This window comes from Hyla sarda, chromosome 12, assembly GCF_029499605.1.
Source record: "Hyla sarda isolate aHylSar1 chromosome 12, aHylSar1.hap1, whole genome shotgun sequence".
NCBI lineage: Eukaryota > Metazoa > Chordata > Amphibia > Anura > Hylidae > Hyla > Hyla sarda.
In genome coordinates, this window is record NC_079200.1 from 70,085,241 (window position 1) to 70,229,419 (window position 144,179).

Consider the following 144,179-nt stretch of genomic DNA (forward strand, 5'->3'; position numbering starts at 1 on the left):
AGCGCTGCCATAGCGATGTATTGAGGAGGCGTGTCGGCCGCCGCTTCGTGCGGTGGTCGACACCCGCTATCTGTCCGGAGAGCCTGGCCCAAGGAACAGAGAGATCGCCGGGGGCCCGCAGCGGTCGGACCCCCCGCGATCTCAAACTTATCCCCTATCCTTAGGATAGGGGATACGTTTTTCACCACTGGACTACTCCTTTAAAGGGGTACTCTGCCCGTAGACATCTTATCCCCTATCCAAAGGATAGGGGATAAGATGTCTGATTGCGGTGGTCCCACAACCAGGACCCCTGCGATCTCTGTGTAATACCTGGTATTTGTTTAAAATGCTGGGTGTGGGCAGCAGGGGGTGGTGACATCATCACCACGCCCCTCGTGATGTCATGCCACGTCCCTCAATGCAACTCTATGGTAGGAGGCGTGGCATCCACCACATCCCCCACCCATAGACTTGCATTGAGGGGGGGTGGTGGCACAAGGGGCGTGGCCGTGACACAACGACCCCCGCTGCCCGCTCCAAGCATTCAGAACAAAATCTACAAAATCAGCAGAGTACCCCTTTAATGGGCAAAGATGTATTACTTGTAGCTGGATGTGACAGTGATGTCACAGTACAGGGATAATATACACAGTGATGTGATAGTACAGAGATAATATGCAGTGATGTCACAGTACAAGGTGGGATAATACACAGTGATGTCACAGTACAGGGATAATACACAGTGATGTCACAGTACAGGGATAATATACACAGTGAGGTCCCAGTACAAGGATAATATACACAGTGATGTCACAGTACAGGGATAATACACACAGTGATATCACAGTACAGAGATAATATGCAGTGATGTCACAGTACAGAGATAATACACAGTGATGTCACAGTACAGGGATAATATACACAGTGATGTCACAGTACAGGGATAATATACACAGTGATGTCACAGTACAGGGATAATAAACACAGTGAGGTCCCAGTACAAGGATAATATAGACAGTGATGTCACAGTACAAGGATAATATACGCGGTGATGTCACAGTAGGGGGATAATATACACAGTGATGTCACAGTACAGGGATAGCAATAAAATGGAGGAAAAAAGCGTAGGTAGCGCCGGGTGCGGTGTAGGTCTTTATCCGGTATAGGTGGGTACCCAGGTGGGGGTATCGTGTTCCTTGCCGGTGATGGTAGTTTGGTATGCAGGCCAGCAGCGTGAGGACCACTGGAAAACTCTCCTGCTGGACCCCTTCCTCAAAGACATTTTGCCACCCAGACCTAATATCACTTTCAGGAAGAACAAATCTCTCAAGAATATGCTGACACCCAGTAAACTCATATAAGTGCAGCAAATCCCTCTGCAAATGCTGCAACAACATTGCGAACAAATGCACCAAGTTCACCTGCAAGATCACCAACATCACTTACCCCATCAGGAGCTTCATCAACTGCAGCACCTCCTACGTGATCTACCTCCTTGAGTGCCCCTGTGGTCTTCAGTACGTCGGGCGTACCATCCAGTCATTGAATCAGCGCATTAACAAGCACAGATCCAATATCACCAAGGGGTACCAACTCCACAGTGTCTCCAGGCATGCAGCGGAAAAGCACAGCAGCGACTTCAGGTGTCACACCATCACACCCATCGAACACATCTCGGCTGACACAGCCAACCGCTTCGCAGTACTGAGGAAACGTGAAAACTTCACCCTCAAAACTTTGACACCTTCTGGTCTGAATGAATACATCGAAAACGTCCCGATGACACAATGACATCCGCACCAGATGCCTCCTCACAGCGGCACAAGCTGACAGCAAGCCGCCGCCATAATCACCTGTCTCTCCCCTCCCCTTCTATCTCTTTACTCCCCTATAGGTTTACAGCTCCTCCATGACAATTTCCAAGTCCGTACCAGATGCCTCCTCACAGCCGCACCAGATGCCTCCTCAATGCGGGACAAGCCGACAGCAAGCCGCCTTTTGGGGAAGGGAGAGAACACCTGTCTCTCCCTTCCCCGTCTACCTCCTTACTCCCTTACAGGTTTCCAGCTCCTCCATGACAAGTTCCGAGTGTGCTCCGGACTTCGAGATCAGATGACAGCCCGTCCGGACGATGATAAAGTCTGACACCGGCATCTTAACAGCACTACAACACACCCTTCTTCATGATTGGTCGCCACTGGGACCTGCCCAGCAGCTATTGGTCGTATTATTCAAAATGGATTTGCCACCAACGCCTCTACGAATCTCCCGTAGAGGATATACACGTCTTCACTCTGATTGGACGCCACCCGGACTGATCTAACAGCGATTGGCTAACGTTTTTGAACTTTTTTGAACTTTATTCCACCGCCACCAGCGACAAAGACTTGCAACCCTGACTTATATGTCCCCCCCTCTGATTGGCTCATCTAAGATCCCGGACAGCCAATCAGCACCCCGCCCACTCTCTTTGGACTTATCCCCATACGGCTCATGTTCCCCTATGACATCGTAACTGTACTCAGCATAGTACGGCTCGCTCCTGATTGGCCGCCTCCTCACCTCTCGCAGCAAGCGGACAATCAGTTTCAAGGGGCTCGTCTCCATTCATTCCCCACAGCAGCAACCCTGCACAGCGATGACAGCCTCCTCCTACTGCCTCCTGATTGGTCCCACGGACGCCGGCAGCTTCCTGATTGTTCGCCACAACGGACAATTCTCGCGGTTCAGTTTGAACTTCCAAATACTCCTGTAAAAGACTATACCTATGATTTTTTACATGTTTAATGTGGTTTTCATGCCCCTTCTTTGAACATGTTTTATTATTTAGGTCTTTAATGCCCGGCCCCTACCTGGCCCCGGCATCCACCCCACATGGCGTCACCAGCTCACCTGGTTTTGGCGCCATTTTCTCATGTATTTAAACACATATACCTGTTACCTTGCCATACAGCAACCACCTGCAATTGAAAAAGGGAGCTGTGACTCCCGAAACGCGTCTTGCTTTATATTATTATTTTCTTTGATTTCTTATGCTGTAAGAATAAATTTTTTTTGCATCAATAAACAAAATCCTCGCACTACAGTACAGGGATAATACACACACAGTGATATCACAGTACAGGGATAATACACACAGTGATGTCACAGTACAGGGATAATAAACACACTGATATCACAGTACAAGGATAATATACGCAGTGATGTCACAGTACAGGGATAATATACACAGTGATGTCACAGTACAAGGATAATACACAGTGATGTCACAGAACAAGGATAATATACGCAGTGATGTCACAGTACAAGGATAATATAGGCAGTGATGTCACAGTACAGGGCTAATATACACAGTGAGGTCACAGTACAAGGATAATATACACAGTGAGGTCACAGTACAAGGATAATATACACAGTGAGGTCAGAGTACAAGGATAATATACGCGGTGATGTCACAGTACAGGGATAATATACACAGTGATGTCACAGTACAAGGATAATACACACACAATGATATCACAGTACAGGGATAATACACACAGTGATGTCATAGTACAGGGATAATAAACACACTGATATCACAGTACAAGGATAATACACACAGTGATGTCACAGTACAAGGATTATATACGCAGTGATGTCACAGTACAAGGATAATACACATAGTGATGTCACAGTACAAGGATAATACACATAGGGATGTCACAGTACAAGGATAATATACGCAGTGATGTCACAGTACAAGGATAATATAGACAGTGATGTCACAGTACAAGGATAATATAGGCAGTGATGTCGCCTGCATATGTGTTTGGTCGGGACCTCATGTTTGAGTTTCACCTAAGGCCTCACAAAGTCTAGAGCCGCCTCTGACAAAGACCCGACTATACAAGGGACAAATAATGGTGCCGCATCATAACAACATATTACCACTACATAGCAACTGGATAATACTGCTATACTGTTGCTATGCCACTATACTCAAACCAGTACACCCACCATACAGTGACCATAAAGGGGTAGATACCAATTGTACACAGGCTCTGGATACCATATAAGTAATTACAGTACAGTTATACACCTTTTCTTCTCCATTGAGCCCAGACCGCCATGGTGACTTGCTCAAGCCACCACTCATCTGGAGAGTTTACCATCCAAATATATTTTGCTCTTCGCTTTCCATGCCTCCTCCCTACCTATACCCCAGCTTTACATGAACTCCCCGTCTCTCTGCAACCCTCAATTCTTTGCATTTTGTTGCCAAATTTGCCCCTGTTAGGCTAGGTTCACCCTAGAGCCCTGCTGTTTTTATTAGGCAATTCCCACTGGATCTCTGCGCATTACTACCCCCTCTTCCATGGTGTGTGTTTCACTCCTACCTGCTCCCGCAACATGTGTGTCTAAACGCAGCCACTCCCACAAATTTTTTTTCACAGCTTTTGGATATAGTACCCCTCCCCCTTGGCATTTCATTACCCCCTTGTGCCATTTCATTTCCCCCCTGAGGCATTTTAGAGATTTGTAAAAATGTTTATGGGTCTTGTGGGACCTGCAGGATTCCAGTGCAGGGCTCTAGTTACATAGTTAGTATGGTTGAAAAAAGACATACGTCCATCAAGTCCAACCAGGGAGTTGAAGGGAAGGGTGTAAGGGGATAAGGGGAAGGGATGTAGTTTTATAATTCTGCATAAGCATTAATGTTATTTTGTTCCAGGAATGTATCTAACCCTGTTTTAAAGCTGTTAATTGTTCCTGCTGTGACCAGTTCCTGAGGTAGACTGTTCCATAAATTTACAGTCCTCGCGGTAAAGAAGGCGTGTGCCCCTTTAGATTAAACCTTTTCTTCTCCAGACGGAGGGAGTGCCCCCTCGTCCTTTGGGGGGGGTTTAACCTGGAACAGTTTTTCTCCATATTTTTTGTATGGGCCATTTATATACTTATATACGTTTATCATATCCCCCCTTAAACGTCTCTTCTCAAGACTAAACAATTGTAACTCCTTTAATCGCTCCTCATAGCTAAGATGTTCCATGCCCCATATTAGTTTAGTCGCGTGTCTCTGCACCCTTTCCAACTCCGCAGTGTCCCTTTTATGAACAGGCGACCAAAACTGAACAGCATATTCCAGGTGAGGCCGTACCAATGCTTTATAAAGGGGGAGTATTATGTCCCTGTCCCTTGAGTCCATGCCTCTTTTCATACATGACAATATCCTGCCGGCTTTGGAAGCAGCAGCCTGACATTGCATGCTTTTCTGTAGTCTGTGATCTACAAGTACACCCAGATCCTTCTCTACCAGTGACTCTGCCAGTTTAATCCCCCCCTAAGACATACTACGCATGCAGGTTATTAGTACCCAGATGCATAACTTTACATTTATCCACATTGAACCTCATTTGCCAAGTGGATGCCCAGACACTTAGTCTATCCAAGTCATCTTGTAACCTATACACATCCTCTATAGACTGTACTGTGCTACAAAGCTTGGTGTCATCTGCAAAGATAGAAACAGAGCTGTTAATACCATCCTCTATATCATTGATAAATAAATTAAACAACAGCGGGCCCAGTACTGAACCTTGGGGTACACCACTAATAACCGGGGACCAATCAGAGTACGAATCATTGACCACTACTCTCTGGGTACGATCCATGAGCCAGTGTTCAATCCAGTTACAAACTAAAGTTTCCAAGCCCAAAGACCTTAACTTACCTGTCAGACGTCTGTGAGGGACAGTATCAAATGCTTTAGAAAAATCCAGAAACACTATATCCACAGCCATTCCTCTGTCAAGGCTTCTACTCACCTCTTCATAAAAGCAAATTAGATTGGTTTGACAACTTCTATCCTTAGTAAATCCATGCTGGCTATCACTTATAATACAATTATCCCCTATGTATTCCTGTATGTAATCCCGTATAAGTCCTTCAAACAATTTACCCACAATGCACGTTAGACTTACCGGTCTATAATTGCCTGGCGAAGACCTAGAGCCCTTCTTGAAGATTGGTACCACATTAGCCTTGCGCCAGTCCCTTGGCACAATACCAGACACCAGAGAATCTCTAAATATCATGAACAAGGGTACATATATTACTGAACTTACCTCTCTAAGAACTCTTGGGTGTAGTCCATCCGGCCCTGGAGATTTGCTTACATTTACTTTACTTAACTTACCTTGTTCCATCTCTACATTAAGCCAGTTCAGTACATTACATGATGTGTTACCAGCACTCACCTGGCCAATGTCAGCTCCTTTTTCCATAGTGTATACAGAACTAAAGAACCCATTCAGTAGCTCCGCCTTCTCTTGATCGCCCGTGATAATCTCCCCATTATCATTATTAAGGGGTCCTACATGCTCTGTCCTTGTTTTTTTTGTATTTATATATCTAAAAAAATATTTAGGATTAGTTTTGCTTTCTTTGGCCACCTGTCTCTCATTTTGAATTTTTGCTGTTTTTATTACATTTTTTACAGATTTTATTAAGCTCCTTGTACTGTTTAAATGTTATAGCTGACCCAACAGATTTGTATTTTTTGAAGGCTATTTTTTTGTTGTTTATTGCTCTTTTAACATCATTTGTCAGCCATGTAGGATTTAGTTTTAATCGTTTATATTTGTTCCCCTTTGGTATATATTTAGCTGTATAGTTATTTAGAGTTGATTTAAAGATGTCCCATTTACCTTCTGTATCAGTATTTGACAACACCTCCCCCCAGTCTATGTCCTGTAGTGCAGCCCTCAGCCCAGGGAAATTTGCCTTTTTAAAGTTATATGTTTTTGCCTTCCCCGCCTGTCTTTGTTTTCTACATTTTAAGTCAAAAGTAACTATATTGTGGTCGCTATTACCAAGGTTTTCCCTCACAGTTACATTACCAATCAGCTCTGCGTTGTTGGAAATGATCAGATCCAACAAGGCATCACTTCTTGTTGGGTCCTCCACAAACTGGCCCATTAAATTATCCTGCAATAAATTTAAAAATGTTCTCCCCTTTGTAGTTTTAGCCAACCCCGGACCCCAATCTATATCTGGATAGTTAAAATCTCCCATTATTACCACTGTACCTGCCCGGGCGGCCCTCTCTATTTGTTTATGCAGCCGACCTTCTATCTCTTCAGTGATATTAGGGGGTCTGTAGATTACCCCAAATATTATTTTTTCAGTATTTCCCTCCTTTTGTAATTCTACCCACAGTGATTCCACCTCCTCAGAATCATCACACACTATGGCATCGTTCACACTGACTTTCATACCACTTCTTACATACAGACAGACTCCACCACCTTTTCTGTTCATTCTATCCTTGTGAAACAATGTAAACCCCTGCAGATTAACAGCCCAGTCATGTGAGGAGTCCAGCCATGTCTCAGTGACCCCAACTATATCAATATGTTCCTCCAGTATCAAGGCCTCAAGCTCCCCCATTTTATTTGCTAGGCTTCTGGCATTTGTGAACATACACTTTACATTTCCATTAAGTTTTACACATATAGTCTCACTAATGGGATTTTCAGAGTTATTGGGTTTAATGTTATTTTTTTAGTTATAAGGGCTAATTGTACTATTTAAGTTATTGGGGCTAATGAGATTTTTTGAGTTATTGGGTCTAACGTTATTATTTAAGTTATTGGGGCTAATGGGATTTTTTGAGTTATTGGGTCTAACATTATTTAAGTTATTGGGGCTAATGGGATTTTTTGCGTTATTGGGTCTAACGTTGTTATTTAAATTATTGGGGCTAATGGTATTTTTTGAGTTAATGGGGCTTATTGTAGTTATTGAGTTATTGGGGCTAATGGAATTTTTTGAATTATTGGGATTACAATTTTTCGGGCTACATTTATTTTTACGGCTGGTTTGTAACCCATGGATCTCCTTATCCACTGCTCTTAACCTCCCCCCACAGGACTCCTCTCCACCCACCATTATGTCCTGACCCCTCTCTAACCTATCCATCCCACTGTCTGCTTTCTTTGCTTTATTATCCTCCCCCCACACACCTAGTTTAAATACTCTGCCACCCCTTCCAGGATTCTCTCCCCCAGCACAGCGGACCCCCTTCCATTCAGGTGCAAATTATCCGTAGAATATACCCCAATGAAAAGTCAGCCCAGTGCTCTAAAAACCCAAACCCTTCCCCCTTACACCACGACTTAAGCCATGCATTTAACTCCCTAAGCTCCCGCTGTCTTTCCTGCGATGCGCATGGCACAGGAAGTATTCCAGAGAACACAACCTTAGAGGTCCTTCCTTTCAGCTTGGCACCTAGTTCCCTGTAATTATTCTTCAAGGACCTCCACCTACCATGTATTCTGTCGTTGGTTCCCACATGGACCACGACAGCTGGGTCATCCCCAGCCCCCCCTAGTAATTTGTCCACCCTTTCCACCACATGCTGAACCCTGGCACCAGGGAGACAGCAAACCATTTGATTGAGGTGGTCTTGGCGACAAATTATTCTATCCGTCTTCCTGATTATAGAGTCCCCTACCACAACTAACTGTCTTGGCCTACCTGCGTTACCATCCCCCACACTACTAGTTGAGCTGTTCCCCCGGCTGTTAGGGAGACCAGTATCCACTAGGGTTGCCATCTCTGATACTGAGCCCCTCGCATCATCGCCCAACTTGGCAATTTTACTTGGGAGATCAGAAGCAGAAGTGACCTTCCTTTTCCTTGCCCCCTTTCCAGTCCCTCTAACTACATTAACCCAGCTCCCTACTTGGGCCTCCTGGCTAGTTTCTCCAACCTCCATTTCTACCCCACTAACTGCTTGCTCTGTAAGATTGTCAATCGCCCTCAATGTTGCATTTTGCTCCTCTAGATCTCTAATACGAGCTTCCAGGTGGGCAACATGCTCACATTTGTCACAACGGTATTCACCCTGAAGCTGCTGCTCCAGAGATGTATACATGTGGCACAATGTGCACTGAAGAAAACCTCCAATCCTGCTGTCCATATCCTTGGTGACAAACAGCTGTTATTAACTATTAAGAAAAACTACTTTTATCAAGGGAGTGTAATACTTACAGTTACAGTGGGTCCTGCTTACAACTCCTGCTTTTTAAACTTCTGCGTATAAAACTTCTCAGATGTTCACACTTAAGAATACAACACTTTAGAATACAAACCAAAGCTTCACACAACAGATTCTAAGTGCACCTAGCACGACTGAATCAGTCAGCACTAGGACCGCACATACATTGCTTTCCCCGCGATGTATTCAAGGCGGATTTCATGGAAAGAATAAGCAAAATAATTTTTTCAGTGGCAAAATTTCAGTGTGCACTGTACAGCAGAATCCTATTGCCAGCAATGGGATTCTGCTGCACTTGAATTTCTGAATGGAATTTCAAAGCAGAATTCATGATCTGTTACACAGGACCCCAAAATTCTGTACTTTCAAAATAATCATGTGATAACTATAGTTACATCCCCCCCCCCAAAATAAGTATATCTCAGATTTAGAAGGAAGACATGACCGCACATCCACATGTTATACATTGATCTATTGCTTCTCAGTATCTAATATCAGGTAGTTAATATACATTTTGATCGTGTGGCAGCCATTGTTGCCTGGATACATTGGGGGAGATTTATCAAAACCTGTGAACTTCCATTTTAAAAAGACCTGGGAAAGATCTTATTGGTTGCTATGGGCAACTGCACCACTTTTCCTATGCACAGGTTTTGCTAAATCTTCCCAACTTTTTTAAAATTTTGCCTTGGTTCCAGCACTCCACCCATCCAACCCAGGTGCTTTCCATTAGCAGCAGACTACTTAAGGGTTAATCCTTAATCTTTATCCAGTCTGCTGGCTAGGGTCACATGGTAAGGTGAGTGGTTGTGATCTGTTTGCATTGGTATGTGGCAGTAGTGGCACTGCTGGACCACTGGGTCATTCCTTCCATGGGTTCCAGTGTTGTGGTGGTCACTACCCAGCTCCATGCCATTTAAAGGGTTACTCTGTGTGAAAAAATAGGGGATAAGATATCTGATATGGGGGGGGGGGGGTGCTGCTCTGGAGGCTGATTATAACGGAGTGCTGCATGAAAGATTGCGGGGGTCCCCAGCAGCGGGACCCCCATGATCGGGTATCTTATCCCCTATCCTTTGGATAGGGGATAAGATGTCTTGGGGCTGGAATACACCTTTAGGGTATGTTCCCACACGGTGTATTTGCTGCGTATTTTATTTTCCCTGTTGAAGTCAATGGGTAGGAAAATACGCAGCACCAAATACGCAGCAAAATACGCTGTGTGGGAATGCACCCTAAAGGATATCAGGTGTACATGTATTCCCTAGTCCTGCTCCGGCTGAGCATGCTTCTTACCCAAATGCTGGTAGCTAAGCACTGATAACCCTGATCAATGCTGTTCTATGGCACAGGATTGTTCAGTGTATGCATTATTGGTCACCTCATATAAGAGGGAAAAAAAATTATAAAAAGTGATCTAAAGCTCCTATCAAAACAAAAATAAGGCAAGGATAAAAACTACAGCTCACGGTGCAAAAAACGAACCCTCATACAGCTGTGTATACAGAAAAATAAGAGAATTATAGCCTACGGCAGTATTCCCCAACCAGGGTGCCTCTTGCTGTTGCAAAACTACAACTCACAACATGCCCGGACAGCCAAAGGCTGTCTGGGCATGCTGAGAGTTGTAGTTTTGCAACAGCTGGAGGCACCCTGGTTGGGAAACTCTGGTATAGGGGTTAGACAAGAACAATTCAAGGCAAACCAATTATTGTGCAAAAAGTTATGAGGAGATTTATCAAAACCTGTCCAGAGGAAAAGATACCCAGTTGCCCATAGCAACCAATCAGATTTTCTCCCATTTTTGAAAAGGCCTCTGAAAAATGAAAGAAATGATCTGATTGGTTGCTATGAACAACTCAGCAATTTTACCTCTGGGCGGGTTTTGATCAATCTCCCCCAGCATGTGTGGCCATGTCTTTTTCTTTGTGGTACCCCCCCAAACATCAGTGACCCCCTTACAGATAAAATTAAAATGCATATGCACATAACCCCCACCTCTTGACAAGAATAGCTGAGACTTCCCTGGCCTGCAAGTTTAATGGTTCAATCTCGCTGCCTGTGGTGGGGTGCTGATTCTCTGTCCAGCATGGGGCCTAGAGAATGGCTGGTCAGAAGGCCTCTGGACAAGTGCCCACTTTGTATGCCCAGACTTCCTTCATTGTCCGCTATATATACCGTATTTATCGGCGTATAACACGCACTTTTTAGGCTAAAATTTTTAGCCTAAAGTCTATGTGCGTGTTATACGCCGATACACCCCCAGGTGTATAGCAACAACGCAGGGGACGCACGCCGGAGGCCTGTAGCAGTGCGGACCCGACCCCGGCAACAGGTAATTATGCCACTGGGGATGGGGGGGGCAGCGGCGCCGGCAATGGGTGCCGCTGCCCCTCCTCTCCCCCTGGCTGTCGGCGCCGCTTCTCTCACCCTGGCTATCGGCGCCGGCAATGGGGCGCCGGCACCGATAGTCAGGGGGACAGAACGGGCAGCGACGCCGATAGCCAGGGGGAGAGGAGGGCCGGCAGCAGGGCTCTAGACCCCAGGAAAGGCAGGGGGAGAGAAGCGGGCAGCAACGTCCTCTCTCCCCCTGCCTTTCCTGGGGGTGTATCGGGGTATACGCGCGCGCACACACGCACCCTCATTTTACCATGGATATTTGGGTAAAAAACTTTTTATACCCAAATATCCTTGGTAAAATGAGGGTGCGTGTTATAGGCCGGTGCGTGGTATACCCCGATAAATACTGTATATCAGCATTTATATTGCACAAGCAGAAATCTAGGTCATAAAGTGTAGCAATGAAAGTTCTTACAGTACCATTGACACACCAGGTGGCTGCAAAGAACATTCATCTACAACATACACTGCTCAAAAAAAAAGAAAGGGAACACTTAAACATCACAATGGGGGAGATTTATTAACCCCTTAAGGACCGGGGGTTTTTCCGTTTTTGCATTCTCGTTTTTTGCTCCTTGCGTTTAAAAAATCATAACTCTTTCAATTTTGCACCTAAAAATCCATATGATGGCTTATTTTTTGCGCCACCAATTCTACTTTGTAATGAAGTCAGTCATTTTGCCCAAAAATCTACGGTGAAATGGAAAAAAAAATCATTGTGAGACAAAATTGAAAAAAACACAGTTTTGTAACTTTTGGGGGCTTCCGTTTCTACGTAGTACATTTTTCGGTAAAAATGACACCTTTTATATTTATTCTGTAGGTCCATACGATTAACATGATACCCTACTTATATAGGTTTGATTTTGTCGGACTTCTGGAAAAAATCATAACTACATGCAGGAAAATTAATACGTTTAAAATTGTCATCTTCTGACCCCTATAACTTTTTTATTTTTCCGTGTATGGGACAGTATGAGGGCTCATTTTTTGCGCCGTGATCTGAAGTTTTTAAAGGTACCATTTTTGCATTGATAGGACTTATTGATTTTAAATGATATAAAAAGTGACCAAAAATGTACTATTTTGGACTTTGGAATTTTTTTGCGCGCACGCCATTGACCGAGCGGTTTAATTAATTATATATTTTTATAATTCGGACATTTCCGCACGCGGTGATACCATATATGTTTTTATTTACACTTTTTTTTTTTTTTTATTGGAAAAGGGGGGTGATTCAAACTTTTAATAGGGGAAGAGTTAAATGATCTTTATTCACTTTATTTTTTTCCCCTTTTTTTTTGCAGTGTTCTAGCTCCCATAGGGACCTATAACACTGCACACACTGATCTTCATCATTGATCACTGGTTTCTCAGGAAACCAGTGATCGACGATTCTGCCACATGACTGCTCATGTCTGGATCTCAGGCACTGAGCAGTCATTCAGCGATCGGACAGCGAGGAGGCAGGAAGGGGCCCTCCCGCTGTCCTGTCAGCTGTTCGGGATGCCGCGATTTCGCCGCGGCTATCCCGAACAGCCCACTGAGCTAGCCGGCAACTTTCGGCAACTTTCCGTCAACTTTCGCTTTTAGCCGCGCGGCTCAGCTCTGAGCGCGCGGCTAAAGGGTTAATAGCTGCGCTATTAGAGGCAGGTCCCGGCTTCACTATGACTCCTGGCCCGCCGTGATATGATGCGGGGTTACTGTGTAACCCTGCGTTATATCAGGAGAGCAGGACCAAGGACGTACCTGTACGTCCTTGGTCCTTAAGGGGTTAAAGGAGTTAGACTTTTTTCCCATCTAAATTTGTCGCACAGTCGCAGTCTAAATGACACTTTTGCGACTTTTGCTTAAGAGGATTTTTAGAACATGATGCATTCTAGTCTATTTTAGACGGAAAAATGCATTGGTGCTGAATTTATCAAAAGCGACTTTTCAGCGACAAGTCGCATCGGCTGAAAGTATGCCGAAATGTCAGACCATGCTGGAGCAGGTTAAATACTAGTGTTGGGCACGAATATTCACATTTCAAAGTTTTACCCGCATATGTGCATATTCGTATATTCCTTCTTTTCACCTGTGGGCCAATTAGAATGATGCAAATACACTTGTCAGAGGTTATCAACAACATCCCTAGCAACCAATAGTAAAGTTGCCCACCCCCTCACTGTTTTCTTCCTCCAATACGCGAACATTCACATATGCGAATAGAACAAACACGCAAAATTCGCAAATATAGGATGAATATTCGTCTATATATTCGCGAAATATCGCAAATTCGAATATGGGCAATGCCGCTCATCACTAATAAATAGTCTAAAAGCATAGATCCCAAAGTCCGTGCGCAGAATTTATCAAGAGCCGTGCGACTTTTGATAAATTAGGTGCATAATAGAAAAGCCTAATGCTCTGTAGTTTGGTTTATATTGATGCGGGAAATAGACAACTTTTATAAATCTCCCCCAATGTAACTCCAAGTCAATGACACTTCTGTGAAATCACACTGTCCACTCAAGAAGGAACAGTGACAATCAATTTCACATGCTGTTGTGCAAATGGAACAGACAACAGGTGGAAATTATAGGCAATTAGCAAGACACCTCCAATAAAGGAGTGGTTCTGCAGGTGGGGACCACAGACCACTTATCAGTTCCTATGCTTCCTGGCTGATGTTTTGGTCACTTTTGAATGCTGGCAGTGCTTTCACTCTAGTGGTAGCATGAGACGGAGTCTACAACCCACACAAGTGGCTCGGGTAGTGCAGCTCATTCAGGATGGCACATCAATGTGAGCTGTGGCAAGAAGGTTTGCTGTGTCTATCAGCCTAGTGTCCAGAGCATGGAGGCACTACCAGGAGACAGGCCAGTAAATCAGGAGACATGGAGGAGGCCGTAAGAGGGCAACAACCTATCGGCGGGACCACTACCTCTGCCTTTGTGCAAGGAGGAGCACTACCAGAGCCCTGCAAAATGACCTCCAGCAGGCCACAAATGTGCATGTGTCCACTCAAATGGTCAGAAACACTCTGAGGGCCCGACGTCCACAGGTGGGGGTTGTACTTACAGCCCAACACCATGCAGGACGTTTGCCATTTGCCAAAGAACACCAATATAGGCAAATTTGCCACTGGCGCCCTGTGCACTTCACATATGAAAGCAGGTTCACACTGAGCACATGTGACAGTCTGGAGACGCCCTGGAGAACGTTCTGCTGCCTGAAACATCCTCCAGCATGACCGGTTTGGCGATGGGTCAGTAATGGTGTGGGTTGGTATTTCTTTGGGGGCCGCATAGCCCTCATGTGCTTGCCAGAGGTAGCTTGACTGCCATTAGGTACTGAGATGCAATCCTCAGACCCCTTGTGAGACCATATGCTGATGCGGTTGGCCCTGGGTTCCTCCTACTGCTAGACCTCATGTGGTTGGAGTGTGTCAGCAGTTCCTGCAAGAGGAAGGCATTGATGCTATGGACTGGCCCGCCGCCCGTTCCCCAGATCTAAACCTGATAGAGCACATTTGGGACATCATGTCTCACTCCATCCACCAATGCCATGTTGCACCACAAACTGTCCAGGAGTTGGCGGATGCTTTAGTCCAGGTCTGGGAGAACATCCCTCAGGAGACCATCTGCCACCTCATCAGGAGCATGCCCAGGCGTTGTAGGGAGGTCATGTGGAGGCCACACACTACTGAGCCTCATTTGACTTGTTTTAAGGTCATTACATCAAAGTTGGATCAGCCTGTAGTGTGGTTTTCCACTTAGATTTTCAGCGTGTCGCCATATATCCAGACCTCCATGGGTTGATAAACTTGATTTCCATTGATTTTTGTTGTCAGCACATTCAACTATGTAAAGACGAAAGTTTCATATGATTAATTCACTCATTCATTCAGATCTAGGATGTGTTATCTTAGTGTTCCTTTTTTATTTTTTATTTTTTTGAGCAGTGTATATACCCATTGAAGACGATGGGTAGCAAAATGTATAAATTATTATTATTTTTTTTTTTTAAGTTCAGTTCTGCCTGAACTAGTTCCCTGATCCTGCTCTTCTCGAATAGCCCAAAAATGTGTAGAAGGGCTCATTCACACGGATGGATCTGCAGTGTATTTTACGCTGCGGGTCTGCCTACAATGGACCCTACAGTGCTGCCTGCTCATAGAGGCAATCGGCTGATACAATCAGACACACTGTGATGTGAGAGTCGCTGCTTGTATGCGCTCACATCGCGGGTGCTCTTGGCCTAGCTCAGGGAGCAGGGGGAGCGGCCGCGATGTGTGAGTACACTGCGCGTGCATGCAGAGACTCCCACATCTCGGCGTGTCTGCTCTTAGCAGTGAATTGCTGCTATGAGCAGACACAGAGGAGGCAGCACTGTAGGGTGCATTGTAGGCGGATCCGCAGCGTAAAATATGCTGTGGATCTGTCCGTGTGAATGAACCCTAACACTGTCTAAAAGCCCTGTCAACAGGTGTGGTCACCTTGGAGCATATTTATGAACTTCTGAGATGTTTATAAGGCAAAGGTTATTTCAAAGTTCTGGCAACAAATATGGCTATGGGTCAATGGATGGTACCCAGTGGGAACTAACAGGTTAAGTGAAAAAAAAACACAGTTCACTAGCGTATATTTTTTAATTTTTTTCTATTAATGCCCGAAAATGATCCCTTTTGGATGCAGATCCTGGCTAGTGTTTATGTACAAAAAAAAAAAAATGCAATGGCTTTTCCCTCTATGCTGCTTTTTCACAATTCGTGTTTAAAAATAAATAAATTTAAAAAATGTAAAATTACCTGCAGTGATGCTTTACCATAATTATGTATGTGGGATCCTACGATCTATGTTGTTCACTGATCACTGTCCCTCACAGAGATCTTCATCTAGCACCTGCTATCTCTAAAATGGCTGAAGCTCTGGCTTTGATAGTGGCTTTGACATTACTCCTATACTTCCTTCTGAGAGCTGTTTGAAAGGCAGCATGGGGGAGACTTGTCTAAACCTGTGTAAAGGAAGTGGTGCTTTTGCCCATGGCAATCTGGTTGTTATGGACAACTGCACCACACTTTCTGTATGGGATTCCCTGGGGTCAGGTGCCTGATTTTATTTTAAAAGGTCTGCTAAACCGAATTGCCTGAAGTTTGAGTTCTAGCCAAACAGCTATTTTAGCAAAACTCACAATATAAGGTCCCCCACCCTCTGTAAATGTTATGGAATTACAGGATACCATAATGTAATGGAACAAAGAGAGGCAGAAAGCCAGGGACAACCCTGACTGATAAACCACTCGGTGTAATAAAACCGTCTGGAAAATACCGGATATAATTGTTCTCTTTGAAGTCATGTTGACAAACCATAATCATGTTACAATGTAACAGGGTAGAACTATCAATAAGGGGCAACCTTCCCCAATCATCCATAGTCCTTGTGATCTGCATAGTAACCCCTGCTTCAACACATATAAATCTAATAAACCTGAACCACTGAGCATAACAAAGTGGTCACATGATATGTAATTCTGCGGTCATAGGAAATCATATGTCTGAGATTTTGTTTTTTTTTTAGACTGGCAATTTGGAAGGATTTTACTACATTACATCTGACCTGGTCATAATCTAAACCAGTGTTTCCCAACCAGGGTGCCTCCAGCTGTTGCAAAACCACAACTCCCAGCATGCTTTGGCTGCCAGGGCATGATGGGAGTTGTAGTTTTGAAACAGCTGGAGGCACACTGGTTTAGATTATGACTAGGTCTGGTGTAATGTTGCAAAACTACAACTCCCAGCATGCCTGGACAGCCTTTGGCTGTCCAGGCATACTGGAAGTTGAAGCTTTGCAACAGCTGGAGGCGCACTTGTTGGGGAAACTGTCTAAAGGTTCACAAAGAGAAAGCAATGACAGCGTGTTGCCACTAAGACTCTGGGGGAGCACTGTTCTGTAACAACGTGTAGCTCTCTAACTGCTGCAAACACTACAACTCCCAGCATGCCTGTGGTTGGAGAGCCACAGCTACAGTCACTTCAAAGGTTTACAAAGTTCCAAACCTTTCTACAAATGCTGCCAGACTACAACCCCTGTTATGTCCTGACAGGACATGATGAGAAGTCTATTTTTCCCCAAAAGCTGAAGAGTTACACTGGTCTATATCAATATCAGTCTCAGGGCAGCTATAGATGTTCAAGATCTCAGATAAATTTGAAAAAGATGTAAATGTTCTGCAACATTGTATCTGTGCAATATCCTTTAATATGACCTACATCTGTGGTTCTCCAGCCACATGCATGCTGGGAATTGTAGTAACACGTTGAGAAACGCTGTTAAAAATAAGTGTATAAAGGAGGATATGTAGCTACATGAGTTAAAAGAATAATAATAAAAAAGAATTTAGTGCCGGAGCCACTATAAGATCACTTCTGAGGTGTTCGGATGAGAGAACACACTATAGACTGTCATGGCTGGGGACAGGAAGAGAAGGTGGTGATATTAGGGGCACCCCCTCCTTCTGATTTCCGGCTATGATCTGTTTGGGGGGTGGATTAAGGCGTCCCTTGCTCTCTGTCCCAGAATTCCCTGCTGCTGGCTTTTTCTCCAAATCTGCATCTGGCTGTGATCCCAGATCTTGTCCCTGACTCGCTCTCCATTTTAGAGTCTGCAGCTCAGCTCCCTCCCCGTCACTGTGAGTACTGCATAGGGGGTCTGCACTACGAATCCCCTTAATGTGGGTGCTGCTTGGTACATGTGGGGCTGCTGAGGTTGAGAGGGTGGTGAAATAGAACTGTGGCGTAGATGTAAGATCTTCATCTGCCAGGGCAGTGAGAATGTGCAGGCCTTACCAGTTTACCTGCTTTACATGCAAAAGCTTCTCACATGGACCCCAGAGCTCCATACTCCTAGCTTTATAGCTGCTGTACCAAAGAGCTGACAATCTAACTATAGCTACGTAGATGGACACAGGATAAATTAAGGGACGTTTTGACCTTTCCCTGTTCCCAGAGGTCAGAGGAACGCACAACTCGGGTGCCAAGTGGCAGTGCCAGGACTTTCTGCACAGCGTCACACTATGGTAGGAGGGTGGAACTGCTACTTGGTCCTAAGAGGACATGACCCTAATTACTTGATACAGGGGGGTAGTGGAGGGGACAGCACTGACAGGTGGCGTATGGGGGCAGCACAATCTGACAGTCTTTTCCATTACAGATGTTGTCGGTTCTGGCACAGAGGTCGCCACTTTTGGCTAAAATGAGGGTTCTGGGAGCCATCGGCGTGAGAGCGGCCCACAGCCACGGGGACCATGGTAAGTGCTGGGAATAAGATTGTACAACAGGAGGTGGGAACAAGGGGAGATGTGGGGCACAAACAATGGGAAGTTATAAAGTGAGGTGCAGGGCACCAGCAGGGAGAATCCCGTTATCAGAAAAGGGAAGACTGTCCAGAGACAAGCTTTGGGCATTATGACCGACCTGGAGGCATGAGGCACCTGTAAGATTTAGGTGGTAAGGAGGGCCTGGAATAAGGTGAGTTACAGTATGTAATATTCAGGAGAGTCCAAATTGAGCAGTTAGGCCTGTATTAGCACTCGGTGTAAGGGACCCTTAGAAGTAAGGAAGCCTCATGAGGTACATGAGTTGGGGGGAACCTGTGATAAGGCAGCAAACTGTTTGTGTACAGGATAAGGTGAGAGGTCCTTTAAAATCTGTGAATTGAGCAAGTCTGAGAGTGAGACCTGAGACAGCTGTAAAAGACAAGGACACAGAGGTAATGGGACACAGAGGTATGAGGCGCCAGGAATGGGACACAGAGGTATGAGGCGCCAGGAATGGGACACAGAGGTATGAGGCGCCAGGAATGGGACACAGAGGTATGAGGCGCCAGGAATGGGACACAGAGGTATGAGGCGCCAGGAATGGGACACAGAGGTATGAGGCGCCAGGAATAGGACACAGAGGTATGAGGCGCCAGGAATAGGACACGGAGGTATGAGGCGCCAGGAATGGGACACAGGATGATCTAGGGGTACAGAAGACTGAGGAGCTGTAATAAGAAGTGAACAGAATGAGGTGTGAGGCACCTGTAAATGACAAAAATAGTGTCAGGTTCTTGATACATGGCTTAAGACAAAGGTGGTTATAATGAGTGCCTGTAATAAGTCAGTGAAGTGTGAGTGGCACAGGATAAGGTGTGAGGTGTTAGTAGCAAGAAAAAGATGAGCACAATGAGCCAAAGGATTGCATATGGAAGAGGAGTCACAAGTGAATGACATGTACTACAAGTGACTGCTGACAGTTTCCAAAAGACAAGGTGAGGAACAAGGTTGTGAACCACAGCTTTTACATTTTAAGGGTAGGGTCACATGTGCTGTATTTCCCTACTCATTGAAGTCAATAGGTAGCAAAATCAACTGCAGGAAAAATGCAGCAAAATGCTGCATGTGTGACCCTACCCTAAACCTTCAGAAGTTCTATAATAAAGCAATTGCCAATGTCAACATTTCCTTCACCAAAACCCCACAAAAGCACTGGAAGCTGAAGATTATGGGTGGAAGGACTAAATGGGATGGAGGGGGGGGGGGGGGGGGGGCTACTCCACTGGGTACCTTACTGTGGTGTCTCGGGTGTAAAGATGAGGTGTATGGGGCAGATGTTGTACATAGGGGAAAGTAAGGTGTTATTAACCCCTAAATGTACGTGATGCCAGGGCTATAATAGTCCAAGACCAGGTTAGGGTTAATGGTAGCTTTACTGAGGTAGACAGATGGCACTAGCCTTTACAGCTAGGCCAGGATCCCAGAGAGGTGGCCAGTAACACAGAAGGACCCCGCAGCTTTCTGGAACTTGTAGTGACTTTGACAGACTTCAGGACAGCCACGCTGACTATAATAGACTTGACTGTAGTGACAGCAGACATGGATGACTACAGCTTGTGGCTATAGGTAGGCTTGAGGCCTCCAGATGTGCTGGACACTAGCTCCGAGACATCTGGTCTTTACTGTGCCTCAGGATCTAAGAGCGATTGTAATGGCTCCCCCTCTTATAAAGGGGGGCTGAGCCAGAAGCCCATAGGTCAAGCTGCAGTTCACCTGGTTAGCTGGTGCTCTCTGGGTAACATCATGTGAACACATTATCATGTGACTAACTCAAAGGTCCTCTTATACATCACACATAACACCATACTTAATATATATTACTATGGGGGAGAGCCCTTGGGCCCTATCAGGTTGAGTTCCTCTGTGTCCTAGGTACTGTACGGGAATATAACCCGTACTGGGACATCACATTGCTGCCAAATAAGACTGGGCCGAGCTGTAAAGTAATAAAATTACTGTTATACTGCTCCAATGTACATAAATATAACTACTATAAAACGTTCCCCTATGTACAAGAATAGAACTAATACATAAAATTTCTCCCTATTTACATAAATATTACTACTAACATTGTCCCTATGTACAAGAATATACCTACTTTAATGCTGCCCATATGTAAAAAAAAATATATAAAAATAAAGTACCCCACTTTTAATACTGCCCCTTGTACAAGAATATAATTACTTTTTAAAATATGTCCAAAGCTGCTTTTTCACCCATTCTGCACATATCCCTGCAAAGAGACGCAGCTAGTGATTGACTAAGGACATGGCGTCCAAAAAGATTTTATATGACTTTGTATGCTGGAATATTAATAAAGTAATATTGGATCACCACCTCGTGAGCCGGATCTTCTGTGCTTTTGGATTCTGTTGCTGTGCTCAGGCTGTCCATGCCCCGAGGAGGGGCTCTGCAAATTGCGGGTGTGGTGAGCTGAGCTATTGGACTTTCCTGCTAATGCTGGGTGGTACAGTTGCTGAGGCAACCTAATGACTTCCAGCAAGAGTCCTGTGCACAGAACTCGCTGGGAGTCATATATGATTGTCTGGGAAACTGTATTGTACTGTGTAGTTTATCTGCACTGATGTGTAGTCCTATCGGGAGAGCAGCTTTGAACTTTAATGGTGACTCCTATAAAATATTGCTTCCTATAATATTGCTTTTTTTATCTAATACTGCTCATATACAAGAATGAACCTCCTATGTACAAAAATATGCAACTGTGATGTGACCTGGCTTTAATGTAGTAATGTCTTCCATCAGTAGATGCAGTACCATCTTACACAAAGCCAGCATATTTCGACCACCGAACTTTACCACTGCCCGATATCCCCTTCCATGATGGTCTTACCTCCCAGGAGAATGCCCTTAAAGAAAAAGAAAAAGGACCTTGGAAGCAGCTGAGTTTAGAAGACAAGATATCACGTAATGTACAGTGTGATATAGACCAGTCATCTACTGGTATCCATTACTGGAGTATTATGGTTACACTGGTATGGCCATGTGTTCAGAATGTTTTATTGGAATTTACAGTCATGACAATGGTTAATATGTGGCTTGGAAATCAGTACAGATCCAACCTCGCAGATGGGAACGAGGCATCTGTAATATCCAGAAAGTAAGGAGGGTCTAGAATTGTGCATCTGTATAATTCAGGAACTGTAGAGGGCCTGGAGTAGGTGAGGAGAATGTGTAGAATCCAGAAAGTACAGGGGGCCGAATAAGTGCCATAGATGCTTTCTGGAAGAAAAGTCCCTTTATCCTATCATCATGACTTAAGCATAGAAGGAACAGAGAACATTTAAAGTAGTTGTCAGGGGGCTAAGAATACTGAGGGTGGAATAAAAATAAAAAGGAGTGTATACTTGCCTACCCAGATTCTACACAGCTGCGTTGATACTCCTGGTCCCATATCATCTTGACTACTTTCTGGGTCATGTCTTTCCTGCAAGGACTGCTCTTCTCCTGCCAATCACTAGCCACAGCTATGCCATATGGGACAGTTATTTCAGGGATGTCATATCTGAACCAGGAAATTACAGAAAGGACTAGAAACTGAGCTTTGGCTCAGCAGCTGTAGGAGGTCGGGGGAGATGGGCATTATCCAGTCAACAACAGTCTCTGAAGGTATGACATATGTATCTGCTATTGGGCACCTATAGCCCTGTGCCTAGGGCAGCATGGCTGATGTGGCTGCCGCCATACACCTGGAGGAGAAAGCATAGCTTCCCTTCTTTCGGATAAATTCACATGGGTCAGAATAGTTGTAAATTTTTCCTGCAGATTTGTAGTCTGCCATTTACTAGGTTTTTAGATGTGGTAGATTTTACCACTTTGTGTATAGGGGTGAGATCCACTGTCAATCTGCAATGTATCTGCATGAGAACATTCCAACTCTTAGGCCATGTTCACACATCAGAATGTCTGGAGAATCACCGTGGACATTCGGCAAACTGCGGGTGCTGGCATAAACATACCGGAGCGAGGAATGCGCAGTCTCATAGATGGCTATGCATTTCATGCAGAGTCCAAAGAGAGAATGTTTGTTCGGGCTTTTTTTTTTTATTTTTTTATCTGTGGACACGGAAATCGGAATTTCCGTGCTGGAAACATCTGGCACAGAAATCCTGCCATGTGCACAGTGCAGCTGAATCCTGGTAATCTCAACCTGACTCTGCTACAGTGGAATTTCCATGCAGACATTCCAATCGGAATTCCGTTCAGAAACTCTGATGTGCGCACCTAGCCTCATGAAATCGCCCTAATGGGGTGTATTCATTTAGAGTGCCTAGGGCAGTGTTCTGTTAATATGGCCCTGGCGACACCTGCAACCTCCTTGATTTGTATAACCGTATTACTTGTCGTTCTTCTTCTTAGTGTTGCAATTTCCATGTTGAGAATCGGTATAAAGATCTATATTAGTATATGTGATTGTTAGACAGATCTTTGATGTCGCTAGGAAGTGGATGGACTTATCTCCCACCTCCTTGCTAGTGTTTGCCACCAATATTACCTATTTACATGTTCTCTGTTCCTACTATGCTTATGTCCTGGTGATTTAATGAAGGGGGGGTAGAAGATTTTCCTGAATTCTGTTAACCAAACACTGTCAACAAGAAGTGTTCTAGCCATACACCATTAACGGTAACTCCTTATGTTCAACCTATGCTGCACCTAAGATAGCCAGGCTCTCTCATGATTACATGGTGGCTTTGTGTGTGGGGGGGGGGGGGGGTGTCAAGCTTACTTTGATGCTGCGATTCCCCCTCCTCTTCTCACTGCCTTCCACAGTTTACCGCATCAAATTTAACCAGACCTATGCAGAGATGAACAAGCCGACCAACGAGTGGAAATCAGTGTTTGGTGCCATCTTCTTCTTCTTTGGAATAACAGGACTCATAGTGTGGTGGCAAAGAGTACATGGTAAGGATATCTGAAACTGGAATTCTTTTGTAGGACCATAGACTAGAAATGACACCATCTTTTCTGTCCATGTAGTGTTCCCTCAACTTCCGCACACCCTGGAGGAAGACTGGAAAGAGAGGCAGGTCCGCAGAATGTTGGATATGCGCGTAGGGCCCATTGAGGGATTCTCCTCAAAGTGGGACTATGAAAAGAATGAATGGAAGAAATAAACAAAGGGCAAGGAAGAAACCCGATCAGATCCACCACAAACTCTGTATACAACCTAACCACAGTGTGTGTCCATGTACTTATTCAGCAGCAGTCTGGAAATAAACTCTGGAAATTAATTCTCATGACAGATGTGAATTGGCATTCTGTTACTCATAAACCTACTTATGTATAATACATATATGGATCAGAATTTGACCTTTCTAACCCAGAGGTCCGCATAGTGTAGTCATTCCCAGCATGCATTAGCAGCCTATGGTTGCTTGCCTTGATCCTGAGTTACATCCTGTATAATATTCCAGAGTTGCCCATAGCAACCAATCAGATCGCTTCTTTCATTTTTCAGAGGCCTTGTTAAAGGGGTATTCCAGTGAAAACCTTTTTTTCTTTTAAATCAACTGGTGGCAGAAAGTTAAACATATTTGTAAATGACTTATATTAAAAAATCTTAATCCTTCCTGTACTTATTAGCTGCTGAATACTACAGAGGAAATTATTTTCTTTTTGGAATGCTCTCTGATGACCTCACGAGCACAGTGCTCTCTGCTGACGTTATTATAATAATAATACTTTATTTATTGTTGTGCTTAGTGGGATTTGAACCCAAGTCCCAGCACTGCAAGGCAGCAGTGCTAACCACTGAGCCCCCATTCTGCCCTTAGCATACATCTGCTATGCATGGTTGCTAAAATGGACAGAGATGTCAGCAGAGAGCACTGTGCTTGTGATGTCATCAGTGTTCCAAAAAGAAAGGAATTTCCTCTGAAGCATTCAGCAGCTAATAAGTACACAAAGGATTAAGATTTTTTAATAGAAGTACTTTACAAATATGTTTAACTTTCTGCCACCAGTTGACTTAAAAGAAAAAAGGTTTTCACCGGAGTACCCCTTTAAAAATCAAAGAAGCAATCTGATTGGGTGCTATAGGTAACTTTTCCTCTGGACAAGTTTTGATCTCCCCACTGAGTACGTATTTCACATTATTTATCCTGTACTGATCCTGAGTTGCATCTGGTATATTTTTATTTATAACTCTAAAAACAATGATATGATTAATAGATTTCGATCTGGCTATTAATAAAGCTAAGTAGACGAAAGTCCCTACTGACTTCAATGGGGCTTGTGGCAGATTTTCCGCAGTGTACGTTCCGCGGCGGAAAATCTTCAGCGGACAGCCGAGAAGAGCCCTCCCACTTTCAAATACGCAGCGGAAAACCCGCGCGTGTGAACGTACCCTTAGGCTGGGTTCACACTACGGAATTTCCAAACGGTATTTTGTTTTGAAATTCCACTCAGCATTTCTGACAACAGGATTCCGCTCTACAGTGCACACTACAGAATTTTAACGGTGGACACTCCTTGTCCATTTTTTAGGCAAAATCCACTCCGCAGACATTTTCATCTATGGGGACAGCAATGTCAGCTGTCCTAGCACCAACTGATTCAGTCGGCGCTGGCCACACTCTGAAGCTCCAGCCAGGTTTTGTCCGTACTGTAGTTAGTCTGACATCCTGATGTAACCATTGGGTACTAGGTTATGCAGAGTCAGACTGATCACATGACAAAATTAGAGTAATAAAACGCACGAGTGCAGCTGTGCTCATATAAAACTGCTGCTGTAGGATTAGTGATACTGGGGGAGATTTATCAAAACCTGTGCAGAGGAAGAGTGGTGCAGTTGCCCATAGCAACCAATCAGATTGCTTCTTTCATTTTCCACAGGCCTCTAAGAGGCCTGTGGAAAATGAAAGAAGCAATCTGATTGGTTGCTATGGGCAACTGCACCACTCTTCCTCTGCACAGGTTTTGATAAATCTCCCCCACTGTATGTAAATGTGCACTCCAGGTTTATTTCCTAATCACTTGTCATAAAGCACAATTTGTTTCATTCTAGCACAGCTGCATCTATCCATTTGATTACTATAACTAGCAATCACATGACCAACAAAGTGTTTATTTTATTTTTATTTTTTTTTTGTGGCTTAATAAAGTATGTCAAAAGGAAGTCAGGTTCTGGGTCAGCTGACTTTCTGTGAACTAAAGAATAACCTCACTTATAAAATTGCTCCGGCTAGCTCACAGACCCCCTCCCCTTCCCTTCCCACCCACAATTGTATACCGCAGCTAATTCCAGGAGAATATATATACATCTTGAATGATAAATCTCCTGAGGTTGTGTTCACACATTGCATTTCTTGTTGCGTTTTTTTTCTCTCTGACTATTTTATTTTTCTCGCTAAATCGTGGCAAACCGCTATTTTACTGCAATTGTGCAAATCACTGTAAGCATGTCTTTACCGCACTATGCACGATTGCAATTATTTTGGAAAATTCCACCAGGCACAGCCAAAATGAGTGGTTATAGAAATTCAATGTGCGGACACAGCCTACTACCTCCAATGGTGCCAGAAAGTTTAACCCCTTAAGGACCAGGCCATTTTACACCTTAGGACCGGAGCGTTTTTTGAACATCTGACCACTGTCACTTTAAACATTAATAACTCTGGAATGCTTTTACCTATCATTCTGATTCCGAGATTGTTTTTTCGTGACATATTCTACTTTATGTTATTGGTAAAATTTTGTCGATACTTGCATCGTTTCATAGTGAAAAATTTCAAAATTTGCTGAAAAAATTGAAAATTTCGCATTTTTCGAACTTTGAAGCTCTCTGCTTGTAAGGAAAATGGATATTCCAAATAAAAAAATTTTTTATTCACAAATACAATATGTCTACTTTATGTTTGCATCATAAAATTAATGAGTTTTTACTTTTGGAAGACACCAGAGGGCTTCAAAGTTCAGCAGCAATTTTCCAATGTTTCACAAAATTTTCAAACTCACTATTTTTCAGGGACCAGTTCAGGTTTGAAGTGGATTTGAAGGGTCTTCATATTAGAAATACCCCACAAATGACCCCATTATAAAAACTGCACCCCCCAAAGTATTCAAAATGACATTCAGACAGCATTTTAACCCTTTAGGTGTTTCACAGGAATAGCAGCAAAGTGAAGGAGAAAATTCACAATCTTCATTTTTTACACTCGCATGTTCTTGTAGACCCAATTTTTGAATTTTTACAAGGGGTAAAAAGAGAAAATTTATACTTATATTTGTAGCCCAATTTCTCTCGAGTAAGCACATACCTCATATGTCTATGTAAAGTGTTCGGCGGGCGCAGTAGAGGGCTCAGAAGCGAAGGAGCGACAAGGGAATTTTGGAGAGTACGTTTTTCTGAAATGGTTTTTGGGGGGCATGTTGCATTTAGGAAGCCCCTATGGTACCAGAACAGCAAAAAATCCCCACATGGCATACCATTTTGGAAACTAGACCCCTTGGGAAACGTAACAAGGGGTAAAGTGAACCTTAATACCGCACAGGTGTTTCACGACTTTTGCATATGTAAAAAAAAAAAAAAAAAAAATTTTTCACTAATATGTGTGTTTCCCCCCAAATTTCACATTTTTGCAAGGGTTAAAAGCAGAAAATACCCCCCAAAATTTGTAACCCCATCTCTTCTGAGTATGGAGGTACCCCATACGTGGACCTGAAGTGCATTACGGGCAAACTACAATGCTCACAAGAGAAGGAGTCATATTTGGCTTTTGGAGAGCAAATTTTGGTCGGGGGGCATGTCGCATTTAGGAAGCCCCTATGGTGCCACAACAGCAAAAAACCCTCACGTGGCATACCATTTTGGAAACTAGACCCCTTGAGGAACGTAACAAGGAATAAAGTGAGCCTTAATACCCCACAGGGGTTTCACGACTTTTGCATATGTAAAAAAATATATTTTTTTTTTCACTAAAATGTGTGTTTCCCCCCAAATGTCACATTTTTGCAAGGGTTAATAGCAGAAAATACCCCCCAAAATTTGTAACCCTATCTCTTCTGAGTATGAAGGTACCCCATAAGTGGACCTGAAGTGCACTACGGGCGAACTACAATGCTCAGAAGAGAAGGAGTCATATTTGGCTTTTGGAGAGCAAATTTTGCTCGGGGGGCATGTCGCATTTAGGAAGCCCCTATGGTGCCAGGACAGCAAAATAACCCCCACATGGCATACCATTTTGGAAACTAGACCCCTTGAGGAACGTAACAAGGTGTACAGTGAGCATTTACCCCCCCACTGGTGTCTGTCAGAACTTTGGAACAGTGGGCTGTACAAAATTTTTAATTTGCACAGCCCACTCTTCCAAAGATCTGTCAGACACCAGTGGGGGGTAAATTCTCACTGCACCCCTCATTATATTCCGTGAGGGGTGTAGTTTCCGAAATGGGGTCACATGTGGGTTTTTTTTTTTTTTGCGTTTGTCAAAACCGCTGTAACAATCAGCCACCCCTGTGCAAATCACCTCAAATGTACATGGTGCACTCTCCCTTCTGGGCCTTGTTGTGCGCCCCCAGAGAAGTTTGCGCCCACATATGGGGTATCTCCGTAGTCGGGAGAAATTGCATTACAAATTTTGGGGGGCGTTTTTCCCTTTTACCTCTTGTCAAAATGAAAAGTAAAGGGCAACACCAGCGTGTTAGTGTAAAAAATTTATTTTTTTACAATAACACGCTGTTGTAGACCCCAACTTCACCTTTTCATAAGGGGTTAAAGGAGAAAAATCCCCCCAAAATTTGTTAGGCAATTTCTCCCGAGTACGGCGATACCCCATTTGTGACCCTAAACTGTTGCCTTGAAATACGACAGGTCTCCAAAGTGAGAGCGCCATGCGCATTTGAGGCCTGAATTAGGGATTGCATAGGGGTGGACATAGGGGTATTCTACGCCAGTGATTCCCAAACAGGGTGCCTCCAGCTGTTGCAAAACTCCCAGCATGCCTGGACAGTCAACGGCTGTCCAGCAATACTGGGAGTTGTTGTTTTGCAACAGCTGGAGGCTCCATTTTGGAAACAGTGGCGTACCGGACGTTTTTCATTTTTATTGGGAGGGGGGGGGGCTGTGTAGGGGTATGTGTATACGTAGTGTTTTTTACTTTTTATTTTATTTTGTGTTAGTGTAGTGTAGTGTTTTTAGGGTACAGTCACATGGGCGGGGGATTACAGCGAGTTCCCGCTGCGAGTTTGAGCTGCCGCGCAAAATTAGCTGCATCGCAAACTTGCAGCCTGATACTCACTGTAAGCCCCCTGCCCATGTGAATGTACCCTGTACATTCACAAGGGGGGGACCTCCAGCTGTTACAAAACTACAACTCCCAGCATGCACAGTTTATCAGTGCATGCTGGTAGTTATAGTTTTGCAACAGCTGGAGGCACACGGTTGGGAAACACTGAGTTAGGAAACAGACAATGTTTCCCAACCAGTGTGCCTCCAGTTGTTGCAAAACCACAACTCCCAAACATTCTCAGGAATGCTGGGAGTAGTAGTTCGGCAACATCTTTAGAGCCAGATGTTGCCGAACTACAACTCCCAGCATGCTGGGAGTTGTAGTTTTGCAACATCTGGAGGACTACAGTTTGCAGACCACTAATACAGTGGTTCCCAATCTGTGCCCTTCCAGATGTTGCAAAACTAGAACTCCCAGTATGCCAAAACTGTCCAGGCATGCTGGGAGTTGTAGTTCTGCAACATCTGAAGGGTCAGATGTTACAGAACTACAACTCCCAGCATGCCTGGACAGTAAGGGCATGCTGAGGATGTGTAGTTTTGCAACATCTGGAAGGGCACAGTGGTCTCCAAACTGTGGACCTCCAGATGTTGCAAAACTGCAACTCCCAGCATGCCCAGACGCCAAGGGCTGTCTGGGCATGCTGGGAGTTGTAGTATACACGGTCCCATTACAGCAATGCATGTCGCTTTACGGCGACGTGCATTGCTGTAAAGGGCCCGACCGCGGCTGAAGATCTACTCACCTGTCGCCGCCGCCGCCATCTTCCTCGCCGGGATCCGGGTCTTCAGGGACGAGGTAAGTACCGGGGCCGGTCCCCTGCACTCCCCCGTCCCCCGCCTCGTCCTCCGGTCTTCCTCCCGTCCTCTCCAGACTTTCAGGGGCCGGGCAGGACGGGAGGAAGTAACCGCCCCCCCTCCTGCGATTGGTCGGTTCACTAACCGACAGATCGCAGGGGATCGGAGGAGGTGGCAGGCTTGCCACCTCGCTCCGATACTTCAGCATGGTCCTGGCTGTCTGTGACAGCCGGGATCATGCGAAATTACCGGGCGGTCGGGTCCCAGAGACCCGATCAGCCCGGTATCGCCGCAGATCGCAAGGGCGATTTCCCTTGCGATTTGCGGCGATCGCCGACATGGGGGGCCTACATGGCCCCCCTCGGCGTTTGCCCTGGATGCCTGCTGAAGGATTTCAGCAGGCATCCAGTTCCGATCTCTGCCCGGCGCGCGGCAGAGACCGGAAATACAACAGGACGTTCTCTAACGTCCTTGGGCATTAAAGCCCAGGTAGTGAGGACGTTAGAGAACGTCCTATGTCCTTAACAGGTTAAACAGATTTGTAAATGACTTCGATTTAACAATCCTAATCCTTCCAGTACTTATCAGCTGCTGTATTCTCCAGAGGAAGTTCTTTCAAATTTCCTTTTCTGTCTGACCACAGTGCTCTCTGCTGACACCTCGGTCCATGTCGGGACCTGTCCTAAACAGGAGCAATTCCCCCACAGCAAACCTATACTGCTCTGGACAGTTACTGACATGGGGAGAGGTGTCAGTAGAGAGCACTGTGGTCAGACAAAAAAAAAAAAAAAAAAAAAAAAACTATCTTTGTGTGGAGCATACAGCAGTTAAGTACTTTTTAAACAGAAGTAATTTAAAAGTCCTTTTGGATAGGGAATAAGTTATAGATCGTGGGGGTCTGACCGCTGGGACCCTCCGATCTCCTGAATGGGACCCTGGCAGTCTGCTGGAAGGGGGTGTGCCGACCCCCTACAAGGAGTGGCAGCCGACATGCCCCCTTTCATGTATCCCGTAGAGATACATGGAGGGGGTGTGTTGGCTGTGGGATCAGAACGGCTGCTTCCTGCAGACCAGCGATCTATAACTTATCCCCTATCCTTTTGGAGAGGGGATAAGTAAGTACATTTTCACCGCACTACTCATTTAAAGTGTATCTTAACTTATAACTAAAAAAAAAAAAAAACATCATCAACAAATCAGTTACTCCTACTGAGAGATAGTAAACATAATATTTGTAGATAAGAACAAATGAAAAATGGCACTCGGCTAATTTGGCAATCTTCAATCTTCTTTCGATCGCTTGATGCTGTCAGCTTGAGTGCGTGCCCATCTGTCTGTGCTGAGCTCACTGCTGCATGTTTATTATGATAAAGCCGTATGAAGATTGCCACACGGGGTGAGTGCCGATTTTCATTTGTTCTTATCTACATGTATTATGGGCATTCATTTAGAAATAGAGCATTCCTAATTGTGAGGTGACGAGTGCGTTCTTAGTGTGTACAGAACCCTAGCCGTAGGTAGTGCCAGACTGTTCCTCTTCACTGCAAATTAACAACCATAGCATCCCGGGCCATGCTCAGGGGGTTTACACCATGAGAAAGACACGCAAACATGTGTTTGGGGTCTCAGCATGTCACCAGTCTCTGGCATAAGTAAAGTGATGGATCCATGGAATTGTTTACTCTAGTACGTATGCAATCCAGTTACAATGGCCTGAGGTACCATGGTTGCTATCTCCCAGTGGGAGTGACTAGTTCAGTACTTTCCTCTATCACATGAGGGAGTGTATGCAATGGTAGATGCACTTCTCTGACCTAATGGTACTTTCAGTAACTACAGTGCCTATGGTCATGTGAAGATATTAATCACATATTCTGTACTAGATATATGATTAGGTTTTATTTGAGTTAATGAAGAGATTTTTTTTTTTGGTATATACCATAATCTGATTTGGGGTCTCTCCATAGAATTACAGTGTTGCATTATGGTGTCCATAAACATATAGCACGACGCTTAATGACTGACTGAGGCATAGGAATTTATGTGTAAATACGTCATTGCATTTAGACACAACCATCATTTGAACAATATTCTGGTCGGTAGTTCCCCAAGACACCAAGTAAGAACTGGCTAAACAAAGCATCACTAATCGGTAATTTCCGTTGTAAAAGGCCTACTTTGGCCACAATAACATGTAAAATAGCAGTTCATCTCTTGTGAATCTGATTTCATAGGGGGAGATTTATCAAAACCCGTCCAGAGGAAAAGTTTCCCAGTTGCCCATAACAACCAATCAGATCGCTTCTTTAATTTTTAACAAGGCCTCTGCAAAATGAAAGAAGCGATCTGATTGGTTGCTATTGGCAACTGGGCAACTTTTCCATTGAACAGGTTTTAAAGGGGTACTCCGGCGCTAAGACATCTTATTCCCTATCCAAAGGATAGGGGATAAGATGCCTGATCGCAGGTGTCCCGCCACTGGGGACCCCTCGTGATCTTTCACGCAGCACCCCGTTACATCAGTCCCCGGAGTATGTTCGCTCCGGATCTGATGACTGCCGATTACGGGGCCGGAGTATTGTGACGTCACGCTCCGCCCCCTCAATGCAAGCCTATGGGAGGGGGCGTGACAGCCATCATCAGATCCAGAGCAAGCATGCTCCGGAGGCTGATGGTAACGGGGTGCTTCGTGAAACATCACGGGGGTCCCCAGCGATGGGACCCCCGCGATCAGGCATCTTATCCCCTATCCTTTTTGAATAGGGGATAAGATGTCTTGGCGCCAGAGTACTCCTTTAATAAATCTCCCCCATAGTCTATAATATTTTACCCTTACAAAGGGTTTTATAGAGGTAGAGTTTAGATGCCTTTTACAGAAGGTTTAGAGAATACATTAGATCAATCAGCTCGAGTATAGATCCACCATTGATTTTACCATTAAAATTGGCAGATTCCATATTTTAAGTAATTTTGTTTTGCATTGTTCACTTTCCGGTAAACAATGTTGTCTTTATTCTGGATGTCAGTTTGATTTACAATACCCTTTTCTTATATTTAAATGTTACAATTTTTTTTTATTAAAATGGAAAAAAAAAAAAAATCCTTCTGATCACTATATTCTAACCCATATAACATTTTATCTTTCATCTACAGACATGTGTAATGTCTCGTTCAAGAAATGAAAAAAACCTCCCCCCCGTCACCCTTCACTGCAATGATCAACACTGCCATAGTAACTTATAAACACCCCACAATTGTGTAGTGGGGTGCCGATCAAGACCTGTCAGATCACTTTCTACATGCCACAATCGCTATTGATCATGGCATAGAGGGTTAAACTGCCAGCATCAGATCAAAGTCTGATCCCGCAGGTTTTGGCTGTAAGATTGCTCTATATTCAATGACTGCTAAGTGCCATAAAAAGGATAATGGTGGTCATTAAATGGTAACAGAAGAACACCAAATTATAACATTAGATATAATGCTCTAGGACAGTGATAGTGAATCTTTTTGAGCCTGAGTGCCAAAACCGTAATGCACCCCAACTTTTTTTTCCCCTCAAAGTGTCAGCACAGCAATTAAATCAGAATACTGAGGTTTAAGTTTAGAAAAAACTCATACAGTTGCCATAACTTTTGTTTTAGAAGAACACATAGTTTATAGTTCCCCCACATTAGGCTGGCAGTATAGTTCCCCCACGGACATAAAGCCTTCAGCCATATTATACAGTGTATGGCTGGAGGCTGTATGCCTGTGTACTGCCCCACTTCAGTGCTCCGTCCACCGCTCCTCTGGTCAGGGGTCACAATTTACTACTATGGCCTACAGACCATAGCAGTAGGTCCCGGGAGCGGTGGTCGAAGCACTGAAGATGACGTACATACAGGTAACTTACCATGCACGCATGCTTCTCCTCGCTTCTCCGCTCTGCTGTTGCTATGGGCGCACACCAGGATGTCAGTGCGCTACCTCCCGCTACCCCCTGCATTTTTAAAGTTAACGTGGGCCCGCAGAAAGGTAACTGGGACATCCTTGTGTCCCGAAAAGATCTTTTGGGACACAGGGATGTCCCGAATGGGCTGATGGCGAACTATGGCCGTGTGCCCACAGAGGGGGCTTGGCGTGCCCCAGGTTCGCCATCACTGCTCTAAGAAATGTATTTCTAGGAATGAATAAGTGAGTTGAATAGGCAGTTCAGAATTTGTTTTTAAAATTACTAATATGGTGTTATTACAAACACTCTTGTCTTCAGCATGCTTTTCCTTTAATTTACTCAATATCGCCACAAACACATTACTTACTAGCACCATACACCCATATATATATCTTTATTTGAACATTTAAAGGGGTACTTCGGCCTTAAGACATCTTATTCCCTATCCAAAGGATAGGGAATAAGATGTCTGATCGCGGTGGTCCCGCTGATATCTCTCATGCAGCACCCACCTGTCTCAGCTGCACAAAGTGATGATCGCTCCATGTCTGAAGCCTCACTACCGCAGGGCCGGAGTATCGTGATGTCACGCCCCGCCTCCTCAATACAAGACTTTGGGTACCCCTTTTAAGTGAAGAATGTGGTGTGTTTACCGAATACTGCCTTGTGCTGAGCAATGCCAAAGACAGAGGAGCAGACAGAGAATGAATACAGCAGCTTTTCCAGACTTCTTGTGTAATGCAACGTTTAGTAGCAGTACTGGCAGGAGGTAGTGCCATGGACAGGGAGAATGAGAGGGCTGTGATGAAGAGCTGAAGAAAAACTAAACTATGCATTCTGAGAATTGTGATACTGAACAACTGGTTAACCTGGAAGCATAGTTCTTATCTGATATAGGAAGAAACCCGCACAAACCCGCACACACACAACAAATGGACTTTTGCTTGTTTCAGAACTGAAGCAGACATGTAAGAATGCTATATGCTTCTGCTGCATTATTATTATTATTTTTACCCCTTCTGTATTCCTCTAATTGTGTTGCCTATTGTTTTAAATGTTTTTGTGTTGCTCACATCATTAGAGGAATGTGTTTTAACCAGGTGAAGTCAGGTAATGAATCAGGATTGCGGATGTGTTTTCACACGTGAAACCGCTGTAACCTTACTGCATACCTGTATCGGCACCTGCAGAGTGTTTGTATGTGTGTAATATACACTGCTCAAAAAATAAAGGGAACACCTAAACAACACAATGTAACTCCAAGTCAATCACACTTCTGTGAAATCACACTGTCCACTCAGGAAGCAACACTGATTGACAATCAATTTCACATGCTGTGTTGCAAATGAAACAGACAACAGGTGAAAATTATAGGAAATTAGCAAGACACCCCCAATAAAGGAGTGGTTCTGCAGGTGGTGACCACAGACCACTTCTCAGTTTATATGCTTCCTGGCTGATGTTTTGGTCACTTTTGAAAGCTGGAGGTGCTTTCACTCTAGTGGTAGCATGAGACGGAGTCTACAACCCACAGAAGTGGCTCAGGTAGTGCAGCTCATCCAGGATGGCACATCAATGCGAGCTGTGGCAAGAAGGTTTGCTGTGTCTGTAGTGTCCAGAGCATGGAGGTGCTACCAGGAGACGGGCCAATATATTAGGAGACTTGGAGGAGGGTGTAGGAGGGCAACAACCCAGCAGCGGGACCGCTACCTCCGCCTTTGTGCATGGAGGAGCAATGCCAGAGCTCTGCAAAATGACCTCCAGCAGGCCAAAAATGTGCATGTGTCTACTCAAACGGTCAGAAACAGACTCCATGAGGGTGGTATGAGGGCCCGACATCCACAGGTGGGGGTTGTGCTTACAGCCCAACACTGTGCAGGACATTTGGCATTTGCTGAGAACACCAAGATTGGCAAATTTGCCACTGGTGCCCTGTGCTCTTCACAGATGAAAGCAGGTTCACACTGAGCACATGTGACAGACATGACAGAGTCTGGAGATGCCGTGGAGAACGTTCTGCTGCATGCAACATCCTCCAGCATAACCGGTTTGGCGGTGGGTAAGTAATGGTTATGGTGTGGAGTGGCCTTTTCTTTGGGGGGCAACACAGCCCTCCATGTGCTTGCCAGAGGTAGCCTGACTGCCATTAGGTACCGAGATGAGATCCTCAGACCCCTTGTGAGACCATATGCTGGTGCCATTGGCCCTGGGTTCCTCCTAATGCAAGACAATGCTACAGTGTGACTCCATATCCAGACCTCCATGGGTTAATAAATTTTAATTCCATTGATAATTTTTGTGTGATTTTGTTGTCAGAACATTCAACTATGTAAAGAGGAAAGTATTTCATACGATTAGTTCATTCATTCAGATCTAGGATGTGTTATCTTAGTGTTCCCTTCATTTTTTTGAGCAGTGTATATATGATCTGCACATTATGTAATAAAAGGCAAATGATGTTCCAAGTTCTGGCGGGTGCTGCTAATTTCTTTGAGACTGTATACATTAAAGGGGTATTCCAGGATATATTTTTTTTATTTGACTATTCTACAGGGGCTGTAAAGTTAGTGTAGTTCATAATATAGTGTCTGTACCTGTGTGTGACAGTTTTCTCACAATTCTTATGTGATTTTCACTCCAATATTTATTTTTATCAGCATACAAAATGACTGTTGTCTCAGAATTTTCCCAGGTTGCAATGCGGCCGAGACCTGACTCACTAGTCAGCTGATGACAGGGAGCCTGTCTGCTTCAATGGGTGGAGCAATCGCTTGGTGGGAGAGGGATCAATCTGCAACTAATGCAACAGCTGTAGGCACCCTGATTGAAAACCACAGGTCTTTTGAATGGATGCAGCTCATTTATGTTTCAATGGGTGGGGTGGCTGATGTGTGGCAGGGAGGAAAATGGAATTATGGGATTTGTAGGCAAAAGAAGAAAACTCCAACAGGAAATACCAGTTTACAAAAAGCTAGCCACAGTGTTATGGTAATCTCACAACAAAGCCATTTAGCCCCAAGACAAGAGCAGATCCTTCCTAAACATGTCCATTACTGTCTGCCAGGTACGTACTAAAATCCCCTATGGTGGATAACCCCTTGAAATGGGCACTATCTATGTTTTTAACAATTACTACTCTTTGTAATATGCTTGTTTAAAGTAACAACAATGATACCCATGATTTCACGTTATTCTATTATTGTACTACTTTCATAAAGCTTAAACTCTTTTAACAAAATTATTATGTTTAAAATTACCCCATTCTGACTGCTTATTATTTTTCTCTATACAGGGCTGTATTTTTTTTTTGTAATTTTTTGCACCGGGATCTGTAGTTTTTATCGGTACCACTTTTGCTTATATGTGACTTTTTGATTACTTTTTCTTCTTTTTTTTTTTTTTTTTCTGGGATGTGATGTGACCAAATATGAGCAATTTAAAGGAGGGGTTTATCCGTTTTTTGAATATATATATAATTTTTTTTTTTTACACAGGAGACTATTTATTGCAATCTTTAGATTGCGAATACTGCATAGCACTGATCAGTGTAATCGGCTATCTACTTCCCTGGTCTTCTAAAAGGCAAACCAGAGAAGAGCATTTGCGCAGATGGCAAGTAGTTAAGATAAGCTCCGGCGGCCATCTTAATTTATCAGATAACCGCAATTGCACCACGGGTGGTCTAATCAATTACCCCTGAGCCCCGCAGATACTTAAGATTGTGTTAATGGCATTAATCGCGGCATCTGATGGGTTAATGGCGGAAATCAGCAGAATCGCTGATGTCCGCCATTATCAGTGAGTTCCAGGATGCTGATTGCTGCTCCTGCTTCATGTTGTGCGCAAAGTTACTCTCTGAAGCTCCATACATTTACGGCACATGTCCTTATGGGGTTAATAAACGCTAACATTGTGTGGGTACTGCCATCCTGTGTGATTGTTAAACCAATTTTATTTTTCTTTCCACTTCCTTTTCTTTTACTTTTTACTTCAGAATTTCACCCCTTTTCAAGGATACTGAAGTATTTATGTGGGACAATAATTTATCATCCTCATCTCATCAGTTTGAGAGACTGACCGAGTGTCTGAACATTCCCCCAGTATATGAGGGCTGGGTGCCCCTTAGAGGCCCTGCCATCCCATCCTTCATCTGATAAAGAATTGATCAACTGTTATTTTCTGGGGAAAATCAGTATGCACTTAATGGAAACATTGCCACCTATGTACCTTTTAACCCATTTTGGCCTTAAAGGGGTACTCCGCTGGAAAACATTTTTTTTTTTAAATCAAGTGGTGCCAGAAAGTTAAACAGATTTGTAAATTACTTCTATTAAAAAAAATCTTCATCCTTCCAGTACTTATCAGCTGCTGTTATGATCCACAGGAAGTTCTACTCTTTTTAATTTTCCTTTCTGTCTGACCACAGTGCTCTCTGCTGACACCTCTGTCCATTTTAGAGCAGGATAGGAGAGGTTTTCCATGGGGATTTGTTCCTACTCTGGACAGTTCCTAACATGGACAGAGGTGTCAGCAGAGAGCACTGTGGTCAGACAGAAAGGCAATTCAAAAAGAAATGAACTTCCTCTGTAGCATACAGCAGCTGATAAGCATTGGAAGGATGAAGATTTTTTTAATAGAAGTAATTTACAAATCTGTTTAACTTTCTGGCACCAGTTGATAAAAAAAAATAAAAAATGTTTTACAGTAAAAATTACATGTTTTATTCTGTGGGTCAATACAAATAAAATGATACCCATGTTTACATGCTTTTCTATTATTCTTCTACTTTAAAGTTTTTTATTTTTTTTTAACAAAATTACTGTTTTAATTCGCCCTATTCTGACCTCTCTAACTCCCAGATTTCCGTACAGGGCTGTATGAGGGCTCATTATTTGCACTGTGATCTGTAGCTTTTATTGGTAACACTTTTATAATTTTTTTTTTTTTACATTTAACCCCTTAAAGGGGTACTCCGTTCCTAGACATCTTATGTCAAGATGTCTGATCGCGGGGGTCCTTCTGTTGGGATCCCCGTGATCTTTGTGCAGCACCCGGTGTTCATTTAGAACTCTGGGTGCAATCGGAGGGGGGTGGTGACGTCACGGCCACGCCCATCGTGAAGCCGCTAAAAATTTTAAAATGGCATGGTTTTTTTTTCAATTTTGTCCCACAAATATTTTTGGTTTCGCCATAGATTTTGTGGTGAAATAATTCATGTCATTACAAAGTAGAATTGGTAGCGCATAAAACATGCCCTCATAGAGGTCTGTAGGTGGAAACGGAAAGCCTTATGATTTTTAGAAGGTGAGGAGGAAAAAACTAAAGTGAAAGGTGTTCCGCTTCCCCAGCATTTGGAACATTTTGTTACAAACGCTTGGAGCTGGCAGTAGGGGTTGCGACGTCACGGCCATGCCCATCGCTATGCCGTACCACACCCCCTAAATGCAAGTCTATGGGAGGGGGTATGATGGCCTTCACGCCCCCTCCCATAGACTTGCATTGAGGGGGCGTGGCGTGATGTCACGATGGGCGTTGCCATGAACTCTAACTCTAACACGGCCACGCCCATCGTGACATCGTGCCAAGCCCCCTCAATGCAAGTCTATGGGAGGGGGCGTGATGGCCCCTCCCATAGACTTGCATTGAGGGGGCTTGGCATGACGTCACAATGGGCGTGGCCGTGACGTAGCAAGCCCTGCCGCCTGCTCCAAGTGTTCGGAACAAAATGTTTTTCCGTTTTTGCACTTATGTTGTTTCCTCCTCACCTTCTAAAAATCATAAAGCTTTCAGTTTTCCACCTACAGACCTATATGAGGGCTTCTTTTATGCACTACCAATTTTTCTTTGTAATTACATCAGTCATTTCCCCACAAATTCTATGTGAAACAAAAAAAAAAATTATTTGTGGGACAAAATTGAAAAAAAAAAAAAAAAAACATGCCCTTTTGTAATTTTTAGCGGCTTCCGCTTCTACGCAGTGCACTTTTCAGTAAAATTGACACCTTTTATATTTCTTCTGTAGGTCCATACGATTACAAGGATACCCAATTTATGTAGGTTTTATTTTACTATACTACTTTAAAAAGTACATGCACCAAAATTAGTATGTTTAAAATTGTCATCTTCTGACCCCTATAACTTTTTTAATTATCCGCATACGGCCTATATGAGGTCTCATTTTTTTGTGCCGTGGTCTATAGTTTTTATCGGTACCATTTGTTTTGATGAGATTTTTTGATTTTTTTTAGGGTTTACAAAATGACCAAAAATAAGAATTATTTACGTATACGCCATTAACGTTATATTTTTATAGCTTGGACATTTACGCATGCAGCGATACCACATATGTTTATTTCTGTTTACATTTTTTTTAAATGGGAAAAGGGGGGGGGGAATTCAAACTTTTATTAGGGAAGGGATTAAATCACATTTATTAACTTAGCAATGATCAGTGTAATCTGTGCCCGATTTCTCCAGCCTGCTGATCCCATCCCGGCCGTTTTGAGTGGCACAGCTCGCCCAAGCAGTGTTAAGGGATAGAAATGCCACTGAAACCAGCCTGGGCAGCATAAAACTGCTGGCAGGTTCCCTTTAAAACAAACCACCAACCTGAGGCACTCCCTTTATCACCACCGTAAGCCCTATGCTCATTCTAGAGAACCCCTTAAAGGAGTACTCCGGCGCGCACTTTTTTCCTTTTATCCCGTCTGGGCTGCAAAATAAAAGAAAACACACTTTCTCTTACCTGCCAACGAGCCCCCGGAGCTCCGGTACAGGTGTTCGGTCCCCGGGCTGTATTCTTCTTACTTCCTGTTAGCCCGGCACGTCACACGGAGCTTCAGTCTATCACCGGCCGAGGCGGGACATCGCTGCGGCCGGTGATAGGCTGAAGCTCCGTGTGACGTGCTGGGCTATCACCGGCCGCAGCGATGTCCAGCCTCGGCCGGTGATAGGCTGAAGCTCCGTGTGACGTGCCGGGCTAACAGGAAGTAAGAAGAATACAGCCCGGGGACCGAACACCTGTACCGGAGCTCCAGGGGCTGGTCGGCAGGTAAGAGAAAGTGTGTTTTCTTTTATTTTGCCGCCCGGATGGGATAAAAGGAAAAAAGTGCGCGCCGGAGTACTCCTTTAAATTTACCAATTATACTGCTTTTACAGTGTATGGTCACAAATACAGAGCTGGTTAAATATCCAGGAGACAAGACATTTTAAACTGCATTTTATTGAAACTTGTAACACGGAAGATTTAAAAAATAAAATAAAAAATATAATAAATAAAATGGGTATCTGACATATTACAGTAAAAACCCTGACAACAGCACTAACAACAAAGAAAAAACTAAATAGAAAATATAAAAACCCCTAATAAATAAAATGTAAAAATGAAATAAAGACAGTCAGGCATGAATAATCTATGACAGAGAATGTGTTTATTATGTTGACATTGGAAGGGATCATAGTTTAGATCTTTGATTATTACTGCAGAATAATGAGAAATATCCTAGAAATATTGGTGGGGAAATCAATCACTTATAGAAAATCTTCCAAGGTTGGACGGATGGTTATTATGTGTACGGTGAATTGGTATCACCAACAGGTGACTGTTTTGTGTGAACAGGACTACAATAGTTGGGACAAAATGCTCCAAATCTCATAATTATATGGCTGCAGCCACCACTAGGGGAAGATTACAGTATACTGCTTTTACATTGGATGCTAGAACACATTATGCAGTAAAGTTCCTCTAGTCGTGACTACAGATAGTATTTAAATATGTACGGTAACTAGGGGATTTTAAGCTGTTTGTCAGAAAATTGGAGCTCAGACTGCTATAGAAGACACAGAAAACATTATTCAATACAGAATTTTATGCATATCACAATAATAATGTTATATGATTTATGATCTCATTGGTCACCAATAGAGATGAGCGAACTTACAGTAAATTCGATTCGTCACGAACTTCTCGGCTCGGCAGTTGATGACTTATCCTGCATAAATTAGTTCAGCCTTCAGGTGCTCCGGTGGGATGGAAAAGGTGGATACAGTCCTAGGAGACTCTTTCCTAGGACTGTATCCACCTTTTCCAGCCCACCAGAGCACCTGAAGGCTGAACTAATTTACGCAGGATAAGTCATCAACTGCCGAGCCGAGAAGTTTGTGACGAATCGAATTTACTGTAAGTTCGCTCATCTCTAGTCACCAATACTGAGGTCTTTACTTCTACTAAAAATTCAGGTGTGTCTCTAGTTAATCCGAATATCTATCCCCTCCCAAGTCACAGCAATATTCCAGCAAGCTGAGATACGAAGAACGCCTCGGAGTCATCCTTCTGTTATCTGTGATACATAGGGACCAATGATTTCGCTCCGGTGACGGAACAGTGTGCAAACAGCTCCTGTACCCCAATAAGTGACACAAAAGGAGGATATTAGGGTTACTTGCAGTCACCCTGTAACTTTTAGATTATCAGTGGAATTACGCATTAAGGGCACATTAACGTGATCGTAACTGGCAGCGAATTCGCTACGCTACCATTCACTTCAATGGGCCTGCTTAAAGTCCGCAATAGTGGTAGATTTGCAAATTGCTGGCGGACATGTTGAAGTGAACGGTAGTAAAACTCACAGCAAATCCGCTGCAAGTTAGGATCGTTTAAATGCACCCTCAAGGGGTATTCTGATTGAGTAAAAAAAAGCACATTACATATAAAAAAATAATATAGATTCACCTCGCCCAGTCCTGTTTACTTACCCTGATGAGGCGCTCTCCTGCTGAGGCTCCAAGAACACTTCAGCCAATCACTGAGGCTGCTTTGTGTTCAGAACTGCATCAGCAGAACAGGGAGAGCATGTCAGCAAAGGAAGTAAACAGAGGGATTGGGTGCTGACCGGGCGAGGAGGGTATACTTTACTTTGTTATTTTACAGCCCAAAAAGAGCTTTATAAGCATATTCTATAAACAGTGGAGTGGACCCCAAATCGCTGCACAACTACACCCAGCATGACAGCTGCAGGTTCGGGGGTCACTGTTCTACATGTCATTTTAATCTAGGTTTTAATTTTTGGTACTCATATGCCAGGCTATATGTCAGCATGGTAAATCTATATGCTTACTTATAGCCCCCACCATAGGTTCTGCTGCTATTAAGTAAAATCTCTGTAAGGTTAAAAAAAATTAAAATAGAAACATAAAATAAACCCTAATAATCCTGCTGCACTGATACATCTCAGGTCAGCTGTTACTATTACTCTTTTTTCTGATGTTTTTAGGTCAACGTATTTGATATCTGAAATGGTTGCTAAATTTAACAACTTCAGATTTACACGTAGTTCTATGATGTGGAACCTCAAAACAGTTCCTAGAGATGATGGCCACTCCCTCTGGTGTAGGCTCCACCTCCTCTTATCTCAGAATAGAAGGTCCCCAATTCAAGTTACCTGTCCAATGCCAGGGAAGGATGGCAAGACCCTTGGGATTGTTCTCCCCTCCCCTACTTGCTAATACTGCATTAACTATGGAGAAGGGGGCTTTTGCTCCTTAAGGAAGGTTAAAAAGGCCAAACTGCGCTGAACATCCCCATCCTCCTCCATGGTGGTTTCCATTTATGGAACATAAAACCTTAGCATAAAATAATAATCTGCCATAAGGTTTGCACAACTTTGCATACACCAAGGTGGACGCTTCCCCTATGTGACATCCCTGATCACCACGTCTTTCTCTCATCTTAGAGTGCTGTCCACTCAGGATAAACCCTGCCCTTAATATGAGGGGGAGGCATTTCATCACCGGGGACCCTTGTGTGTTCTACACAAGACTATGTATTACATGGCTGCCTAGTTGTCTTGTGTGGCGCTCTCTTTCGGAAGGTCTGTGTCTTGATTTGGGCAAATAACCGACCAAACTCGGACTTTAAAAAATATTTATTCAGAGCATGCAAGTAAAACGACGCGTTTTGAAGGGCAGGACCTCCTCTTCCTCAGGTTTTCTCAGAGATAAACCTGACGAAGAGGGGGTCCTGCCCTTCGAAACGCGTCGTTTTACTTGCATGCTTTGAATACATATTTCTTGATTTTTAAAGTCCGTATTTGGTCGGTTATTTGCCCAAATCAAGACACAGACCTTCCAGAAGAGAGCGCCACAGAAGACACCATTTTTGGGAGAATTTTTCTCCCCTATCTGCTATTTCTCAAGACCGTCCTCTGCCAGCTGAGAACGGGACCAGTGCCGGCTGCACTCCTCCTTTGCACCACAGACAGTGGTATCAAGTCTTCAATGGTGTTGTGCTCAAAGTACAACACTAGTAGGTCAGCAAACCTTTAACTACATTGTACATACTATCTCCTAAAAGGATAATTGCGCTTAGATGTGCATCAGTCTATTTCTGTTTTATCTTTTTCATAACCGATGGCTGCCTAGTTGGTGTAGCTGCTCCAAGTTAGGTGGACAATCCCTTTAAGCTTAAACAGGCTGCTTTCACTAAAGATCCTCCCTCTCTTCTTAAGCACAAGCTCTTGAAGATGTCCAATAGGTGGGTGGTCCCACTGCTAGGTAACTGAATGACTACTGAAAACAATGGCTGCTCCAACAATAAAAAGAGGTACAGGGATGGGCCCAAGTGGAACATTCCCATGTCACCTCCATTTTCACAGGAGATATGGTAGAAGATCCCCTTACTACTATTTGTGTACTCCCAGGGTTTGCAGTGCACTGTGGATCAACCATGCAAGCCTTCAGGACAAGGAAACACATTAAAAACAGGGACAAAAAAAAAACAATTGAAATACAGATAATGGATAACAAAGGGTTAACAAAGATTCTGTGCCTGGCTTCAGGGAGTCCCGGGTTTTTTTTATTAGATTTTTTGCATTGTTGTTGGGACACCCTGTACAATGAACTGGATTACAACATTCTTTGTCAAGGGTCAACATTGAAGACTCTTCCCTTCCTTCCACTCTTCTCTGGCTCCAGTGGGTGGAGGTCTATCTGTGGATAATGTAGGACGCAAGCAGGGCGACTCCAGCCAGTGTCACTCCAGTGAGCAGCCACTTCCCGAAGCGTTCCTGGCTCTTTCTGGATTTAGCTGCTGCATCGCTTCCATACAGGCTGACAAAAGCTTCCTGTAGGGAAGGAAGAGGAGGTTAATAAGACAATAATCTACAGTGCTGACTTCAGAAGGACACAGGATTCCCCTAAAGTAATAAGTACAGATGAGCGAACTTACAGTAAATTCGATTTGTCACGAACTTCTCGGCTCGGCAGTTGATGACTTTTCCTGCATAAATTAGTTGAGCTTTCAGGTGCTCCCGTGGGCTGGAAAAGGTGGACACAGTCCTAGGAGACTCTTTCCTAGGACTGTATCCACCTTTTCCAGCCCACGGGAGCACCTGAAAGCTGAACTAATTTATGCAGGACAGAAAGATTGCCCCGTGTGAGGATTGAACTCACGACCTTCAGATTATGAGACTGACGTGCTACCTACTGCGCTAACGAGGCAAGCGCAGTAGGTAGCGCGTCAGTCTCATAATCTGAAGGTCGTGAGTTCGATCCTCACACGGGGCAATCTTTCTGTCTTTAATTTATGTAGGATAAGTCATCAACTACCGAGCTGAGAAGTTTGTGACGAATCGAATTTACTGTAAGTTCGCTCATCTCTGGTAATAAGTTTACAAATTGCTTTGGACTACTGCTATACATGTGGGTGCACTCAGGGTAGTGTTTCCCAATCTATGGTTCTCCAGCTGTTGAATAACTACATCACCTGTCATGCCCTGACAGCAAAAGCTTGTCAGGGCATGCTGGGAGTTGTAGTTTTGCAACAGCTGGAAAGCCACAGGTTGGGGAACACTCCCATAGAGCAGTGATTTCCAACTAGAATGCCTCCAGCTGTTGCAAAACTACAACTCCCAGCATGCCCGGACAGCCGAAGGCTGTCCGGGCATGCTGGAAGTTGTAGTTTTGCAACAGCTGGAGGCACCCTAGTTGGGAAACACTCCCATAGAGGCCTTCATTGACCTCTAATGACACATGAGTCAGCAGTTACATCATCCCCCTCATCCCATTTTCCTATTATTCAGCCTGTGTATCAGTCTGTATTGCAGGTTTAGCCTTTTATTCATGACCAGTAAGAACTGGAATAGACAGCTATTTAGTTCTCACTAGAGATGAGCAAATTTACAGTAAATTCGATTCGTCACGAACTTCTCAGCTCGGCAGTTGATGTCTTTATCCTGCATAAATTAGTTCAGCTTTCAGGTGCTCCGGTGGGCTGGAAAAGGTGGATACAGTCCTAGGAAAGAGTCTCCTATGACTGTATCCCCCTTTTCCAGCCCACGGGAGCACCGGAAAGCTGAACTAATTTATGCAGGATAAGTCATCAACTGCCGAGACGAGAAGTTTGTGACGAATCGAATTTACTGTAAATTCGCTCATCTCTAGTTCTCACCAGGTCGGCTGCTTATTATGATGCTGTAGTTTTCCGCTGTTGTAGGGCAAAGAAGACAATGGAGACTGAAACATTAATCTGGTTGTTTTTTAATACCTGGTTGATCTTCACTACGCTAATGTAATGCAAGGGGGCTGTATTTTTTTTTTTTTTACATCAGATGACTAAAAATAAACACATCCCAGAATGCAAATCACTAAAGTGAGCTCGGCATGTACAATGAACAAAGCTGGCCTGCCAGCAATATGGGCACGGCTGTGACAACCTCCATGCTTGTCATCTTTCTAGAATAAGCCCAGATCATGGTGTTATTGGATGGAAGGTGATGTCACTACGGGCAGCATACTTTCCGAGAAGCTCTCCCTTTGCTGGAATGTCCCAGCCTTGGTGAGAACTGCTGGCTAAGTCCGGGCATGAATCCCTATTCTGTTCTCAGGAGTGTCCCTAGTGGGAGGTGAGCAGAAGACAATGACATTCCTCACATAGCTCTCTGACTAGTCATCACCATCAGTGTACTCAACCCTAGAGAAGGTGAACACCTAGCAGGGAAACTCACGGCCGCCTTGTTACTAAGCGTCATTTTATCTACTGAAGCTACAAACACGTTACTTATCTTGTTACATTATGCCTCACATTCACATATGCCTTATAGTTACATCGAAGGCTGGGTTGACATTCGCGTTGTGGCGCTACGTTACAGCAGCTGACTAACAGGGCTGGGATGGAGGTTGCCATAACGGACATCAACGAAACGTGACCGATCCCATTCACTTTGAATGGGGTCTGTCAGGATTTCTGTTGGATATGTGTTATTTTGGAAGTTTTAGCAGAGAGAAAACCTTACATGCAGGGTTTTCTCCGCTAAAGTCCCGAAATTTTTGTGGAATCAGCGTACCAAGCTGTATAGCGGAGCTTCGAACGTTGATATGAACAGAGAAAACCAATGCAGCTCTTTTCAATGCAGGCTATTATAGGGCTGGGCGGTATACCGGTTCATACCGAAAACCAAAATTTTTGTCCTGCACGATATTAATTTTTCCCCATACCGCAATACCAGTCTGGCCCCTCCCCCTCGGGAATGAATGAATTATCAGCCCGCTGCACTGTCCCCACATCGGGGAACTAATCATATGATCATATGTGACCCGTGAGCGCTGTTCTGCTTCTCTCCCCCCCAATTAATTATCAGCCCAGCACTGTCCCCATCGGGGTAAATACTCACATATCACCCACAAGCGCTGCCCTCCTTGTCATCCTGTTTATTGTGGGCTGCCGGTGCTGACACTCTATACCAGTGGTCTTCAACCTGCGGACCTCCAGATGTTGCAAACCTACAACTCCTAGCATGCTGAGAGTTGTAGTTCAGGCAACATCTGGAGGTCCGCAGGTTGAAGACCACTGCTCTATACTGTACGTTATGCCCGGGCTGCAAAATGTTAACAAAATAAACAAACTCACCTTCCCCGTCTGTCCAGACCAGCTTCCAAGGGAATGGGAACATTGGAGAGCCGTCAGCCTATCACCAGCCGCAGCGATGTTCCGCCTCGTCCGGTGATAGGTTGAGCGCACTGTCATGTAGGGAGCCAGCTGGCTTTTTACATGACAGTGGGCTCAGCCTATCACCGGCTGAGGTGGAACATTGCTGCGGCCTTGTGATAGGCTGACGGCTCTCCAACAATCCCGTCCCCAGCATAAGGCCAACGTCGGAACATGCGTCAAAGTTTATTATGTTTACATTTTGCAGCCCGGGCATAGGGATACAGCGTACAGTACAGAGTGTCAGCGCCGGCGGCCGCAACAAACAGGAGGACAAGGAGGGCAGCGCTTGCAGGTGACATGCGAGTATTTACCTCAATGGGGACAGCACAGCGCTTTTGCAGCCCGGGCATAGTGTACAGTATAGAGCAGTGGTCTTCAACCTGCGGACCTCCAGAAGTTGCCTGAACTACAACTCTCAGCATGCCCGGACAGCCTTTGGCATCCTGACCATTTTCTAGCATCCTGACCATCTTTTTTTCTTGGTGAGAATTTCCAGCAATACCTTCACATTTATTTTGGGTGAATTTATTAGTAAATAAGTTGGTCTGAAATGTCAAAGCCATGCCCCTTTTTTGGGTTTTCTAGTGATTATAATGTGGAAGTTGGGATGGCAAATTCCGGCAGACAGAATTGTGGAGCACAACCTTGAAAAACTGCTAGGTGGCCACAGTGCTGAAAATTCAATTCCACTTCACAGTTAAAATGCTATATAAATTTATCCTTAGGCTTCTTTCACACTGCCGTTAGGACACCCCCATCAGGGGAGCCTGGTGCATGTGCAGTCTTTTTCTCCCGCTACAAAATAACGGCGGCCAACAGACCCGATTATAGTAAATAGGATCCATTGGGACCCTTTATTGCCCGTTGTGCCTCGTTTCAAAAATGGATGTTAAAGGCAGGAAAAAAATAAAAGTAAGAGCCTAATGGCCGTTTAAGTGCAGGGCACAATGGCAGCGTGAAAGTAGCCTAAGACAGTCATGTGGCTTACACCCCACAATTACAAACTTCCCCCAATACTACTCATAAATGGATAGTTAGGTGCAAAGCAACAACTTTCCATGTCAACCACCCCAGACTTTCAGGGCTTCATAGATGTTTTAGTTTTACACTAGTTTAAGAGCCACCGCATTACAGAATCTCAGCTAAAGCTGGCCATATACAGGGTGGGCCATTTCTATGGATACACCTTAAAAAATGGGAATGGTTGGTGATATTAACTTACTTTTTGTGGCACATTAGTATATGTGAGGGGGGAAACTTTTCAAGATGGGTGGTGACCATGGCGGCCATTTTAAATTCAACTTGTTTTTTCAATAGGAAGAGGGTCATGTGACACATCAAACTTATTGGGAATTTCACAAGAAAAACAATGATGTGCTTGGTTTTAATGTAACTTTATTCTTTCATGAGTTATTTACAAGTTTCTGACCACTTATAAAATGTGTTCAATGTGCTGCCCATTGTGCTGGATTGTCAATACAACCCTCTTCTCCCACTCTTCACACACTGATAGCAACACTGCAGGAGCAATGCTAGCACAGGCTTCCAGTATCCGTAGTTTCAGGTGCTGCACATCTCGTAATGCTGCACATAATTGTTTTTCTTGTGAAATTCCCAATAAGTTTGATGTGTCACATGACCCTCTTCCTATTGAAAAAACTAAAGTTGGATTCAAAATGGCCGACTTCAATATGGCCGCCATGGTCACCACCCATCTTGAAAGTTTCCCCCCTCACATATACTAATGTGCCACAAACATGAAGTTAATATCACCAACCATTCCCATTGTATTAAGGTGTATCCATAGAAATGGCCCACACTGTACAAGAAATTGTCAGATGAATGCTAGAACATCCAACAGCTATTCCGCCCAAGCACTTGGCAGAACAGTTGTCTAATTTCTCAGGGAAGACTTCCCAATCAGAGCCCTGCAGAATTTTAATGCACAGCATGCCCTGAGGTGTTGCATTGTAGAAGATGGAGCTGTGTAATGATCTCTACTTTACAGCATCTGATGTAACAGGGAGGATGACATATGAGGTCAAGAGTCTCCATTGACATAAGATTTAGGCAGGTGTCAAACAGCAACATGAGCCACATACAGGGTCACTTGTGTGCGAAATTGCAGCGTTGTCTCCTATTGTAATTACTCCTTAGGGTATGTTCACACAGTAGTAAAATGTGCTGAATGTCTGCCCAGAAAACACTAAGACCTCTCGGAAATGCGCCCTCTCAGAAGGCAATAGATTACCAAGCTGAATCCACAGAAACAATAGATAAGTCTATTTTTTCTGTGGTCGCTAGAATTACCGTATTTTTCGCCATATAAGACGCACTTTTTCTTCCCCAAAACTGGGGGGGGGGGGGGGGGGGGAGGAGTTGGTGCATCTTATATTCTTATATGGCAAATACACATTAAAACCCTGTCCTATAACGGCGGTTCCTGCGGCCATCAACAGCCGAGACTCGTGGCTAATATAGGACATCACCAATCGCGTTGATGCCCTGTATTACCCCTTCAGACGCGGCGATCAAAGCTGACCGCCGCGTCTGCAGCGAAAGTGACACTAACCTGGCTGCTCAGTTGGGCTGTTCGGGACCGCCGCGGTGAAATTGCGGCATCCCGAACAGCTTACAGGAGACCGGGAGGGACCTTACCTGCCTCCTCGTTGTCTGCTCCGTACCAGGATCCCCTGCATGGCCGGCGCTCTCCTTCGTCGTCATCACGTCGTCGTGCACGCTGTCCCGTCATCCAATAGGAGCGCCGTGCGTAGCGGCGTGATGGCGGCGACGGAGAGCGAGGATCCCGGGCAGCAGAGATGTTCCGGAGCAACGGGGACACTTCGGGGACGCGGCAACAGCGATGGAGGGCGACATCCAGGGCAGCGGTGACGAGTCCGGAGCGGCGGGGACACGTGAGTATTACCTCCTATACCAGTGGTCTTCAACCTGCGGTCCTCCAGATGTTGCAAAACTACAACTCCCGGCATGCTGGGAGTTGTAGTTTTGCAACATCTGGAGGTCCGCAGGTTGAAGACCACTGTCCTATACTTTACATTGTATTTGGTTCAGAATCTTTTTTTTCTCGATTTTCCTTCTTAAAATTGGGTGAGTCTTATATGGCGAAAAATACGGTAGTTTTTTTGCAGCAGATAAATTCTGCCTTGTGCACAGCGCAGCAGAATCCCACTGAAATCCATAGGACTCAGCTGCAGCGGGATGCACATACGGAATATTCCGGCAAAATTCTGCCACGTGAACATACCCTTAGGGAAACTTCCATATAAACTAAATATGTTTGATCACTCAGAAAGCGTTGCAGTGGTGATTTTTTTGGTGCAACAGTAAACCAAAAAAAGTGTTAAACCTGAATAAGTTTAATGTTTTAGATTCTTCAAAGTCCCCCCCCTTTTGCTTTGATGACAGTTTTGCACACTATTTGCATCCTCTAAGACATTTACGCCCAAACTCTTGACTAATACGCTAATACGATTTGTTATAAACTGCCAACAAACTTGGTGCCAATTGCTAAGAGATGTTGGATGAGACCTGTACTGTGTTTTTTCCAAGGAGCATAGTACAAACTGCAGACGGAGGCTTTGTTTAGTACAATAACCATAGTATAGAATATGAATATATGTTAGTGAATGGGTAATATGGAATTTCCCTTTGTCATTGAACTTCCCCAGGAGGTAAGCAAAACTGTGGAAAAATAATAATCAATGAAGTGGCACTGTTGGCAGCGGGTAGGGACTCTCCACATCCCTTCCTTCTACAAGGAACTCTCTCAGCTAACACTCTGCCAGGTACACGGCTAAAGGGAGGAGCAATAGTTGGATCCTTGTCAAGTAACGTTTGCTGAGCAGAACGTGCGAGAGTGATGAAGAAATCGTGGAGAACCTAAAGCAAACCGTAAAAGGTGCCCCAACTTGTTTTGCCACTGGGATCTTAGGTGGCATTTATTGTGTCATACAGAAAAGCTTACAGAAAGACCACAACACCCCTTTATGGATAATATCAGGGGACAATGCTTTAGTAAGTCACTGGGCCTTTTTGGGAAAGAGGGGTTGAGCACTTCCGCACTGCTTGGTGTGAAGGAAAACAGACAAACCCTCTACCACAACCTCCGTCTTACCTCTGTATCGCTCAGCCTTGCATTTAAATGAAGGAAGAGGACGGAATGATAAAGATGATAACATGACCAGGGCATTTTCTTTCTGCACAAACATACATCTATTCTCAGGGATTGCCTACTACTCACCCACTGTCTACACCCAATATTAACCCATCCTATCCCATGACCACTTACCACTACTTCATTTCACAAACTGAGCCATTGTTTGCCCACATCGTGTTTTCCCATGCACCCTTCCTTTTCACTGCTCATCCACCCCATGTTCCCGCTGCTCACCCAGCCTCCATTTGCTTGTATCCATGGTCCTAAAGCTGTGTCCAGATAGGTGGCCATCCACTCGATAATCCTAGGTATCAGAACTTCCATTTCCTTGTTTGCACTTTCAAAGCACAGTGCCCCCCCAAAAGAGAAAAAAGCAACAACGCGTCCCCAGTTTATGCCATCCCTGAACAGCTCGTGCACCACCTGCTCGAAGCTCTGATAAGCAGTGTCCAAGGTAATGTGTAGCTGGCAGGTGAGGTCACTGAATGCCCTTCGATACCTCAACTCAAACTCTTCTGTGGCTTCTAGCAGCGCTTGTAGCACATCTTCAGGCATGGCGCCCTGTGGGGGTTCAGCATCTTGGGCACTGGCCTGGACAGTGGGTGAGGTTCCATTCAACAGTAGTCCAGGCTCTGCATCACTGCAGCAACTTGGGTTAAAGCCTTTCTGGGATAGTTTTTTGCATATAAAGTTATGTACAAGATTCTTATTGCCATCCATCCTCAGGAGTGAGATCATACCATGTCCTAGGAAAAGAAAGGCTGCACCTGAAGACAGCAATACATGGAAGCAGAGAGATGGCTGGAGTTGGGGCTTAGGGTTCCCAGTGCAAGGACATGATAAGCGTCACTCCAAGTCAGTGAATCTGAGAAAATGGTGGAAAACGGAACTGCAGGGAAAAAACAAAAAGGAAAAGATTTATATATAAACTATTATACAGCCCACATCGTACAAGATTATAACTATTCTATTACTGCTCCTATAAACAAGAATATAACTACTATACTACTGCCTCCTATATACAAGAATATAACTACTATAATACTGCTTCCTATGTACTAGAATATAACTACTATAATACTGTCTCCTATGTACAAGAATATAACTACTATAATACTGCCTCCTATATACAAGAATATAACTACTATAATACTGCCCCCTATATACAAGAATATAACTACTATAATACTGCCTCGTATATACAAGAATACAACTACTTTAATATTACCTTCTATATACAAGAATATAGCTACTATATTACTGCCTCGTATATACAAGAATACAACTACTTTAATATTACCTTCTATATACAAGAATATAGCTACTATATTACTGCCTCCTATATACAAGAATATAACTACTATAATACTGCTTCCTATGTACTAGAATATAACTACTATAATACTGTCTCCTATGTACAAGAATATAACTACTAGAATATTACCTTCTATATACAAGAATATAGCTACTATAATACTGCCTCGTATATACAATACAACTACTTTAATATTACCTTCTATATACAAAAATATAGCTACTATATTACTGCCTCCTATGTACTAGAATATAACTACTATAATACTGTCTCCTATGTACAAGAATACAACTACTATATTACTGCCTCCTATATACAAGAATATAACTACTATAATACTGTCTCCTATGTACAAGAATATAACTACTATAATACTACTCCTATATACAAGAATATAACTACTATAATACTGCTTTTATGTACAAGAATATAACTACTATAATACTGCCTCCTATGTACAAGAATATAACTACTATAATACTGCTCCTATGTACAAGAATATAATTACTATAATACTGCCTCCTATGTACAAGAATACAAGAATGTATAAGACTGTTTATTCTGCCCGATGTTAGCTGCAAGTCAATAAGGAATCACAAAATGCTATATCCATTTGGCGTTTTTCAATTTAGTGGGTTTTTTTTCACTCCTCTTGGCATTTTTCAGCTTTTTTTTTGGCCTAGGTGGCAGTTTTCCTAAATTATCACCATGTTGTGACTATGGCTTTTTTATTTTTGTTTTTTTTCTTCAATGAAACCTCTCTCTCTCCCATAGAAGTCTATGGGAGTGAAAAAATGCACAGGCTTCCAGTATCTGTAGTTTCAGGTGCTGCACATCTCGTATCTTCACAGCATAGACAATTGACTTCAGATGACCCCAAAGATAAAAGTCTAAGGGGGTCAGATCGGGAGACCTTGGGGGCCATTCAACTGGCCCATGACGACCAATCCACTTTCCAGGAAAATGTTCATCTAGGAATGCTCAGACCTGACACCCATAATGTGGTGGTCACCATCTTGCTGGAAAAACTCGAGGAACGTGCCAGCTTCAGTGCATAAAGAGGGAAACACATCATCATGTAGGCCACTTGATATGCAAAACTGCTACATGATGATGTTTCCCTCTTTATGCACTGAAGCTGCCACGTTCCCCGAGTTTTTCCAGCAAGATGGTGCACCATCCTGTTTTGCCATAGATTTGTGGGTAAAATGACTTAAGTCATTACAAAGTAGAATTGGTGGTGCAAAAGATAAGCCGCCATATGGATTTTTAGGTGCAAAATTGAAAGAATTATGATATTTTTTAAGAGGTAAGGAGGAAAAAACGAAAGTGCAAAAACGGAAAAACTCCGGGTCCTTAAGGGGTTAAAGGACAAGTCTCATGCCCAAAATGACAGAAAAACGTATCCCCTATCCGCAGGGGGTCTGAGCACTGTGGCCCCCACAATCATCTGTACGGAGCCCCGGGTCTCCAGCAAAGAGCATGTCCCGACCCCTGCCCGAAGCACTGCCGAATCGCTCTCCCATAGGGATATACTGAGGGGGCGTCGTGGCCCCCACTTCAGACCCGGGGCTCCACACAGATGATCACTGGGGGGGGGATGGTGGAGGAACCACAGTGCTCAGACCCCTGCAATCTAAAATATATCCCCTCCTGCGGATAGGGGATAAGTTGTTCAGTAATTTTGGGCATGAGATTTGTCCTTTAAGGAAAACGCTAAAAAAATAGCTTTGAGTGGGCCAGCCCGAACCCTAATTTGAACATATTTTAACATATCTGGAGAGACCTGAAAATGGCTTCCATTGATGGTCTGGATCTAGCCTGACAGCTTGAAAGGATCTGCAGAGAAGAATGGCAGAAAATCCCCAAATCCAGGTGTGGCCTCATCCCCAAGAAGACTGGAGGCTGGAATCGCTTCAACCAAGTCCTGAGTAAAGGGTCTGAATACTTAAATCCATGCAATATTTTAGTTTATTTCTTTTTAATAAATTCACAAAGATTTTTAACATTCTACTATCACTTTGTCATTATTAGATATTCAGTGTAGAAAGATGGAGGAAAACTTGTCACTGCTAAAATACTGCCATCTATGTACAAAAATATATGACTGCCAAGATACTGAATGGAAAGTTAGGGCTAGTTCAGACATGTATAACCATGTGGTTTCACCTTAAATAAAAACAAAAAAACTTATTGTTTTTCATAGAAAACAACATGTCATGATTTATACACACACGAGGCTATAGTGCAGGCGCGGTCCTGTTCCGGAGTTAGACCAGTTATTAGCCAGCATTGCTAATACGTTAATCACTTCGCAATGGAGGCGAGACTCAGGATACCCAGCATCCATTGCACAAAGCCAACAACTAACATATTAGAAATGCTGGCTAATTACGGGTGTATCTCCGAAACAGGACCGCGGATCCGGGAAAGTTATACCTCATTTTAATCCGATTCACTTGCACTATAACCCCGTTTAAAGGGTTTAGTGGGGGTAAACCAGCTGACAGTTTCACTTTAAGCTCCCACTGAAATGAATGGGAGATTTAATAAGCCACTTTAACCCCTTAAAGGGGTAGTCCAGTGGTGAAAAACTTATCCCTTATCCTAAGGATAGGGGATAAGTTTGAGATCACGGGGGGTCCGACCGCTGGGGCCCCCTGCGATTTCTCTGTTTGGGGCCGGGCTCTCCGGCCAGATGGCGGGTGTCCACCACCGCACGAAGCGGCGGCCGACACGCCCCCTCAATACATCTCTATGGCAGAGCCAGAGATTGCCGAAGGCTCTGCCATAGAGTTGTATTGAGGGGGCGTGTCAGCCACCGCTTAGTGCGGAGGTTGACACACCCCCTTCCCGCGGGCTGTCGGGGCTCCGTACAGGAGATCGCAGGGGGCCCCAGCGGTCGAACCCTCCGCAATCTCAAACTTATCCCCTATCCTTAGGATAGGGGTTAAGTTGTTCACCACTGGACTACCCCTTTAAGGACCAGGCCCATTTTGTCCTTAAGGACCAGACCAATTTTATTTTAGCATTTTCGTTTTTTCCTCCTCGCCTTCTAAAAATCTTAACTCTCTTATATTTCCATCCACAGACCCATATGAGGGCTTGTTTTTTGCGTCACCAATTGTACTTTGTAATGACATCACTTATTTTACCATAAAATGTACGGCGCAACCAAACAAATATTATTTATGTGAGAAAATTGAAAAGAAAACCGCTGTACACTTTCCGGTAAAAATTAGATGTTTTCTTTATTCTGGGGGTCAATACGATTAAAATGATACCCATGATTATATTATTTTCTATAATTGTACCACTTAAAAAAATCTCAAACCACTTTAACAAAATTAGTAGGTTTGAAATCCCCCTATAACTTTCTAATTTTTCCGTATATGGGGCTGTATAAGGGCTCTTTGCTTGCGCCATGATCTGTAGTTTTTATCAGTACCACTTTTGCTTAGGTTTTACTTTTTATAAATTTTTTGGGAATAAAATGTGACAAAAAAGCAGCAATTTTGGACTTTAAAAAAAAAATATTTTACGTTTACGCCATTCAACGTACAGGATAATTAACAATATATTTTAATAGTTCAGACTTTTATGCACGCGGCGATACCAAATATGTGTATTCTTCTTACGCTTTTTGGGGGGTAAATGGGAAAAACGGACGTTTTACTTTTTTATTGGGGGAAGGGATTTTTCTAATTTTTATTTTTTTAACACTTTAATAGTCCCCATAGGGAACTATTTATAGCAATCCTTTGATTGCTAATACTGTTCAGTGCTATGTATAGGACACAGCACTGATCAGTATTATCGGTGATCTTCTGCTCTGGTCTGCTCGATCTCAGACCAGAGCAGAAGGCCCTGGGAGACGGCCGGAGCCAGGTGAGGGGACCTCCGGCTGCCATGCTGGATGATCGGATCGCCACGGCGATCCGATCATCCATTCAAAGTACCGCACTGCCGCAGATCTGAGGGGTTGATAGCAGCCGGGATCTGCCACGCATAACGCGAGCACCGCTCCGGTGCTCGCGATCATGGCTGCGCGTAAATGTACGTCATGGTGCATTAAGTACCACGGCACCATGACGTATATTTACGTCCATTGTCGTTAAGGGGATAAAATCAACACAACAGACTCTGCACCGAGTTTTATGCGGAATTTTCAGCATGGTTTATTACTCCATGTGAACATGCTCTTAGCAAAATTTCTATCTCTGACTATCCACTACCTCTATACAAAAAGTCACGGTGTCACTAGGTCACATGATTCTGATGATTTCCCAGGAATGTGATTCAGAAAGTCAACATCCTACTATGACCGGCCCATGAAGGCGTTTTTTAATTAAACAGAGAGCAGCAATATTGGGAAACGCTGCAATACAGTGAGCTGGAGCGTAATAGGATGATGACACAACCGCCACCTATGTACAGTGTTCACTACACAGGGCTTTATAGCAAAGTCACATGATCAGAAGTCCCAGGTGGAGGTCAGGGCAGGACAGGAACACTACAGACCCGCACAATGTATCCCTTAGTCCTATTTAGGAACTACTGAGGCTGAATTCATACCAAGTTTTTGCAATACAGTTCCGGTACCTGGTTTTTGATGAAAAACAGATTCCTCAAAACCGGACTAAACTGTATCAAAACGTGTGTACAAGGTTGCAAAACGGACACAACCTGATGCATCTTTTGGCATACGGTTTTCAATGGAGAGTCAATGCATACGGTTTCTAATACGGTTCCATATGGTTTTCACGTTGAAAATGTATACGGGAACTGTGCTGCAAAAACGTGGTGATAACCCACCTGTGAGTGAGTGCAGAACTACAGTGTCCAGGGTGGGTCTGCAGGCATGCTAGGACTTGTAGCTTCACCCCCCCCCCCCCCCCCAGATGAAGGGCCACAGATTGCAGACCCTTACTGTTACAGTGTTACATTGGGCTTCAACATTTGGCTGACAGCTAGAGGCTGTAGGGCAGCGTTTCCCAATTTGTACGTCTCTAGCTATTGCAAAACTACAATACCCAGCATGCCCGGACAGCTAACAGCTAGACCAGTGTTTCCCAACCAGGGTGCCTCCAGCTGTTGCAAAACTACAACTCCCAGCATGCCCAGACAGCCAACAGCTAGAGCAGTGTTTCCCAACCAGGGTGCCTCCAGCTGTTGCAAAACTAAAACTCCCATAATTCCCTGACAGCCAACAGCTAGACCAGTGTTTCCCAACCAGGGTGCCTCCAGCTGTTGCAAAACTACAATACCCAGCATGCCCGGACAGCTAGAACAGTGTTTCCCAACCAGGGTGCCTCCAGCTATTGCAAAACTACAACTCCCAGCATGCCCGGACAGCCAACGGCTGTCCAGGAATGCTTGGAGTTGTAGTTTTGCAACAGCTGGAGGCACCCTGGTTGGGAAACACTGAGCTAGAGGCACACTGGTAAGTAAGGGCCGGCTGGCAGTTGTAGTTACACAACAGCTGGAGAGCCTATGCCTGTCGGGGTATGCTAGAAGTAGTTTTGCAATAGCTAAAAAGCCACAGGACAGCCAAAGGGAGTTGTAGTTTTGCAACACCTAGGGAGCCAAACGTCAGCAAAAGGCTGTCAGGGCATGCTGGGAGTTGTAGTTTTGCAACAGCTGGAGAGCCACTGCAAACAAACACCACATATAGGACCTGTGGAGAGGTTACCTTATCCTAAAGATCATTAGGATTTGTCAGGACATGCTGGGATTTGTAGTTGTAGAGTCTGTGCGCGTATGCTGAGAGTTGTAGTTTTACACCAGCTGGAGTTTCACAGCAAACAAACACCACATACAGGACCTAAGGGGCTGTTACCTTCACCTATAAGGGAATAGGAAGCAACTTAAAGGGGAACACCCCTCCTTCCAGAAGAACACTGATGTTCACCGAGTGTTCTTATCAACTACTGCTGTGCATTGCTATATGGGAAACTGCACTGAGGGTTCCCCCTTACAATAGCTGCAGATTGTAAGAGAAGGGATACAATGGAGCAGACCAAGGTGGAGTATAAAATATATATATATATATATATATATATATATATATATATATATACAGTGAGCACGGGTACATACCTTATACAGCGCGGATACATGGCAAGAGGTCTGTAATACAGATAGAAATCCCTGTGGCAGCGCACACCCACCCATTGTAATTATGTGCACACGCCCCCCATACACGGAAGGATTAGGCCCCGATACTCACACAGCAGGAGCCCCGCCGCTCTCCCCGTCTGTCACTACGAGGACACCTCTCTCCCTCACAACCCCCAGAAACGGCTCCTGACCCGCCCCCCCAGAAGCCCCGCCTCTTCCCTTGGTGACGGACTGCAGCCAATCAGAAGGCGGAGCACTAAGATCCGTTGCCCAGGCAGCGCCCCATAGACTTGCACGCCAGACTATGTTTCCCAAGATGCTTTGCTTCCTCCTGACGTCTGACTGACGCATGAAGCGAGCGAAGAGGGGAAACGTTATTTAAAGGGATTGTCCGGTGCAATGTATTATTTCTACCACAGTACATGTAATTAATACAAATGTAGTAAAATCAGCTCACCAAATGACATGGGACGGACAGGTTGCAGGAGAGCAGGGACTGAAACTGTGCCGGATCCCTGGTAAAGATGCATTACAGAAAACGAATTTGTTCCAGCTCCCATAAAAATTCTAGTCTTTTACCCCTTAAGGACGCAGGCTTTTTCAGTTTTTGAACTTTCGTTTTTTCCTCCTTACCTTTTAAAAATCATAACCCTTTCAATTTTCCACCTAAACATCCATATTATGGCTTATTTTTTGCATCGCCAATTCTACTTTGCAGTGATATTAGTCATTTTACCCAAAAATGCACGGCGAAACAGAAAAAAAAAATCATTGTGCGACAAAATCAAAGAAAAAAACACAATTTTGTAACTTTTGGGGGCTTCCGTTTCTACGCAGTGCATATTTCGGTAAAAATGACACCTTATTATTCTGTAGGTCCATATGATTAAAATGATATCCTACTTATATAGGTTTGATTTTGTCGCACTTCTGGAAAAAATCATAACTACATGCAGGAAAATTTATACTTTTAAAAATGTTATCTTCTGACCCCTATAACTTTTTTATTTTTCCACATACATGGCGCTATGAGGGCTCATTTTTTGCGCCGTGATCTGAAGTTCTTATCGGGACCATTTTTGTTTTGATTTGACTTTTTGATCACTTTTTATTCATTTTTTAATGGTATAAAAAGTGACCAAAAATAAGCTTTTTTTGGACTTTGGAATCTATTTACGTGTACGCCATTGACCGTGCGGTTTAATTAACGATATATTTTTATAGTTTGGACATTTACACATACCACATGTTAATTTTTATTTACACTGTTTTATTTTTTTATGGGAAGGGGTTAAATGACCTTTATTAACACTTTTTTTAAACTTTTTTTTTGCAGTGTTATAGTTCCCATAGGGACCTATAACACTGCACACACTGATCTCTCATGCTGATCACTGGCGTGTATTAACACGCCTGTGATCAGTGTTATCAGCGCTTGACTGCTCCTGCCTAGATCTCAGGCACGGATCAGTCATTCGCCGATCGGACACCAAGGAGGCAGGTAGGGTCCCCCTCGGTGTCCTGTAAGCTGTTCGGGACGCCGCGATTTCACCACGGCGGTCCCGAACAGCCTGACTGAGGAGACGGGATAGTTTCACTTTCGCTTCAGACACGACGGTCAGCTTTGATCGCCGCGTCTGAAGGGTTAATACAGGGCATCACTGCGATCGGTGATGTCCTATATTAGCCGTGGGTCCCGGCCGTTGACCGGGACCGACCAGATATGACGCAGGGTCACAGCGGCATATCACGGGAGCCGCCGGAGGAGCTAAATATACGTCCTTCATCATTAAGGACCAAGCCCATTTTAACCTTAAGGACCAGGCCAATTATATTTTTGCGTTTTCGTTTTTTCCTCCTCGCCTTCTAAAATCCATAACTTTTATATTTCCATCTACAGATTCATATAAGGGCTTGTTTTTTGCGTTATCAATTGTACTTTGTAATGAAACCTCTCATTTTACCATAAAATGTACAGCAAACCCCAAAAATATTTTTTTAGGGAGGGAATTTAAATGAAAACCACAATTTTGCACATTTTGGAGGGTTTCGTTTTCACACTGTACACTTTACGGTAAAAATTATATGTGTTCTTTATTCTGTGGGTCAATACGATTAAAATGATACCCATGGCTAGATACTTTTATATTTTTATACCGCTTAAAAAAAAAAAACTAAAACTTTTTGTACAAAATCAGTAATCTAAAATTGGCTTATTTTGACCACCTATAACTAGTGCTGGGCGGTATACCGGTAACCGTTTTTTTTTCTCCCACGGTATGGATTTTTGCCCATACCACTATACCGGTCGGGTCCCTCCGGATGAATTGTAGAGCCCAGCGCGGCGCCCTCACTTGTCCCGGTGTACTTCTGTGTCCCCCCGCTGCGCCTGTCAGCCAGTGTCCCCGCTAGCACGATCAATCCCCACCGCTAGCGGGATCCATGTGCCCACTAGCGGTGTCACAAGAATGCCTCCCGTGAACGCGATCGCTACCATCACCGCTAGCGGGGTCCCTGTGCCCACTAGCGGTGTCACAAGAATGCCGAGCGCGATCGCTACCATAACCGCTAGCGGGGTCCCTGTGCCCACTAGCGGTGTCTCAAGAGTGCCGAGCGCGATCACTACCATCACCGCTTGCGGGGTCCCTGTGCCCACTAGCGGTGTCACAAGAATGCCGAGCGCGGCTCTGTTCCCCGTCCCTGTCAGCTCTCAGGGTACGGGAACAGATTTAAAAGTCTAGCGCGCAGCTAACGTAAGCTCCTAGCAAATAGCGTAGGGCTAACGCTAGGCTCCCAGCGCTGCCTACGTTAGCCCTACGCTATTTGCGTAGTGCTGCGCCTGCGCACTACTACGTTAGCTGCGTGCAAGGCTTTTAAATCTGTTCCCTTACCCTGAGAGCTGACAGGGACGGGGAACAGAGTCGCGCTCGGCATTCATGTGCCACCGCTAGTGGGCACAGGGACCCCGCTAGCGATGATGGTATCGATCGTGCTCGGCATTCTTGTGACACTGCTAGTGGGCACAGGGACCCCGCTTGGGGGGGGGGGGGCAGGCGGTAATACCGTGATACCGCGATAAAAAATAAAATAAAAAAATACCGCGATATTCATTTTAGGCCATACCGCCCAGCACTACCTATAACTTTTTCATTTTTCCGTATATAGGGCGGTATGAGGGCTAATTTTTTGCGCCGTCATCTGTACTTTTTATTGATACCACATTTGCATATATAAAAAAACTTTTTGATCATTTTTTATTATTCTTTTTAATAAACTGGGACAAAAAAGAAGCATTTTTGGACTTTTATTTTTTAAGTTTACGCCGTTCGGGATGATTAACATTATATTTTGATAGTTCAGACATTTACGCACGCGGCGATACCAAATATGTTTAAAAAATATTTTTTACGCTTTTTGGGGGTAAAATGGGAAAAACAGACAATTTCAATTTTTTGGGGGGAGGGGATTTTTTTTAAACCACTTTTTATGTCCCAATAGGGGACTATCTATAGCAATCATTTGATTGCTAATACTGTTCAGTGCTATGCATAGGACATAGCACTAATCAGTATTATCGGCTATCTTCTGCTCTGGTCTGCTCGATCTCAGACCAGAGCAGGAGATGCTGGGAGACGGATGGAGGCAGGTTAGGGGACCCACTTCCGCCATTACAGATGATCGGATTGCTGCGGCAGCACTGCGGACGTTCCAATCATCCATGTTAACTTGCGCATTGCCACAGATGCCGTGATCTGTACTGATCACGGCATCTGAGTGGTTCGGCCATTACCGGCGGGTCCCCGGCTGCTGATAGCAGCCGGAACCTGCGGTGTATGACGCAAGCACCATGGTCATTTAAGGGGTAGTCCAGTGGTGAAAAACTTATCCCCTATCCTAAGGATAGGGGATAAGTTTGAGATTGCGGGGGGTCCGACCGCTGGGGCTCCCTGCGATCTCTCTGTACGGGGGCCAGGCTCTCCGGCCAGATAGCAAGTGTCGACCACCGCACGAAGCGGCGGCCGACACGCCCCCTCAATACATCGCTATGGCAGAGCCGGAGATTGCCGAAGGCAGTGCTCCGGCTCTGCCATTGAGTTGTATTGAGGGGGCGTGTCGGCCGCCGCTTCGTGCCGAGGTCGACACCCCCCTTCCCGCGGGCTGTCGGGGCTCCGTACAGGAGATCGCAGGGGGCCCCAGCGGTCGGACCCCCTGCGATCTCAAACTTATCCCCTATCCTTAGGATAGGGGATAAGTTGTTCACCACTGGGTTCACCACTGGATATCTCCTTTAAGGGGTTAATAAGGCCAATTAAAATACGGTGCAAGCACAACATATAAAAGCCAAGTGAAACGACGTTTCATTTGGCTTTTATATGTTTTGTTTGTTTGCATCATATTTTTTAATGGACTTCTAAAAGGACAAGTCTCATGGCCGACAGTACAGAAAAACGTATCCTGTGGATAGGGAGTCTGTGCGCTGTGGCCCCCCGCGATCATCTGTACTGAGCCCTGGCTCTCCCACAGAGTGGCACGTCACGACCCCCACCCGAAGCGGGGGTCACCACGCCTCCTCCATATATTTCTATGGGAGAGCCGAAGATTGCCAAACGGCTCTCCAATATATGGAGGGGGCGTGGCGGTATCCGTTCCCTTTGGGAAAGTCGGGGCTCCATACAGACGATCGCGGAGGGCCACAGTGCTCGGACACCCCGCTATCTAAAACTTATTTCTGTACTGTCGGCATGAGACTTCTTTTTTAACCCCTTAAGGACCAAGTGTTTTTCTGTTTTTGCACTTTCGTTTTTTCCTCCTTACCTAAAAATCAATTAAAAATCATAACCCTTAAAATTTTGCACCTAAAAAAATGATATGATGACTTATTTTTTGCGTTGAAAATTCTACTTTGCAATGACATCAGTCATTTTACCCAAAAATCTATGGCCAAACGGAAAAAAAATCATCGTACGACAAAATTGAAGAAAAAAATGCCATTTTGTAAATTTTGGGGGCTTCTGTTTCTAGGCAGTTAATTTTTTGGCAAAATTAAATTCTATCTTTATTCTGTAGGTTCATACGATTAAAATGATACCCTACTTATATAGGTTTGATTTTGTCGTACTTCTGGAAAAAATCATAACTACATGCAGGAAAATGTATACATTTACAATTGTCCTTTTCTGACCCCTATAATTTTGAAATTTTTTTGCATACGGGGCTTTATGAGGGCTCATATTTTGCGCCGTGATCTGAAGTTTTTATCGGTACCATTTTTGTTTTGATCAGACTTTTTGATAGTATTTTCTAAATTTTTTATACTATTTTGGACTTTTGAATTTTTTGCGCGTACGCCATTGATCGTGAGGTTTAATTAACAATATATTTTTAAAGTTCGGACATTTATGCAATACCACATATGTTTATTTTTATTATGTTTATATATTTTTATATGGAATTTGGGAAAAGGGGGGTGATTAGGGCTGCAGCTAACAATTATTTTAATAATCGATTAGTTGTCGATTATTTTATTGATTAATCGGAAACATTTTCAAAATGCCAAAAAAAAGGGGTTCAGCTGATTCTACTTGAAAAATTATGTACAATGGCCGTATTAAAAGTTTCTAGCATGTGATGTGACCAAACAGTAGCAATTTTATAATTTTTTAAGTTTAAGCCTATTGCCTTACAGGATCATTATTAAAGATCCTGTACAGAAACCAGCGTAAATTTGATACTGCCGCATGGGTAACTGTCTGAACTGTTAAAAAAAAGAAAAAAAAAAGTTAATGATTCCCTAATATTTTAATAGTTCAGACAGTTAGCCATGCGGTAGTATCAAACAGTGGCGTTGCGACCGGGGTGCGGGCCGCACCGGGTGACACCATCCTGATGGGGTGACACCAGGTACGCCGCCGGTCCTCAGTTGCGCTGCCTGTCTCCCTACTAGCAGCACCCCCCCGGCCCCCACTTGCGCTGTGTCTGTAATAGCATCAAATCACCCCCCCCCCTCCCGTACTAGCACCCCCCCCCCCGTCACCTGCACAGTGAACCGGCCTGCGCCCCCACGTCTTCTGTTGCGCCAGTCCGATGTCCCTCCGCAGGGCCGGCGCAGGAGGACGTGACGTCACTCGCAGAGCGCCCAGAGAGAAGGAGCGCTGCGCTGGATGGGTGAGTGAGTGTGTGTCTGTCTCACTCTCTCTGTTTGTGTGTCTCGGTCTGTGTGTGACTGTGTGTGTGTGTGTGTCTGTGAGTGTGTGTCTCTATGTGTGTGTTTGTGTGTGTGTGGCTCTCTGTCTTTGTGTGACTGTGTGTGTGTGACTGTGTCTATGTGTCTCTCTGTGAGTGTGTGTCTCTCTGACTGTGTGTGTCTCTCTCTATCTGTGTGGGTCTCTGTGTTGTGTGTGTGTGTGTGGTTTTTTTTTTGTGTGTGGGGAAGGGGGGGGGGGTTTGTTTGAACCAGCAATCTAATGTCGGGAGACTTTGACCTATTGTGGGGAACCTGCGGCCTAATGGGGGGAAACTACTACCAAATGTGGGGAATCTATGCTACCTAATGTGGGGAAACTGCTACCTAATGTGCGAAGGCTGCTACATAATGTGGGAAAACTGCTACCTAATGTGCGGAATCTGTGCTACCTAATGTGGGGAAACTGCTACCTAATGTGTGGAATCTGTGCTACCTAATGTGGGGAATCTGTGCTACCTAATGTGGGGAAATTACTACCAAATGTGGGGAATCTATGCTACCTAATGTGGGGAAACTGCTACCTACCTAATGTGTGGGAACTGCTACCTACCTAATGTGGGGAACTGCTACCTACCTAATGTGGGGGAACTGCTACCTACCTTAAGTGGGGGAACTGCTGCCTACCTAATGCTCCCCCCTGGCAGTAGCACCCTCATCATCCACCAGCAAACCCCCCCAGCAGCAGCACCTCCATCAGCAGATCCTGATGGTGGATGATGGGGGTGCTCCTGCCAGGAGGATGATCCTGCTGATGGATGATGGGGGTGATACTTCCAGGGGGGATGGCCAGTAGCACCCTCATCATCCTCCAGCAACACCCCCCCCCCCAGTACTAGCACCCCCATCATCCACTAGCAACACCACCAGATTGATATTCAGAGGGTACAGTGTGTGGCAGATTTATATTCAGAGGGTACAGTATGTGGCAGATTTATATTCAGAGGGTACAGTGTGTGGCGGTATATTCAGAGGGTACCGTATGTGGCAGATTTATATTCAGAGGGTACAGTATTTGTTGGTATTGTATTCAGAATGTACAGTGTGTGGTAGTATTATATTCAGTGGGTATGGTGTATGGAAGGTTTATAATCAAAGAGTATAGTGTATAGTAGTATTATATTTAGAGGATACAGTGTCTGTCAGGTTTATAATAATACTTGTTTTCATATAGAGGATGAGAATGGGCTGACATAGTGAGGAGACATCTGGGCGTCACATTCTGCAGAGAGAAGTTTTAGCTGGACCAGGCGGTATGTTTCTTCTGAATTAGATAAGGAAAGACTATAGAGAAGACGTCACCTGTAGTCACTGATATCAATGTGTATTCTCCTCACTATAGAGAAGATGTCACCTGTAGTCACTGATATCATTGTGTATTCTCCTCATTATAGAGAAGACATCACCTGTAGTCACTGATATCATTGTACATTCTCCTCACTATAGAGAAGACGTCACCTGTAATCACTGATATCATTCTGTATTCTCCTCACTATAGAGAAGACGTCACCTGTAGTCACTGATATCATTGTGTATTCTCCTCACTATAGAGAAGACGTCACCTGTAATCACTGATATCATTGTACATTCTCCTCTCTGTGTCCCATCAGAGCTGTAGTCACTTGTCAGTTCTACAGTTATGATGAGTGAAACTACAACTCCCAGCATAACCTCACCACTGCATAAAGGAGTACTCTACTGCAAAAAAAATTTTTTAATCAACTGGTGCTACAAAGTTAAACATATTTATAAATTACTTCTACTTAAAAATCGTAATCCTTCCAGTACTTATTAGCTACACAACTTCCTGTGGAGAATACAACAGCTTATAAGCACTGTAAGGATTAAGATTTTAAATAGAAGTAATTTAAAAATCTGTTTAACTTTCTGGCACCATTTGATATAAAAGAAAATGTTTTCCAGTGGAGTACCCCTTTAAGTAATTCTGGGAGCTGTATATTTAAATGGTGAAAACTTCTTTAACACTGTCCTATTCTGTGGCAACTGGTATATCTGATTATTATACTGGAATTTCTCACAATGCGCTACAACAGTGGTGTCTGTCACAACAGGCTAAAAACTTACTGGGGGGAGGGGGGAGGTGTGGGGGTGACACCATTTTCTACCGCACCGGGTGACACCAACCCTAGCAACGCCACTGGTATCAAATATGTAAAAGAAAAAATGATTTAACTTTTTTTGTATAGCAATAGGAAAAGGGGGAGCTAATTTTTATTGGGGGGGCAGTAAAAAAAATGTTTTTTCTTATATAGCACTCCTATACACATGTGTATGCGCAGACTGCAGACCATTGATTTTACAGACCCCTTCAGACAGCAGGGCCCCCCCCCCTTTAGACAGCAGGGCCCCCCCCCCTTTAGACAGCAGCCCCCCCCCCTTTAGACCGCAGGCCCCACCCTTGTAGACAGCTCACCTCTGTTGGGGGCTGCTGCTCCTCTGCACAGTTCTCCCGTCCGCATCACGTTGTGCTATGGAGGACCATGTGACACACACGTCACTCTGCTTCCTCCGTAACGTTACGCCAGGCGCAGGTGGAGTGACGTATATGTCACATGGTCCTCCATACGGATGAGAGAACGGGGCCGCGGAGCAGCAGCACCCGACAGAGGACAGCTGTAGGTGAGCTGTCTACAAGGGTGGGGACTGCGGTCTAAAGGGAGGCCCTGCTGCTGCCGCCCGACATGTCCCCACTGCTGCCTTGCTTCTAGTGCAGCGCTGGGACATGTCTATTCTCTGCTTCTCATCTCTGTACCCGACGGAGATGAGCAGCAGAGAATATACATGTCCCGGCTCTGCGCTGATTGCACATGTCGGCTTCATTCATTCATTCACTGCCGCTACTGACGGCAGACAACGAATCGGGCGATTATTCGATAACGGGATTCGTCGACAACGAATCCCGTTATCGATTTTAATCGATTACATCGATTAATCGTTGAAGCCCTAGGGGTGATCTAAACTTTTAATAAAGAGGGGTTTAATGTGTGTGTTTTTAAACTTTTTTTTTTTTTTTTTTTTGTTTAATACACTTTTAGTCCCCTTAGGGGACTTTTAGGAGGAATCATTTGATTCCTTATTCAGATCAATGTGGTTCCATAAAACCACATTGATGTGTGCTCTGCGCTCGATTGATAAAGCCTGGTCCTGCCTAGCTTTATCATTCTCAGCGCAGGAGCCACCGTAGAAGGAGAGGTAAGCCCTAAGGCTACCTCAGCAGTGGATCGCAACCCCCCCCCACCGCGATCGCGCCGCAGGGGGATCCACCCCACCGGACCACCAGGGACGGGATAAAGGCACCTTTAGATGCCGCTGTCAGCGGCAATCTAAAGGGTTAATAGCCGGCCGCAGCGATCGCCACATGTCTGCTATTAACGCCGGCCCCAAACTACAGGAATCAGCTGTGGGCCGGCCGGTATGACATGGGCTTGAGTCGGGAGCCCGCGCCATACCCGGTTAACGGCACATGGATGACGTTAACCCCTTAAGGATTCCCCTTAAGGATTCATGACGTACCGGTACGTCATGAGTCCGCTCCTGATCTTATAGCGGATCTTATAGCATCATAGCGGGTCGGGCCCGGTCTCTAACAATGGCCGGGACCTGTGGCTAATAGCGCGCGGCACTGATCGCAGTGCAGCGCACTATTAACCCTTTAGATGCGGCGTTCAAAGTTGAACGTCGCGTCTAAAGTGAAAGTGAAACCATGCCGGTCAGCTCAGGGAGCTGTTTGGGATCGCCATGGCGAAATCGCGGCATACCGAACAGCTGCTGGACACGGGTCTCCTACCTTGCCTCCTGGTGTCCGATCGCCGAATGACTGCTCAGTGCCTGAGATCCAGGCATGAGCAGTTAAGCGGCAGAATCATCGATCACTGGTTTCCTATGAGAAACCACTGATCAATGTAAAAGATCAGTGTGTGCAGTGTTATAGGTCCCTATGGGAGCTATAACACTGCAAAAAAAAATGTGAGAAAAAAAATATAAATGTAGTATCGCCACGTGCGGAAATGTCTGAATTATAAAAATATATCGTTATTTAAACCGCACGGTAAATGGCGTACGCGCAAAAAAATTCCAAAGTCCAAAATAGTGCATTTTTGGTCACTTTTTATATAATGAAAAAAGATCAATAAGTCCTATCAATGCAAAAATGGTACCGCTAAAAACTTCAGATCACGGCACAAAAAATTAGCCCTCATACCGCCCCATACCCAGAAAAATAAAAAAGTTATAGGGGTCAGAAGATGACAATTTTATACGTATAAATTTTCCTGCATGTAGTTATGATTTTTTCCAGGAGTACGACAAAATCAAACCTATATAAGTAGGGTATCATTTTAATCGTATGGACCTACAGAATAAAGATAAGGTGTCATTTTTACCAAAAAATGTACTGTGTAGAAACGGAAGCCCCAAAATTTACAAAATGGCGTTTTTCCCCCAATTTTATCTCACAATGATTTTTTTTTCCATTTCGCCGTAGATTTTTGGGTAAAATGACTGATGTCACTACAAAGTAGAATTGGTGGCGCAAAAAATAAGCCATCATATGGATTTTTAGGTGCAAAATTGAAAGAGTTATGATTTTTTTAAAGGTAATGAGGAAAAAATGAAAATGCAAAAACGGAAAAACCCTGAGTCCTTAAGGGGTTAAAGTGTACCTGTCTTAAATCGTTCAGCAGGCATGCCGTGCAAATGCCGAGGGGGGTCCCGGGCCCCCCACATGTCGGCAATCGCCAGAGATCGCTTGCGAAATCACGCAAACGATCTTCGGCGATTCGGGTCATTCGGGTCACTTGTGACCCGATGACCCGGGAATAAACGGTGATCGGCGGTGTACAATTCACCGCCAATCACCTGCCGTTGCTGGGGAGTGGTGACAATATGGTCACCGCCCCAGCAATGCTGCTATTGGCCGGCGATATGCCGGCCAATAGCAGAGTGGCAGAGGAGGGGTTAACGGCTCCTTCCCGCAGCTGGACCCGCTGTTTTCGTTCAGTCAGCGGGTGCAGCAAGGAGAAGAAGCCGTGGATCCCCCCCCTCGGAGCTCCGGAGCCCCCTCAGGAGCCTTAGAATAGGGTGAGATAATTTTAGGGACAGGTGGGAGTTGAATAAGTTATAAAGTGAAATAAAAGTTAAAAAAAAGTTTTAACAAAAAAGTATCCGCCCCCTAATAGGTCCCCCAGGGTCCTATTAGGGTCTGATCCCTTACCCTGGATCCTATTAGGGGTTCAGGGAGCTGCGTTTTTTTTTTTTTTTTGGCCGCAGCTTTCTTTCTTTTCTATTACTGTTCTACACTTTTTACACCAAGCACCACACAGTACATACTTCCCCGCCCCCGCACAGAAATGAGGACATTTTGGGGCCTCACGCTGCTTATGGGCCTGGACAAAAAACCAAGTGTTCGTCATTACTGCAGCGGGGACGTCCTCTACCAGACCCCGCTTTACAGTATGGCGATGTCACAGAGGCGGTTCGAGGCCATTCGGAAATGCCTGCATTATGCAGATAATGCTGCATGTCCACCTCGAGGTGATCCCGCCCATGACCGGCTTTACAAAGTGAGGCCAGTCATCGATCACTTTGGGGCCAAATTTTTGGAGGCCTACGTACCGCTCAGGGACCTCTCGGTAGATGAGTCTCTCATCAGTTTTAAGGCGAGACTCATCTTCCGCCAGTATATTCCCTCGAAGCGGGTGCGGTATGGCGTGAAGCTCTATAAACTTTGCGAGAGTACCTCTGGGTACACTTGCAAGTTTAGAGTATATGAGGGACGAGATTCCCGTATTGAACCCCCAGATTGTTCCCCCTCTGGGTGTTAGCGGGAAAATCGTTTGGGACCTTAAGCACCCATTGCTGGATAAGGGTTACCACGTGTACGTGGATAACTTTTATACCAGCATCCCTCTGTTCAAATCCCTTTCCGCCAGATCCACGTCCGCTTGTGGGAACATGCGGAAGAACCAGAGAGGCCTCCCTCTAAATTTGGTCCAGACGCCTATCCCCAAGGGTGAGTACCGTGCCCTCACCCATGATAACCTGTTGCTGGTGAAGTATAAGGATAAGAGGGATGTCCTTATACTCACCACTATTCATGGGAATGGCAGCACCCCTGTCCCTGTGCGAGGTACCATGGGACCGGTCCTCAAACCCGATTGTATTCTGGGGGGAGTTGATGTCTCAGATCAAGACCTCAAGCCATATAACGCCATGCGGAAAACACGGGCATGGTACAAAAAAGTTGCGGTCTACTTGGCACAGGTTGCCATGTACAACGCTTTTGTACTATCCCAGTACGCTGGCAACACAGGGACATTCCTCCAGTACCAAGAAGAAGTCCTAAGGTTCCTGATCTTTGCTGACCGGGAAAGATCAGGACGGACTTCCCAAGGGTCTGGAGTTATAGGCGCCAGGATCGTCCCAGGCCAACACTTTCCAGGTGAGATCCCCCCCCCCCCCCCCCACTGGAAAGAAGGGACGATCCCAGAAAAGATGCAGAGTGTGTTACAGGAGGGGGATTTGGAGGAACACCAGGTACCAATGTGACACTTGCTCAGATAATCCGGGCCTCTGCATAGGCTGCTTCAGGGAGTATCACACTTCCATGGAGCCCTAAATTTTCCCTTTTTATTTGAATTTTCCATAATTTGACCAATGTACCAAGTCCAGAGTACATTCCAAAATATAACCCCCTTAAATCGCTAAATTGCCCAAAAAATCCTTAAAAAAAACAAACCCTGATAAGACCTCTGGGGGTGTTTTTTCAGAAATGGGTCATAGGTCACTGAGTCACTATCATCGGGGACTTTTTTTTATGTTGCCTCAAATGCGCAGCGCTCTCTCTCCACCTGAGCGGGTGCGCATTTGAGGCAACAGGTTAAGGACACACATCCCATTCCCAGAATGATGATTCAGAGCATAGGGTTTGGGGCGGGCATATTTTTTTTAGTTTTGGCTATGCTCTGGGTCATCATTCTGGGAACATATCCTATTTTATTATGTTTTATAATTTTCTCGCCCACTGTACCCCATATTACGGGCCTCTGTACCCCACCTGTCTACCCCAGTTACGGCCCGTTGTCTCCCATAGTGTTCCCCTATTTTAGGGCTCAGTGCTCCCCCCCCCCATTATCGCTCCTTGAGGGGGGGGGGGGTCCCACATCCTGGCTCCATATCAAGCTGACTGCGCTCCCACTCAAGCAAGACCTGCTGTGCACCTGCCAAGCCTAAATCATCAAAAAATAAGGTATGTCCTTACTCCAAAGAAATGTATTTACAAATTGTGGGGTGTCTTTTCTGCTATTAACCCTTGTAAAAATGTAAAATTTGAGGGGAAACACACATTTTAGTGAAAAAAAATATTTTTTTTACATATGCAAAAGTTGTGAAACCCCTGTGGGGTATTAAGACTTACTTTACCCCTTGTTACATTCCTCAAGGGGTCTAGTTTCCAAAATGGTATGCTATGTGTGGGGTATTTTGCTGTCCTGGCACCATAGGGGCTTCCTAAATGCGAAATGTCCCCCCCCCCATTTCAGCAAAGTTTACAAATGTGACTCCTTCTCTTCTGAGCATTGTGGTGCTCCTGCAGTGCACTTGACGTCCACTTATGGGGTACCTCCATACTCAAGAGATGGGGTTACAAATTTTGGGGGCTCTTTTCTACTATCAACCCTTGCAAAAATGTGAAATTTGTGGGGAAACCCACATTTTAGTGAAAAAAAATATATATTTTTTTTACATATGCAAAAGTCGTGAAATCCCTGTGGGGTATTAAGGTTCGCTTTACCCCTTGTTACGTTCCCCAAGGGGTCTAGTTTCCAAAATATAATGCCATGAGGTTTTTTTTTTTGCTGTCCTGGCACCATAGGGGCTTCCTAAATGCAGCATGCCCCCAGAGCAAAATTTGCTTCCAAAAAGCCAAATGTGACTACGCCTCTTCTGAGACCTGTAGTGCGCCAGCAGAGCACTTTTCACCCCCACATGGGGTGTTTTCTGAATCGGGAGAAATTGGGCTTCACATTTTGGGGGGTATTTTCTGCTTTAACCCTTTGTAAAAATGTAAAATTTTTGGGAAAACAAGCATTTTATGTAAAAAAAATTTTTTTTTACATTTGCAAAAGTCATGAAACACCTGTGAGGTATTAAGCCTCACTTAATTCCTTGTTACGTTCCCCGAGGGGTCTAGTTTCCAAAATGGTATGCCATGGGGGGGGGGGGGCAGTTTGCTGTTCTGGCACCATAGGGGCTTCCTAAAGGTGACATGCCCCCCAAAAACCATTTCAGAAAAATGTTCTCTCCAAAATCCCCTTGTCGCTCCTTCCCTTCTGAGCCCTCTACTGCGCCCGCTGAACACTTTACATAGACATATGAGGTATGTGCTTACTCAAGAGAAATTGGGCTACAAATACCAGTAAAAATTTTCTCCTTTTACCCCTTGCAAAAATAAAAAAATTGGGTCTACAAGAAAATGGGAGTGTAAAAAATGAAGATTTTGAATTTTCATCTTAATTTTGCTGCTATTCCTGTGAAACACCTAAAGGGTTAAAACACTTACTGAATGTCATTTTGAATACTTTGGGGGTGTAGTTTTTATAATGGGGTCATTTATGGGGTATTTCTAATATGAAGACCCTTCAAATCCACTTCAAAACTGAACTGGTCACTGAAAAAAAGTGAGTTTGAAAATATTGTAAAAAATTTGAAAATTGCTGAACTTTTAAGCTCTCTGGTGGCTTCCTAAAGTAAAAACTCATCAATTTTATGACGCAAACATAAAGTAGACATATTGTATATGTGATCCAAAAAAAAAATTATTTTGAAAATCCATTTTCCTTACAAGCAGAGAGCTTCAAAGTTAGAAAAATGCTACATTTTCATTTTTTTCATAAAATTTTGGGATTTTTCACCATGCAAGGATGAAAGTTACCATAAAATTTTACCACTATGTTAAAGTAGAATATGTCACGAAAAAACAAACTCGGAATCAGAATGATAACTAAAAGCATTCCAGAGTTATTAATGTTTAAAGTGACAGTGTCAGAATTGCAAAAAACACTCTGGTCCTAAGGTGTAAAATGGCCTGGTCCTTAAGGGGTTAATAAACATATTTGGTATCTCTGCGTGCGTAAATGTCCGAACTATCAACATATAATGTTATTGATCCCGTACGTTGAACGGCATTAATGTAAAAAAATTAATTTGCAGCTTGTCACATAATATTCAAAAAATAAATAAAAATAGGATTAAAAATTTCATATATGTAATTGTGGTTTCAAACAGAAAGTACAGATCATGGCACAAAATATGAGCCCTCGTACCAACAGAAAAATGAAAAAAAGTTATAGAACATCAAAATAGAGGGATTTTAAATGCACTAATTTGGTTAAAAAGGGACTCCGCCCCCTTGTGACGTACCGCCCTGCCCCCTCAATGCAATTCTATGGGAGGGGGTGTGGCGGCCATCACGCCCCCTCCCACAGGCTTGCATTGAGGGGGCGGGGCATGATGTCACAAGGGGGCGGGGCGTGACGTCACAATACTACGGCCCCGTGGTCTTGAGGCTTCAGACACGGAGTGATCATCACTTCGTGCAGCTGAGACAGGTGGGTGCTGCATGAGAGATTGCAGGGGTCCCCAGCGGCGGGACCACCGCGAACCGTGAACAGACATCTTATCCTCTATCCTTTGGATAGGTGATAAGATGTCTTAGGGCCGGAGTAACCCTTTAAGCAGTGCACCATTTTTAAGCAATATGGGGAAGAAAAAGGATCTCTCTGCTGTTGAAAAGAGTGAAATAGCTAAATGCCTTGGACAAGATATACAAACATTAGATATTTCACGAACTTAAAGGGATACTCCACCCCTAGACATCTTATCCCCTATCCAAAGGACATCACGCCCCCTCCCATAGACTTGCATTGAGGGGGCGGGGCGTGACGTCACACGGGGGCGGAGTTGTGACGTCACGATCTTCCGTCCCCGTGGTCGGCAGCCAGACCCTCCAGGGCTTCCGGAGCAGTAACAGGTGGGTGCTGCGGCAGGACCCCCGCGATCAGACATCTTATCCCCTATCCTTTGAGTAGGGGATAAGATGTCTAGGGGTGGAGTACCCCTTTAAGCGTGATCATCGCACTATTAAGAGATTTGTGGCTGATTCAGAGCACAGACAGGTTAGTGCAGATAAAGGCAAATTGAGGAACATTTCTGCCAGATCTATGCATCAGCTCAAGAAAGCAGCTGCTAAAATACCATTACATAGCAGCAAACAGATATTTGAAGCTGCTGGTGCCTCTGGAGTCCCACAGACATCAAGGTGTAGAGTCCTCCAGAGTCTTGCAACTGTGCATAAATGTTCTATTGGGCCACCACTAACCAATGCTCACAAACAGAAATGCTGCAATGGGCAGAAAAATACATGAAGACTTATTTTTATACAGTCCGTGCAACCCTGGATGGTCCAGAAGGATGGAGTTGTGGATGGCCACCCTGTTCCATCAAGGCTGCGACGTCAGCAAGGCGGTAGTGGAGTCATGTTTTGGGCCAAAATTTATGGCAAGAGAGCTGGTCAGCCCCTTTAGGGTCCCCGAAGGTATAAAGATGACCTCTTCAAAGTATGTGGAGTTTCTGACTAACCACTTTCTTCCCTGGTACAGAAGGAAGAACTATGCTTTCTTAATAAAATCATCTTCATGCATGACAATGCACCATCTCATGCTGCAAAGAATACCTCTGCATCAATGGCTGCTATGGGGATAAAAGGAGAAAAAGTCATGGTGTGGCCTCCATCCTCCCCTGACCTCAATCCTATTGAGAACCTTTAGAGCATCCTCAAGCAAAAGATCTATGAGGGTGGGAGGCAGTTTACATCCAAACAGCAGCTCTGGGAAGCTATTCTGACATCTTGCAAACAAATTCAAGCAGAAACTGTCCAAAAATTCACAAGTTCAACAGATGCAAGACTTGTGAAGCTGCTATCAAATAAGGGATCCTATGTTAAAATGTAACTTGACCTGTTAAAATGTTTAAAAAGTTTGATTGAAATAGCTTTTGATTTCAGTAAATATGCTGAAAACACAACAAATGACAATTTTCATTTCTTTACAACCTATAAAGTGTTTTGAAACTTACTGTGCGTAATAATTTGAAACATTTGTTTAAAAAAAATACTGTCATCATTAGGATGTTTGTTTGATAAAATATGAATTGTACTCTTAATAGTTGATAACATGAGAATTATGCCGACTGTTATTTACATCAATTATTAAGGCAAATGAGAAAAACATCATTGGTATAATTTGGAACAGGGTATATATATTCCCTGTACCCTGGATGCCTGAGAATGATGGCGTGATGCTGTCGAAACGTTGCGTTCACTGCTGACCATGGGTCAATTTTTCAAGAAAATTGAATATTTCTCACAGAAAAGGATTGCAGTAACACATGCTTTGCTATACACATGTTTATTCTCTTTTGGGGAGATTTATCAAATCCTGTGCAAAGGAAAAGTTGCCCAGTTGCCCATAGCAACCAATCAGCTCGCTTCTTTCATTCTGCAGAGGCCTTGTTAAAAATGAAAGAAGCAATCTGATTGGTTGCTATGGGCAACTGGACAACCTTTCCTCTGCACAGGTTTTGATAAATCTCCCCCTTTGTGTCTATTGAAACTAAACCAAAAAAGGGAGGGGAAAAAAAAAAACATAAAAAAAAAAAAGCAAATTGGACATAATGTCACACCAAACTCCAAAAATGGGCTGGACAAAATTACTGGTACCCTTAACTTAATATTTGGTTGCACACCCTTTGGAAAAAAGAACTGAAATCAGTCGCTTCCTATAACCATCAATAAGCTTCTTACACCTCTCAGCCGGAATGTTGGACCATTCTTCCTTTGCAAACTGCTCCAGGTCTCTCTTATTGGAAGGCGCCTTTTCTTAACAGCAATTTTAAGATCTCTCCACAGGTGTTCAATGGGATTTAGATCTGGACTTATTGCTGCCACTTCAGAACTCACCAGCGCTTTGTTACCATCCATTTCTGGGTGCTTTTTGATGTATGTTTGGGATCATTGTCCTGCTGGAAGACCCAACCCAAAATCCCTTGGTAATCCTCAGATTTAATGATGCCTTGCCCACATTCAAGGCACCCAGTGCAGGAGGCTGCAAAGCAACCCCAAAACATCCTTGAACCTCAACCATATTTCACTGTATGTACTGTGTTCTTTCTTTGTAGGCCTCATATCTGTTTTCGGTAAACAGTAGAATGATGTGCTTTACCAAAAAGCTCTATCTTTGTCTCATCTGTCCACAAGACGTTTTCCCAGAAGGATTTTGGCTTACTCAAGTTCATTTTGGCAAAATGTAGTCTTGCTTTTTTATGTTTATGTCAGCAGTGGGGTCCTCCTGGGTCTCCTGCCATAGCGTTTCATTTCATTTAAATGTCGACGGATAGTTCGCGCTGACACTGGTACTCCCTGAGCCTGCAGGACAGCTTTAATATCTTTGGAACTTGTTTGGGGCTGCTTATCCACAATCCGGACTATCCTGCGTTAAACCTTTCATCAATTTTTCTCTTCTGTCCACACCCATGGAGATTAGCTACAGTGCCATGGGGTGCAAACTTCTTTGTTATGCACTGTGGACAAAAGGCAAATCTAGATCTCTGGAGATGGACTAGTAACCTTGAGATTGTTGATATTTTTCCACAATTTTTGTTCTCAAGTCCTCAGACAGTTCTCTTTCTATTGTCCATGCTTAGTGTGGCACACACACAGATACACAATGCAAAGACTAAAAGTGAACTGCTCTCCTTTTTATCTGCTTTCAGGTGTGATTTTTATATTGCCCACACCTGTTACTTGCCCGAGGTGAGTTTAACAGAGCATCACATGCTTGAAACAATCTTACTTTTTCAAAATTTTGAAAGGGTGCCAATAATTTAACCAGCCCATTTTTGGAGTTTGGTGTGACATTATGTCCGATTTGCTTTTTTTCCCCTCCCTTTTTTGGTTTAGTTCCAATACACACAAAGGGAATAAACATGTGTATAGCAAAACATGTGTTACTGCAATCCTTTTCTGTGAGAAATACTTCATTTTCTTGAAAAATGATAGGGGTGCCAACATTTATGGCCATGACTGTAGTACCTTTTCTTCTTTTTTTAATGATGATATTTATCAATGTAAAAGAACATTCAGAAAGAGCATCTGTCCACTCTTTCAGATACCAATAAAGGTGGGTAATCTACGGATTCTTAACCCTCTCGGAATCATCCTCTCGGGCTTCACCCAGCAACAAAAAGAAAACAAAAGAAACTTTCAGAACCGTTAACCCTATGGGTTCTGACAGATTCTATCAGCATGGGATCTGGCCAGCCAGGGAAGTGCAGCGCAATGCCGCCCGCTTCCCTGGCCGGCCCCATGCCCTGCTGATAGAATCATTTTGACACATAGCGCTGCATGGGCTATATGTATATACAGTCATGGCCGTAAATGTTGGCACCCCTGAAATTTTTCTAGAAAATGAAGGTGTCACTGCAGGATAGTTCGGATGGTGGATAAGCAGCCCTAAACAAGTTCCAAAGATATTCAAGCTGCCCTGCCGGCTCAGGGAGCATCAGTGTCAGCATGAACTATCCGTCGACATTTAAATGAAATGAAACGCTATGGCAGGAGACCCAGGAGGACCCCACTGCTGACACAGACATAAAAAAGCAAGACTATATTTTGCCAAAATGAACTTGAGTAAGCCAAAATCCTTCTGGGAAAACATCTTGTTGACAGATGAAACAAAGATAGAGCTTTTTGGTAAAGCACATCATTCTACTGTTTACCGAAAACGGAATGAGGCCTACAAAGAAGAGAACACAGTACCTACAGTGAAATATGGAGGAGGTTCAATGATGTTTTGGGGTTGCTTTGCTGCCTCTGGGTGCCTTGAATGTGTGCAAGGAATCATGAAATCTGAGTGTCACGTCTGGGCAGGGAAGGAGTGTGCACACTATTCTCGCCCACTCCCCCTGTCCTAAATAACAGGTCCACAACCACGGAGACAGTCCCTTTCTAAATAGGTGAGGGACAGTCAAAAAGTCAAAACAATAAACTACAATAATACAGACACAGGTCAGGGTACAGTAGGATACAAACAGACTAACAAAGCAAGACTAACACACTCACACAATAAGTCCAAAGTCCACTATCCGCATCTAAAGCCAGAAGTTGTCAAAGTACAAAATCACTAATACCAGAGAGAGGAGTCAAAGGGTCAAAACGGACTGGGAGTAGACTGCCAGCTTATATGGAGCCAGAACAGGTGCTCCAATCAAGGTCAGATGAGCAGTCCAGAAGCCGGGCGTAACCCAGCAACAAAAACCAAAAAAGAAGCTGTCAGAACCTTTTAACCTTATAGGTTCTGACACTGAGGATTACCAACCCATTTTGGGTCGCACTGTACAGCCTAGTGTCAGAAAGCTGGGTTTAGGTCTGAGATCTTGGGTCTTCCAGAAGGACAATGGGGGAGATTTCTCACAACCTGTCCAGAGGAAAAGTTGCTGAGTTGCTCATAGCAACCAATCAGATCGCTTCTTTCATTTTTGACAAGACCTCTGAAAATGAGAGAAGCGATCTTATTGGTTGCTATGGGCAACTCAGCAACTTTTCCTCTGGACAGGTTTGGATAAATCTCCCCCAATGACCCCAAACATACGTCAAAAAGCACACAGAAATGGATGGCAACAAAGCGCTGGAGAGTTCTGAAGTGGCAGCAATGAGTCCAGATCTAAATCCCATTGAACACCTGTGGAGAGATCTTAAAATTGCTGTTGGAAAAAGGCGCCTTCCAATAAGAGACCTGAAGCTGTTTGCAAAGGAAGAGTGGTCCAACATTCCGGCTGAGAGGTGTAAGAAGCTTATTGATGGTTATAGGAAGCGACTGATTTCAGTTATTTTTTCCAAAGGGTGTGAAACCAAATATTAAGTTAAGGGTGCCAATAATTTTGTCCAGTCCAATTTTGTCCAGTTTGTTGTGACATTATGTCCAACCTGCTTTTTTCCCACCCCTTTTTTTTTTTTTTTTTTTTTTAGTTCTGATACACACAAAGAGAATAAACATGTGTATAGCAAAACATATGTTACTGCAATCCTTTTCTGTGAGAAATACTTCCTTTTCTAGAAAAATTTCAGGGGTGCCAACATTTACAGCCATCACTGTAGAAGCGCTGTGGGGGACCACATATAGTGATATATGTTTGGCCCTCCACAGCGCTTCTATATACATTTAGCCCCCGTAGCGCTATGCGTCAAAATGATTCTATCTGCAGAGTATGATACGCTGCTGATAGAATCATTTTGACACACAGCGCTGCGGGGGCTAAATGTATATAGAATCGCTGCGGGGGGCATAGCGCAGCGGGGAGCACTTTGTATATAGTGCTACGGGGGCAGTGTGTTTATATAGCGCTGCGGGGGTACTGTGTATATAGCGCTGCGGGGGGCACTCTGTATATAGCACTGACGGGGGCCAATATATATCGCAGCAGGGGGGAGGGGCAAGCTATATAGCGCAGCAGGGGGCAAGACATATAGATGCGCTACGGGGCGGCCCATACATATAGCTCCCGCAGTGCTTCGATATATCTTTCCCCCACAGCGCTTCTATATACATATGGCCCCTGCAGTGCTATGTGACTTTAAAAACCCAGCTGGGAGCCCTAAATGGCCCCTTGATGCCGGCCATTCAGGGCTTCCGGTGGGGAATTTAAAAATTAAAATAAAATCACACACTTTATACATCGCAGGGGAGCAAAGCATGCCGCCCGCTCCCCTGGCTAATAAATTCTGATCGCCATCGGGTCTCAAAAGTGAAGTATCCCTCAGCCCCCGTACTACTACCCCCAACATGGAACATATTCTGTTCCATGATGGGGGTAGTAGTACAAGCACTAATGTGGCCTCCTCTGCCGCCTGCAGACTCCTGTAGACAGGAACTACTACTCCCAACATGGAAACAAGTCTGTTCCATGATGGTAGTAGTAGTAGTCCCAGCTGTGGGAGTCTGTAGGTGGCTGCCTTTTCATACTATCGGATGAAAAACTGATGCATAACAGATGATGCCACGGAATGGCAACCTTTTGCATCCGGAAGTAGTATGGTCCGTTAAGAAGGCAGTGATGGAAGACAATGGCCGTGTAAACCTAGCCTAACCCATCAATTTTGTAAGGATGCATAACCCCTTTAAAAGGAAGCCAAGGTAAAGAGATTTAAAAAAAAATTAAATAAAAAATTAAATAAAAAACACTGTTCATCATTAGTCATCAAGGAAACATGTTGATAATTCTAGAATTAACAGTGTGCCCACGTGATAATACACACAGAGAGCACGAGAGAACGACAGCCATAGGGGATCGGAGTCACTTATCTTTTCAGTCCACAACACAAGGACCACACCCTGCACTTGGCATAATTCAGTCTAATAAAACCAGAAAAACCATTAGAAATAGGGATAATAATGAGGATGAAAGCTGGAAAGGGAAAAAAAATCCTGATACAATGTAACACATGGTTCACAAGATGTATGTATCTTGATCGATATGGCATCTCCAGACTCTGTTTATACCAAATAATATAGGACTGCCAGACTCTGTATATTCCAAATAATATGGGACTGCCAGACTCTGTATACACTGACTTACCTGGCATCTCCAGACTCTGTATATACTGAATGATATGGGAATGCCAGACTCTGTGTGGTGACAAAGGGTGGTGTGTATGATGTACTGATGGGCTGTTGTGACCGAAATAGAGTTTGTGACGCCATCAGTGTTAACCATCACACTACCAAGGATAAGCAATTGCCTGTGCAAGGCCCCGGGCAATATAACACCTCAAATGCCACCTTACAGTAAACATTAAAACTTTATTTTCAGGAACTTGCAGGATAAACAGGAACAGTTCAATTTTAATGCAATGTTCACTGAATGATGCTTTAAGAATCGCAGTTGCTTCTAGGTACTATAGGACTTATAGTCCACATCAACTAACTTGTTGCTTGACTGAGTTATATGGTAGATTTGTCTGACTTTGAATTGAACAGACTGACTGTATGACTGGAGTTTGACTTTAGTAACTTAGCTTACCGCCAGGTTGGACTTGTATGGACCGGAGTTGCCTGAGGCTCTCTCTCGTATCCTCTTCTTTTGCAAATGGAGCCCGTCTAATCACTTGGCTCTTCTCCCCACTGCTGACTTGAGTCTGAACTTGAATTGACATACTTAATGGATGACCTGATTGGCAGGATCCTGTGAAAGGAGTTGTCACTCAGGAACAGACTGATGCAGCAACTGGGTACCTTAGGCCTGTCCTCATGTGGTGAGGTACAGGTCCACAGCAGAGGTCTGACGGGGACACCCACTCTCCTTTATTATTATTATTGAGTTCTGCTGACCTCAACAGAAGAAACTTGGCTGGCAATTCCCACTTAGTAAAACATTACTGGTGTAAAATTAAGTGAAAGGTCTTTTTCTTCAGTTGTTCGAGTACGTTCACATGTGCATATTTTGCTGCTGATTTTCTACCCATTGAAGTCAAAGGGTAGGAAAATCTGCAGCAAAATACGCACGTGTGAACATACCAGGGTAAGAACATATGTTGCAGACATACTGATTATTTTGCAGCAGAAAATGTGCCCAAAAACAGAATTGGATATAGAGGAAAGAAGGAAGTATAACACTTTTCTTTATATTTCCCTTTCCAGTTAGATCCACTTCTGCCTTTGGCACAAATCTGCAGCATATCTGCAACATGTCTCTACCCTACAGGCGCAAAACCACCCACCTTTGTTTTTTGCATGTTTTTGGAATGTTTTCTTCCCATAAACAGCTCGTACCCCAACACCCAATTGGGCTGGACTCTGTGGGGGAGATTTATCAAAACCTATAAAGAGGAAAAGTGTAGTTGCAACCAATCAGATCGCTTCTTTTATTTTTCAGAGGCATTTAAAAAAATAAAAAGAAGAAGAAAGAAGCAATGCTTTTCCCCTTCACAGGTTTTAAAAATCTCCACCTCTGTACGTACCAACTGACACGTGACCCAGGGGCTCTGTAACTACCAACTGACACGTGACCCAAAGGCTCTGTACCTACCGACTGACACGTGACCCAAAGGCTCTGTACCTACCGACTGACACGTGACCCACAGACTCTGTACCTACCAACTGACACGTGACCCACGGGCTCTGTAACTACCAACTGACACGTGACCCAAAGGCTCTGTACCTACCGACTGACACGTGACCCACAGACTCTGTACCTACCAACTGACACGTGACCCACGGGCTCTGTAACTACCAACTGACACGTGACCCACAGGCTCTGTACCTACCGACTGACACGTGACCCACAGACTCTGTACCTACCGACTGACACGTGACCCACAGGCTCTGTACCTACCGACTGACACGTGACCCACAGACTCTGTACCTACCGACGACCCGTGACCCACCCGCTCTGTACCTACCGACTGACCCGTGACCCACGGGCTCTGTACCTACCAACTGACACGTGACCCACGGGCTCTGTACCTACCGACTGACACGTGACCCACGGGCTCTGTACCTACCGACTGACACGTGACCCACAGACTCTGTACCTACCGACTGACACGTGACCCACAGACTCTGTACCTACCGACTGACGTGACCCACAGACTCTGTACCTACCGACTGACGTGACCCACAGACTCTGTACCTACAGACTGACACGTGACCCACAGACTCTGTACCTACAGACTGACACGTGACCCACAGGCTCTGTACCTACCGACTGACACGTGACCCACAGGCTCTGCACCTACCGACTGACACGTGACCCACAGGCTCTGCACCTACCGACTGACACGTGACCCACAGGCTCTGTACCTATCAACTGACACGTGACCCACAGACTCTGTACCTATCGACTGACACGTGACCCACAGACTCTGTACCTACCGACTGACACGTGACCCACAGGCTCTGTATCTACCGACTGACACGTGACCCACAGGCTCTGTACCTACCGACTGACACGTGACCCACAGACTCTGTACCTACCGACTGACAAGTGACCCACAGGCTCTGTACCTACCGACTGACACGTGACCCACAGGCTCTGTACCTACCGAATGACACGTGACCCACAGGCTCTGTACCTACCGAATGACACGTGACCCACAGACTGTACCTACCGACTGACACGTGACCCACAGGCTCTGTACCTATCGACTGACACGTGACCCACAGGCTCTGTACCTATCGACTGACACGTGACCCACAGACTCTGTACCTATCGACTGACACGTGACCCACAGGCTCTGTACCTACCGACTGACACGTGACCCCTGGACTCTGTACCTACCGACTGACACGTGACCCACAGACTCTGTACCTATCGACTGACACGTGACCCACAGACTCTGTACCTATCAACTGACACGTGACCCACAGACTCTGTACCTACCGACTGACACGTGACCCACAGACTCTGTACCTATCGACTGACACGTGACCCACAGACTCTGTACCTACCGACTGACACGTGACCCACAGACTGTACCTACCGACTGACACGTGACCCACAGGCTCTGTAACTATCGACTGACACGTGACCCACAGGCTCTGTACCTATCGACTGACACGTGACCCACAGACTCTGTACCTATCGACTGACACGTGACCCACAGACTCTGTACCTATCGACTGACACGTGACCCACAGACTCTGTACCTACCGACTGACACGTGACCCACAGGCTCTGTATCTACCGACTGACACGTAACCCACAAACTCTGCACCTACCGACTGACATGTGACCCACAGGCTCTGAACCTACCGACTGACACATGACCCACAGACTCTGTACCTACCGACTGACAAATGACCACAGGACTCTGTATGTACCAACTCACACGTGACTCCCAGACTCTGTAGTACTGACTGACATGTGACCCTCAGACTCTGTAGCACTGACTGACATGTGACCCTCAGACTCTGTAGTACTGACTGACATGTGACTCCCAGACTCTGTAGTACTGACTGACATGTGACCCTCAGACTCTGTAGTACTGACTGACATGTGACTCCCAGACTCTGTAGTACTGACTGACATGTGACCCTCAGACTCTGTAGTACTGACTGACATGTGACCCTCAGACTCTGTAGTACTGACTGACATGTGACCCTCAGACTCTGTAGTACTGACTGACATGTGACCCTCAGACTCTGTAGCACTGACTGACATGTGACCCTCAGACTCTGTAGCACTGACTGACATGTGACCCCCAGAATCTGTAGCACTGACTGACATGTGACCCCCAGAATCTGTAGCACTGACTGACATGTGACCCTTAGACTCTGTACATACCAACTGATATGTTACTACCGGACTCTGTAAGCACCGACACATGACCCCTGGACTCTGTATATACTGACTGACACCTGACCTCCATATTTTGTATGCACTTGTACCGACTGCCGTAGCTGCTGCAGAACCTCACAATATACACCTCTGCTGTTGCAGAACTTTTCTAGCTACAGGCCCCGCAGCACCTCATAGTCCACCCCTTACACAGATCTAAAGAAGCATCTCCTCACTCTTCAAAAGACTAGGCGGGAGCGCCCCACTCGCAGTGTATTCTAGGAGTTGTAGTTCCTTACCCCCTCTCAGTGCCTGTTATCCCTACGCCTAGTTACTACGTTTCCCAGCATTCCACATAATCACGCCTCCTATTTAACGGACCAACCAGGAGAACGTTGTGACGCTGAGCTGTCTGATTGGTCGCTTTGGAATGTGCGACTAGTTTCAAATTAGTAACGTGCGGACTCGTCGACAGATCAGCAGCCTGGGCGGAGAGGAGACCGGGGAATCGGCCTGAGCCGGTGGGTGATTGTGCCTGGGCTGTCGGTGTGTCCGGAAGATGTATAAGGGGAGCGAGTGACCTTCCGAGGAGGGCAAGGGGCGCAGGGTGTGACGTTATGTGGCGGAGGGTCAGATGGGGGGGGACAGCTGCGGGTTGTGAGGGGCTCGGGTGTGGGGTCACCTGGGAGAATGCTGGGCAACTGGGGTATTAGGTTATGGGCTATTCGGATGCCTTTGGGGGTAGTATGAGTATTTAGGGGGTTATGCGGTGTCGGGCCGGTCAGTAGTATCCCTGGTGGTCTGCGGGAAGGGGGGGGGGGGGATTGCTGATATAATACGTCTGTATTTTTGTGGTCTTATTGCTCTGTAACTGCAGTTTTTGAGACAGTGGATCCAGTCGGAAGAAGTAGAAGTCCTTCCATTATATTTCCCATTCCTTTTGAATACACTTATGTCTTTGGCTCAAACTGCGGTGGCTTTATTTTATTTTTTTTAATTTCCTCTAGATAAAAAAACAAAACTTGTGTGGAAACCTAGTCTTACATGGGCACTGTCATTAAAATAATGTATTGGCATATGATACAGCAGTGAAATAAGACTTTTAATTTACTCAATGTAAAAAATCTTATGTCACTTTCAAGGCCTTATAAATCCGGCCACTAGGGGTCTCCCTTCTGGGCCAGATCACATTCTGTCTGCTCAAAAGCACAGACTTTGGTCTCCTGGAAGGAAGTGCTGTAAATAGCACTGACGGTGTATGAAACTGCCTATGGCCATACTGCTCTTACTGAGTTTGGTCTCCTGCCAGTCCAGCAGGAGACCAAAGTCTGTGCTTTAGAGCAGACAGAATGAGGTCTGGACCAGAAGGAAGTAAATTACAAATCTTATTATTTTTTACCTTCAGTATTATATGCAAAAATTTTATTAATTTAACAGATCTTTATCATCTGGCGGACCTGTTGAAATTAATTGTAGTAGTAGCAATGGATTTCCCAAAGCGGGTAACTTGCTGTGAGTTATGTGCTTGTAAACATACCCTAAATGTTTTGGGCTGAGGTCACACAAGGTTTTTCCCTTGGTTAATGCGTGGAATGTGCATCAAACATTATTTGTGTTTTTGTTTTGTTCCTTCCATGTATGTTCTGTTTACCAGAAAATCTGCAGCATACAAGAATATTCTTACTCTGTACTTGAATTCAATGTTCACATGGGGACTGACCATTTCGCTGCTGCAGAGTCCCATTGATTTCAATGGGATTCTGCTGCACTGTTCACACGGTGGAATTTCCTGCAGATGTTTCTGTCGTGGAAATCCCAATGTAGACGTCTGCATAAAGTCTTGCTATCTATGAGATGGCATGTTTCCCAGCGGTTCAGGTGCATGCTGGAACTTTCAAATGTGCAGAATGTCCTCCACTTGGGAAATCCAGACTGTCCGCAGTCACTGCAAAAAATGCAGGGTCAAGAGTGAAAATGCAATTCCCCTACCACCAGGGGTAATAGTGTTTGTTTATTTATTTTTTTGGGGTCAGTTTCACTTTTAAAAATAAACAACTTTTTACATGTCACACAGATTTTTTGCAGTAGGGCTTTAATATGTGGTGTCATTTTATTCTCTCTAACACAGGGTTAATATCTTCAATATAGCGCTACTGAATCCAAGCAGATTTGTTAGCGGTGGAGGAGCATGGCGCACGTCATGTCTGACGTACAAGAAAATTATTCATATGATGCGCCTAACACGTATATTAACTTTGGGGATTTCCCAGAAGACGATCAGAATGCAGATTCCTGGTTTGGTGAGAGGCCCTTCTTAAATACACTGCTCAAAAAATAAAGGGAACACTAAGATAACACATCCTAGATCTGAATGAATGAACTAATCATATGAAATACTTTCCTCTTTACATAGTTGAATGTACTGACCACAAAATCACACAAATTATCAATGGAAATCAAATTTATCAACCCATAGAGGTCTGGATATGGAGTCACACTCAAAATCAAAGTGGAAAACCACACTACAGGCTGATCCAACTTTGATGTAATGTCCTTAAAACAAGTCAAAATGATACTCAGTAGTGTGTGTGGCCTCCACGTGCCCGTATGACCTCCCTACAATGCCTGGGCATGCTCCTGATGAGGAGAAATCTGTGGTACAACGTGGCGTTGGTGGATGGAGAGAGACATGATGTCCCAGATGTGCTCAATTGGATTCAGGTCTGGGGAACGGACGGGCCAGTCCATAGCACCAAAGCCTTCCTCTTGCAGGAACTGCTGACACACTCCAGCCACATGAGGTCTAGCATTGTCTTGCATTAGGAGGAACCCAGGGCCAACCGCACCAGCATTTGGTCTCACAAGCATTTGGTCTGAGGATCTCATCTTGGTACCTATTGGCAGTCAGGCTACCTCTGGAAAGCACATGGAGGACTCTGCCCCCCCAAAGAAACGTCACCCCCACACCATTACAAACCAGTCTTGCTGGAGGATGTTGCAGGCAGCAGAACGTTCTCCACAGCATCTCCAGACTGTCACGTATGCTCAGTGTGAACCTGCCTGCAGTGTTGGGCTGTAAGCACAACCCCCCCCCCCTCCTGTGGACGTCGGGTCCTCATACCCATGGAGTCTGTTTCTAACCATTTGAGTGGACACGTGCACATTTGTGGCCTGCTGGAGGTCATTGTGCAGGGCTCTGGCAGTGCTCCTCCTTGCACAACTGCAGAGGTAGTGGTCCTGCTGCTGGGTTGTTGGCCTCCTCCACGTCTCCTGATGTACTGGCCATGCTCTGGACACTACGCTGACAGACACAGCAAAACTTCTTGCCACAGCTCCCATTGATGGGCCATCCTGGATGAGCTGCACTACCTGAGCCACTTGTGTGGGTTGTAGACTCCGTCTCATGCTACCACTAGAGTGCAAGCACCGCCAGCATTAAAAAGTGACAAAAACATCAGCCAGGAAGCATAGGAACTGAGAAATGGTCTGTGGTCACCACCTGCAGAACCACTCCTTTATTGGAGGTGTCTTGCTAATTGCCTATAATTTCCACCTGTTGTCTGTTCCATTTGCACATCATGTGAAATGTATTGTCAATCAGTATTGCTTCCTGAGTGGACAGTGTGATTTCACAGAAGTGTGATTGACTTGGAGTTACATTGTGGTGTTTAAGTGTTCCCTTTATGTTTTTTGAGCAGTGTAGTATTTTCTTGAAGAGGTGCATGATGGAAGGGTCTTGCTGATTGTGCTAACTATGAAGTGTTGTTGTGCTGCAGATCAAGTGGCGGATAATGAAAACATCCCTCCAGCATCAGATGAGAATACAGAGAGTTCTGACATAGGAAACACAACACGGGCACAAACAGGTAATAAGGAAAAGGGGATGATGATGGGGGGGGGGGGGGTTGTTGCTGCACTCATTATTCTGCTGGTAGAATCACTATGCATATACAGTACTTATTATGTTCTGCAGGGCTTGACAAACTTGATTAAGTGACCTGCATGATTTTTCAGTAGTGAGCTGTGACCACTTTTGCATAGTTATGAATTTTTGGTCACATTCTGGAAGAAAAAATAAATAAAATTTAAGTAGCAAACTTGGCATTCTTTTTACATTTTTTATAATGGATAAAGGTAAACAGTTGGCCCACCAGCTCCAGAGCTGCACTCGCTATTCTGCTGGTGGAGTCACTCTGCTGGCTGTCTTGAATACTGAACAAACATGTTGAATGACTTCCTAATAGCTCAGCTGAGATCCAGTAATATTAAGGGATATGGCCAGGGATTGTCTGGTTGGGGCTCAGGATGCTTCTGTTCTATGGAAAGTGCAGACATCCAGGGATTTATTCTGATGCCATATTTGGAGTCGGGAAGGAATTTTTCACTCTAGTATGAGGGTTTTTTGCCTTCCTCTGGATCAACTCAGTAGGGACTCATTAGGGTTATAGGTTGAACTTGATGGACTCTGGTCTTCATTCAACCTTATGAACCGTCCTTGCTCTAGATGCACACAAGATACCTGTGTATTTTATTTTCGTGATTGTTTTAGCAGATGGCGTTTTGGGGAACCCAGCTGGTGACAGCACTGACAAGAAACAGCAGAAGACTCCAAAAACACAGGCCAGAAGGTAAAACCCATGGGGATTGTGTTCAGACTAAGCAATAACTGAGTGAGGGAGCACTTTGGTATATGAATATAGTGGCTGATAGTTGGAGCAACGAGATTTCAAATTTTATATTTTATTTTTAACTGGCTTCAGAAAGTTAAACAGATTTGTAAATTACTTCTACAGTATTTCAAAATCTTAATCCTTCCAGTATTTATAAGCTGCTGTATGCTCCAGAGGAAGTTATTTTTCTTTTTGAATTTCCTTTGTCTGACCACAGTGCTCTGACATGTCCATTTTAGGATCTGTCCAGAGTAGGAGCAAATCCCCATAGCCAACCTCTTCTTCTGCTCTGGACAGTTCCTGACATGGACAAAGGTGTCAGCAGAAAGGAAAAAAAAAATACACTCTGGAGCATACAGCAGCTAAGTACTGGAAGGATTAAGATTTTTAAATAGAAGTAATTTACAAATCTGTTTTTAACTTTCTGGCATCAGTTGATTAAAACAAGAGTACCCCTTGAACTATAAGGTTTACATAGCAACATAGAAAGTGTCTGCAGATAAGAACAATTTGGCCCATCTGCTCTGCCCAGTATCTTGAATACTATTCCTGTTAGCAGCAATTTGTTAAATCTCTCAGTAAACTGATCTGTGCATTTCTTTCTATGGAGGCTTCCTGTCTTTAATCTAGGCAGGTCTAAATAAGGGAACATTCTGGAAAGTTGCTTGCTGTATAATATTATTTCCATCCCAAGGTCCTCAAGACGTCTATCTGCCCAACAGAGAAACAAGCAAATGGCAAAAATCAGAGCAGACAGGAAGAAGGTGACCCCTAAACAGGAGGCGCACCCTCCCTTTAAGCGGCAGAGACTGTAAGTGCCCAACGTGCTTCAGAAGCCTAAGACAACGTGAAAATCCTCCACAGGCCACTAACATATGATCTGTCTTCCAGGAATTCAACTAAAAGCAAATCTTCAGACACCACCATCAACACTTCTCCCAAGCCGAAGCCCAAGCTGACACAGCCATCAACCCCAACAGTTCTCAAGTATGTTCTTAGAGGTCTGATTTGAAGTGTATTGGTTGACCTTATTTGCAGTGACTAGGACATGGTCTGTATGTCACAGAAGGGCTTTAGAGCAGAATACTGCAACATTAGCAGGAAGCGCTGATTTTGTTTTTCTCTTACTTTGCACCACCCCCCCCCCTATTAGGAGAAGGAATATGTCCTTAAGGGCAAAGACCTCCGAACAACAGGAACTGGAGATGGTGCAGCAACTTCAGCAGGAGCTTTCAGAAAGACTTAAGAAGAATGAAGAATCTCTTAAATCTGCATTGGCAGGAGCAGGTAGGGGAATTAATTGTAACCCAAACCTATCCATTAAGGGCTTGACTTCTTCCACAATACTATGCTGCAATCACGTAAAGAAGAACCTGATGCATTTAAGGTTTTCCTTTCCTCTTTAGGTCAGCCCTCTAAGAGGATACCAATTCAGCCCACGAAACCTGTAGAAATTCACTTCCACACAGATGATCGTATCAAACGAAATCAAGAGGAGACAAGTGGGGAGCAATACAAACAGATGGACTTCACATCTGAACTGCGCAAACACCCCCCCTCCCCAGTAAGTATTTGCAGGAAAGACTGGCTACAGGCTGCTTGTCTGAAATTCACTGGTTTTCAGTAGCACTATATGGAAAGAATCCAGAATTGTTAATGTTCACACTTAAATTCCTTAAGAACAGTTTTTTTTTTTATTTATTTTTTTTTCTACCCCTGTACTTTTAATAGCCTTAGCTCTTTACGTTTTAACATACAGGGCCATATGAGGACTTGTTCTGTGCAGGACCAATTTTACCAATACCATTAGAATACCCAATTTATATAGGTCTTGTTACTACTTTTTAAAAAGTTAATCTTTCTCACTAAAATAACAACCTAAAATTGCCAGATTCTGACCCCCTTGCATCACCTGTGCTTACTTCAAAGTGGTGACTGGTCAGCTACTGTCAGTAGCCAGACACTGACCGCTAATGACAGGCAGCAGTGATCCTGCCGCTGCCAGTCACTAAACCTTTAGACACCGTGATCCATGCCAATCACTGTGTGTAAAGTGTAAAATGACACACATCCCAGCAAGCTTGAGGGTCTTATCTGCCTCATGTGACATGACAGCTTGGGTCAGATGAGGTAAGAGGTCGGCGGAAGGTTGAGAAACCCAGGCCTATATCAGTGGAACGATCTCACTGTTCAATGATATGCAATAGTCATAGCAGTATACAGTGAATGCAATCTAATGATACACCATTTTAGTCCCCATAGCTGTATTTTAAGGAAATAAAGTTTCTAAAACTATATAAAACCCTCTCCCCTAATAGTGACTGTCTGGTATATTCTTACCTTTCACTGTGCAGGATTATAATTATATTTTAAAAATAGTTCAAAGAAAGATATGTATATAATATATATGTGTGTGTGTGTGTGTGTGTGTATATGTATGTATATGTATGTATATGTATATATATATATATATATATATATATATATATATATATATATATATATATATATATATATATAATATTTTTTTTTAATCACATTTATCCGAAAATAACTTGAAAGTGATAAAAAAAAAAAAATCCCTTTAAAACAAATTGTAAAAAAAAAACAGACCGCGGTGCAAAAAATTAGCCCAATACATCCCGTAGACGGTGAAAATGCAGTTATAGGGGGTCAAAAGGACCTTTTTAAGCAGTGACTGTTATAAAAAAAATAATAATAACGAGAATACGTAATTTTTCCCATAAAGTGCACTTTGTAAAAACCAAATCCCCCTCCAAAAGTAGCAAATTGCTGTTTTCTTATCAATTTCCAGCCACTATTTATTTTTTTTTTTTTTGCACCATACATTTTCTGGTAAAATAAAAGGGGTCATTATAAAGAACAATTGGTTGCGCAAAAACAAGCCTTCATGTGGATGGGGGAAATGAGTTATGGCTCTTAGAAGACTAGAAATGAGAAACGCAAAACAAACATTTCCTGTGTCCTCAAGGCCAAAATGGGCTATATTTTTAAGGGTAAAAAGCCTGAAGGAGGAAATCAATCAGGAGAGGTGTTCATGCCTCAACAGAAAGTATGAAATTCAAGCTTTATTTAATCCACAATGGTAAAATACATCCCAGCGGACTCGGTGACGCTAGAGATGAGCGAAGTTAGTAATTCTATTCATCACGAACTTCTCGGCTCGGCGTTTGCTGACTTTATCCTGCATAAATTAGTTCAGCTTTCAGGTTCTTCGGTGGGCTGGAGACTCTGGAAAAGGTGGATACAGTTCTAGGAGAGAGAGTCTCCAGCCCACCGAAGAACCTGAAAGCTGAACTAATTTAAGCAGGATAAAGTCAGCAAACGCCGAGGAGTTTGTGACATCTCTAACCTGTTTACTTTTTTTTTTTTTTTTTTTTTTTTTTTTTTGTTACATTTCATAGAACAAAGAGTCCTCCACTCTGAATCACTGAACTTGTGTAACAACTACTTTAACTGTTGCTGTTAGCAGTAAGGGTTCAGTGAGTAGTTGCTACACAGGTGCACAAGGGTAACTGGCAGACAACAGCATTTGCTGATGTCCACAATTACAAGCAGGCGATCAGCAGACGAGACTCAGTCTGAAGCAAGTGCAGCTTCTTCACTTGCTTCATAGCAGAGGCAGAACTCAGAACGTACCTGTGTGCATAGTACTAGGCAGCCCGGGCTTACAGGTATGCCCTGCGTCCTCTAGAGGTTAAATGTTTTCTTAGCTTCTCTTGTGCTGGCGACTCTGATTCAGGGACGTTCCATCAGGAAAAAAGTTTCTGACAGAAGTTTGCCTAGTAGAGGAGAAATTAGGACTAGCGACAGACCTAAGCTTGTTTTTGGTCAGATCAAAGGTCAACTTTACTCTAGTTACCTTGAAAATTGATATTGACAGGGAAAAGGTTTAGAAACTGACCTGTCAAAGCTGCTGCCATGATGGAACTTCACCTAAGCTCCATACATTCTTATAATTTACAAGGATAACTGTTGCTATGTCTGCTGTACTTTCAGGCCCACATACCAAAAGGAGGTCGCACCATCCCTAAACCTTTCAACCTGTCTCAAGGTAGTAACAAGAGAAAACATGAGGAGACCACTGCAGAGTATGTTTCTACAGCTGAACAAGTTTTGGCTTTTTGCAAAAAGACACCCCAACGCTTCCATCTGCGCAGCCGGCAGAAGGAGATGAAAGGTTGGTGAGCGATCAGGCAGTACAGTCAAATGACACTTAAGTGTTTTGGTGTTTTGGCTCCTTCTCTTTTTGTTTTTTATGCACAGTGTTTTTGTTGCAGGTCCATCACCTGTGAAAAATGTAAAATTAAAGCTCACGCACCCAAAGACCCCTCTACTACAGACCAAACAGCGGCATAGGCCAGTCACCTGCAAGAGCTCTGCCGAACTGGAAGAGGAGGAGTTGGAGCAACAGAAGCAGTAAGTAGACTGGAGGACTGCTCAGTTCATGTCTGCACCCAGATTTGTCCTCCCTTCTTAAATATTTGTGCATATTTACAATATAAAGTGAAATATTTCTGTGCCCTACTCAACCCCTGGTTGTAGACAGCTTCCAATTTATGGTAGCCTTCAATTAACTGAATGTTAAAGGGAATCTCGAAGTTTTCAGCCTTCAAAAGTGCTGACAAGCCCTATACAGAAGACTGAGGAAATGCAATGAAAGCTGGGGTGGGTGGCTAGTAGGGAGGAGGGGTTTGTGTATGGTGGCTATTTTATATTTTGGTTTTCTGATGTCATTTTGTAGTCGACTTATTGCATACTGTCAGTAGTTTATCAGCAAGCATAACAAATATCTGATATAAAAAAAAAAATCATCATACAGACAGACATGTAGGCCGGTGGAAGGCCTGTGGGACTTAACACTGGAACATTGCAAAACACTGAACTTGGCAAAGTCCTAGTTGTTCCCTATCCTGTCTGAGAAAAATTTTAATCTTGGGATAACACTTCCATAGAGGAGCTTTTATTTACAAAACTGTGTTTGAAGGAGGGAATTACACACAGTTCTAGTTCTTTAATGCAGTTGAAATAACTAGTTTTAAAAGTCTACATACCTATGTGTATGCATACTTATTTACATATTTATATGCATATTTAATATACTATTGTAAATATGTTTACACTTATTTTAAAGATATAAATTTAAAGCCCAAGAAATCAACACAAAGATGCTGGAGGGTGGCGCTATCCTTCCAAAAAAACCTCCTGTCAAAGAACCCACCAAACCCATAGGTTTTAATCTGGAAATTGAGAAGCGACTGCAGCAACGAGAAAAGAAGGATGAGGAAGAAGAGGCATTCACTTTCCATTCCAATCCTTGTCCCACCAGGATTTTGACAGATGTAGTGGTCAGTAGTCTGCAGCCTGTCAAGCTTTGCTTTGTCAAGTAACATTCAGCTTTTAATGTGGTTTTGTTTCTTATTTCAGGGTGTTCCAGGGAAGAAGGTGCTCCCGACGACCATACCACAGTCTCCGGCTTTCGCACTTAAGAACAGAGTCCGTGTACAGGCTTGGGAGGAGATAAAGGCAAGTTATACTCTGCATGCCCTATAAAACAGGCTCCTTCATGTTTTGGTGCTCCAGCTGTTGCATAACTAAATCTTCCCTTATGTCCTGGCAACCAAAAGCTGTCATGGCATGGTGAGTTGTATTTGTGCAGCAACTGGCGAGCCATAGGTTTGGGGTACACTGTTGTAAAACAGTACTGTACTGACATCCACTAGAAACTGTGACCAGCCTTATTCATGTGTACACTGCAATAACCAAATGTGTTGGTATTTTGTAGGAGGAACCTGCACCCATCATAAAAGCAACCCAGATGCCTCACTATGGGGTGCCGTTTAAACCAAAGCTGGCAGAGCAGAGACAAGTGGAAGTGTGCCCCTTCTCATTTACTGAACGTGACCAGCAAAGGATGGAAGAGAAAGAGAGGAAGCTGGATCAGCTCAGGAATACAGAAGTGAGAAGGGGGGCCTGTTGGAGTGGTGGGTCACTGCACAACTGTTTAAGGATATCAGCAATCTCTCTTCTGTTTAAGGTTCCTAAATTCAGGGCTCAGCCTCTGCCTCAGTTTGACCACATTGCTCTTCCCGAGAAGAAGGTGAAGGAGTTGACGCACCCAGAACCCTTTGACTTGCAGATAGAGAAACGTGGCAAGCAGAAGTTCCAGCGGTGGAAGCATCAGGTGAGAACTACCTAGCTCGACTTCTCTAGACTTTATTTCTATTATTATTATAATTAATAATTAAATTATTATACTTCTGTTTAGAGGATAAAATAAGATTCTAGGATAACATAAGGTTCTGTCTGTGTTTCCAGATTGAAGAAGAGCAGAAGGAGCTGAAGGAAATGACAGTCTTCAAGGCACGGCCCAACACTGTGACCCACCAGGAGCCATTTGTGCCCAAGAAGGATAGCCGGATATTGACAGGTGGGGACTGGGAATGGCAGCAGAACCCTCAAAAAATAAATGGCAACAAGTGGTATGGCAAGAATGTGCTTGTTTTTTTGTTTTGAACCGTCCCCCTCCCTCCACTCCCTTTCATCAATCCTAAAATCAGTAGTGACAATCTGTTGCACATTCCATATGCCCAAGAGCATGTTACAGAGCAGGGACTCCTGGAAGACATGGTGGAGGGCTGCTGTAAAGAGTTAATTGGGAAAACTGTCATCCATTGACTTTAATGGGTGCAATTTAATGCCATGCTGCATGTGCCAGTTCACCTAGCCAAAACGGGTAACCCCACTTTGTCGCTCATATATTAGGAGGATATGGACAGTGGAGGAAAAGTCAGGAGACCTCCACTCTTTTGTCTGTCATGGGCACTGCTGGCAGGATTTCATGTACTTGTGTGATTTGAAGACCCTTTCACACCATCAGTCCAATATCTTCTCCCCTCACCTTTTCTCCTTGTTGCACAAATTCTCTCCTTTGTTTCCAAACTTAGACAGCCTTTCTGGTTCCATAGTTCAAGAAAGCTTTGAGCTGGCTACAGAGAAACGTGCAAAGGAGCGTCAGGAATTCGATAAGCGACTGGCAGAGCTGGAGACTCAGAAAAGACTCATGGATGAGGAGGAACGAAGGCAGCAAGAGGAACAGGAGAAAGAAGAAATAAACAGACTGAGACATGAACTGGTATGTGGTTATCCCAAGATTACATAATACAGTGGTCCCTCAACATACGATGGTTATCCGTTCCAAACGGACCATCGTTTGTTGAAACCATCGTATGTTGAGGGATCCGTGCAATGTAAAGTATAGGACAGTGGTCTACAACCTGCGGACCTCCAGATGTTGGCTGTCCAGGTATGCTGGGTGTTGTAGTTTTGCAACATCTGGAGGTCCGCAGGTTGTAGACCATTGTTAAACGAAGTTGTACTCACCTGTCCCCGCCGCTCCGGACCTTCACCGCTGCCTGGGATGTCGCCATCCATCGCTGTCGCCGCGTCCCCGGCGCTCCGACAAGGCCTCTGCTTCCCCGGCATCCGCGCTCTCCACCGACGTCATCACGTTGTTACGCACGCCGCTCCTATTGGATGACAGGACGGCGTGCGCAGCGACGTGATGACGTTGAACGTTGATGGAGAGCGCCACCGATGCAGGGGATTCCGAAGAGGATGTATCGGAGCCCCGAGGACAGGTAAGAGACATCACCGGAGCTCACGGGGCACTGTAAACTGCTATGCGGCGGCAGCTGAAGCAGTCGGCGCTACCGGATAGCAGTTTATGCGATGGCCCCGACATACAATGCTTTTTTTATGTTGATGCTGCCTTCAACATGTGATGGCCTCTGAGAGGCCATCGCATGTTGAAATTATCGTAGGTCGAGGGGTCACTGTACAGTGCTCAACTATCTTCAGCAAACCCATAGCTTCTGAATGAAATGACAGCAGGCTCCATTCATACATGGGACCCTGTTTGATGGGGACCCCAGCGGTCAGACCCTCACCAACAACATACTTATCCTGTGACTAAGTGATGCGTTTTAATTTTGGGTTATGGAAGTAAGAAAATTACTGTAGAGCTCACTGACGACAGATTATTATGGGGTAATTGACAAAGACTGGCTTTTAGTATACTGGAGATCAAAATTAGAGAACAAATGAGTTTTTATTTTGAAGAATTTTTTGTAAGGGGTACACCATGTCATTAGAACAGTGTTTTACAAAATAACCAAAGTATATAAACATAAAGCCTTTATTTTTCCAAAAAACGTGATAATCATAATTAGAGAACAGCAATGGCTGTAGCACAGAAGGATTGTAAGTAAATTTTCTGAAGGTTCCACCAGTCACCAATCAGTAGGAAGTGTACAGGACATTGCTTTGAATGACTTCAGCACATCTGCGCCCCCCACAGGACATCACTAGTCTCACACTGCTCTGGTCAGATTTTGGTTGACTCTTCCAGTCTCTTCCACAGTTCTGTGACTTTGTGGGTTTCTTGGCCATAACTTTGTCAAAGGATTTTCCAGAGGTTTTCTATTGGGTTTAGATCAGGACTAGTTCATTGTTTAAATTTCAAGGAACTGCTTTACCCGTTTTGCTGTGTGACAGGGGGGCACTGTTCTGCATAAAAATTGTTGGTACTGAACGCAAGGAAGGAACCATGTGGTGGCGAAGGTTCTGATACACACTTGCATTAACTCTGCCATGTAGCTGTATGAGAGGTCCAACTGCTGCTGCAGAAAACATTCCCCAAACCATGACCCTTCCTCCCATCTTTCACTGACTTCGTCACACACTTTGGGTTCAGTCTTTCCCCAGTTTGTTGACAAAGATGTTTCCCAAAGTTTAAACTTGCTTTCATCATTAAAATGAACTCTGGACCACTTCTCCTGTCCACACAACATGCCCCTCAGCAAAGGGGAGTCTAGCCTTTTGATTCTTTCTGCTAATGAGTGGTCACTGCAGAGTGGGCTTTCAGTCCAAATGCTCTTAAACGTCGACACTGTATGATGAGACAGATCTTTAACCTGTTCAGTGCTGAACTAACGAGCAATTCCAGCTGCAGTGTTGAAACGATTACCCATGGAGATTCCCTGCATTATACTGTCCTATCTTCAATTTGTCTTTCGAGGGCCACCAGCCTTCCTGGGGGACTTGAATGAGTGCGATGTTGTAAAGATTCAATATTCTAGAAATCGCACACTTGGAATGACCAACTTCTTTTGCAATGGCTGATGGGGGTCACAACTTTGGCCTTATGCTGAACAACCTGCTGCCAGAGGGTTTGTCACTTTGGAACGGCACACAATTTTGGCAAAGTCAGTGAAAACTGAAAAGTTAATCTACCAGTTAACTTAACGATCATGGACATCTATACTCCGTGTCATTAACTGGGTATGGCGTTGGCTCCTGACTCGAACTCGTGTCATGCCGGCCGGCCCCCAGCTGATACCTGTAGCTGGGGGCCAGCGTTACTAGCCGACATGTGATCGCCGCATGTATTTCCTAAATGTGCACATAAAATGTATAGGCTCAGTGGAGTCATGCCGGACCGCACATCATGGACATCGAGGGTGGGGACTTGTGTCTCAATCACACAGAGGTCCCAGCGCTCACTTACAGGGGATAGGCGGGGCATTACGATCCCCAGCCTAAAGTATTGCTGCATTAAGTGTCATCATCTATACTATCATGTTGTTAGTCTGGGGGTATAATATCCATGACAGTTGCACTTTAAGGATGCAGGGTTTTTCCATCTTTGCATTTTCATTTTTTCATAATCTCCTTCTAAAAATCGTAATACTTTCAATTTGGCACCTAAAATTCCATATGATGGTTTTTTTTGCGCCACCAATTCTACTTTGCAGTGACATTAGTCATTTTACCAAAAAATCCACAGCAAAACGGAAAATAAATTTATTGTGGGACAAAATTGAAGAGAAAATTCCATTTTGTAACTTTTGGTGGCTTCTGTTTCAACGCAGTGCATTTTTTGGTAAATTACACCTTTTCTGTAGGTCCATACGATTAAAATGATACCTTACTCATATACCATAGGTTTGATTTTGTTGTACTACTGAAAAAAAGCATAACTACATGCAGGAAAATTTGTTAAAAATTGTCATCTTTTGACCATACAGGCCAGTATGGGTGCTAATTTTTTGGCCATGAGCTGAAGTTTTTAGCGGTACCATTTTTGTTTTTGATCAGACTGTTTTTTTTTTTTTTTTTTTTTAATCACCTTTTATTTTCATTGTATAAAAAAAATGACCAAAAATACACTATTTTGGACTTTTTGAAATTTTGTTTTTGCGCGTATGCTTTTGGGTTTCTCTTTTGGTTCTCTGTCCGAGGGAGTGTTCAGTTATATCTTTTCTTCTGGTTCTCGGACAGTCCGTGTTGATTCCTTGACCTGTCGGTCCTCTCCTATTGCTCTGGTACTAAAACTGATTAGTTCAGGGCCTGGAGGCGGGTATATCCTGCTGGGAGGGGCCAACTTTTGTTGCTATAGTGTCATACCTCCTAGAGACAGCAGCTTACACCCACGGTCTGTGTCCCCAATGGATCCTTCGAGAGATTTTACGGTAAGTGTTAAAAAAAAAAAATCTCGTTTTTGTTAGATCATTAAAGAAATTAGCACCAGTTGCCAGATTAACACCAATAACTTTCAGGTATCTGAAAGTGTTCTCTAATTTTGATCAGTGTTTTTTCAATTATCTCACTTACATTTTTGATTCTGTGCTTTAAATAAATACAATTTATGAAATAAGCTTTAAAATGCTATGTTACCCATGTTAAGATATATTCACATAGGACTGCACGATGACCTTGACATTTAGGAAATTGTGTTCTCTAATTTTGATCTCCAGTGTGTGTTCATCTTAATGAAATTGCAAGTATACAATATAAAGGCAAATGCTTGCTGTAAAATATCACTATATATTTGCATGTGCATAAGCTACATATCACCTGCTGTGTCACTTATTATATTAAAAATATACTTATTGGCACACATTTAAAAGCATGAAGATGAGAATTAAAAATACACATAAGGGAAGAAATTCCACTGGATGAGAGCACCACTCCAGAGCAAACCCACATCAGATATACAAAAAATTCCAAGGTAAGCATTCACATGCACTATATGGGGTTCTAGGCGAAGCACTCACCCACTATATCCATGGTAGAGTAAACGGAACACATACATGCCAATAAAGTGCAAAAAAACTATGGAGTGGCGCCACCCCAACGCATGTTTCGGGATGTCCTTCCTAGAATTTCTTCCCTTGTGTGTATTTTTAATTCTTCATGGGGTGTGTGTGTGTGTGTGTGTGTGTGTGTGTGTGTGTGTGTGTAAATATATAATATAATCTCAGGGCGAGGCCACCACTTCTGGTGTAACGGAGCTTCAGAAGGCCATTAAGCACTCCGCGGGCATTCTGGGTAGGGGAATATGCAAAGCAGCTCATTACATCACCTTTTCGGGTAATGTTCCCTGGTATCAGCTTAGCTCCTGTTAAGGAATATAAAAAGCTGATCGGGATGTACGGACGAGTGGCAAAAACCATGAAACAGCTGTCTGCAGATGGGTAGAAACTTACCTTTTGGGGAGTAGTCTGGCTTGGCATAAAATCCTGTGAAATTATCCCGGCTAGTCAGTCGAGCTGTTCGGGACCGCCGCAGTGAAATCGCGGCGTCCCGAACAGCTTGCAGGACACCGGGAGGGCCCTTACCTGCCTCCTCGGTGTCCGATCGACGAATGACTGCTCCGTGCCTGAGATCCAGGCAGGAGCAGTCAAGCGCCGATAACACTGATCACAGGCGTGTTAATACACGCCTGTGATCAGGATTAGAGATCTGTGTGTGCAGTGTTATAGGTCCCTATGGGACCTATAACACTGCAAAAAAAAAAGTTAAAGGTCATTTAACCCCTTCCCTAATAAAAGTTTGAATCGCCCCCCCTTTTCCCATAAAAAAAATAAGTGTAAATAAAAATAAACATGTGGTATCGCCGCCTGCGTAAAATGTCCGAACTATAAAAATATATTGTTAATTAAACAGCACGGTCAATGGCGTACCCGCAAAAAAATTCCAAAGTCCAAAAAAGCGTATTTTGGTCACTTTTTATACCATTAAAAAATGAATAAAAAGTGATTAAAAAAAAATTTTACCGATAAAAACTTCAGATCACGGCGCAAAAAATTAGCCCTCATACCGCCCTGTACGTGGAAAAATAAAAAAGTTATAGGGGTCAGAAGATGACATTTTTAAACGTATAAATTTTCCTGCATGTAGTTATGATTTTTTCCAGAAGTGCAACAAAATCAAACCTATATAAGTAGGGTATCATTTTAACCGTATGGACCTACAGAATAATAAGGTGTAATTTTTACCAAAATATGCACTGCGTAGAAACGGAAGCCCCCAAAAGTTACAAAATGGCGTTTTTTTTCTTCGATTTTGTCGCACACTGTTTTTATTTTATTTTTTATTTTTTTGTTTCGTGAATTTTTGGGTAAAATGACTAATGTCACTGCAAAGTAGAATTGGTGACGCAAAAAATAAGCCATAATATGGATTTTTAGGTGGAAAATTGAAAGGGTTATGATTTTTAAAAGGTAAGGTGGAAAAACCCTGAGTCCTTAAGGGGTTAAGATTAAAGGGGTATTCCGGCCAAATACAGATTATCTCTATCTCTTATGTGGAGCTGCTTCTCCACTTTCGGAAACTTGTGTGTTTGCGGGACTGGAGACATGACATAACGCCACACCCCCTCATGACTTCTTTGGCCAGAATGCAAGCTGGTCCTTTTTATAAAATGTATTAAAAAAAAAAACAACTTAAGAGCTGGTGTGAAGTTTCCCTAGAATTTCAGTTTCTGCTGTAAATCATTGTAAATCGGGCTGGAATTTGTCAGATCTAATATTTTTTTTTTTTAAATGTGAGTTGCAAAATTCATAATTTAAATCTGAGCAGAATAGCAGAAATCTGCTAGCAAGTTGATCACTTTTAATTTTTTTTTTTTTTTCCCCTCTTTGTTTATAGGTTCACAAGGCCCAACCAATCAGAAAATTTAAACAGGTTGAGGTCAAAAGAAGTGACATTACCTTGACCGTACCCAAATCACCTAAATTCTCAGACCGGTTTAACATCTAGCATCTCATGTGGTGTCGGAGCTACGTACATCACATCTTGGTGTTCTCAATATGTGGGTCAGGTTTTTTTTTTTTTTTTTTTTTTTTTTTTTTTTATATGAAGACTTGGAGGATAAAAGAAAAGTAACTTGTTATATAGTGTTGGAGAATATGCTGTAATGATGTAAAAAACAAACTTGTAAATACATGTTTTAATGTTTCCTCAGTATTTTTGTTTTTATTTTAGTTAGTGTACAATAAAATGGCATGAACGGTCTTGGCATAACGTTCATTATAAAGTAACTCTCATAAAGCTGTGGTTTATTTGCCTGCTGCTTTAGTGATCTCGCAGTCACTGGATATACAGTGCCTTGCGAAAGTATTCACCCCCTTGACTTATTGTCTTGTATCTTGGTGCCTCACGACCTGGAATTAACATGGATTTTTATTTTATTTTTTTAAGCAAACAACAAATAGGACAAAATAACAGACACATTCAATGTGCATAACTATTCCCCCCCCCCCCCCCCCCCCTTTAGATAAGTCTGAGCTTGCCACCACATCTTACCACTGGGATTTTCGCCCATTCCTCCTTTGTAAAACTGCTCCAGCTCCTTCAAGTTGGATGGTTTGCGCTTGTGAATAGCAATCTTTAAATCTGACCAAAGATTTTCCATTGGATTGAGATCAGCTATCACTAGGCCATTCCAATACATTTACATGCTTCCCCTTAAAGGGTAGCTCCCACCATCCTATATTTATTTTTTTTTTATATATTTTCTTTTTTGCTAGCCCGTTTTTGGATCATCAAATAATATATACAAATTCTCTAATCTCTAACTCTACTTCTCAACAACATTGTCCCTTACTTGTTTGGAGAGTTTCTTGGTCTTCATGGCAGTGTTTGGTTACTGATGCCTCTTGCTTAGGTGTTGCAGCCTTTGGGGCATGTCAAAAAAAGGTGTGGTATATGTAATGACAGATAATGTGACTCTTAGATTGCACACAGGTGGACATCATTTCACGAATTGGGACTTCTGAAGGTAAGTGGTTGCACCAGAGCTTTGACTAATGACCCTTCTGACATGGCTCACCAGTGCCCGCAGCTGCTGCTCTCAGTAAGTGCAGCCTGGAGGATGTCAGGAGACTCGCTCGTCACTGAGTGCAGGAGAGAACGTCAAATCCGCTGAGAGCCCCTGCACCAGAGACTACTGGCCAGGTAAAAAGAACAGGGGGGAGGAGGGAAGGGGAAAAGTGTGGTAAAGGAGAATGAAATGGCACTGGGGGGGGGGGGGGTGAAGAAATGATGATGATGATGATGATGATAATAATAGGGGGAAGAAATGGCACAGGGGGTGATGAATCTGCACAAAGGAAAGTGTCCCCCCCCTAAGCCCTGTTCTGTCTGTCCACTATTGGGAGTGTCCCCTATTCGGAGAGTGCAAATACATGAGGTCTTATTGGATTCTGACAGAGAATAAAAAAAAAAAAAAACCCTGTCCCTTATTGACAGGTGGACTGGCCCCTTCCTAGGGTTGGTTATCTGTGGATCAGCAGCAAACAATACACTGCGGATCAGTCACGTGTGACCCTACCCTTTACAGGGTTCCTGTCCATTTGCACGATTATGAAGCATAGGTTCTGTTTGATGTCTGAGTTGACGGAGCCCTTCCATATGCAGTGATATTGGTCTGGCACCTACTCAATTTATTTTGGTCTCTAAGCATGTTCTGCTCATGTACTCCAGAGGGGAGTGTAGGAAAAGAAATCGGAAGAATGGATGTTTGAATGTATGGTAACTAGTAAAGTCAGCAATCTATAGGAGTATCAGTTTAGCTTTTATTTTCTATGTATGGGACTAGTCAACAGAAAATGACTTGTTTTAAATAGTTTTTATGTAAAGCTTTTTAAAGAATTTTTTGCTAATTACATTTTTCTCCAATTTTCTTTTTTCTATATTTAAAATCTTGAAATCCTTGCTGTTTTCTTTTCGACCACTAGTTCCTGATACTAAGCTGAGACTTCCTGTTCTAGCTGATAGGGGGGAGGCAGCTGGATAGTGATTTGTACAGCATTACAGTGAAATTTCACACCAGTATATAGAGAAGACAGGACCTTAACCCTTTAAGGACGAAGCCCATTTTCACCTTAAATGGGCACTGTCAGATACAAAAACTTTTGATATGTTGTAAAGCATGTATTACCAATAGGTTTTGCAATTGCCTTCATTAGCAAATTTTCATTATTTCATACTGAAAAAGCCATTTTAGAAACTGCACCCCTCAAAGGTTTCAAAATTACATTCAGAAAGTTTAACCCTTTAGGTGTTTCACAGGAATACTAGCCAAGTGAAGAAAATTCTAAATCTTCATTTTTTTACACTCGTGTTCTTGTAGACTTTTGGGGACTTTTCCTCCTGAGTAAGGAAATACCTCATGTGTATGTGAAGTATTCAGCGGGCGCAGTAGAGGTTTCGGAAGGGAAGGAGCGACAATGGGATTTTGGAGAGTGAATTTTGCTGAAATGGTTTTTGGGGGACATGTCACATTTAGAAAGCCCCTATTGTGACAGAACAGCAAAAAAATTCATTAAATGGCATACTATTTTGGAAACTACAACCCCCAAGGAACTTAACAAGGGGTACAGTGAGCCTTAACACCCCACAGGTGTTTGACTTTTTGTTAAAGTGTATAAATGAAAAAAAATTAATTTCATTAAAATGCGGTTCCCCCCCCCCCTAAAATTTTACATTATTGCGAGGGATAATAGGAGAAAATTCCCCCCCAGAATTTGTAACCCCATTTTTTGAGTATGGAAATACCCCATGTGTAGATGTTAAGTGCTCTGCTGGCGCACTACAATGCTCAGAAGAGGAGGAGCGCCATTGAGATTTTTGGAGAGAGAATTTGTTTGGAATGGAAGTCAGGGGCCATGTGCGTTTTACAAAGCCACCGTGGTGCCAGAACAGTGGAACACGCACGCACACGTCTGTGAGACACCTCTGGGTGTAAATGCTCACTACCTCTTATTACATTACGTGAGGGGTGTAGTTTCCAAAATGGGGTCACGTGGGGGTCCATTGTTCTGGCACAATGGGGGGCTTTGTAAACACACGTGGCCTTCAATTCCAGACAAATTTTCTCTCCAAAAGCCCAATGGTGGTCCTTCTCTCTTGAGCATTGTAGTTCGCCCGCAGCGCACTTTATATTCACATATGGGGTATGTTCTTACTCCGAAGAAATGGGGTTACAAATTTTGGGGGCTTTTTTATTTACTATTTTCCCTTTGTGAAAATGAAAAATTTAGGGTAACTCCACCATTTTAGTGAACTTTTTTTTTTATTTTTTTTTTCATTATCCCATCCAACACCTGTGAGGTGTTAAGGCTCACTATACTCCTTGTTACGTTCTGTGAGGGGTGTAGTCTTCAAAATTTCAGAACCGCTGTAAAATCAGCCAACCCCTGTGCAAATCGCCAATTTAGGCCTCAAATGTAAATAGGGCGCTCTCACTCCTGAGCCTTGTTATGCGCCCACAGAGCATTTTACTCCCACATATGGGGTATTTCCGTACTCAAGGGGGGGAAATTGTTACAAATTTTTTTTTTTTTTTTTCCTTTTTACCGCTTGTGAAAATAAGTGTGAGGCAACACCAGCATGTTAGTGTAAGTAGGGGGCAGCAGTCATATCAGCAGTCATCCCGGTCCGGTCCCCACCTGCCGTGCGGTGGGGACTGAAATTCCTATGGGCATACAGGTACGCTCTTGGTCCTTAAGTACCAGGAGCGAAGGCATACGCCTACTAAGTGGTTAACTATAGCTTAAAGGGGTACTCTGGTGAAAACTTTTTTTTTCTGTTTTTTTTTTTGTTTTTTGTTTTTTTGTTTTTTAAATCAACTGGTGCCAGAAAGTTACAGATTTGTAAATTACTTCTATTAAAAAAATCTTAATCCTTCCTGTACTTATTAGCTGCTGAATACTACAGTGGAAATTCTCTTCTGTTTCAAACACAGAGCTGTCTGCTGACATCATGAGCACAGTGCTCTCTGCTGACATCTCTGTCCATTTTAGGAACTGCCAGTGTAAAAGGAAATCCCCATAGCAAACATATGCTGCTCTAGGCAGAGATGTCAGCAGAGAGCACTGTGCTCATGATGTCAGCAGAGAGCTCTGTTTCAAAAAGAAAATAATCCTTCCTGTACTCATTAGCTGCTGAATACTACAGTGGAAATGAAGATTTTTTTTAATAGAAGTAATTTACAAATCTGTTTAACTTTCTGGCACCAGTTGATTTAAAAAAAAAAAAAAAATAATAATTTTTCACCGGAGTACCTTCAGCCTACCTCTCCCTGTGGAATGACCTCTTCAAAGGTCACAGAGCATGCCCAGGCACATTTTACATTCATGTAAATGGGACAGCTCCTGTCTATGGTTGCCTACGTCCGTACGGCTTGCCATAAAACATGACTCTAAATGTTGTTAGAAACAGCTCAGAAAAGATAGTAGCCCCTATAATGTACAATAAATGAATGAAATAAAATTACAATTAATAAAAATAGAAAAAAAATGTTTCAGTAAGCTCTAATCATTGAGGAAAAAAAAATCTAGATACATTCACTTTAAGTGCAGATGTCGCATGATTTCAAGCTGTGTTCAATTTACATTGACATCTGCCACAGAAAATCCTGCGCATCTAATCTGCACAGAATACTGTACATGTGACTAGACCATAAAGCAGCTTTTTGGGTGAGCAAGCCCTTCTTCATGCTAGGGCAAATAAACAGCTTTATGAATGAAAGCCCAGAAATGAGGAATGTCTATGGCCTGGCTGAGTAAAGTGTTGTGGGAAAAAGGAGAGCACAGCATTCATGCACCTTTTTTGTTTTTATAGGTTTAAAATATATGTATATTTAAAAAAAGCTGAGTAGCTGGTGTGGCCCGTTTTTTTTCCATAACTTATTCTTGTGGGGGAGGAAAAGCAACATAGGAGGAAGTACTTGTCCTCAAATCCCCAACTCGGCCCCACCTCAGGACAGGACATGAGAGCTGGATATGAGGTTGGGATGAGTTGTGATGAAGAGATTGTAGGCCCAAAATAAGAGGGGTGGTTTGTGGAAGTGGGCATGACTTGCAAGCCGGACCAATGCCCAAAAAGGGTAGAAAATAAAAGGGGTATGGCTGGACTGACACACATACCAGGAGATGCAGAGCTCGGAGTAAGGTATTGGAAGTCCTATATACTTGCATGGGACTAAGGACAAAAACCCTGTCCTTCATGTAAGGGGGTAGGTTAGAGTTGATTTAACTAATCATATATTTTTTAGTACACATGTTACTTTTATGTCAAATAAGTATCCTCAAAATATCTCCAGCCATTTGAAAGTTATTCTGGAACATACATTTCCCGTAGACTTGTATGGGACTTTAAACAAAAACCCCGACCAGCACAAATGGGGTGTGTTAGGTTTAATGTATCTAACCTATGTTTGTAGCTTACATATAAGTGTACACACACACACACACACACACACACACGAAGAGAGGTGCGGTTGCCCATAGTAACTGATCAGAGGCCTGTGAAAGAAGCGATCTGATTGGTTGCTATGGACAACTGGGCAGCTTTTGCAGTTTTTTTTTTGTTTAATATTGATATACTGTAAAACCTCTCCAAAAGGCCACTACTTCCAGAAGACCACCTTCTCATTGTGGGTTTTCTTTTTTTTTTTTTTGAGGACCACTCCACAGAAGACTACTTTTTCAATGCAATTTTGGATGATCTTTTCACTGTATTTAGAGAAGGAAGGAGTTGTACAGGCATAAAGATGGCTACAGAATGAGTTACATGACAAAGAATGTCTAAAAAAAAAAAATTAAAGTTAACAAAACTTTGACTATTTTCTTCCAACATACATAAATTTGGCCAGGAAATATGAATAGTAAGGCTATTCTTGGGGTTAATTCCATAGATACCTGGGGAAATGCTCCTATACACTTGCAATCTCTCTTTACAAAAGGGCAAGAGTGTAGCATTGTTGCTGTATTTGTGGAGCACTTTCAGTTTTACAATCTTTTTATTGGGTTTTTCAAAACATAAACATAACAGTCATGATATCTCTTACATGGGGGGGATCTGTCACAGAATATAATATACATGCATATTACAAGGATATTATTAGTTGAGCACTTCCAAGGGGTATATTTTAGCCTAACTGGAGTGCAATACCATTGTGTTAATATTTTGCAGTTCAATGCCTGAATCCCACTGGCAATGAAGAGCTTATGGGTTAAGACAATTAATTCCATTGTTCAAAATCAAAGTTATGATGCAGCACTCTGGCCCTGGACTCCATTAACTGAATTCCCTTACATCCTCCCAGCAGCACAAGTAGGGTATTCTGCCCCTGGGACGCTGGTACGATAGATTGATCAATTAATTAAAAAAAATATTTCATTAAATAAGCTATAATCTGCCTCCTATAAAGGGGATCTTTCAAACATGAGTTATTTTTTTTTTCCTGGGGGCATTAGGACAGGTGGTTTCTGTCCTGCTTCTTTTCAAGGGGTGATCTGAGCCATGGGCATTGTTTCTATTTTTTATCTTTTTGCTGCAGGGGCGCTTTTTGTACTATACAGAAGCTCCTTTTTTTTCTTTTGCGCTTTTTCTGAGAGCCTTGTTTATCTCTCTTTTCTTGTTTGGTGGAGTTTTTTTTGTTTTTATCTAGTACTCGGATGCTGTCTCGGATGTGTTTTCCTCTGAATTGCTTAAATCCATCCGGTTAGTGGACCAGGGTGTTGATGCTGGGGAAGTTTGGGAGTCTACCTCAAGGGGGACTTTAAAATGGACAAAACCCTCCAGAAGATCATAGAGTTGGAATGAAAGCACCTGGAGTGGGGTTCTTTATTTCGGCTTAAATCTATATTCCCCGTTAAGGGAAGGCCATATTAAGCAGTAGGGGCTCCCCCGAAGGGGAACATGTCTATCTCTAAGATGTCCAAGTGCATGGTTGCCCCAACCGAGGATGGATAGTCCACTCAAGGATCTCATGGACATAAGTGCCAAATGCACAGTGTGGAGAAAATCTTCAGTGGCCTCAGCTTCTGTGGCTGTGAGGTGGAAAACTTCTTCAGGAAGGGCCTGCAGCAAGTCTAGTCTGAAACCAATGCTGGGGTCCTCAGGAACAACAATTTAGTATCTTTCAAATCCTTTACTCACCATCTGAATTCCTGTGTGATGCAGACCCTCAGCAGCTTAACTTGGCTACTGGGGTATGGCCTTGTCTTCAGCGGGTCATAGACACCTATGGCTTAAAAGGGTACTTTGGAGGGAAAAAAAATATTTTTAAATGAACTGGTGCCAGAAGTTATACAGATTTGTCAATTACTTAAAGGGGTATTCCAGGCAAAACCTTTTTTTTTTTTATATATATATCAACTGGCTCCGGAAAGTTAAACAGATTTGGAAATTACTTCTATTAAAAAATCTTAATCCTTCCAATAGTTATTAGCTTCTGAAGTTTTCTGTCTAACTGCTCAATGATGGTCACGTCCCAGGAGCTGTGCATGATGGGAGAATATCCCCATAGGAACTGCACAGCTCCCGGGACGTGAGTCATCAGAGAGCAGATAGACAGAAAACAACAACTCAACTTCAGAAGCTAATAACTATTGGAAGGATTAAGATTTTTTAATAGAAGTAATTTACAAATCTCTTTAACTTTCCGGAACCAGTTGATATATATAAAAAATTTTTGGCCTGGAATACCCCTTTAATGTAAGCCTTCCACTACTTATCAGCTGCTTTATGCGCCAGAGGAAGTTGTGTAGTTCTTTTCATTCTGACCGTGTCAGGAACTGTCCAGAGCAAGAGAGGTTCGCTGTGGTGATTTGTTCCTGCTCTACACTTTCTGACACGGACAGAGGTGGCAGCAGAGAGCACAGTGGACAGACTAGAAAAAACTACACAACTTCTTCCGGAGTAATTTACAAATCTGTAAAACTTTTTGTCTCCAGTTGATTTTGCTCCAATTGTATATACCCCTTTAATTTGCAGAACTCTAATTTGCAGCTAAGTACTGGAAAGGTTAAGATTTTTAAATTGAAGTAATTTACGAATCTGTAGAACTTTCTAAAACCAGTTCATTTAAAACATTTTTATTTTTCAGTTGAGTACCCCTTAAAACCTGATCATGATGCCTCCAAGTGCAACCTCTGTAATCTTACATTAAAGTGCGGGGAAGTTGTTTTGGGCAAAACTAGACAAGAACATGGAGGGTCTTGCCAATAAGAAGGGCAAGTCCCTACCCCAGTCCTTTTGTGGGAGAGGATGTCAGTCTAGAGGCGTAAGATCCTCCTATCCACAGTCCAGAACTCAACAAGGATCTGGCTACCAGCACAGAGGTTTAAGAGGACAATCCCATCCTTCTAAGAACAGTTAGTCCTTGGACCTATTACTCAGTGAGCCACAGGTCCTCATCCACTCCCATATCCTTTCTTGGTCTCCCCAGCGCAGTGTTCCCTCCCATTCCTGTGGAAGATTACATTTCTTCCACAAAGCCTGGACTGCCTTCATCAGGGACCCTTAGTCCTCAATATCGTGACAAACCCTTATTCTGTGGCCCTTCTGTCTCCTCTTTCAGAGAAAGCCACAGGGCTTCGATCCAAGAGTACCGTCATAAGGGGGCTGTGGAAGATGTTCCCCTCAAAGAACAAGTGTCCGACTTTTATTCTCCAGTCTTCCTCGTGCCCAGATGGAAGATTGGAAATCGCTTCATAAGAAAAAAGCGATTTTGTATGAAGACCAATCAGTCCGTCATAAATATCCTAGACCAGAGGATTTTATTGCGACGTTGGACTTGAAGGATGCCTATCTGCATATCCCTATACATCCCACTCACAGGAGATAGTTGAGGATCACTGTTTACCTCTAAGGAGTCCTCCTTCAGTTTGCCCACCTTCCCTTTGCTATATCCTCCGCCCCTCACACTTCTACCAAAGTTGTGGTGGCGGAGGTGGCAATGTGTCGAAATCTTCCCTTGAAGATTTCTGAACAATTGGCATATCAAGGCATCTTCAGAAGCCATACTTCTCCAACATCTTCATCTGGTTTTGTCTTTTCCCCAGAGTCTAGGCTGGTTGAAATTCTGTGTGAAGCAACGTTTAAAAGTAGTTTCTATGAAATACCCCATAAAATGAACTTTCACCTTGTGTGATACTTGTGATTGTGCGTGTCACCCCTAAATCTTGCGATACTGTTGAATGGATGAGTTGCAGGCTGTCACTAACTCCACTGGTATCCTGGGTATTATGCATGCATTTGAAGGAAGGTCACATGACCTGAAAGGAGTCATGCATGAGCGTTTTCAGTTTTTACCGTGATGTCTTATGTCTGATTCAACTGGCAAGTTTTTTTACCATGAATATCAAATGAAGTGAAGTATTCGATGATCTGAATATCCCGAGTGCGGAGAGTTGAGTGTAAATAGTTGCATGAAAGTCCATACATTCATTGAGACCGTGCAGGGCCAGAGATTTTATTTTATGAATCCAATAATTCTCAAGTTTTTTCAAAGTTTTGAACCACTGTCCTGTGTCTTTAGTCATGTATTCAATCAGCAGTAGTCTGAATTGAGAGAATTTACAGTTATGATTGATGTTTGTGACCTTGGCTAGATGGTTGTTAAAGGAGTAGTCCAGTGGTGACCCAGTGGTGAACAACTTATCCCCTATCCTAAGGATAGGGGATAAGTTTGAGATCGCGGGGGGTCCGACCGCAGGGGCCCCCTGCGATCTCCTGTACGGAGCCCCAACAGCCCGCAGGAAGGGGGCGTGTCGACCTCTGCATGAAGCGGCGGCCGACACGCCTCCTCAATACAACTCTATGGCAGAGCCGAAGCGCTGCCTTTGGCAATCTCCGGCTCTGCCATAGAGATGTATTGAGGGGGCGTGTCCGCCGCCGCTTTGTGCGGGGGTCGACACCCGCTATCTGGCCGGAGAGCCTGGCCCCCGTACAGAGAGATCGCAGGGGGCCCCAGCGGTCGGACCCCCACGATCTCAAACTTATCCCCTATCCTTAGGATAGGGGATACGTTTTTCACCACTGAACTACCCCTTTAATATGGCATCTTAGGGGTTGGGTGGTACGGCCTATGTATTGAAGGCCACTCGGACATTGTACAAGGTATATGATGTCATTGGTACCGCAGATTGAGTGTCTTGATTGCAAAAAGCTTGCCTGTGATGTTTAATTTGAAGCGTTACTGTCGTTAGTAAGAAAATTTAAAAAAAATGCTTGTCAGTGTAGTAATGTGCCCTAAGACCTTTATGCATAATAATATGCATGTTTGTATATGTAAAATACCTTTTGATCTCTGTATTACTATGCTCACTCTGCTAACCTTACCCCCAGGTCCAAAATATCTTGTTGATGGACCAAAAAGGCTTGGTTACCAGGGTCATTTGCAAAATTTAAGAGACAGAGACTCCTTGTGGCTGTTTTTTTTTTTTTTTTATCCAAATGTTTATTTATCAGATTTCAATAAAAACAGCACAATAATGATAACAAGAACAAGGAACAACAAATCTAGGGGGGGGAAGCAAAAGAAAATAATAAGGATATGGGGAAAGACAATAGGTCATAAGGTACACCAATATACACAAAACCATAGTGCACAACATAGAATGGGGGAAGGTAACAGGTATGCACCACAAGTTAAGAAGGTCATCTAGTGAGACATAGGTAAAAATCGTAATGAAGATCTGCGCAGATGATCTACACAGCCCTAAGATGCCACTATACCATCAGATTCTTGGGAGTTCCTCCAATAGTCCCATCTTATAAGGAATTGTAGCTCACGCCGAGTACAGTTGGCTATAAGATTTTCCATGGAGCAAGAGTATTCCACTCTTGCCCTCACCACAGGAACATCCGGAACCTCCTTGGATTTCCAGAGAGCTGCTATGGAAGTCCGTGCAGCAGAAAAAATATTAAAAAGAATAGTTTGGGAGTCCGCAGGTAAGTCCTTCAAGTTGAGTGCGAGCAATGCCATGCCTGGATCTTTCACGGGAGGATGGGGTAAGATTGTGGAGATAAATGCGTATATGGAGTCCCAGAAAGAAGCAATCAAAGGACAGGTCCACCACACATGTAAAAACGAGCCTACTTGATCACCACACCTCCAACATGTAGGGTTAACAGTGTTGTAAATATGAGACAAACGTTCGGGGGTATAATACCACCTGTATAGCATTTTACAGGCAGACTCTAGGTGAGTGCTACATATAGAAAGGTTTAATGGTATACTATAGACATCATGCCACTGCTCTGCACTAATAGAGATACCCAGATCCCGCTCCCAGGCAGCTTGGAATGAAAACGACTCTGGTGCCAAAGAGGACTGTAAGGCTTTATATGAGATCGATATTCCGCCCTTGGCGCCAGAGTGTTGGAGGAAAAAGGCATCATACGGTCTGGGAGTTAACTCAGAAGGCCACTTATGGTATGAAATAAAATTACGCAGCTGCAGAAATTGAAAAAAGTCCCCAGCTGGTATGTCGTACCTGGACCTAATGAACTCAAATGTGCCTAGGGAGCCCTGGGCTGAGACATCACCCAAACATGTAACCCCACTATCGATCCAATTTGAGAAGGAAGTATGCGGGAGGAGAAGAGATAGAACAGAGAACGGAGTAGACTGGAAGGAGACAAGGGAGAGCATCTTAGAGGACAGAATGAAGAGCCACATATGCAGAGAAGCGGAGACTGGGGCTAAGAGTTTCCACAGTCTTATGGGTAATCGCCACCGACCACAAGAGGCATTGAAGAGAGGGTACGCCCACAATCTCCCTCTCCATAGACATCCAGCGGGCATCTGAATCCCCCCTCCACCACTGTTGTAAATAGACCAAATGAGCCGCTCTATAGTAGTTAAGCAGATCTGGACATCCTAAGCCCCCCATATGTGTAGGTAGAAACAGTAATCTAGCTGAAACTCTCGCCCTAGATCCCTGCCAAATAAACCTCATCAGAAGGGAGTGAAGTCTCTTGATAGAGGAGAGGGGGAACCTGACAGGCAAGGTGCGAAACAGATAAAGGATAGAAGGCAAGAGAAACATCTTGGCCACAGCAATGCGGCCGCACCAGGAAAGAGGAAAGCGAGAATATGCTTTAGTGTCTCGGGCCAGTTGGGTGGAAAGGGAGGAGAGGTTAGAGGAGACCAAGTCAGAGGGAGAGGGAGTGAGAAAGATACCCAGATAGGTAATACCGGTAGAAGCCCAATGAAAAGAGAACCGTTGGGAGAGGGATAAAATAGAAGGTTTACTCAGCTGAAGAGGGAGAACAGTCGATTTCGATACATTAAGTTTGTACATGCTAGCAGCACTGAAGTCGGCTATTAGAGACATTACATGGGGTAAAGAGGTGGAAGGGTGAGTCAGTGCGATCAGGACGTCATCGGCGAAGAGACTTATTTTGTGAGTATCAGACCCCACCACAACACCCGGGATTAGGGGATGGCAGCGGACATGTTCAGCAAATGGTTCCATCACAAGGGTGAATAAAACAGGAGAGAGGGGACACCCCTGTCGGGTGCCGTTAGTGATGGCAAACGGAGAGGACAGGGCGCCCGACGTAAAAACCCTCGCCGATGGCGATGAATAGAGGGCCATAATTGCAGCAACAGCAGGGCAGGGGAAGCCAAATTTAGACAACACAGCCCTCAAGTATCCCCAGTGGACTAGGTCGAACGCCTTCTCCGCATCCAAAGAGAGGAGCAGAGAAGGCGCCCGACCGCGGTGAGCAGCTGCCAAGATATTCAGCACCCTCCTAGTGCCATCCGAGGCCTGCCGGCCCTTCACAAAGCTGACCTGGTCAGCATGTACCATGGACGGGAGGATGTTTGCTATGCGTATTGCCCACAACTTGGAGTATAATTTAAGGTCCGTATTGAGGAGCGAGATTGGGCGAAAATTAGCAGGTTCAGTGGGGGGCTTCCCGGGTTTAGGGAGTGTCACTATTGTAGCGTCTAACATTTCTGACGGGATCGATCCCGTAGCAGCTATATAATTAAAGACAGTGTTGAGGTGGGGGGCAATAATTGGGCCATGCGTTTTATAAAGCTCGTTAATCAACCCATCAGGGCCCGGAGCCTTGGCACCCTTTAACGTCCCGATCGCACTAAGCACCTCCGAAGGAGTGAAGGGGAGAGACAAAGCGGACAGATCAGAATCAGAAAGGGAGGGCAAGGAGACTGAGTCAAGAAAGGAAGCGATAGAGGTAGGGGTAGGAAGGCAGTTGGGTTCAGAAGTGGAAAGGTTGTACAGCGTGGTATAGTAAGAAGCAAAGGCATCAGAGATACCCTGAGGATCAAACACCCTGGTGCCCGTAGGCAATTGCAGATAGGCTATACGACTTCTCGCTTCCTGTACCTTAACCTGTCTAGCGAGGACCTTGCCTGGCTTGTTGGCACACCAATAAGAATTAAGTTTAAGGCGACGCAGCGCCAAATCATACTTGTATAAATCCAACTTGTGTAGATTACCAGTCAGGACTGATATGCGTGCAGTGAGGTCAGGAGTAGAAGCTAACTTATTTTTCCTATGTAGATCTGCAAGCTCCAATTGCATAGATGATCGTTTCTCCCTCGTCTGTCGCCTGTGGTGGGCCGCTTGGCTTAAAAGAGACCCTCTAATTGTGGCCTTGAATGCACACCACATCGTGGAGGCGTTGGACACCGACCCAGTATTAGTAGCAAAAAAGGACGTTATGTCCTCGGCTAGGCGGGGCTTGTATGTGGGATGGGAAATGACATATGGGCTGGCACGCCACAAGGAGGCACGCGGGGAAGAGAATGTCTCCTGTAGAGTAATGGAAATAGGGGCGTGGTCGGACCAGGATATAGTGTGAATATGCGATTTGGAGACTGAGTTGAGAAGCGGGCGACTAATGAGGAAAAAATCTATTCTGGTATAGACCAAATGGGGATGGGAGAAATAGGTAAAGTCCCGGCTGCTAGGGTGTTGTATCCTCCATATATCAAATAAAGCTTCACGGGACAGGGTATTAAAAATGGGAGTGGGTTCAGAATGAGGGACAAGGGAAGTGGAGTCCATGGATGGCCAGAGGGCAGCGTTAAAGTCGCCCACCACAATCAGACGAGACGCAGGGTTGGAGCTTGCAACTCTGTTCAATACGTGCCTGACAAAGGCGTGTTGTCGCCTATTTGGAGCATACACTACCACAAGGGTGTGCGGCACCAAGTTAAGAGAACAATGCACAATAAGGTATCTGCCACCGATATCCGCCGCCACCTCCACGTCAGAAACAGCAATAGTATTTTTAATGGCCAGGGCTACCCCCCTTTTCTTCTGCGCCGCATGGGCGAAGTAAATGTGCGGGAAGCGCTTATTATGTAACCTCACGGAATCCAATTCCGACAAGTGTGTCTCTTGGAGACACAATATGTCGGCACCCAAACTATTCGACTCTGCCCAAAGCAATGAGCGTTTAAAGGGCAAGTTTAGACCTCTAACATTGAGGGAAACAATTTGAATGACCATTACAGAGGCGGGGGGGGGGGGGGGGGAGGACCGCGGCGGCAGCCAATAGTACAGTGATACAAACATTGTGACAGTCCGAGAGCTTATACATCATTTGTAGTGCAGGTGTACCTAATGGAGAACACATATAGAAAAAAATAACAACACGGTAAAACTGGGGAAAAATAAAAAAAAGGACAAGTAGTAGTGAGTAACCATAGTGACCCCTGAAGAGGGCTAACATCGGGGAGGTATGGAGAAAGGAACAAAACCATACCTAGTTAAACATGTGCCTATCCGGCATTAAATATGACATCCTTATAGAGATTAACATAACATCACTTGGTTTTACGTTTACCATAGTGGACCACCGACCAGTCATCTGAGACCTTTTGTGGAGGGAGATTGGAACTGGGAGAACCCCTCTCAGTTGGCACAGAGGGAGAAAGATTCCAGGCACGGCAGCACTCAATAAGCGCCTCCGGGGTGGAGACCACATGCTTAGAACCACCATAGGTAACGATGATCTTCGTGGGGAAACCCCACTTGTAGGGTACACCATGGGCCCGGAGAAGGGAAGTGCCAGCCGCGTATTCCCGACGCTTCGCCAAAGTGGCGGCAGACAGATCCGCAAAGACAGCCAGCTTGGAAAACCTCTCCTGCAGGTTGGCAGGGGTGCGGGCAGCCAACATCAGGCGCTCCTTAACGTGGAAAAAATGCACCCTCATGATAACATCCCTGGGGGAGGTTGCAGGAATCGACTTCGACTTGGGGAGACGATGAACCCTGTCCAGGAGTAGGTCCTGTGCTGAGGCAGATGGAAGGAGGGCAGCAAAAAAGTCAGTGACAAAGCCAGCAAGATCTTCAGTTTTAACTTCTTCAGGAATCCCCCTTATACGGAGGTTGTTCCTGCGGGAACGATCCTCCATGTCAGCAAGCTTGGCCTTAAGGGCCGTCATCTCATCCTCCAGGGCAGTAACGGTATCCACCACCGAGTTGTGTGCAGAAGTCAGCTCACCCATCTTGTTCTCCACATGAGTCGTTCGGGTCCCGAGCGCCTGGAGTTCTTGGTGAATGCTGTTCACTGCTGAGCGTATCTCGCTGCGTATGGTGGCTGAGAGGTCAGCAGCAACCGCCAGCAAGGCCGCCTCCGTCAGGGCGGGAGAGGCACTCCCGGGGACCAGCCCGCTTCGAGCCCTAGATTGCGGTGAGGGAACGGCCGTGGCCAGCGTTGAGGAGGCCGGAGGCATCTGCGGAGATGAGGCTGATGGTCCGGAGCTGATCGACAGCTGAGGAGACTGACCTCCCAGTGAAGCAGACCCGCTGGAAGCAGGAGAGCTAGGGTGGCTGCTAGCTTCAAGCGCCCCAGCAGCAGGCAGGCCGCTGGCGCCATCTTGGAAGTCCGCCGCTGGAAAGAACTGGGTGAGTTTTAACGGGCTTTTCTTGCTCTTTTTCGCCCTAGGCATCTCTCACCAGCCTCCGGAACAGATAGCCACGCAGGTGCAAAAAGTATATGTAGGATGCAGCCGGTTTGTGCCGCTATAGAGCCGGAGACAGACGGAGCTCACTTATCAAGCATCCTCCGCCATGCGCTTCCAGGCCACGCCCCCGTGGCAGTTTTTTTTTAAACCATTTTCTACGTTTTAAATGAAGTATATTAGGATAATGCTTACTTTTTAAGGAAGTATTACATTAAAAAAAAAGTTGTTTCTAACGACAGTAATGCTTTAAGGTTTTAAGATGAGGGTCCAACTGTTTGATTTTCCAATTTTTTGGTAAGATGTGACAAATTTCTTTTATTATTGCATGTATATGTTGTAATAACATTTCAGGAGATGTCTTTACTTGTGGTGGGACCTGTTAAGGGGTTAAGACATGTTTTTTTGGTCCAGGGTTTTTGCTTTTTCTAGTGCAGCCTAGGAAAAAAAAGCAAAAGCCCTGGACCAAAAAATGTCTGAACTGATGTTTGACTCTTCAGATAATTCCTCTCCTTCCACGTCAAGTGTCCTTTCAGACATTAATGAAGATGTAGGGGATAATGTCAGCAACCTCAGGCGTAGCTCCTTAGGTGCTCTGGCACCTTTGTCCTCTGAAAGCAGAGGTCCTAGGCAAGTGGATTTGCAGCCCTTCTAGGCTGGACAGAAACGCTGAAAGATTCAAGGTCCTTGATTCAACCTTGTTGGATTTTGTTGACCACAGATACATCCCTTGTAGGCTGAGGAGCCCATCTAGATCTTCCAGTTCAAGGTACTTGGCTGTCTCAGAGCTGTACACCTTGAGCTCCTTCACTTGACACTTCAAATCGGGGCAGAACAGTAAGGCCATGTTCACACGTCTGGAATGTCCACGCGGAATTCTGTTAGATTCTGAAGCAGCAGAGTCCCATTGTATTGAATAGGATTCTGCTGCGCTGTACACACGGCAAAATTTCCACGCTAGATGTTTCTGGCAGGTAAAGTCTGTATTCCGTGTCCGCAGAAAGAATGAACCTGTTCATTCTTTCTGTGGACTCCACACGGAATACATTCCCATGCGGTCTTAGCGCCGGCATATCATGCCGGCGCCCGCAGTCTCCTGTGCAGATTTTTTGTGCCAACATTTCGGATGTGTGAACATAGCTTAAAAGTTCATTCGGACAATAGGATGGTTGTGCTCTATATCAAATAGAAGGGAGGCAAAAATCACAACTACTCAGAAAGGTGGGTTTTATCTGTCACTGGGCAGAGTTAAACCTTACCCACCTGTCTGCAGTCCACATTAAAGGGACATCCAACATCATAGTAGATCAATTGAGCTGATGTCTTTCTTCTATTTTCATCCGATGATTTTTCACCAGATTTGCCAGCAGTGGGGAGTGCCAAAGGTAGGTCTTATGGCCAACAGGTTCAATGCCAAGGTGAAGAATTTCTGCTCTCTATACCATGAGAACAATCCGATGGAGGTAGATGCTTGTGTCATTGGTTCAGCATGTGTCATCGGTTACTAGCGTTTACATCATATTAGGAGTTGCCACACAATCTGCCCCACTTCCGGCATCCCAACACCACTGCACACACTTGGGAAAATCTTTTCTCCTTGCGAGCACATTGCGTCTTTAGTCACCAGGCAGAGCAGCGTTACCAACACCCAGTCCAATGCAGGCACATTCCGAGGACCCAGGGGGGATTATATATCTAACTTGTAAAAAATGCCTAGTGCATATATATCCATTAATGTGTACTTTCTTAAATAATAATTAATAATGTGCAAATTTCAAAATATGATAGAAATAATTTATAAATAGTGCTATTACCATTTACCATACATGAAAATGTAGTGTCTCGGTAGGGTTTTAAGGGTTGCTATCCTTAAAATCCTACTGAGACACTTCAAGATGTAGCATAATTACGATCCAAAGTGTCTCCAGGTAAGGGGAATTGAAAAACATCAACTGTGGCATGAAAGGGAGCAATGGGAAAAGGCCATTGGCGCAAAAGGAATGTCAGTGGTTGTGATGTTGGACACCATGACAACCTTATCCATTTGTGATTAAATTGCTATTGTTATTTTTTAAGCACCTGTAGTTGTCTATGATATCCTGATATTGGCGTCAGAGATACAATTGATTGTGAGACATACCAATCAATTGGAAATATGGATGACTTCAACAAGAACATGATATCCAACAATGGGGCATAATATTGCACACATTAGAAAATCATGCATTAAGTAGATATGCACTTTATTCTAATGCACCAATATATGGACTCTGTGTTTATTAACCCCTAGAAGACCAGGGCATACATGCACGTCTTATCAAGACTATTAAAGGGGTACTCCGGCCCTAAGACATCTTATCCCCTATACAAAGGATAGGGGATAAGATGCCTGATCACGGGGTTCCCGCCGCAGGGGACCCCCGCAATCTTTCATGCAGTACCCGAGTGGCGGGACCCCCACGATTAGGCATCTTATCCCCTATGCTTTGGATAGGGGATAAGATGTCTTAGGGTTGGAGTACCCCTTTAAGCGAGTTGGGAACATGCCAATAATGCTGGACATAAGCAATCATGCTTATGTCTGTAATTAACCATTCAGATGCCGTGATCAATACTGTCCACAGCATCTGAAGTATATAAAGGGGGCCTTGAGAGAATTATTGGACCAACCACAGGGTGATCGCGGAGGTCCAATGAGCAGGGACGTGCACAGGTGGACAAGAAAGAGAGTGTGGGACCATGTCCTTTTGATGTTCCTCCTAAAAGTGCCCTGGGCTGTGCTGGGAAGTCTGGCATCATTATGTGGCCATTTCTATGAATAATTATGAGAAGTGCCCTTTTTTTTTTCCAATTCAGCCCCAGCCCCCCAAAATGTCTGTGCACGTCCCTGCCAATGAGTCAAGATTGTGGTATATTAAAAGTTGAGTTTGGCGACAGGTACACTTTAATGATCCTGTACAGTTAATTAAAAGAATACTAAAAGCCAAATTTGCAGATTTTTGAAAAAAGGAAAAAAAAGTAAGCAAAAAGTCACATATATAGAAAAGTGGTAACTGTAACTACAGATCATGGCACCAAAAAAGCAGTACAGTAATAAATAATAAAAATTAAAAAAAAGTAAACATGGGTATTATTTTTATTGTATTCACACACAATAGAGAGAACATGTCAGTTTTACTGTGAAGTGAACTGCATTAAAACATAACCCCCTTAAAGTTACAAAATGGTTTTATTTTAATTTTTCCACCACAAATAATATTTTTTTGGTTGCATCATACATTTTATGGCAAATAGAAAGGTGTCAACACAAAGTACAATTGATCACACAAAAACAACCCTCATATGGGTCTGTTGATTGAAAAATAAAAGTTATGGCTCTTCAAAGACGAGAAAAAAACTGAAATTAAACTTGGCTGTGTCCTTTTTTTTGCTCTTTTTATGCATTTTTGTTTTGTGATTATATGCACAGTAATTTTTCTGTGTTTTACTTTGACATTTGCATAATAACTCTATTATATCATGAATTTTTGCCATGAATTGCTATAATTATTATTATTATGCACTTTCTTAATTATATATGAAAGTCCACATTGGTGGAAGACGTACCAGGCTATATATACTATATATACTGTGGGGCAATAAAAAAAAGGATTTAGTCAGTCACCAATTGTGCAAGTTCTCCCATTTAAAAAAAAATGAGAGAGGCCTGTAATTTTCATCATAGGTTATAACCAACTATGAGAGACCTAATGAGAAAAAAAATCCATAAAATCACATTGTCTGATTTTTAAAGAATTTATTTGCAAATTATGGTGGAAAATAAGTATTTGGTCCCCTACAAACAAGCAAGATTTCTGGCTCTCACAGACCTGTAACTTCTTCTTTAAGAGTCTCCTCTGTCCTCCACGCGTTACCTGTATTAATGTCACCTGTTTGAACTTGTTATCAGTATAAAAGACACCTGTCCACAACCTCAAACAGTCACACTCCAAACTCCACTATGGCCAAGACCAAAGAGCTGTCGAAGGACACCAGAAACAAAATTGTTGTCACGCCGAGCGCTCCGGGTACCGCTGCCCTCCCGGAGCGCTCACGGCGTCATTGCTCTCGTCGGCATTGCTGACCGCGAGCACTGCTCTCTGGTCCCCGGAGGGGACGGGATCCGAGGCACGGCTCGTGTCCGCCCCGTCTCTCTCAACTCTTGCTCCTGTCTGCTTCCTCCCGGCGCGCGCGGTCCCGCTCCCTAGGGCGCGCGCGCACCGACTTGCTTAAATTTAAAGGGCCAGTGCACCACTAATTGGTGCCTTTCCCAATCACGCCCTTAAGTATAAAAACCCACTTCCCCTTCCTCTCCTCGCCGGATCTTGTTGCCTTGTGCCCTGAGGAAGCGTTTTACTGTGTCCCAAGCCTGTGTACCTAGACCTTCTGCTGTTGCCCCTGACTACGAACCTCGCTGCCTGCCCTGACCTTCTGCTACGTCTGACCTCGCCTCTGTCTAGTTCTTGTGTACCGCGCCAGTCTCAGCTGCCAGAGAGGTTGAGTCGCTACTGGGGAACACGACCTGGTAGTTACTGCCGCAGCAAGTCCATCCTGCTTTGCGGCGGGCTCTGGTGAACACCAGTAACTGCTTAGAACCGATTCCCCAGTACGGCCCGCATCATCGCCTCTCTGGTACAGGGGATCCACCTCCAGTGTCATCACCAGCCGCTAGCCCGGATCCTGACAGTAGATCCGGCCATGGATCCCGCTGAGGTACCGCTGCCAAGCCTCGTTGATCTCACCTCCGTGGTTCCCCAGCAGTCCCAGCAAATTGCTCAACAAGGACAACAGCTGTCGCAGTTGACCGCCATGATTCAACAGCTCCTGCCTCCACAGCCTTAACCGCCAGCTCCAGCATCTCCTCCTCTCCGAGCTGCTGCTTCTTCCACTAGAGTGCGCCTTTCTCTCCCAGACAAGTTTGACGGGGACTCTAAAAATTGCCGGGGATTCCTGTCTCAATGCTCCCTGCTCTTGGAGATGTTGTCTGACCAATTCCCCACTGAACGGTCTAAGGTGGCGTTCGTCGTCAGTCTACTTTCCGGGAAGGCCTTAGCCTGGGCCACGCCGCTTTGGGACCGCAACGATCCTGCCACTGCCTCAGTCCAGTCCTTCTTTTCTGAAGTCCGCAGTGTCTTTGAGGAACCTGCCCGTGCCTCATCCGCAGAAACTGCTTTACTGAACCTTGTCCAAGAAGACTCAACCGTGGGCGAATATGCCATACAATTCCGGACTTTGGCCGCTGAGTTGGCCTGGAACAATGAAGCTCTCTGCGCGACCTTTAAAAAAGGTTTATCCAGCCATATCAAGGATTGTCTGGCCGCACGAGAGATACCCTCCTCCCTGACTGAACTAATCCACCTGGCTACCCGCATTGATATGCGCTACATTGAGAGACGTCAGGAGCTCCGCCAGGAGAAAGATCTCGTTCGCACCAGGCGATACCCGCGTCTGGCTCCTCTCTTCCAGCATCCTTTGCAGCCTGTTACTGTGCCTCCCGCTGAGGAGGCCATGCAAGTGGACCGGTCTCGCCTGACCCAGCAAGAGAGGACTCGCCGGAGGAACGAGAACTTATGCCTATACTGTGCAAGCTCTGAACATTTCCTAAAGGACTGTCCCATTCGTCCTCAGCGTCAGGGAAACGCTTGCACCTAGTGATCGTGGGAGAGGCGTCACTGGGTGTAAATTCTTCCTCTCCACGCCTGACTATTCCTGTGCGGATTTCTCCAGCTGATAAAGCCTCCTTCTCTGCGGAGGCATTCTTGGACTCTGGTTCAACTGGAAATTTCATAAAAGCCTCCTTCATTAACCGGTTTAACATCCCTGTTATCCGTCTAGTCAAGCCCTTCTACATTTCCTCAGTTAACGGAGAACACCTGAATTCTACCGTGCGTTACCGCACGGCCCCCGTACGCATGACCGTGGGGGTTCTCCATCAAGAAAGGATTGAGTTCTGTGTCCTGCCTAATTGCACCTCAGACATCCTCCTTGGCTTACCCTGGCTCCAGCGGCATTCTCCTACCCTCGACTGGACCACGGGGGATATAAAATCCTGGGGTTCTTCCTGCCACTCTCGCTGCCTTCAGTCGCTTCCCACCAGCCAAGTCTCTGTTGCTTCTCCTTTGCTCGGTCTTCCAAAGGCCTATCATGACTTTTCTGACGTCTTTTGCAAAAAACAGGCAGAGGTCCTACCACCACATAGGCCCTACGACTGCCCTATTGACTTGCTCCCTGGGACCACGCCGCCCCGTGGCAGGATTTACCCTCTCTCCGCTCCTGAAACGGAGGCCATGACGGAATATATTCACGAGAATCTCAAAAAAGGTTTCATCAGGAAGTCTTCTTCTCCTGCTGGAGCAGGATTCTTCTTTGTTGCCAAGAAGGATGGGTCGCTACGCCCTTGTATTGACTACCGCAGGCTCAATAAGATCACCATAAAGAACCGCTACCCTCTGCCACTCATCTCGGAACTCTTTGACCGGCTGCGCGGAGCAAAGATTTTTACCAAGCTTGACCTCAGGGCGTACAATCTCATCAGAATTCGTGAAGGAGATGAGTGGAAAACTGCTTTTAACACTAGAGATGGTCACTTCGAATACCTGGTCATGCCATTCGGTCTTTGCAATGCCCCCGCAGTCTTCCAGGACTTTGTCAATGAGATCTTCCGGGACTTTATGTATACCTGCGTGGTGGTCTATCTCGATGACATTCTAATCTTCTCCTCCAACCTAGAGGAACACCGCCTCCATGTTCGCCAAGTGCTCCAGCGCGTCCGAGTTAACCATCTCTATGCCAAAATTGAGAAATGTCTATTTGAACGTACCTGTCTTCCTTTCCTAGGATATCTGGTCTCTGGACAGGGTCTTCAAATGGACCCCGATAAGCTCTCCGCAGTCTTGGATTGGCCACGCCCCTCTGGACTTCGCTCTATCCAGCACTTCCTCGGATTCGCTAATTACTACCGTCAGTTTATCCACCACTTCTCCAGTATCGTGGCCCCCATAGTGGCCTTGACCAAGAAAGATGCGAATCCGAGATCCTGGCCTTCCCAAGCAGAAGAAGCTTTTACTCGCCTTAAGGCCGCCTTCGCCTGCGCACCAGTCTTGACCAGGCCTGATCCTCTGAAGCCATTCTTCCTCGAGGTGGATGCCTCTTCAGTTGGAGCCGGAGCGGTTCTTCTTCAGAAAAATGCTAAAGGGAAAAACGTCACCTGTGGTTTTTTCTCTAAAACATTTTCCCCTCCTGAAAAAAATTACGCTATTGGTGACCGAGAATTGCTGGCCCTTAAAATGGCACTCGAGGAGTGGAGGCATCTCCTGGAAGGGTCTCTCCACCCGATCACCATCTACACTGACCACAAAAATCTGTCATACCTGCTGTCCGCCCAGCGTTTAAATCCTCGCCAGGCGAGGTGGTCATTGTTCTTCGCTCGCTTTAATTTCCAGATACATTTTCGTCCTGCAGACAAGAATGTCAGGGCGGATGCCCTTTCTCGTTCCACTGATGCCACGGAGGCAGAAACCGCTCCTCAACACATCGTTTCCCCTGAGTGTCTGATCTCTGCTGCTCCGGCTTCCCTGGCACCAGTTCCTCCAGGAAAAACCTTTGTCCCTCCACGTCTTCGCCTCCGGATTCTCAAATGAGGTCACTCCTCCCACCTGGCAGGTCACGCTGGAGTAAAAAAATCCACTCAGTTGATTGCCAGACACTATTGGTGGCCTTCCCTTGAAAAAGATGTAACTGACTTCGTACGCTCCTGTACTGTCTGCGCACGTGATAAAATTCCTCGCCAAAGACCCGCGGGTCTTCTTCTTCCTCTGCCAGTTCCCGAACAGCCTTAGTCACACATAGCGATGGACTTCGTCACTGACCTTCCTATATCCCATGGCAACACTGTCATCTGGGTGGTCGTTGATCGATTTTCCAAAATGGCCCATTTCGTTCCTCTCCCTGGCCTTCCTTCTGCGCCACAATTGGCGAAGCATTTTTTTGCACATTTTTCGTCTCCACGGACTGCCTACACATATCGTCTCCGATAGAGGCGTTCAATTCGTCTCGAAATTCTGGAGAGCACTCTGCACCCAATAAAAGATTAAATTGAATTTTTCCTCCGCCTACCACCCGCAATCTAATGGACAAGTGGAGAGAGTAAACCAAATCCTTGGTGACTACCTGCGACATTTTGTCTCCTCCCGCCAAGATGATTGGGTTGACCTGTTACCCTGGGCCGAATTTTCGTACAATTTCAAAGACTCTGAGTCATCTGCCAAGTCTCCATTCTTTGTGGTGTACGGCCGTCACCCACTTCCCCCCCTCCCTATCCCCACTTCGTCTGGAGTCCCTGCCGTAGATGATTTGACCCGGGACTTTTCCTCTATCTGGAAGGAGACTCAGAGGTCGCTCTCGCTGGCCTCCTCTCGTATGAAGAAACACGCGGACAAGAAGAGAAGAATTCCTCCTGTCTTTGCCCCTGGTGACAAAGTGTGGCTCTCTGCCAAATATATTCGGTTCCGTGTCCCTAGCTACAAGCTGGGTCCACGTTACCTCGGGCCATTCAGGGTCAAAAGTCAAATCAACCCTGTCTCTTACAAGCTTCATCTTCCTCCTTCTCTTCGTATTCCTAACTCCTTTCATGTTTCCCTCCTCAAGCCTCTTATTCTTAACCGCTTTTCTCCCAAGGTCACCGTTCCTGCTCCTGTCTCGGGCTCCTCTGACGTCTTCTCAGTTAAAGAGATTCTCGCTTCAAAGATTGTCAGAGGTAAAAAAAAAATTCTTGTTGATTGGGAGAATTGTGGCCCCGAGGAGAGGTCTTGGGAGCCAGAGGACAATATTCTAGACAAAGAACTCATCTACAGATTCCTCGGCTCCAAGAAGAGGGGGAGACCCAAGGGGGGGGGGGGTACTGTCACGCCGAGCGCTCCGGGTGCCGCTGCCCTCCCGGAGCGCTCACGGCGTTCCTCTGTCTGCAGCGCTCCGGTCGGCATTGCTGGCCGCGAGCGCTGCTCTCTGGTCCCCGGAGGGGACGCGATCCGAGGCACGGCTCGTGTCCGCCCTCGGATTGCGCCCCGTCTCTCTCACCTCTCGCTCCCGTCTGCTTCCTCCCGGCGCGCGCGGTCCCGCTCCCTAGGGCACGCGCGCGCCGACTTGCTTAAATTTAAAGGGCCAGTGCACCACTAATTGGTGCCTGGCCCAATCACGCCCTAAAGTATAAAAACCCACTTCCCCTTCCTAACCTTCTACTACGTCTGACCTCGCCTCTGTCTAGTCCTTGTGTACCGCGCCAGTCTCAGCTGCCAGAGAGGTTGAGTCGCTACTGGGGAACACGACCTGGTAGTTACTGCCGCAGCAAGTCCATCCTGCTTTGCGGCGGGCTCTGGTGAACACCAGTAACTGCTTAGAACCGATTCCCCAGTACGGCCCGCGTCATCGCCTCTCTGGTACAGGAGATCCACCTCCAGTGTCATCACCAGCCGCTAGCCCGGATCCTGACAATTGTAGACATGCACCAGGCTGGGAAGACTGAATTTGCAATAGGCAAGCAGCTTGGTGTGAAGAAATCAACTGTGGGAGCAATTATTAGAAAATAGAAGACATACAAGACCACTGATAATCTCCCTTCATCTGGGGCTCCACGCAAGATCTCACCCCGTAGTGTCAAAACGAGCATAAGAACAGTGAGCAAATGTACCAGAACCACATGGGGTGACCTAGTGAATGGCCTGCAGAGAGCTGGGACCAAAGTAACAAAGGCTATCATCAGTAACACACTAAGTCGCCAGGGACTCAAATCATGCAGTGCCAGACGTGTCCCCTGCTTAAGCCAGTACATGTCCGGGCTCGTCTGAAGTTTGCTAGAGAGCATTTGGATGATCCAGAAGAGTATTAGGAGAATGTCATATGGTCAGATGAAACCAAAGTAGAACTTTTTGGTAAAAACTCAACTTGTCGTGTTTGGAGGAGAAAGAATGCTGAGTTGCATCCAAAGAACACCATACCTACTGTGAAGCATGGGGGTGGAAACATCATGCTTTGGGACTGTTTTTTCAGAAAAGGTACCATCACAACTGATCCGTGTAAAGGAAAGAATGAATGGGGCCCTGTATTGTGGGATTTTGAGTGAAAACCTCCTCCCATCAGCAAGGGCATTGAAGATGAAACGTGACCGGATCTTTCAGCATGACAATGATCCCAAACCTTGGGAAGACTTACAGAAAACATTTGACCTCTGTCATTGCCAACAAAGTGTATATAACAAAGTATTGAGATGAACTTTTGTTATTGACCAAATACTTATTTTCCACCATAATTTGCAAATAAATTATTTAAAAATCAGACAATGTGATTTTATGGATTTTTTTTTCTCATTATGTCTCTCATAGTTGAGGTATACCTATGATGAAAATTACAGGCCTCTCTCATCTTTTTAAGTGGGAGAACTTGCACAATTGATGGCTGACTAAATACTCTCTCCCCCCCCCCCCATTGTATGTGTGTGTGTATATATATATATATATATATATATATATATATATATATATATATATATAATATGTGTGTATCGTGACTTTCTGGTCCCATTAATGATTTGCTATTGATCTAAGAACTTCTTAATAGTGCAGGATGGGTAACACCTAACATACACAATGCTGACAGTTCATGTAGCAGCAGAAACAAGTAACACAAGCTAGATGCTAGATACACTAGCTCAGCAGACAGTATCACACATTAGAGGATTAGATACCGCAGCTCAGCGGGCAGTATACCAATGATAGCCTCATACTACCTCAGCAGACAGTATCATGCATCAGGCTTTGATATACAACTCAGCTGACAGATTGACACATGATACACAATTTAGTAGATAGTTTTACCAGTGATAGGCTTAGGTACACCCATTCATCATCAGTATCACACATGTCTAGCATAGATACAGCAGCTCTGCAGACAAATCTAAGTGATAATATACATATACCCACACATCAGGTAGTGTAATCCATGATAGGCTTAGATACAGCAGCTCAGAAGACAGTATCCCACAAAAAGGCTTGGGTACGCTATCTCAGCAGACAGTATCACACATTAGAGGATTAGATGCAGAAGCTTAGCAGACAGTATCACACATGATAGAATTAGATGCACAACTCAGCATTCTCACTTATGATAGATATACAATTCAGCAGTCAGTGTCATCAATGACAGGACAACATAAAAATACACAGCAGGCAATATTACACCTGATAGGCTTAGATACAGCAGCTCAGCGGACAGTCTCACACATCATAGACTCAGATAAAATGCATCAAGCAGTGCCATCAATAATGGGATAATTGTTTATTTCTAACAATAATTTGTTCTTCCTTAGTCCTAGAAGCAGCACAAGTGGGGTATTACTGTCTCTGTGAACAATAAGGGCAGGTGGAATTTTTAGAAAATTAACAAAATAAACAATTATGTCCCATTAGCCCTTTATATGAGCACCCCCCTTCCCCACAACACTGTGTGCAATATACAAGTAAAGGAAAACAAGAAAAAGAGGGATAGATATTTGTGTGCTGCTGTTAGGACTAAGGGAAAACAAATTATTGTTAGAAATTAACGATTTCCTTATGTCCTAACTAGCAGCACAAGTGGGGACTTAGCAAGAAAATAGCATATTAGGGAGGTTCTTTCAGCTGTACAGATTTTAGAACAAACCTGCCTAAGGGGGTGTCTTCTGAACTCCTTAAAGGGGTCCTCTGCCTAGACATCTTATCCCTTATCTCCATGCAGCACCCGGCGTTCTGAAAGTTATTTTCAGAATGCTGGGTTAGGACGGCCTTGGTAGTGATGTCATCCCCTTCCATGAATGGAGGGGGCGTAGCGTGATGTAGCAACCATAACCACCCAAATCTAGCGTTCTGAAAATAACTTTCAGAACGCAGGGTGCTGCATGGAGATTGAGTGGCAGGAGTGGAGTGGCAGAATACCCCTTCAAGTTAAGCCTATAATGGCCTACAAGTGTGGAATGATTACTGCATGAGGCCGCAGCATATGTGTTCCAAAAGCACAGGACTTCTTTTAATCATAGAAGTTGCTACTGCATGGGTATAATGAGCGTTGGCAAAAAAAAAAAAAAGATAGTGCCAAACCCTGAGCCTCAAAAGTCTCCTTGATGGTTTCCGGCAGCTCAGACGGACTGATCGGGATCGCCACTGTGAAACTGCGGTGTCCCGATCGGCTTGCAGGATGACAGAAGGGTCCTTACCTGCCTCCTTGCCGTCCAATCTCTTCTGTGATGCTCCAGCCTGGCTCACCAGGCTGGAGCAATCGTGCGCAGATAACATTGAACAATGCTATGTTATGGCATAGCATTGAACAGTGTATGCAATCAGAAGATTGCATGTAACAGTCACCTATTGGGACAAAAAAAATGGTGGAAAAAAAAGTTAATAAATGTGAATTAACCCCTTCCATACTAAAAGTTTAAATCACCCCCCTTTTCCCAAATTCCATATAAAAAAATATGTAAACATAAAAATGTAAAAAATAAGAATATGTGGTATTGCCGTGTGCGTAAATTTACGAACTATAAAAATATAATGTTGATTAAAAAGCACAGTCAATGGCGTATGCGTAAAAAAAATTCCAAAGCCCGAAATTACATATTTTTGGTCATTTTGCATGCCCTAAAAATACTAATAAAAAGCGATCAAAAAGTCCCATCAAAACAAAAATGGTACCAAAAAATGAGCCCTCAGCCCCACATGCTAAAAAATAAAAAAGTTATAGGGGTCAGAAGATGACAATTTTAAACATACAAATTTTGGTGCTTGTAGTTATAATTTATTTAAGTCGTAAAGTAAAATAAAACCTACATAAATTGGGTATCCTTGTAACCATATGGACCTGCAGAAAAAAAAACAAGGTGTAATTTTTTACCAAAAAGTGCACTATGTAGAAACAAAAGCTGCTAAAATTACAAAATGGCGTTTTGTTTTTTTTCCAATTTTGTTCCGTCATAGATTTTGGGGTGAAATGACTGATGACATTACAAAGTTAAATTGGTAGTGCATAAAACAAGCCCTAATATAGGTCTGTAGGTGGAAAAATGAAAGTGTTATGATTTTTAGAAGGTGAGGAGGAAAAAACGAAAATGCAAAAACAGGAAAACTCCTGAAAGGGTTAAATTATCTACTAAATATTGGCTTGGAGGCCTTGAATCCTTTGTTTTCCCCAGTATAGACCCTAAAGAAATTTTCCCCCTACCTGAAACCCTTGGATCTTTCAAGATAGATTTTCATACAGAATATGCAAAATTGGAGAGGGATAAAAAAAAAAAAAAAAAAAGTAGAGAAAAGAAAAAAGACGGAGGCGCTCCTTGTGGAGTAAAATCACTATAATGTAGGGGGAGGGTAGGGGGAAGAATCACCGCTCACCTGACATAGTTGTGTAGCCCATACACAACAATGGTGATCGCGTAGAAAATGATCCGGGTCTGCAGCCTTCCTGATATGAGACAATGGTGAACAGGGCAGGCTTCTAGTTCAGGAATTCATCGGCGCTGACCGGGAGAAGGACATCAGACAGGTAGGATACCTTAACAGAGGATTTTATTGTGGATAATGCAACACGTTTCACCACGCATGCGTGGCTTCATCAGGCATCATGCCTGATGAAGCCACGCATGCGTGGGGAAACGCGTTGCATTATCCACAATAAAATCCTCTGTTAAGGTATCCTACCTGTCTGATGTCCTTCTCCCGGTCAGCGCCGATGAATTCCTGAACTAGAAGCCCGCCCTGTTCACCAAAAAAAAAAAAAAAGTATCAGCAGGAATATAATCTGATTAATGTTTCTGAATTAAGGCACCTTGGGAATGAAAGATCGAAAGATCCCACTGAGCAACAGGTCTCAGGATTTTAAGCTGAAGTATTTCCGCTCCCTTAAAGGGGTACTCCGCCCCTAGACATTTTATCCCCTATCCAAAGAAAAGGTAAAGAAAAAGTCCTGTGTAGACTCCAAGGCTGTGCTCAAGCGTGGGTATTCACCTAATCCCCAATGCAAGTCTTGATACGTAATACCATGAGCTATACATGCATTAGCTGTATAGTTCATGGTATTACATATCAATAGGGGATAAGATGTCTGATAGCGGGGGTCCTGCAGCTGGGAACCCCCGTGATCTCTCCTGCAGCACCCCCTGTAATCTGGTGCACGGAGCGAGCTTTGTTTCGTGCCTGATGACTGGCGATGCAGGGGTCGGAGGATCGTGATGTCATGGCCCTGCCCCCTTGTGATGTCATGCCCCTCTCCCTTAATGTAAGTCTATGGGAGGCGTGTGGTGGCTGTCACGCCCCGTCCCATAGACTTATAGTTACATAGTATGGTCGAAAAAAGACATATGTCCATCAATTTCAACCAAGGAATTGAAGGGAAGGGGTATAGTGGGATGAAGGGATGTGATTGTATTTCTGCATAAGCATAATGTTATTTTGTTCTAGGAATGTATCTAACCCTGTTTTAAAACTTTCAACTGATTCTGCTGTGACCAGTTCCTGGGGTAGACTTTCTCATAAATTCACAGTTTTTATGTTAAAGAAGGCGTGTCGGCCCTTGAGACTAAACCTTTTCTTCTCCAGACGGAGGGAGTGCCCCCTCGTCCTTTGGGGGGGTTTAACCTGGAACAGTTTTTCTCCATATTTTTTGTATGTTCCATTCATATACTTATATACGTTAATCATATCCCCCTTAAACATCTATTCTCATGACTAAACAAATGTAATTCTTTTAATCTTTCCTCATAACTAACATGTTCCCTGCCCCTTCTTAGTTTAGTTGCACGTCTCTGCACCTTCTCCAGCACCACATGGTCCCTTTCATGAACTGGTGACCAAAACCAAACAGCATGTTCCAGGTGAGGCCGTACCAGTGCTTTATAAAGACATTGCATGCTATTCTGTTGTGGTGGCCCAGTAAAGGAGTTGCCTCCTGTACCCTTTTCTGTCCTGTGTGGCAGCCAGTGTCCCCTGAGTCCACCTCCATTCCACAAACCCTAAATGGTGAATAGTGTCCTATGTTATTTATTGAATTGTCTTTCTAATGTTCATATGCCTTTAAATGTTGTTATCAAGTCTCATGTAACCAGGGAAGGTGTCAGTGACCAGGTGACTTGTGGGTGACCTATAGAACTCCTCCAAATTGCTCCCTTATAAACCAAGGGAGGAGCTAGCATGGTCAGATGCAGGGGCGGACACAGACAACAGAGGGCCCCTGTGCAAAGAATATGCCTGCCCCCCCCCCCCACCCAGGTAATATGTTTGCTAGGTAAGCAGGTAGTACATTTGCAAGTAGTAAATTAGGTAAGTAGAACATTCTCTAAGTAGGTAGGCAAGTAGTAAGTTTGCAAGTTATTTAGGCAGGTAGTAAGTTCAGTTGGTAGGAAGGCAAGTAAAACTTTGCCGCTAGGTAGGTAGGTTACTGTATATACTCGAGTATAAGCCGACCCGAATATAAGCCGAGGCCCCTAATTTCACCCCAAAATCCCAGGAAAAGTTATTGACTCGAGTATAAGCCTAGGGTGGGAAATACATAACCCCCCCTGTCATCATCCAGACCCCCGTCATTAACACCCTCATCATCATCACCCTGTCATCATCCCCCCTTCATCATCCCCCCTTCATCATCACCGCCTGTCATCATCCCCCCTTCATCATCCCACCCCCCCTCTTCATCATCCCCTTGTCATCATCCCACCCCCCCTTCATCATCCCCTTGTCATCATCCCCACCCCCCTTCATCATCCCCTTGTCATCATCCCATACACCCCTTCATCATCCCCTTGTCATCATCCCCTTGTCATCATCCCACACACCCCCTTCATCATCCCCTTGTCATCATCCCCACCGCCCTTCATCATCCCCTTGTCATCATCCTCTTGTCATCATCCCACCCCCCCCTTAATCATCCCCCTGTCATCATCCCACACCCCCCCTTCATCATCCCCTTGTCATAATCCCCCCCCTTCATCATCCCCCTGTCATCATCCCACACCCCCCCCCTTCATCATCCCCTTGTCATCATCCCCACCCCCCTTCATCATCCCCTTGTCATCATCCTCTTGTCATCATCCCACACCCCCCCTTCATCATCCCCGTCATCATCCCACACACCCCCCCTTCATCATCCCCTTGTCATAATCCCACCCCCCCCCCTTCATCATCCCCTTGTCATCATCACCACATGTCATCATCATCACCGCTTGTCAATGTCTGATACAGTGGTCTTCAACCTGCGGACCTCCAGATGTTTCAAAACTACAACTCCCAGCAAGCCCGGGCAGCCTTCGGCAGTCTGGGCTTGCTGGTAGTTGTAGTTTTGAAACCTCTGGAGGTCCGCAGGTTGAAGACCACTGCGGCCTTCGACATCATCCAGCCCCCTCTCACCCCCTTTAGTTCTGTACTCACCTCCGCTCGGCGCTGGTCCGGTGCTGCAGGACTGTCCGGTGGGGAGGTCGTCCAGTGGGATAGTGGTTCCGGGCTGCCATCTTCACCGGGAGCGCCTCTTCTCCGCGCTTCGGGCACGGAATAGAGGCGTTGCCTTGACGATGACGCAGAGGGACGTTGGTAATGAACTTACCTCTGCGTCGTCGTCAAGGCAACGTGACTATACCGGGCCCGAAGCATGGAGAAGAGGCCCCCCCCGATGAAGATGGCAGCCCGGAACCACTATCCCACCGGACGACCTCCCCACCGGACAGTCCTGCAGCACCGGACCAGCGCCGAGCGGAGATGAGTACAGAACTAAAGGGGGTGAGAGGGGCTGGATGATGTCGAAGGCCGCAGTGGTCTTCAACCTGCGGACCTCCAGAGGTTTCAAAACTACAACTCCCAGCAAGCCCGGGCAGCCATCGGCTGTCCGGGCTTGCTGGGAGTTGTAGTTTTGAAACCTCTGGAGGTCCGCAGGTTGAAGACCACTGAGGGCGGAGAGTTCAATCGAGTATAAGCCAAGGGGGGTGTTTTCAGCACGAAAAATTGTGCTGAAAAACTCGGCTTATACTCGATTATATACGGTATACGTTTGTTAGGTAGGCAGGAAAAGCATTTACTAGGTAGGTAATATGTTTGGTTGGTAGGTAGGCAGGTATATGTTTGGTTGGTAGGTGGGTGGCCACGTTACATTTGGTAGGTAGGCCCTTAGTCCAGTGTTTTCCAAACAGGCTTTGGCTGTTTGGGCATGCTGGGAGTTGTAGTTTTGCAACAGCTGGAGGCACTCAGGTTGGGAAACACTGGACTAAGGGCCCAACTACCCACCAAAATGCCACCTTCTGCTGCAAAACTCTAACTTCCAGTTTAGACTGTCCGAGCATGCTGGGAGTTGTAGTTTTGCAACAGATGGAGAGACAATGTTTCGAAAACACTGCCGTAGTTAGTGTTTCCCAACCTGGGGGCCTCCAGCTGTTGCAAAACTACAACTCCCAGCATGCCCGGACAGTCTTAAGCTGGGAGTTAGAGTTTTTCAACAGCTGGAGGCACCCAGGTTGGAAAACAATGGACTAAGGACCTACCTACCAAACCTGAGTGTCTCCAGCTGTTGCAGAACTATAACTCCCAGCATGCCTGGACAGCTAAAGACTGTCAGGGGAATGCTGGGAGTTGTAGTTTTGCAACAGCTGGAAGTCCCCAGGTTGGAAAATACTGACTAAGGCAGTGTTTTCAAAACAGTGTCTCTCCAGGTGGTCCAAAACTACAACTCCCAGCATTCCCGGACAGTCTCTAGCTGTCAAGGCATGCTGGAAGTTATAGTTTTGCAACAGCTGGAGTCACACTGATTTGTAAACACTGGTGTAACACTGGAGGCACACTGATTTGTAAAACTGGTGCTGAAACAATGATGACACTGAGCGCACCGTGATTCACTGACCTGCAGGAAAAGCAGAAGGCGGCGAACAGAGAACGGGACACCAATATTGGAGCAACGGGGGAGCATAGACAGTTGAGTTAGTTTCTTTTGGAATAATTTTCATCCCTGGCACAGTGGATAAAACTAAAATAAAATACTAAAAAAGCCAGCAAGTAGAAGTAAAATGTCCGTCTTTATTCAGGGTTCTTCCTTAAAAGCCTTCACGGTGGCAGACAAACCGTAAACATATCAAAAATATGAAATATTGCACAAACAGAGGGGGGTCCCAAGCATGGCTGACGCGTTTCTGATCTATCGATCCTTACTCATAGCCTGTAGATCCTCAAATGAGGCACCCTTATATACTCCAGGGCTTATTCCCCATTCCCACAGGAAGGGGAGGGACAGGTCCACATCACATGTGCGCGTGATTAAAACAAAAACATGGGACCAAACACAGATAAATTATTCGGAGACATATCAGTAATGTAATATTAAATCTGTTTTGCTATTTAGACCATGGGGTTGAATACAATTCAAAAGATAAATCCACATGATTTCCCTATTGTGGAGGGATCGAATATGGTCACCTCCCCTTTTATTTAGGTTTACCTTCTCAATGCCTGAGAACCTGAGGGAAGTGGTGTCTGAATTATGACATATTAGAAAATGTTTAGATATGTTAGAAATGTTCGAGCTTAAAGGGCCAGCAGCATGTCTAATGTGCTCTTGCATGTGTTTTTTAAGGGACCTTTTGGTGGAACCCACATATGTTAAGTGACATTGTGTGCACATGATTTTATATAAAACAAAAGTGCTATCACAGTTTATAAAGTTATGAATGACATGGCATTTGCCATCCACCGTACCTTCTATTTTCTGGCATTTTTCGGCAAAGGGACACACCACACACCGCGATTTACCGCACTTGTGGAAGCCCTTGGTGCTAATCCACTGGGTGGTAACACTAGCCGTGTCCACCATACTGGGAACAAGGAGATTGGATAGAGTAGGTGCCCGCCTCACTGCAAATCTCACACCTGACTTTATAATCTCCCCTACCGTGGGATCTGTTGATAGCAAAGGTAAGTGTTTAATTACAATGCGTTTGATGTCATTAAATTCTGGACTGTACGTGGTGACAAATGTAGGACAATCTTGTGATTCAGTTGGTTGCTTACTTGTAAAAAGGGATTTTCGATCCATAGGATCCACTCTCGACCGAGCTTTTTTCAAGAGCCATCCAGGGTAACCTCGAGCCGCCAGGCGTGTGCATGCTGCATCAGCTTCCCTGCGGTACATCTCGGCGGAAGAACTGTTCCGCTTAATTCGTATTAGTTCACCTCCTGGTATGGCTCTTACTGTTTGTTTGGAATGGCATGAATTCGCCCTTCGGATGGTATTGCCTGATATCTTTTTTCTGTAAGGATCAACCTCAATTTTATTTGTATCAGGGTTGCCACGTAATATGACCTCCAAAAAGGGGGTTTCACTTTTACACCATGTGTGGGTAAACGTAAGATTGAACCGATTATTATTGATATATGTCATGAATGCATCAACGGTCAGATGGTCAGACGACCAAATGATGAACACATCGTCTACATACCTCCCATACCATGCGAGGCATGTGGAAAATGGATTGGTGTCAGAAAAACTGCTCCTCCCACCAAAAAACAAAAAGCTTAGCCCGAGCTGGTGATGACTTTGCTCCCATTGAAGCACCCGTGCGCTGCAAATAAAAATTGTTACCAAACATAAAATAATTGTGTTTTAACACAAAATCTACCACCTCAATAATGTAATGTCTCAAATCCACAGAATATTTAGAAAATCTCATCAGTATATCCGAGATAGCTGATAATGCCAGGTTTTTCGGAATACTGGAATAGAGCGATTCAATGTCGCAAGTAAGCCACGACAGAGAATCGCTCCATGTGAATTTATCCATGATTTTTAGCAAGTGCTTAGTGTCCTTGATATAACTTGGGCATTGCATAACCAGAGGTTGCAGTACTGAGTCCAACCACTCGCATAGGTGCTCGTTATGGGATCCGATCCCCGCCACGATCGGACGCATCGGCGGCTGGAATCGGTCCTTATGCAGCTTGGGAAGCGAGTGGAAGATAGGAATAATTGGAGCAGGCACGAAATTTAATCCACTTCTTTTTGGGTCAAAATAGATCTGGCTTTCCCCTCTTCCAACAGAGTCAACAGTTCTTTTTTAAAAGGTTCAGTGGGATCCCCACAAAGTTTAAGGTAAGTTTTATCATCAGATAGTAGATTTTCATTTAAATTGATATACAGTCCCGTGTCCATACATACTACTGAGCCGCCTTTATCGGTGGATCGGATCGTCAAATTTTTTTGCTTTCATTTCTTTATGGACATTACTTTTGATTGTAGATTAACTAAATCTTTCATGATAAGGTCCTGGAACCAAACAAAAATTGCTGGTCTGGTCTGTATGGGGTAAAAATTTTGGTTTTAAGTGGAGAAGGTATGTGCAGTATTCACTTCATCACAAATTGATATCCCACTATTTTCAAGGAGACAGAGATCTCTAAAAGCAATTTGTTCTGCTAATGTATGCATTAGTGGTAAATCAGGGTTTATAGAAAGTTGAGGTGGGTCCGATGGTTCATCAGCATTTTCCACAAAAAAATGTTTCTTAACTGTTAAAGTTCTCACAAATGTATTTATATCCAAAATTGTCCGATAAACATCAAAATGATGTGTAGGAGAGAAACCCATTCCTTTCCACAGGACCGAGATTTCTTCATCTGTAATGATTTGTGCAGAAATGTTAATGACTTGAAAATCCTCTTTTATTACTTTTTCCGTTTGTCCTTGTTACGCTCCGAAGCTCTTCTTCCTATGTTTTCTGCCACCGCGCCTTCCTCGTTTTTTGACTGTCTTCTCGCATTGCGATTCTTGTGAGTGTTCACATATTGCGGTTCTGAGTCCCCGCTAGTGTCCGTGGTATCTGAACAATCTGAATTTTCAGTAAACTCCTGGTCAGAAGAACTAAATTCACATGGAGCGATTCTCTGTCGTGGCTTACTTGCGACATTAAATCGCTCTATTCCAGTATTCCGCAAAACCTGGCATTATCAGCTATCTCGGATATACTGATGAGATTTTCTAAATATTCTGTGGATTTGAGACATTACATTATTGAGGTGGTAGATTTTGTGTTAAAACACAATTATTTTATGTTTGGTAACAATTTTTATTTGCAGCGCACGGGTGCTTCAATGGGAGCAAAGTCATCACCAGCTCGGGCTAAGCTTTTTGTTTTTTGGTGGGAGGAGCAGTTTATTTTTTCTGACACCAATCCATTTTCCACATGCCTCGCATGGTATGGGAGGTATGTAGACGATGTGGTCATCATTTGGTCGTCCGACCATCTGACCGTTGATGCATTCATGACATATATCAATAATAATCGGATCAATCTTAAAGGGGTATTCCAGGAAAAAACTTTTTTATATATATCAACTAGCTCCAGAAAGTTAAACAGATTTGTAAATTACTTCTATTAAAAAATCTTAACCCTTTCAGTACTTATGAGCTTCTGAAGTTAAGGTTGTTATTTTCTGTCTAAGTGCTCTCTGATGACACCTGTCTCGGGAAACGCCCAGTTTAGAAGAGGTTTGCTATGGGGATTTGCTTCTAAACTGGGCGTTGCCCGAGACAGGTGTCATCAGAGAGGACTTAGACAGAAAAAAACAACCTTAACTTCAGAAGGTCATAAGTACTGAAAGGATTAAGATTTTTTAATAGAAGTAATTTACAAATCTGTTTAACTTTCTGGAGCCAGTTGATATATAAAAAAAAGTTTTGGACTGGAATACCCCTTTAAGTCCCAGGATGCCCTTGGTCTTAGTGGGGTTAAAAGGTCAAAAGATTAAAATATATAAACTAAGAAGACACTGTGAAGTACGGGGATATACTCGGCAGGCCTGGAGAAATATTTTTCTAAAAGATGTTTTTATGTACTTGATGTATTTCTAGGTGTATATTAATATATATATATATATATATATATATATATATATATATATATATATGTCAAAGAAGAAAGCAGCACTCCTAAAGCGTGAGTAGGTGCCTCTAGCTACGGTCCGTGTCCAGGATTCTGCATACGTAGTTCCAAGGAAAATGCTGCGGCACTCAAGGTATGGTGAAAAAAGGAAAACTATTTATTCATCCCAAATGTGCAAAGAGCAACGTTTCAATGGTCTCACACCAAGTGTCTTGATAATGATGGTGTGAGACCATTGAAACGTTGCTCTTTGCACATTTGGGATGAATAAATAGTTTTCATTTTTTCTCCATACCTTGAGTGCCGCAGCATTTTCCTTGGAACTACGTATGCAGAATCCTGGACACGGACCCTAGCTGGAGGCACCTACTCACGCTTGGAACTATATATATATATATATATATATATAGTAACAATCCAAATGAAGAAGCACCATGCGTGGCTATTGCCAAGGATTCCAGATCCTGTTGGGTGCTCAGCTCCAGGGTCCGACTCAGGCCCCAAGTAATTCACCAAAAAACAAAGAGAGCGGCACTCCAAGTACGTGTAACCCCGTGCGGGTGTATTTATTCACACATCTGTAGAAAAGCGCAACGTTTCGGCTCCTCAATAGAGCCTTTCTCAAGCACAAGCACAAGTGAAATGCACAATATATTTATAAGCCCCTCAATTAGCACACATTGATGAGGGGGAGGTGTCAAAAACTGTCACAATCCCGTGACGTCATATAATAAACAGTGATAAAACAATCTCACTCACAGTGATCTATTGGTGTATAAAGATACATATACAGCAAAATCATCTTTCAATAATCATATAGTGCGAAACCCCACTTGAAAGTGACAAATTATAATACTTCCAGTGTCCGATTGTGTACCTATATTCATGATCTCCGGTGTAGTGGGCGGTCATCAGCTGTTGCTGGCTGCGTCACTCCTCCAATAGCGCATGGTTGTTCACTCCGCTCCCTCCGTTTGTAAACAAACTAAATGCGCAAGTCCCGGATCACAACTTCCGGCCATACCGGAAGTCGTCAGTCCGCGTCATCAGCCAACCCACATCACTGGGTCAAAAAATTCGTCACAGTCCTGTATCCAGGCCACGCCTCCTTGCGCTTGCTCATTGAAATTCAAGGTGTCACAGGCTGCCATGTTACAAATGGGCAATCCTGCCCACATGGTACCCCCCTCGTCTTTTTCTTTTTCCTTTTTCCTTTTTTCTTTTTTCAGGAGAAGAGATACCTGGCCATATATCACTAAACGGTCGGCTAATAGATAATATACCAATTAAACTCCAAGTAACTATAGCCTAATCTACTTAACTATGAAAGATTAACTATGGACAGATAAACATAGACCGTATTGCATGTCTGCAAAAGCACAAGGGTGACCGCTCACCAGGTCCCGCTACCTCTTGCAATGGTTCCACTAATTGTGGACGATGTCAATTCTTCTCGTCCTGCATTTGTGGAAGGGACCTAAAGAGGGACTTGTACCTTGCCGACCCCTTACAGGGTTTTTAAGGTGATCCCCTGCTGTCCTCAAACCATCAGGTATGGGCCTCTAAGGTAGAGCTTAAATTCCATCACCCAATATCCAGGCCTGTCTTGTCAGTCTGTCCTTCAAAACATAAATCCTGACCGTTTTTATAACAAATCACTATCATCCCTTCTCCTGAAAAAAAAGAGGGAAAAAGCACAGAAATAGTACAGGGGGAAGAGAATGGTGGCTGATTATACTCATAGTGGTGGCTGTTGTTCAAAAAAGTGGTGGCTGTTGTTCAAAAAATGGGGGATGATCGCAGTCTTCGCCTCAGTTGACCGACTCGCCCATCTTCAACCGGATCTCATGTTACGTGTCTGCAAGTGAAAAAAATGTGTAAGTATACATAAGTTTAAATGTAAAATATAACTGTACTGGTATTTAATACCTCCTAATACAAAAGAACATGCTACTACCAATAAGCCGACAAGGTAAATCCTGGTGTGAGAGGGGAGTCAAATCCCCGAGTACGCCTCCAACTTGCATGCCTCAAAAGAACACCCTGACTGGAAAGTCGACATTTAAACCTTTAGGGCTTAAGGTATCTAATTTGTGGATCCATATAATTTCTTTCTGCTTCAGTAACCTGGTTCTGTCCCCCCCTCTCTTAGGAACTGGGACATGTTCCAGGACACTGAATCTGAGGTCACTGATCTTGTGACCATACTCCAGAAAATGACGAGGTATTGGTAGTTCTACTTTCTTGGTCCTAATGGAAGACTTATGATTATTCAACCTAATTCTTTTTTCATTTTTCACTTGCAGACACGTAACATGAGATCCGGTTGAAGATGGGCGAGTCGGTCAACTGAGGCGAAGACTGCGATCATCCCCCATTTTTTGAACAACAGCCACCACTTTTTTGAACAACAGCCACCACTATGAGTAT

The 144,179-nt window shown here is 44.3% G+C and overlaps 3 protein-coding genes and 1 non-coding gene across 13 annotated transcripts; 2 read left to right on the top strand and 2 right to left on the bottom strand.

The window, feature by feature from the left end:
• Nucleotides 1-17,940: 17,940 nt before the first annotated feature.
• Nucleotides 17,941-24,042, top strand: LOC130296718 (cytochrome c oxidase subunit 4 isoform 1, mitochondrial). 4 transcript variants are annotated; one of them, XM_056548571.1, is made up of 5 exons: nt 17,941-18,097; nt 18,619-18,715; nt 21,548-21,709; nt 23,576-23,707; nt 23,783-24,042. In XM_056548571.1, exons 2-5 carry the CDS (start codon nt 18,619-18,621, stop codon nt 23,917-23,919), a joined length of 528 nt encoding a protein of 175 aa, XP_056404546.1. In that variant the 5' UTR covers nt 17,941-18,097; the 3' UTR covers nt 23,920-24,042. The 4 variants fall into 4 exon arrangements, with proteins under 4 accessions (XP_056404546.1, XP_056404548.1, XP_056404545.1 ...); XM_056548573.1 differs by having other exon boundaries at nt 21,551-21,709; XM_056548570.1 differs by lacking the exon at nt 17,941-18,097 and adding an exon at nt 18,466-18,484.
• Nucleotides 24,043-43,813: 19,771 nt separating this feature from the next.
• BCL2L1 (BCL2 like 1) lies at nt 43,814-86,396 on the bottom strand. Of its 5 annotated transcripts, none has more exons than XM_056548014.1 (3): nt 86,308-86,396; nt 52,161-52,815; nt 43,814-44,885 (listed from the first exon to the last, which is right to left on the bottom strand). In XM_056548014.1, exons 2-3 carry the CDS (start codon nt 52,662-52,664, stop codon nt 44,748-44,750), a joined length of 642 nt encoding a protein of 213 aa, XP_056403989.1. In that variant the 5' UTR covers nt 52,665-52,815; nt 86,308-86,396; the 3' UTR covers nt 43,814-44,747. The 5 variants fall into 5 exon arrangements, with proteins under 5 accessions (XP_056403989.1, XP_056403988.1, XP_056403990.1 ...); XM_056548013.1 differs by lacking the exon at nt 86,308-86,396 and adding an exon at nt 82,754-82,914; XM_056548015.1 differs by lacking the exon at nt 86,308-86,396 and adding an exon at nt 59,473-59,613.
• On the bottom strand, nt 45,189-45,261 carry TRNAM-CAU (transfer RNA methionine (anticodon CAU)). The gene has a single exon. It is a non-coding gene; the product is annotated as a tRNA-Met (tRNA).
• Nucleotides 86,383-104,060, top strand: TPX2 (TPX2 microtubule nucleation factor). 3 transcript variants are annotated; one of them, XM_056548011.1, is made up of 17 exons: nt 86,383-86,529; nt 88,137-88,308; nt 89,785-89,874; nt 90,558-90,636; nt 91,373-91,489; nt 91,570-91,665; nt 91,832-91,965; nt 92,085-92,242; nt 94,699-94,879; nt 94,980-95,118; nt 95,834-96,047; nt 96,127-96,225; nt 96,485-96,658; nt 96,737-96,883; nt 97,018-97,129; nt 97,668-97,834; nt 103,693-104,060. In XM_056548011.1, exons 2-17 carry the CDS (start codon nt 88,197-88,199, stop codon nt 103,801-103,803), a joined length of 2,130 nt encoding a protein of 709 aa, XP_056403986.1. In that variant the 5' UTR covers nt 86,383-86,529; nt 88,137-88,196; the 3' UTR covers nt 103,804-104,060. The 3 variants fall into 3 exon arrangements, with proteins under 3 accessions (XP_056403986.1, XP_056403984.1, XP_056403985.1); XM_056548009.1 differs by having other exon boundaries at nt 86,384-86,529; nt 97,647-97,834; nt 103,693-104,059; XM_056548010.1 differs by having other exon boundaries at nt 86,384-86,529; nt 90,561-90,636; nt 97,647-97,834; nt 103,693-104,058.
• Nucleotides 104,061-144,179: the final 40,119 nt, after the last annotated feature.

Excerpts from the sequence above, each read along its gene's own strand:
- LOC130296718 (XM_056548570.1), top strand. Across the intron at positions 18,716-21,547 it reads CCACAGCCACGGGGACCATG|TAGATGCAGTACCATCTTAC; the intron begins GTAAGTGCTGGG and ends GTCTTCCATCAG. Across the intron at positions 21,710-23,575 it reads TTTAGAAGACAAGATATCAC|TTTACCGCATCAAATTTAAC; the intron begins GTAATGTACAGT and ends TGCCTTCCACAG.
- TPX2 (XM_056548009.1), top strand. The coding sequence starts at position 88,197 with ATGGCGCACGTCATGTCTGACGTACAAGAAAATTATTCATATGATGCG. Across the intron at positions 89,875-90,557 it reads CACAACACGGGCACAAACAG|CAGATGGCGTTTTGGGGAAC; the intron begins GTAATAAGGAAA and ends TGATTGTTTTAG. Across the intron at positions 91,666-91,831 it reads TCAACCCCAACAGTTCTCAA|GAGAAGGAATATGTCCTTAA; the intron begins GTATGTTCTTAG and ends CCCCCCTATTAG.
- BCL2L1 (XM_056548014.1), bottom strand. The coding sequence starts at position 52,664 with ATGATCTCACTCCTGAGGATGGATGGCAATAAGAATCTTGTACATAAC. Across the intron at positions 44,886-52,160 it reads TACAAGCAAATGGAGGCTGG|GAAGCTTTTGTCAGCCTGTA; the intron begins GTGAGCAGCGGG and ends CCTTCCCTACAG.